We start from the raw sequence: 144,179 nt of genomic DNA, 5'->3' as shown, positions 1-144,179 counted from the left end.
AGAGAGAGAGAGAGAGAGAGAGTGATAAAAACAGTCGAGGTAGGCCAGCATGGAACACCCCAAGGTTCAGATGGTACGCCTGTTGTGAGGAAAGGGGCGGGAATCAATGACGAGAGAGGACGGGAGCAAAGAAAGGTATGAAAAACAAGGCAGATGAGTTGGGCAAGCAGAGGCGGCTGGAAGGTGGGAGGTGGGAAGATGGTTAAGAACATAAGAAAAAAAGGAATATGTAAGAGGCTGTCAGGCTTACACGTGGCAGTCCCTGTATGAGAAAAGCTACTTAATTCCATCTATCATCCCCATCCGTGAATTTATCTAATCTTCGTTTAAAACTCCCTATTGACTCGCCACTAACAACATGACCACTGAGTCCGTTCCACTCATCAAACCAGTTTCATCCCATTTCTCTCCTGTTTTGTGAAGCAAGACGCCATGGATGTGCAGGTTTGGGCATAAAACTTTTACGAGATACGAATATTATAGGGGAAATTTATATCTCGTTTTTCTTCCCCCTTGCTTGACTTTAGTGTGCAGGTCAAGGCGGTTTACTTGTGTTGTGAATAATAATAATAATTGAAGTGTTATTTTAAAAGACGAACTCCTGCAGGCCATCAGATGCAATTCGGTGCTTTACGATAGAATAGAAACACGTTTAAGGCGAATCCCATGCCACAAAACTTCCTCGTAAAAATGTCACAGCTTCCTAGTGCGTCGTTTTACCACCACGCGGACAAGTGATAGAAAATAGTGAAGGAAAAATTAATAAGTGTTAGTAATTTCTTTTTTTTTCACGGGCAGGTCTAAAAGTCGTGAGAAAAGCTGCGTGTGAGTCGGGGGCAAGGAAGGGCGGCCTTGGAGCTTCTCGCGGCGGAGAGACCATGCAAATAAACAAACGACAATCTTAGGCGTCATGGGATTCCCCCTCTTTCAGGCTAAGACCACAGTGACTCCTCTTTCTATTCGATTATAAAGTACTTGTTTTCCCTGCCCCTCCTCATCATCTTCCTCATTCTTCCTTCCTTCCCATCACAGCTTTGACTTTCTCCCTCCCTGTGCCCTCTTGTTTTCCTTCCTTGAATCCTTGTGTCCTTCAGCTTCTTATTCGTAGAATCTATAGTAGTAGAATAGACACACAGACAGCCTCGTTAGGCCCATTAGGGATGTTGTTATCTGTTATTTCCTTTGTATTCCTTTATTCCTCCTCCTTCTCCTCAGTTCACCTATTTATCAACTCGACACATCCTTCCAGATAGCTGTCACTTCTTCAATAACATTCAATTGTCTCCCCTTCCTTCCTGTCTTTTACACTGAAAATTGTCGGTATGCCTTTTACTTATAATCTAAACTGGAAGCCTTACATCTCATCTCTAACTAAAACAGTTTCTATAAAGTTAAGTTAGGCGTTTTGAGTCTATTTCTTCCTTCATAAACTTCCCACGTTCCTTCCTCGGTTCTCTCACTCCTTCAGGTTTTTTTTTCTTCTTTTTTCCTTTTTTTCTCTCACCCTACCACCCACACCTTCTCACACCTTTGCACAGGCGAGGTTTGCATGTGGTAAAAGGCAGGTATGTTTGGATCCGCCACACGCACCCTGTCGAAGGCCAACCAGGTATCATTTGAACACCCACAGAAATACGCACGATAGTTAGCAAGAGTGTGTGATGAACCAGTCTTCTACAGTCGTGGCCAGAAGTCGCGTAACCTGTCAGTCCTGGTCCCGTATTCCGAAACGCTGTGCACTGTCATCGAGGCTGTTTTTAACTCCTTCAGTACCATGCCGCGTTTTCATATTTCTGCTTACTATTTGGTGATTTCATACAGCTTTAGAAACTTGTTTGGGAGATTAAAATAGTGAAGATTGTGGCATTACTCTTCTTACCAACGTAGACCTTTCCTAATGTCAATAAAATTGTCTAATCACACCAAACTCAAGATAAAAATGCATCCACAGAGACCGTAGCGGCGAAAGGGTCAAGACTGAGAGAAAATGGAAAGCATCGTGGTATTGAGTTTATCAGGTTACTGTGTGTGGCTTTCTGTGTGAAGTCTGTGCTATTAGTCAAGCCTTCTTTTCTGCTAGTGGCTCTCTGGTGGATATTTACGTGAAGGTGATCTCTCTCTCTCTCTCTCTCTCTCTCTCTCTCTCTCTCTCTCTCTCTCTCTCTCTCTCTCTCTCTCTCTCTCTCTCTCTCTCTCTCTCTCTCTCTCTCTCTCTCTCTCTCTCTCTCTCTCTCTCTATATATATATATATATATATATATATATATATATATATATATATATATATATATATATATATATATATATATATATATATATATATATATATATATATATATATATATATATATATATATATATATATATATATATATATATATATATATATATATATATATATATATATATCGCGCCTTCTCCGTTCACGCATACGTCTACTTCCGTGTCTAGGTGAATCTCACGTGCTCAGGTTCCCCGTCTGTCCCGGCACAGAGAGAAGATTCAGCGGGACTTTTACCTTCCTTTTATTTTTATATATTTTTCACGCGGGGAAGATGCGCAACCTCATGAGCAGAACATCCAGAGGCCTAAAACCTTGCAACCAACCCGCTCTGCCCGCTTACTGGTTTGTTGTTGTTGGGCCTCATCCAGTTTGCTCACCGAAATGGTACAGATCATCTTTGTTTGTCAAAGTCTAGGTGTGTTTTCTTTTTTCTGCCTAAGTGGTGTCTATTTGCCTAAGGAAAACTAAGGTATTAAAGTAAGTTCTTTAATAGTTTAGCTACTACACCGTCAGGAAACTCTCAGCACAGTACTTTATTTCCCGACATTAACCCCTTCAGTACCATGACGCGTTTCCATATTCATTTTGGTTGCTATTTGGTGATTTTACACAGCTTCAGGAACTTATGTGGGGATTAAAGTGATGAAGATTGGCCATTAGTCTTCTAACCTCCATAGACCCGTCCCAATGTCAATATAATCATACTCAAAGTAAGAAGGTAAAAATGTGTCCTAGTAATGAAAGGGTTAAATCCTTTGTGAAATTCAGTTTAAGCTACTGTGAACGCAGAAGCTTTGTGTGTCTCTCTCGACATGTAATCTTGTTTCCTGCGATATAAAGAATAATTTCACGTTGCTTTGACTGCTGGCTTTATTTAGATCTCGAAAAAAAAAATGTTCACAAGAAATGTCCTTGCGCCGTACGGTATTAATAAGAAGGCCTGAGAGTTTATTATTTAAGGGAGGGAAAAAAATGGTTGATAAGAACTGGTCCTGTGATGCGGACACTCCCTCCTCCATGGCTGTCGGGCAAACATTCTCGGCAGTATTCAAGGATGATGGTAGTATAGTACTTCACACCTTGGTCTCTCTGCTCTCCAGTTGCTTTCGCGCGTAAGCCAAATATGGGACGGGGGAATGAAGTGTGTGTGTGTGTGTGTGTGTGTGTGTGTGTGTGTGTGTGTGTGTGTGTGTGTGTGTGTGTGTGTGTGTGGGAACGAGGGAAACAGGTAAAATTGAGTCACGGTGAATATAGAGCAACTTCTTATGATATTGTGAATAGAGTGATACTAATGAAATCTGTTAAGAATCACAGATATTTGTATGTAGAAGAGCATGAAAAATTAATGTTTAAGTAGAGTAAACACGCTTACCAGTCGAGTCATGTTGAAGGAAGTTGCAGCCCACTGATGCAGCATTGTGTAATCTTAGCTTATCCCAGTCGACTTCCTGTCTAAATGTTGCGCCAGAGTGTTTGTTGGGTAAAGAGAATTGAGATTGGATTTAGATCTCATTGGTCTCATCAATTTATTTCTCAGGTAAATATCATCATAAGACAGATATGCTTTCCTTTATATCAAACGAAAATTTACACGAGAAAAATTTATATGGTGATTGTAAACTGGAACTCACTACCTGCTTCTGTATTTCCCTCTTCCTACTTCTTTTAAGAGGGAAGTTTCAAGACATTTGTCCCTTTCTTTCGGCTGACCTTTTGACCTGCAAGGGAACTGGCGATTAAGTGGGCCTTTTTTTTTTTTCGTTACCCTTGTCCAGTTTCCAATCCCACAAAAAAAAATGCGGTAGGTTTTTACTTAGGGTTAATAGCCATAGATACACAAGGGGACTGTTGGTGTAATGTTCAGCTCACTTATCTCACAACACGGAAGTCTTCGGTCAGAATCTCAGTACATCCCCTTTATTACTGGGACGCATTTTTATCATGAGTTTAGGTACGATTAGAAGATTGTATTTACATTAGGAAGGGTCTATGGAGGTCAAAAGATTAATGGCCAGAATCTTCACTATTTTAATCCCCACATAAGTTTCTGAAGCTGTATAAAATCGTTAAATAGCAAGCAGAATGAATATGAAAACGCGTCATGGTACTGAAGGTCATAAGGTTTAGGTTTTGTCTCCTTTCATGTTATAGAACTTGTTGGCTCAGAAGAGAATATAGGTATCGGATATAAAGTTGAGGAATTTATTTGACTCAGCAGCCTCGGCCAGCAGTCACATCGAAACTTCTTAACTCCTTCAGTACCATGACGCGTTTCCATATTCATTCTTCTTACTATCTGGCGATTTTATATAGCTTCAGAAACTCATGGGGGGATTGAAATAGTGAAAACTGTAGCCATTAATTTTCTGACCTCCACAGACCCTTTCTGATGTTAGTAAAATGGTCTAATCGTACACAAATCTCAAGGTAAAAATGTGTCCCAGTACTGAAAAAGGTTAAACCAGCTAGGCACTATACCTTACATGGTTATTCTCAACTACTTAGACATACGAAAAAAAAAATGTAACAAGTAGGTGGAAAGGAATCTCTTGCCCTACAGTTCAGCAAAAATTAACCAAGTAACAGTACACAGAGCGCTTGGTTCCGCTCCTTCCCCTACCGTGAATCCCTTTCCTCCTGCCGTCCCTGACCGCTGCCCCCTGTGTCGTCCTCCAGAGAAGTGTTGTGTAGATCATCGTGTGACGCAAGGGACAGATTCTTCTTGGTAAAGTGAAGTCATCTCCATTCCTCCTGGTGTCCTGGAAACAGCTCGGGATTGTCAATGAGACTTTAAAGTGGTCCTCGTTGTGCCTTATTGCATTCATTGGAACCACACAACACACACACACACACACACACACACACACACACACACACACACACACACACACACACACACACACACACACACACACACACACCCGGTAGCTCAGTGGTTAGAGCGCTGGCTTCACAAGCCAGAGGACCGGGGTTCGATTCCCCGGCCGGATAGAGATATTTGGGTGTGTCTCCTTTCACGTGTAGCCCCTGTTCACCTAGCAGTGAGTAGGTACGGGATGTAAATCGAGTTGTGACCTTGTTGTCCCGGTGCGTGTTGTGTGCCTGGTCTTAGGCCTATCCGAAGATCGGAAATAATGAGCTCTGAGCTCGTTCCGTAGGGTAACGTCTGGCTGTCTCGTCAGAGACTGCAGCAGATCAAACAGTGAAACACACACACATACACACACACACCGCGTAGTGTAGTGGTTAACACGCTCGACTCACAATCGAGAGGGCTGGGTTCGAGTCCCGGTAAGCGGCGAGGCAAATGGGCAAGCCTCTTAATGTGTGGCCCCTGTTCACCTAGCAGTAAATAGGTACGGGATGTAACTCGAGGGGTTGTGGCCTCGCTTTCCCGGTGTGTTGTGTGTTGATGTGGTCTCAGTCCTTCCCGAAGATCGGTCTATGAGCTCTGACCTCGCTCCGTAATGGGAAAAACTGGATGGGTGACCAGCAGACGATCAAGGTGAATTACACACACAGGCAATACTGGTGGCCTTCCGTCGCTGCAACAGTGCATACACATTCAGGCGGGGAAGATTGTTCGTGTCAGGTTGCAAGGTCGCGACTTCTCGGCCTACCTCCCACGCCTGTTGTCTCAGTAAGCAAGGGTACAGCGTTTAATTAAGGAGACAAGACTTCATTAATTGAATTGGGCGGAATGTTCAAACCAGGAACAGACTATGATTGGTGAACAGATGTGCTAACCACTTCTTGACTGGCTAACCACAAAACCGCTTGAATTTCTCTCTCTCTCTCTCTCTCTCTCTCTCTCTCTCTCTCTCTCTCTCTCTCTCTCTCTCTCTCTCTCTCTCTCTCTCTCTCTCTCACTCAAAACCTAGTAAACAAATGCAAGACCGCAATTCATCGCTTGACATTCTGTTCACAGTTTTCTCTGCTCGGCTAGCAAGGTGTATTATAGTGTGAAAGAAGACACTCTTGTTTCTTTCCAGTCTAAGAGTCCGTCCAGAGATGCGAGTCCAGCGCGACAACACCTGTACCACTGATCCTCTGCGATGATGAGTGGTGAAGTGAAAATGATGATTATGATGATTACTAATGATGATGATGATGAAGATAATGATAATAGTAATAATAATGATGATAATTGTAATAATAATATTATTATTATTATTATTATTATTATTATAATAGTAATAATAATCATCATTATCATCATCATCATCATCATCATCATCGTAATCATCATCTAATGAAAGAGAAGTGTGTGTGTGTGTGTGTGTGTGTGTGTGTGTGTGTGTGTGTGTGTGTGTGTGTATGTATGTATGTGTGTGTGCATGTGTATGTGTGTGTGTGTGTGTGTGTGTTTGTGATTGTGTTTGTTTGTGCGCCTCGCGCACGCACATACGTTAGTGCATGTGCATTAATGCCTGCGCGTGCATGCCTGTGTGTATGTGTTCCCCCACGCGTATGCTGTGGCTAAGGCCGTACGTTGCCGTCCAAGGGCCCACAGATCTCTACAAGGCTTTGTGTGTGTGTGTGTGTTTCACTGTTTGATCTGCTGCAGTCTCTGACGAGACAGCCAGACGTTACCCTACGGAACGAGCTCAGAGCTCATTATTTCCGATCTTCGGATAGGCCTGAGACCAGGCACACACCACACACCGGGACAGCAAGGTCACAACTCCTCGATTTACATCCCGAACCTACTCACTGCTAGGTGAACAGGGGCTACACGTGAAAGGAGACACACCCAAATATCTCCACCCGGCCGGGGAATCGAACCCCGGTCCTCTAGCTTGTGAAGCCAGCGCTCTAACCACTGAGCTACCGGGTGTGTGTGTTCGTGAGCTCGTGTGTGTGTGTTTGTGTATTTTTTTTTTGTTTGTTTGTTTTCACGTGCGTGCGTGCGAGCTCTAACGCCAGCAAACAGGTAGTCGGCGTGTCCTTCAGGTGGGGCTCCTCCCACGCCGTAGCGACCACCGCTGTGAGACCGAGGAAGTGGTTTGCGCCTGGCTATAAAACTGGCTTCCTTTGCTTGGCCTACAACCCCTGGCTTCCTCAGGCCGCCTGCCTCTTGTACCAATACCGTCCTCACCTAGAGGCGCACCGTGACCTTGTGCTCGTCACCTGCTTGTCACCACCCCGAGGCGGCGAAACATTGCTGCATGGTATCGCCAGGCGTTGCGTAACCTCGCAAAACGTATTGGGAAGTGAGAGTTGAAGGAGCGAGGCTTGCTGTCCGTTATCTCGCATCCTCGTCAGTGCGTCGTGACCCCTGAGCCTCACGAGCAGAGGGGAGCTTGCTGAGTCTGAGAGGCGATGGCTGGGGAGGAATATGTGGGTTGTGGAGGAGGGACGGGTAGGGGCAACGACCAAATAGTAACGAAAGGAAAGCTAAGAGCAGTGAACTTGATTTTTTTTTTCTTTTTTTTTTATAACGATGATGGTCATTGATGTTTTCCTCTTGTGGCTGTTTGTGCCTGTTTTGTATAGTATTTTTCTCTCTCTCTCTCTCTCTCTCTCTCTCTCTCTCTCTCTCTCTCTCTCTCTCTCTCTCTCTCTCTCTCTCTCTCTCTCTCTCTCTCTCTCTCTCTCTCTCTCTCTCTCTCTCTCTCTCGACCTAGTGTATGATTTAGATAGGAAGAGAAAGGCTCACGTTATAATCGCTAATCGTGACTCCTCACTTCCCTCCCAGAGTCAAGTAATGACACTGGCCGTGAATTGTGCTACACATATCGCTGAATTATGTGCATCGTAGAGGTTGGTGATGATAATGATAGAGGAAGAGGAAGATTTCCTTCACGGACTAGGAAGAGGAAGAAGTAACTGATTTCACTGGCGTCCGTACACAGATAGCAGTCCTGACATTGGGGTTACAGGTGTCCCGCCGTGAAAGTCAATATATACTACAAAACTCGTGAACATATTTGACATGTATACATATAATGTGTTAAGGTCATACAAACCAAGTATAGAAGGTAAATTGTAGAGGGAAAGAAGAATAATGTCTGATCACCCTTTTATAACACAAATAACTACACAGCTACAGGTGGTTATAATAGAGTAATGGTGGTGGCTCTCACTGAGGTGTCTGGCATGGGTCTCGTGATGCCCGCCGCTAGAATAGAGAGACTATACACAATAATGAAGAAGATTACTCGGCAGAAATAATCCTCCCCTTCTTCCTTTTTTTACCAGCTTTCTATATTGTTCATACGGACAAGTTTTTTGTGTCAAAGACGTCAGCACTCAGAACAACACGAGGCTGCAGGTGAAGATCGGGAAAGAGATTTTGGGCCCGGCGCGACAGGTAACGACTGAGGAGGGGAGGGCCCGGACGTTGGTCTCGCCTTAACAAGGAGGGAGGGAGGAAGTGTGTAACTAAAAGAGAGGTGAAGAGGAGTAACGCAGACCATTTACCGGTATACGCGTCCCTGCAGTAACCAGGATTTGAGTCAGTATAAAACGCGTCCTCGGCCCTTTCCTCGCTCAGTGTATCCGGGAGACGTGCCTGGTGGCGGAGGTGCTTGCTCGCGGTAAACTCATTGCGCTATGAAGCCAGAGGTAACTTGCGTAAGAACGTGCGTCTTTATTGTAACGATGCAAAAGATGTCAGTGTGGCCGCCAGTTATTGGATACATTAAGGTTAGCAGCGATTAAGCTGCTGTTTCGTACATTCACATGGATTAGTACGAGTATGAGGGTGGAAAGTGGCAACGGCGGGCTATATGAATCGTTTTTCCCGTATTCTTTGTACGTGCTTACGTGACACACAGAAACAATACCCAGAACAAGATTACACCAGTGTTGTAAGGAAATTATATTATTAATCTCGTGCTGCTCTTACTTATTTTCTTGATTCATTTTTTTTTTTTTTTTTTTTTTTGTCATTTTATTTTATTTATCTATATATTTTTATCTATTCTTTTTTTATTTTTCTTAACTTCACCACGCGACAATCGGGGCTCAGGAGCGGCTGGACACCTCACGTTGCCTGGTGTGTGAAGGAAAGAAACCCTTGGCCCCTCCTCGAGCCCCACCAGGTAGGTCTTACGTCCTTCACTTTTTCCCTCCCGTTCATTATGTCCAGAATTTTTTGCTCCGTGCATCTTAAGTCTCATCCTGTTTACTGCTCGCCCGATTTACTCCTTCAGTGTTTGTCCAGTATTGATATCTGTGGCGATAAAACAGAGTTTCAATTGAATGATATTGGAAAGAAATGCGTGGTCCAGACGGCAACAAATTAAAGGAAAATATATTTACCCTTCACGTTCCTCCCAAACGTGTTTTCAGCCTTTCTCGATCGTGTCTTTCTAAAAACAAAAATGGAAAAAAACATTGCGGTGTCCTCGTCGAACGTGGGAACAGAAAGGAAAGATGAAAAATTTATTTGTTTCGTTAAAAAATGTGAATAGAGAGAGAGAGAGAGAGAGAGAGAGAGAGAGAGAGAGAGAGAGAGAGAGAGCTGCAATTTCTATGGTTGACATAGGAGCGAAATTAGATATTATACTCCCATTTGTGCCTCCACAATTGCTTTGAGTGTTATCATTTTACAAAGCGACACCATTCCTGTTTTCTTTAAGTGTGGGAAAAGAGAAATGAAAGAACATTAGAGGAGAAAAAAGCGAAAACCAGTCCTTGTAAACTTCTACCATAACCTGAGACACACACACACACACACACACACACACACACACACACACACACACACACACACACACACACACACACACACACACACACACACACACACACACACACACACCTGAATCGATTGAGTTGCTGAAATAAAGACAACTTAATAATCGTTCCACGCACGCTTGCATCAACTTGCGACTCGTCCTTTGTGTTGGAGAATGACAAGAAGGAAAGAAGTCAGACGGTTAGGCAGTGTGTAAATTGACTGGAAGGAGGGACTGGGGCACTGCGGTGTTTAGTAAATGCATGTGCTGGGAGGAGGAGGAGGAGGAAGCCATGTTGTTTTAAGACGGCAAAAGTTTGTTTGTAGTAATTCATTAATGCAAATGTTCCAGACAATATGGGGTCAGTGCATATGTATGAGTTGAATTTAGAACAACAAAGCCTGCCCCACTCTTTGCATGACCGTCACGTCTTGCTTTCATGAAACTTGCTCTTGAGAGTTGAAAATGTAGATTTGTTTGTAGTTAGATTGCTGTGCTCGTAGAGAAAAAAAACCTTAGTCTCAGCGCTCAGAGAGAGAGAGAGAGACTTACAGACAGAGATAGACAAACAGACAGACAGAGCCAGCCAGCCAGACAGACAGACAGGGTTGCTAGTAGTCACCACACCTTGCTTAGGTGACTGGCTCACTGGAGGAAAGGCAGTCAGTCGTTCGAGACACACCCAATGTTTTTGCCAAGTCGAGATGGGTATTCTCTTTCCTGAGCAAGGCAAGGCTGGTGGTGGCTGTGGTCAGGCAACACGTAGCAAGGAATGCGGAGAAGCAGGAAGGGATTGATGGCAAGAATATTATGCAATGAGACATATCCTTATCTTAAATGTTGTACTTATTTTTTTTCTCCCTTTTATGTTGTAGTTTTGTATATCGTAGCTATGTATGCAATGCACGAGAACGCTTGTGAAGGACGAAACATAAGTCATGTGTTAAATATGAGAAAGAGGAAGAGGAAAAGATAAGACGAAAGGTAAGAATAAAAGTAAAGAATAGGATGAGATAGAAATAATTATGGGTGACGTAATATTTTTTTGGCCTTCGGGGATGTTCCAAGGACTAGCTAGAGAGAGAGAGAGAGAGAGAGAGAGAGAGAGAGATAAACAGACAAACAGACAGACAGAGGATGGATAAGGCACACACTAAGATAGGCATAAAAATATTAGGATCAAGTTCTATTAGATAGATTATCCTTTATGTAACTGTAGAGGACTGAAAAAAAAAATAAACCCACGTTGCAAAAAAAGAGAGGGTTACATCATAAGGTGTGAGGATGATTCAGGATCAAACTCGATACACAAGAGGAAAGGAAAGGGAAAGAGGAGGAGGAGGAGGAGGAGGAGGAGGAGGAGGAGGAGGAGGAGGAGGAGAAGGAAGAGTATTGCAAGTGGAAAGGAAGGTGAAGTGAACAAAAAAACGTACTCCTAACAGTTTCCCGACTTTCTTGCTCCTCTTCTCTGTGTCTCCCCGTGTTTCTTGACAAAAAACTCATCCTTCCTCTATCCCTCCCACTCATCTCACAGTCCAACGCTCCAGATTTTAAAGAGTCACTCCATGATAGCGTACAAAAACCCTATTACATCCATCCCCCAAAACCCTCCCCCGCCCTCGCCTCTCCCACACGCTTCCTGTTCCAGAGCACATTACCGCTCTCTCAGTGCTACTCCCTCACCTCTCGCTTTTCTTCTCTATTGCCTTGCCTTCTCCCTTCCTTGCTACTTCTACTGTCCTATTGGCGACTGGAATACTACCGCGTCTGACCAATAACCAGATTTTCCTTTCAGCTTCACCTTCTAGCCGCTAATTTTATACCTGTCAATTGCTGTGCTAGCCCTTCCCGTTCCCGATTCCTTATAGATCTCCATGTAGTGTCCTGTTGCCAACACCCAACCTTTCAATGCCAACGCGTAGTACCCAACGCAGATGCTTACCCGCCGCTTTCCTGTTCCTGCCCACACGTGCACTCCGCGACCCTGACGCCGAGGTGGCTGGGAAGGGATGGACCATGGGAAGAGAGGGAAGGAAAGGTTACAGAGAGAAAGATGGGACGCCGGGATGGAGGGAAGAGTACAGTGAGAGAGAGAGAGAGAGAGAGAGAGTGAGTTGCAGTGTATATAGACAAATTAAAGTCTTACTGTTGAATGCGTGCATGGACTTGTATGTCTGTGTGTGTATGTGTGTGTGTGTGTGTGTGTGCAAGAGAGAAAGAAATGTCAGACGAAAGGGCAAAAGCCTCTCTCTCTCTCTCTCTCTGATTCGTAGTTCACCTTACTTTTTTTTTTCTCCTCCTCCTCCTCCTTCTTCTTGCGGGACAATAATGCATCTGAATTATACTGTACCTCTTTTTTCTCATCTCCTTTGCAACTCCATATGTTTTTCTTATATTGGGCATTACCCGCTAGATGATTTACGCGAGTTAATTTGAGAACTATGTAAATAATCAATCGTACCCTTTTCTTCCTCGCAAATTTGATGTTATTGTTAGGTAGAGGAACGAGTGGTCTGTTGTCAGTACTTTGCGTCGGTGGGTTTTGTTTCGTTTCCAGCACGTAGCCTTTAATTGAGCTAACAGTCTGCTTCAACACTTGAGTCACCGCGGTAAACAGAGATGACTAGCCACTGCCGGCGTTGTATCTGAAGACGTTTGTAATTGATCTGTTGTGGAAGAGGCTTTCATAACACACACACACACACACACACACACACACACACACACACACACACACACACACACACACACACACACACACACACACACACACAGACAAAGTAATGTCATGCACACCTTCCTGTCTGTACTCATTATTCATGTTGCCTCCTCCCTTCTACTTCCCTTCCCCGGCTTACTTGCACTTAAACTTACAGCAGACTTCCTGCTTACACACACACACACACACACACACACACACACACACACACACACACACACACACACACACACACACACACACACCCGATAGCTCAGTGGTTAGAGCGCTGGCTTCACAAGCCAGAGGACCGGGGTTCGATTCCCCGGCCGGGTGGAGATATTTGGGTGTGTCTCCTTTCATGTGTAGCCCCTGTTCACCTAGCAGTAAGTACGGGATGTAAATCGAGGAGTTGTGACCTTGTTGTCCCGGTGTGTGGTGTGTGCCTGGTCTCAGGCCTATCCGAAGATCGGAAATAATGAGCTCTTGAGCTCGTTCCGTAGGGTAACGTCTGGCTGCAGCAGATCAAACAGTGAAACACACACACACACACACACACACACACACACACACACACACACACACACACACACACACACACACACACACACGGTTAAGTGAAAGATAATAAGTGGAAACCTGTTGGCAAGAATAAGACTAACTAATTTGCACGAACTGTGAAAAACTAGAAGAGGATAAGTGCGTCCAGTGATCTTAAGTGGCACTGTGTTGAAGAGGACTCTGCTTGTGGCTCTTTGGTCCGTAGTCATAAACGCTTTGCTCTCTCACCATCACTGCTTTCCAAGGGCTCCAGGTGTAGATATTCGTATTTCTTATGGTTTTGGTGATAGTGTGGCACGATTTCTAGTTTATTTAAAGGAGAAACTGTCTTGAAAACCCTGCTGTGGCCTTGTAATATTGTCGTAGTTGAGAAGGGAAGGTGTTTCTGAATACGTACAAATAAAGGGATAATATGGAAATTTAAGCCCACGGCGAGATAAGTGAAGGGAGAGGAAGCGTGGAATGTCATTGAAACGGATAAGTGGTGTTTGTTCCGCTAGCGTGAGGCCGAGAGTGAGGCAAGCACGGAAGAAAAAAAGACGGCGGGTGCTGGATGAGGGAGTTACGGGTGTATTTCCACAAGACGCCTAACATGTCAAAAGTGGCAGTGGCCCTCACGTCAGGCGTTCACAGTAGCGTTCATTAAAGCTTCAATACTGGGACACATTTTTGCTTTGAGATTTGTATACGATTGGACCATTTTATTAAAATTAGTGAATATTTATGGTGGTCAGAAGATTAATGGCTACAGTCTTCATTATTTTACTCCCCACATAAGTTTCTGAAGCTGTATAAAATCACCAAATAGTAGGCAGAATAAATATGGAAACACACCATGATATACACAAGGGGTTAATGATGTAACTTGACAAGTAACCTCGAGTTATAACTGTCAGGCAACATTTGATGGACAAAGTTTCACACGTTTATTAGTACTCAGAGAAACAGAACCAAAGATTAACGTACAAAACTCTCTCGCCAGTAGCGTTTCCCACCTACAGGAGTGAGTCATGGGTGGCTCAGGGTAAGGGTCTGGAGGAGACTAGCTGGCTGATGCCCGACAAGGTCTTGTTCTTGAGTTCATGCTGTTTATAAGTAATGTTAACGGTATGTTTATCTGGCAGTAACTTTTTTTTCCGTGAGTAAATTAAAGTTGTGTATGTGTGTAATTAGATTCATGCAGACTCCAGCCACTGGTGGTAAACGTACGTAATAATGTGTGTGTATAATTGTCATCTCAAAGTGCGGCCATTAATACTTGTATGTATTATATAACAGTTATTTCAATCATATGTCATTACAGATAATTATATACAATCTGTCTTGTCTATATAGTAATTATCTCACACTGGCTATTATACCAAATACCAGTGGATTAATAGGACTGTACTTAAGTCTATTATCACAGCCATCTAATAACATACAAAAGTAGAATTTAAAGAATTTTTTTACTAAATGAGTTGGATAAACAGAAAAGCTAATGTTGATGTCAATGAGTGTTGAGTCTTTAGGCCATGACTCGTTAGCACCAGCCGGCGTGACTCAAGACATTGCAGAGTACCTGTGTATGTTGAGAAAACCAGCCAGAACACCCCCGTAGAGTGTGTCCCGCCGATATATCTTGGCAGCGACCAATGCTAACAGGTTCCTTCCTCTCTCTGACCTTACCACAAAAAGAAGAGGCAACACGGGACAACCTGTATGACATAATTATGTAATTGATTACGCAAAAAAGAGATAATTAGCTTTCTCTTCAAAGAAAGTTAATTATTTAATATTAAACGAAGTAAAAAAACAAATAAATAAATATATATATATATATATATATATATATATATATATATATATATATTTATTTATTTATTTATTTATTTATTTATTTATTTATTTATTTATTTAATTGTTATTTATATGGCAATAAGTATTGGTGAGATGAGAAACGTGGTGTGCCAATGCGAGCACAGACCTGGAGGCTGCCAAGTGTTTGTTTATGAGCAGCATCGTCTTGTTGTAAAGTACAGCATCGTATGTACCGTGTGCCTCAGTAAGCTTAAAGAGCGACCCTGGCAGCAGCTATCTTGAGATCAGCAGACTGAGGAAGGAAGATCTGTATCATTCTATTCCTACCATTTCGTTTATTCTCTAAAATACTGGAGGCGGACCGAGAACGTGAGCTGTGTTGAAAAGTAAATACTTGAAGAGGCAGGACCACGAGTTGGGCAAGATGCGAATGGCAACATCGGAGTGAGTGACGTTGGCGGCTCTCCATCTTTGGGGAGAAGTTGCAGGGTAGAGGAGCATCTCTCGTGTTCTGGTCACCTTCAAACGTCCCCTGCTCCCTCACGTGAGAGCGTTGTATAACCATTCCACTAAAGACATGCACAACAGACGAAAAGAGAAAAAAAAACTATATTTGCATGGACGCGAGGAAGTATATCACACACTTTTCGTTAGTAGAAAACAAAAAAGAAAGCCTTGGAAGACGATCCCAGCAAATTCTTTTAAACGCAAGTTCAGAGAAATGTTAGCCAAGAGTTTTGCAGAACCGGTTTGGGACGTCTGGCTTGCTGGCACGGGAATTCCCCTGACCCGCCCTCGCCCTCGCCCTCGCCCTCGCCCTCGCCCTCGCTCACCGCATCACGCCATCTTACTCTCTCCCAAGTGTTGCGTGTTGCCACTACTCTTGTTGCTGCGGGTATGGTGTGGGGGCGCTGGGCGGGGCGGGGCGTTGTGAAAGTCAAGTCAAGGAAACATTCTTAGTTCCGTTTAAAACCATGGAACAGTTAGAGTCTCTGTCTTGCCGAGCTCTGGAGATAAAGAGAGAGGGACTGGAGCCATCCATCCCATTTTCAGTTTTTTTTTTTTTTTTCTTCTTTTTTTTTTCTTCTCTCCCACCCTCTCTCTCTCTCTCTCTCTCTCTCTCTCTCTCTCTCTCTCTCTCTCTCTCTCTCTCTCTCTCTCTCTCTCTCTCTCTCTCTCTCTCTCTCTCTCTCTCTCTCTCTCTCTCTCTCTCTCTCTCTCTCTCTCTCTCTCTCTCTCTCTCTCTCTCTCTCTCTGTGTGTGTGTGTGTGTGTAGACAGGAAGAGTAAGAAGTACATGTATGTGAGCAAGCAAGAGGGAGCAAGAAGGAAGGAGGAAACATGTACAAGCAAGGAGAAAATAAAGGAAAAAAGTACCAGCGGGTAGTTATATAAAGAAAGAAGGGAAGAAGGTTAAGTGCGGCGCCACAAGGGTCACTCTGCTCCCTGGGGCCTTGTCGTGGTCTCCATAGGAACCTGAGACAGAGGGAAGAGGAGATGGGACTTTAGGGGCCTCACGCTACTCGTAAGGTCACTGCTCCCGACAATAGCGGATGAGTTGCAGAAAGCGTCAATGTTGGTCAATCATTCCGTATTATCACACCCACTTAGCACCGTAGTACCCTCTGAGGTTGATGGACTACAGTGCTGTGCTAAATATCCACGAGAGTGTGTGTGCTTCCATCCCCTGTCTAGTTAGATTTCAATATTGGTATCAAAGATGTGGAAGCTTTTTGTCTGCCTTATATAGAAATTACCACATATTTTCAATCATTATTTATCATTCTTGTTTCACAATGTTTTCATAGCATTGTGTGGAGTTAGTTGGTAGTTAGCAGGTAATGTGTATACGTGTGTGTGTTATTCACTAAGGTTGTCTGCTGGTCACTCAGTGTGTGTGTGTGTGTGTGTGTGTGTGTAATTCACTGTTTGATCTGCTGCAGTCTCTGACGTGTGTGTGTGTGTGTGTGTGTGTGTGTCTGTGTGTACGTATATATGTGTGTGCAAAGCAAGATTGATAATGCATTATTTTTTTGTTTCCTTAAGTAGAAATGTTTAATGTTTCAGCTTTTTCAGTGTCACTTATTTTTTTGGCAGTGAAAAGATGTTTTCAGATTAAAACTGAACAATGGTAAATACTGCACCTGAAAATTATTGCAATATGATTGTGTATCTGCTATGTAGAGAGTGGCTAGAATGACCTGCAAAGTTATAATGTTGTAAAGGTTCAGCTAAGCGTGAGTGATGGTGCGACACGATATGTGTTATTATTTTTGATAACTATTACTAGTTGTAGTGGTAGTAGTAGTAGTAGTAGTAGTAGTAGTAGTAGTAGTAGTAGTAGTAGTAGTAGAAGATTAGTAGCAATAGAAGTTTCTTTTTTTCATTTAGTTTCCTTTCTCTTTTCAATTACTTTGACACAAGACCACTCCCCTCCCTGGACATACTGTAACGAGTTAAACTAAAAATATAATAATGATAATAATAATAATAATAATAATGTAACGTAAGATAAAGGGAGAGAAAACTTCATTACAAAAGTGAAGCTCGAACTCCTTTAAAAAAATTAAAAAAAAAACTTTAAGGAACTATCACAGATTGAGTAAGAAAGGAAACATAACAGTAACGTCAAATAGTATTTATTGATTCGTTCACTTACATATGTACAAAAACATTCTGTACAATATAAAACTTGCCTTTCAATACCTGAGATTTTTTTTTTTTTTATCTTAAGACTTGTTTTACATCTCATCCGTGATCTTTGTGTGTCTGTTTCTTTGTATTCAAACCAATTAAGTTACATTTTTTATAATTTGTAATTCTTTAATCATTAAATAATGTAATGCCATTCAATGTAACATGTAGCCATGAAAGATGTACCATTTTTTTTCTTTTTTCTTGCTATTTAGTTGGAAAAAAAAAAATAGTGAGGGAGGTGATGCCCAGACCTGAACCTGTGAGCAAGACTGACAGGAGAGCATTGAGAGAGGAGGACAGGAGGGCGTGTGACGGGAGGAACGTTGACTTTTCTGGTGTCTTAAGGAAGTACTGGTGAATAAACCATGAAGCACTGACGAGAGAGAGAGAGAGAGAGAGAGAGAGAGAGAGACTTTAAGCAAAGCAAACAATAATCACATCTGACTCATGGTGGAAGTCGATGCTTTGAGGAAGCTGTTGGTGGCAATGTGAGGTGGCGGAGGGAATAGCTGAGTCTTGGGTTCCACCTTTCCTCGCTTAGGTCACTGAGGGAGTGCAGCAGCCATTGACGAAGGGAGAAAAAAAAAAAGATAGGACGCTTATAAAAATTTTTCCATAAATTTTGTCTCAGAGGAACAACTTATCACTACACATGTTCAGCAAACTAACTCGATTAGTGTTTGCAGTCGTGCAGTCAAGCCAAACTGTTTGCCCGGGAGGTTCAAGTCAGCACAATGGTAACGTTTCTGTCGAAATGGATACAAATGTTAGTACAACAGGACACGAACTTTTAACATCGTATCAAAACAAACAATATCAAAGCACGAACTTCAAGCGCGATTTCAGAGCGAAATATTGCTCTCGTGTGCACAACACGTGACGCAAGTGAGAGTAGAGCTGCCACCACCCGCCTGCCCCGGCGTACCCGAGGCGTCTGGGAACTCGCTGCGGCAGCCGGCCGGGCGGGAGGGGCAGGAGGGGGTCAAGTGGCCGTGAAAATTCTTGGGGTGTGGTTAAGGCAGCGATTGGCTCTTGCTAGCATCCTACAGTGGGCCAACCACGGCACTGATTGGCCACTATTATTACGTGCTCCAGTTGTCGCTTCCAAATAGAAATGTGCAATGGTCTCTTGATCGATAGCAATATCAGCGTGTTATCGCTTGTTCCAGTACTGACAAGCGCTGCAAGCAAACGTTGGCATGTTCTGTTGCATAATAAGAAGGTGCATAACGTCGACAGCACGATGATTTTAGACGAGAACTCGACGATACAGAGACGAGGAAAGTGCTGGCTGCACGGTATGAGGTGATCTGCGCGAGCTGTCTGCGCATGTGGAGGAGGAGATGACCTGGCTGTGTAACACTCTTACCGCGGTTTACTAAAGCTTCGCCCTGCACCTCAAAAAGATCATTCCCTCCCTGTGCCTGGTCATGAAGACTCCCGCTAACGCTGCTGTACGACACTCCCCGTTGTTCACTAATTCCCTCTTGCCTTTCAGAATCATCAGTCATGGACATGTATGATATGCCATGATTTTCCTGGATTAATTAAAATTGAACGATTTATAAATGTTTGATTTTAAAATGTATATAGTATCATAATAACTTACGTTACCCTACAGCAACTTTTTTTCTGTGATTGTCACCGTGCCTTGCCTTGGCGCGGGGAAGTGTACAGCTGGCCCATCCGCGCCCCTCACTTTCGCTCCCGATCCCTACTGCTCCCAGCAGTCCCCTTGAAACAAGACAGTGGCCCAGTGATCATCAGTACGTTATACTGACAATAAGTGAAGTGAATGCCGAACTTGTGTGGTGATGTTGATTGAGGCGAGGGCGTGATGCGTGACACCTCGGCCCGGAGTGTCCTGTGTGTGTGCAGGCGGTTCGTGGCGAGGCTGTGGACACCCTACGCTCTGACGTGTGTACATTCAGATTGCAGTGTGCTAAGTGTATTAGTGCTGCAACACTGCGATAGTTTTTTTTTTTTTTTTATCTTTTATCTTAGATCGTTGAAAGTATAAAGACCTTCCATCCACACTTCAGTTTACCCACGCCTTCCTCCCCTCCTCCCGCTCCCCTCCCCGCACGTGACCCAGCCGCTGCACGTGTCTTGTGATGTGCGCCTCTTTCTTCGCTTACATTTATCTGCTCCAGGAAAATCGTGTTGCAAATCAATATTTAGAATTATTTTTAGCATTATCGAATGTCAACCTTGAAAGTGAAAGAAAGATAAATAATTTTATGATTTGGAATTAATTATGCAAATAAGATGATATTCAAGAATGTTCGATAGTTTATCTTCTTATCTAAGATTACATATCAAGGAATTATGTTGATGTAATTGGCTACATATGGTGTCTTGTCTCCTCCAAAACAGAAACGCTTAAAGTGTCTTCCCTCCCGCGGCGACGATGACGGAGAGGCCAGACCTTGCCCAATGTCGCCCCCAAACCTGGCATGGGCGCTGTGGCTCAAGCTGCGGGCCATTTTCTCCGTGGTGGCTGTGGAGCCCGTCATGCTGCTGGACGGCCTGGGTTACTCCATCATGATCGTGTATGTAGAAAATATTCAGATGGACAAAATTTGTCTCGTCAATCTCAACTTAACACAGGAAGTGTGTGGCAACCTTTCCAGCTATCCAGAAGAAAATATTGCTATGCAGCAATACTTCAGCGTATTTGGCATGTACAATGGCATAATAATGGCTTTCCTGCCTTTGTTCTTCATCCTCTTCATGGGTGCCTGGAGTGATAAGTACGGAAGGAAAGTTCCTCTCTACACAGCCACTCTAGGGCACTTCTGCTGGGCCTTAGGTTACTTGATTAATTCCTGGGTGACGCATTGGCCGGTAGAATACCTGCTGGTGGCTGCCCTCATGGATTCCCTCGGAGGCGGCACAGTCTCCTTCCTCACCGCAGCCAATGCTTACATCAGTGACGTGACTTCAGAGGAGTCACGGACAACAAGAGTTGGGCTGGCCAATAGCATATGGTTCCTGGGTGGGCCAATCGGAACATTACTTGGAACATACATATACATGTACGGCGGATACCAAATCCTTTTTGGCACCTCAGTGATGCTGCACTGCATCTCCCTCACCTATCTATTCTTCCTGCCCGAGAGTCACGGACCATTCGCCAAGAATAAGATGTCAAAGGCTTGCATCGAAAAGAGCGAAGAAGAACAACCAGTTCGCCTGTCCTTCAAGAAGCCCAGTGAGATCGAGGACGACCCCACCAGAATATCCATATGGAAGATGTTCTTGGATTTCTTCAACTACGAGAGGATCGTTGACTCCTTCCGCTGCACCTTCAAGCCAAGGGGCGGATTCGTGAGGATCTTCATCCTGCTCCTCATTCTGTGTAATCTTCTTCGCCGGCTGGGACGAGGTAAGTTTTTTTTTTTTTTTTTTTTTCTTACTCTTTATTCATGGAGGCTCGGGTGTAGAACCGGTTATGGCTTTGTCCAAAGGTTTCCTTGCCAGAGTTGTTGCTACCCAAGTTGAAGCAAGACATGAGGATGGGGCAGGGCAAGGCAGAGGACGAGGAAGCCTTAGGCGGGGCGGGGACTGGTGGGCGGATGTCCTCGATAAGCAGCTTCTGGATGACCTTCCGCAGTAACCGAAGAGGCACACAGCCATCAAGAGAGCATGCACAAATCATTAGGTTACTAGCTGGGATTAGATGAACACTTGGCCTGATGAGGCTGTTAATGAGCTGCTCACCAGGGTGTGCGATATGCTTGCTGAAAAGTGCTGCCTCATATTACTTGTGGGCCGAGGACTGGATGGAGCGTTGGGGGACAGGGGGTGGGTGTGGGCACCCAGTGAGTGTCGGCTGATCCCGCGTTCAAGGTTGCAATGGAAGAAACCGACGCTCTCCACTCACATATAGGTGTTAATTTATGTAGTTAAGGAATGGAGAGTAAGGGGGAGTGTAACAGCGCATGCCTTGTCCTCCTCGTACTCAAGGATGGCAAGAGTGAACAAATCATTCGCCTCGTGCTTAATAGGAACAGTTTTTGTCTACATTTTTTTCTTGTATTACAAATAGACTCTTTGTTTCAGTGTTTTTTTCCAGTAACATAAAACACGTCAACTTTTCGCAGGGGCGTACATGTACCTGTTCACCCGCAAGGTCCTGGACTGGAGGGAGACGGACTACGGACTGTGGGTCACCTACAAGAACCTCATTGCTGCACTCGGTAAGCTTCTTCCTCTTTTTCAGCCCCTGGAAAATATAAAGTTGATCAATTGTCATTCTTTTATTTATATCTATTTTTGTCACTTTACAGCGTAGATTGTTAGATTCTTAGATTTTCACCGATCATTCTGACACAACTTATGTTTTCTTTTCTTTTTTCCTTTTCTTTTATATTTTTTTTTTATTGTTCATAGTTTCTGTCAGTTATGTTTGCAAGGAACTGTTTTGTACTACATTTGCATTTCATCTTGGTTCGAGAATGGTGTTGCAGACTGAATGAACGGTACACTGAGGGAAGATGCCACGCGTAACTGTTACGATCACGTGACTTCCCTTCTGGACCCTAACGTGAGATTACTATTTGGGTTTTTGTTGTCCCATCAGCCCGGTCACAGAAAAACTTACCGCTCACATCCAGACAACTCTGACATTACTTTGCATTAAATTTGTCGTGGTTTATTCTTACATTTATTCATTGATTTCATTCATGATTTCATTTTTTGTTTGCTCGTTATAATACCATGTCTGGGGAGGATGAACAATGACTGCAGAACAAAGCGCGTAACAATACGAAGATGCGACGTAAAAGGTTAGGAGTGAGACTGAAAAAAGAAACATGCAGGCAGGGCAGCTGTAACTAATGATAATAATAAGTAGGGTGGGAGGAGCGGCAGGGGAAGAAACAGTGAAGAGATATTTGTTGCTGAGACGCCAACATAAGAATTTGAAGTGAAGAGGGAGGAGGCAATCGTGCGTGGTGAAGACTGAGCCGGCTTTCGTAGCGTGTTTTTACGTGGTTACGGAAGCAGATAGAAGTCGCTCAGCACCCGGCTCTTCCCAGGCCAACCCTGCCCCGCCCTGCCAGGCGCTGGCGGCGCTGCCACACCCTCAGCGAGCGAGGGATGTCTCATACTGACACCTCCGCTTATAATACATCCTTGGAAAAATTCCATTCATAATAAGGGAGGGAGTACTGATTTTTGTGCGCTTTCTCCTTGTATACCATCTCCACATTGCACCAGCTCCTTTATACCAGCACGCCAGGGAGATGTGAAAGTTTGGCCTTTTAATTCCTCCTCTGGATCATGTTGAGTGGTCTTTTACTGCTACATCGATGCATCGCTTCTGTATGTTCGACGTTATATCATGACGGCCAGTCGATCATGTTGAGTGGTCTTTTACTGCTACATCGATGCATCGCTTCTGTATGTTCGACCTTATATCATGACGGCAAGTTACCTTAGTCTATGTGGGGTTCTGCTTCTATTAAATATTTTCACTGAGACATGGGAAGAACTATTAGAGTCTTGTTCCGCCTCACAGCGACCTTTTAGTGAACAGCAGATGTTCAATCGTTGAAAGGTTTATTCCCCTATTTAAAATCCATTCAACCTATGCTACTGATCAGATTATTGGTGAAAGGTTGGCCAGCATCTACTGCAGCCTCAACCCACCCATCCATGGCCTCCATATCAGGGTTCTTGTCCCCCGGCCTCCATTCCCCTCGCCTTGGCTGGTGTCCCGCTAACGATGTAAGTGACCCGGATGCTCCAGCAGCTCCTCTCACTCCTGGAGACACCCTAGGTGTTCTTACCTCCCTTTATCCAGGCTGAAGAAATATATTGCTTCTGCCATCGTCGATTAGGGAACCACAGAAGGCGATTCTATAAGTTTATCACCTCGATAAAACAATATTTATATTCTTTTCCACTTATTTGTTAGAATAGTTATGCTGCCATTGATTGGAAGAGTGATATTGTCTTCTCTATTATTCAGTATTTGTATCACACTGAGTTAACCAACAGGCATGTGTCCTTGAGAACGATCTTCCAGCAAAACTGGGATGGTGTGTGTTCCCAGGAGCCCCCGAAGTCTGGGGTGTAGGACCTGCCATCAGTGTACCCGACCGGCAAGTAGCGAGTAGCTGTTGCCATCCCTGAGTTGCTCCAGTAGCAGGTCTTTCTTTTAAGCTTTATCAGGTCGCGGGTTCGACGTGAAAGTCGTTGATCGGAGAAACGGAGACATGTTACAGATGTATAGCGGTGGTCATCTAGAACCGTCGATGCGACCCAAGAGACTGAGCGAGACGCTGCTGCCAAACCTCGGCCTTGTTGCAAGAGTATTGCAACTTTTTGCCTGCCACAAGTGGTGGGTGAGGCTCGCCCCCTGCCTGTTCGTTAGTGAAGGGAAATTTCCAGGATACGTTCTCTAGCAGAGAGCTCCTGAGCTGCACGAGAGGTTGTTCACCTCGCGCTGTTCCCTACAGCGAAATGAGGTCCTTAGCTTCCCTCGGCCATCTCTTCTTTTTCTTACACATTCTGTTTTACTATATTTCAGTACATGTGTGTGTGTGTGTGTGTGTGTGTGTGTGTGTGTGTGTGTGTGTGTGTGTCTATATATATATATATATATATATATATATATATATATATATATATATATATATATATATATATATATATATATATATATATATATATATATATATATATATATATATATATATATATATATATATATATATATATATATATATATATATATATATATATATATATATATATATATATATATATATATATATATATATATATATATATATATATATATATATATATATATATATATATATATATATATATATATATATATATATATATATATATATATATATATATATATACACACTGACACACACACACTCTCTCACACACACACACACACACACACACACACACCACCACCACCACCACCACCACCACCACCACCACCACCACCACCAGTTCATTCCCTTTGGCAGGGCAAGGAACGAAGGAGAGTGAGCATATTGTTGACACGTGTCTCATCACCAGTTCTTTGTTCTAACCCTTCTTTTCCCCCGAGGCTCCCTGGCCGCCGAGCCCATCCTGGCACATCCCCCAAACGGACACGTCTCTAATCCAAGTCTTTGCTCTAAATATTCTATTCTCTCTCCCCCATCAGGCTCCCTCGCTGCTGTCCCGCTCCTGTCACAAGTCTTTAACATGTCCGACAACTACCTTGCTCTTTTGGGCGCCTTCTCCTCCGTGGCTGACTACACCTTATACGGACTCGTCTCAGAAAACACTGAATTCTTAGTGTGGATAGGTGAGACTGACTACTTACTTTATCTGCTCCTAATGCTAATTGATATATCGCGTATATTGTATGATACGTGTAGGCACAGGACCAGTATGAAGAGATGAATACTATGCTCACGTCTTGTTGTGTTTGTTCCCATTGCAGCTCCCACCGCAGCCCTCCTCGTCAACTCATGTGTCATTGCCATCCGCTCCATTCTCTCCAAATTTGTCACCGGTGACGAGCTAGGTAAGTGTTGAGTGCAGATGTCAGTACCCTGTGGTGTGATTGTCCCCTTATGCCGAATACCCATGTTACTCTAAACCGCCTCCGCCCGCATAGCTGCCTTAACTGTTCTCATGGCTGACTGCTATCCTTACCTGACTGATTGTTGACCACACGGCTGGCTGCTTGCCTTGTATCTTCGGCAGGGTTACTCCCTTCACGGCTAACGGCTTTGTTTTTTTCGTGACCATTTGCTTGCTGCTTTGAGTTACGAGCCTGTTGACTGCGTGGCTGCTGCTCATGGCTTGCGGGTTCCTCAGGCTTTCTCATGGTGTTCGATGGAGTTTTTGTTTCTCTTTCGCATGATGAACTTTTTTTGCTTTACCTGCTGATTTTTGTTTGTTTTTATCTCCGCCTTTTTGACCCGCTTTTTTTGTCCATTGATGTAATCTTAGTGGCGGACTGGCTCCGATGAATCTGTCTTATGAAGATAATGTCTTACAATACCATTGAGTGATATTGGAGATGTTAATGGTGTCGGGTGGCGGGACAGGCAAGGTGTCGGCCGTCATGGGGGCGCTGGACGGTGTTATGCCCATGATCAGTTTTTCACTGTATACCGCCATCTACCACGCCACCGTCAAGGACTTCCCGGGCACCCAGTTCTTCTTCGGCGCTACAGCTAACCTTCTCATGACCCTCATATTTATGTAAGTGCACCCCAAACCTCTTTTGCCTAGCTACTTTTTTTTCTTGACTCGTAAAGTGACATTACTGATATATATATATATATATATATATATATATATATATATATATATATATATATATATATATATATATATATATATATATATATATATATATATATTCCATAGTCGAATCTCTCATTTTCATTTTGCTGTTTTTTTTCATGTTTTCTATCGTGCTTGGTGTAAGATAAAAGTTAATCCATTCCATGATTTTTATTGTTTGACGAAGCTTTGAACGCCATCTCCCTTCTCCTTTCGCAGCTTCATCATTGTGTTCAACACTACGCGCAGCTACAGTATCGAAGACCTCACGACTGTTGAAGGTTGTGACGCCGTAAAGCCTACTTCACTGAGGTTCTTCAGCGAGCGTCTCAATAACCACATCCGCCCAAGGTCAAACACTTTCGCTGATCAGGACAGTGCCGACGCCCAGCGAACCAACATTGTTCTCTCTGGCGTTAACTTCCACCTGGGCACACCTTCGGCAACGAAAAAGATACTCAAGCCGAGTAAGAGTCAAACTCTGTCTGTTCTCAGTACTGTCTCTGAAATGTCTGCCGTAGAGAGGCAGCGCATCCAAGACGAAATAACGAATCCTCAGAAATACTCAACGAAGTTGCCCTCGAGTTTCAAGAGAGAAGAAGCGGCAGGCATTGACAACGCTGCCTACGTAACTTCTGAGGATGACACAAGTGTTTCGCCCTCAGAAGCAGTGGCGGCTCAAAGCTCCAGCACTGCGGAGGCAGGAACTCCCTGAAATGTATTCATAACAAAGCAAGAAAGAGAAAAAAATGCATACATAGTTAGCGACCTCCTGTGTTGTCTCATCACGAAGTGACAATACCTGGCCGCGCCCTAGGTCAGCTGGTGTCCGCAAAGAACACTGTGATATGCCTCTCCTGAAGCAGTGCGTTGTAGCACCGCTCCCGTACGCCAGTACCCGCTCCTCATACTCATAATGAATACTGTGAACTGGTTTCACGCTGTCATCGGTGCGGCAGAGAGGTGATGACAGCTTTCATGGTAGAACGTGGGGTGTCGAATTCAAAGTTGATGACGTTAGTTCGTTCCTAGATGTTTAGGGTTATGAATATTAAAGCGTTGTTCTAATTGATTGTAAACCATAACAAATAAAAAGAAATGGTTGAGACCGAACAGTGGTGAAGCAGCATTAGTGTGCCCATAAGGCATAAGATCAGTCTGGAAGTGCCTGCATGTGCAGACAAGTGCTTCAGAGAACCTTTGCAGATGATGAACAAATCATATTTTCACATTTTTCTTCATTAAGAATTTTGTATATGATTAATGTAATATTTTAGATTATTTAATATCTTAGCTACATATAAGGCAACGTCTGTTGAGTCGTTCCAGCATCAGTACTCGAACTCTGAGACGAAAAACCTAATGGAGTTGTTGAGAATGTGTTACGTAGTGAGGGTAGCGTTTAGCTGTCTCGAAGATGCCAACTGTCCCTGCAGGAAGTAGTCCATCTCTAAATATTGCTATGCCTGTGGGGAAATGATTGTATGTTTTTATACATATGTATGGTATTTGTAATGCATTTACAAGCAGGAGCTGCCGACTGAAGAATAGTAGGTAGCAACACGCAGAAAACAACCATGAAGTTACTGTAATATTTTCATGAATGAGTTTGTTATCTTTTGCCAGATGGCAGTGGATGTGTGTTACTCAGCGGCATAGTAGTGGCCATTCAGCTGTTCGAAACATTAGAACACCATCTTTTGTCATTCGCTCACCTTTCACTATTTTTCTCGTTCTACATTTTCCCTGATTAAAGTCCTGCTGCCGCCCCTGCTGCTGCTGCTGCTGCTGCTGCTGCTGCTGCAAGCTAAATTTGAAAGTAGAATGAATTAGTTCAGTTTGTGCCCTCTTCCAATTTCCTTAATTTTAGGCATTAATAGCACTTTCTTGGTGGCTGCGCACGCTCGCCGCTGCGGGAGTGCTGACTGGCGCCTATGACTGAACCAAACCACCACGCCAAAGTCTAGTCATAGACCTGACCCTTCATCACCTCATATGTGTGTTTCGTCACGAGGACCCGCAGTGCAGACTCTTGGAAGAACGGGTTGTGGGTCTTCCGTCAGTGATGTGAATCGCTACATGTAAACTTTGTAAAAACTACTTTTGCCGCTTTTGTTGTCGCGTTATTATGCTGTGTATTGACGGTGAATATTAAAGAAAAAGGAATAAAAAAACGTAAGATGTTTTCTTGTCTTTTAACCTCCATGAATAAGAGTGTTGCATCAGACTTGTATCAAGGAAGTACAAGACATATTATAGAAAGGAGACGGGGCGTAACAATGTGAAGGCCGTGAAAGTGTGTGTGTGTGTGTGTGTGTGTGTGTGCGCGTGCGTGCGTGCGCGTGCGTGCATGCCTTTCTGTTTCAGGTGAGTATCTCTGGAAATAGCAATATCTCAATGCCGCCTCTACCTTGTCCCGGAGCTGGTGCAAGGTAGACCACCTCGTAGTAAGTTTTATCTGTTCCTGGAATAACAGCATCACAACACCATTTCTTTTGCTTTACCAAACTGATCTCCACCCATGCTGTCCCCTCTCCAGCCATCACTGGCCACTCTTCAACCATCCTTTGCCCACTCACTCAAAACTCTCCGTCACTATATTCATCTCATTCCTCCGCGTCACCCAGCTAGTGGTGGGCAGTCTTCCTCCATCCTTTACGGGTAGTTCCAAATAATAAGTGTCTTAACATGGCCTCGCATCAGTCACCACCCAAACAACGAACCTTTCCCAGGAAAACCAGTTTGCATTCGTAGCTAGGAGAGAGAGAGAGAGAGAGAGAGAGAGAGAGAGAGAGAGAGAGAGAGAGAGAGAGAGAGAGAGAGAGAGAGAGAGAGAGAGAGAGAGAGAGAGAGAGAGAGAGAACCTCTGTAACGGCAACAACTACTTATCGTAGCTCGTCTTGTCTTCCCCGACGGATATATGTGAAGCCTCTGTATGGTTGATGGAAGGTGTCAGAGTGGAGGTGGGAGTGGAACGACCTCCATGATTTGCGTGTCGCTGTGTTCCCTTGGTCCCACGAATACCACGCTTGTCACTCGACTTACTCTGTGGCACAAGAATCCCTGAGACGACGTGGATGTGGATTAGTGTGTGTGTGTGTGTGTGTTTGTGAGTATGAGTGAGTGCGTGCTTGCGTGTGTGCACATGTTTGTATCCTTTCTTCAAAGGTGAGAGGTACTGCACTAAATACGCACTACCGTGTGGTGTCCTTAGCTCTGCCGCTACTTGTCCTGTCTCTCCAGCTTCAGGGCATCAGCGCTCTACACTGCTTGCACCACTACGAGGTTCAAATTAAGCCACCAGCAATAATACAATGAACCGTATGGAGTATCTTTAATGACCGACAAAAACGCACAATAAATGAATATATATATATATATATATATATATATATATATATATATATATATATATATATATATATATATATATATATATATATATAATATTCAGCACACTGTGAAGAGGCAGTGGTGCACGTGGAGGCTGAGGCGTCACAGTGGTGTGTTGTTATGAGTGGGTGACTTGATGGCTGATGAAGGCGTTGTGTCATGTCATAAGGAGGCGGTGGCGTAGTGGATGAGGTGGTGAGCATGGGATCGGGCAGACGTCCACGTGTAGGTTCGAATCCCACGACGTACGTACCGCCTTGAAACTTTGCCATTTGTCGAGTGGTTTAAAGTTAGCTACATGTCACCATGATACCCAGGTTCTAGGTGGTTACACCAAAGATGCGCTTGGTGGTAATATGGGTACCACTATAAATAACATTGGAACAGTGCTTCCCATACATAGTCTTTAAGTATACCTTTTTTTTCACTAAGCGATCATATTCCTCTGAATTTAGAAGTAGATTTCAATAAAAAGGAAATTGAACGCTTATAAAATCGTGCCTCTCCTTTGTTCTCGCATGCAAGAGAGAGAGAGAGAGAGAGAGAGAGTTGAGTGCAATGTCTTCGAAGGGATTTTTCCCGAATTAGAAAAGAATAATCCATCATTAGAGTCAACGTCATATTTCCCCCAGCCACCTCCTCCTGAGTCCTCAGACCCCTGACCCAAACCCACCTCCAAGAGTTCAGCCGCCCAGCCCCGCCCAGCCCAGCTCAGCCCAGCCCTGCCCCGCCCCGCCCCGCCCTGCCCTGCCCTGCCCCGCCCCGCCCCACCACCACATCCGCCTCCACTTTGGGGATCGCCCTCGTTTTGCTCAGCCTCGCTTGCCATAGACTTACTTCCTCACTGCATGTCCTCCGCCACGCGGTTTTTCATCGTCACAGCCAACGTCATAAATGAGGCTACAGCTTCGTAAAATAAGAGAAATTATATCGGCCTTAGTGTGTGTGTGTGTGTGTGTGTGTGTGTGTGTGTGTGTGTGTGTGTGTGCGCGCGCGTGTGCGTGTGTGTGTGTGTGTGTGTGTGTGAGCGTATGCCTAGAGGTAAGAAGTAGGATTTGTTGTATATGGGTCATCTTATAATTAAGACGTCATAGGACCAATGCAACAGCGTACACCTGCAGAGACTTACACCTTCAGTATCTCCCACCTGTAGTAAGCCGCACCTGTAGCAGTCCACACAGGTACTGCAGCAGCTCACCGCGGCAATACCCGACAAGTACCATATCCTGTACTAAGCAAGCTCTTCGTATAGAGGATTCCTAACCAAAAACTTTTCCTGCAGTCCACACCTGCAACACGCAGCACAGCCTAACCTCTACACCTTTAGCCTCGCCTTCCTGATTAGATCGCATTCAAGCAGTACCTTCCATATTCACACTGGGCCATTGGTGTTATTTATTCTAGTATCACCAATGTCGTGTCTTTTTTTTCATGTAAGGAATTGCTAGGAGCGTGATGAATGAGAGTGATTACTTTATTTAGTCGTGTAACTCTCTTCACGAAGTCCAGTTCTTATTGTAACAGCTTCCACTCATCGAATCCCTAAGCTGATGTTATTGCACGAGGAAACTTTATCATGACAACTCGAAAACCGACAGATAAACCCATTAGTCACGTCCCACAATCTCAGAGCAGTGCATTGACGGGCCAGCAGTTTATCTAGGCACGAATGAATATGCGATGAATATATCAGAATATGTTGTACACCGCTAGGAAAGTAACCGCAACAGATCGAAAGGAGACAGATGCACTTAGCTTTTAGCCACAGTTGTCTCAGAGTGGAGAAGTCGCAGACAACCAGACGGAGAGGCATGTCGATGCGTTACCAATAAATAGAGAAAATCCGTGTGACATCCGCCACGCGAGAGAGAGAGAGAGAGAGAGAGAGAGAGAGAGAGAGAGAGAGAGAGAGAGAGAGAGAGAGAGAGAGAGAGAGAGAAAAGCAGGGGGAGAAGAGCAAACATATTCAAGTAAATCGTGCTGCGGAAAAGGACAATGTTCCCCACAAACGCCTTCATCAAACAGGACCACGTGAGAGAAAAAGATGAACCCCATGGGACTTCAAAGCACATGTTCCAGTTTTTATGTTGAAGCTTGCGGGACCTGATTGCTCGCGAGGAGGCCCGGATGTTAGTGAATGACTCAGAAAGGTTTGGAGTGCATGGTTGAGGTGGTGGAGGTCGTTCGCAGGTTGACAAGGAGAGGAGAGAGGGGAGAGGTAGGCCGGGAGAGTTCACTGGTGCAAACTCTCGAGCGAGGCCACATGCTCGTCGGACAACTTTCAACAACATAAGATTACCATCAATGTGGACGGTTTGGAAAAGAAAGTAAACTCCCTGTAGTGGCGTTCCTGTCACCTTAGCCGCAATGAGAGAGAGAGAGTGTGTGTGTGTGTGTGTGTGTGTGTGTGTGTGTGTGTGTGTGTGTGTGTGTGTGTGTGTGTGTGTGTAAACCAGCTTTATGCAATAATCAACATAAAGCCATTAATGTTACATCCTTCCCTTTTCAAGCTCAGTACACGTGCTTCGGTGTGGCAATGAAACAATGTGAATCACTCCTCTTAGTCCCATCAGAGAGAGAGAGAGAGAGAGATCTGCAGTGAATGGTGGGAGGGGAAGATTAGACCATTTTTCATCTGATTTGCTGTCCTCCATGCATCATCTCTATAAACAAAAGCTTCCATTATTAAACTTCTAATTTCTCCCATACAAGGCAATCTGTCAAGCTCTCTTACTCCTCAGCACCCCTATTAGTGTGGCGGAAGGTCAACCAGCACCATCAAGACACTGTAAATACGAAAAGGAAACGAGAGGTATACACTTAAGTAGTTTTTCTAGGCATTGCTCCTTCCACTAGTCATTTTGGATTCGAGATAAGTTGTAAGTGCAAGGCAATGAGATATTAATGGTGATGAAATACTTGTCCCTCGCGTAGTATAAGAAAATATAACGGGATACAAGCACGAGTCATTGAATTTATGTATCAGGAAGGATTGTCCGGGAATGTTGCACCGTACCTTGCCAATAACCTTTCATTCTCCTCCACTCTGGCCATTTCTCCCTTGCTCCCTTGCGCAAACCATACCGCGCCAGCCTCGCCTTCCACGCAGCTTCCTCTCAGCCTCTCCCGCCGTCCGATCGTTCCCGCTTTCTCGCTACACTCCACGAGATCCAGTTTAAGTTTTCTTCTTGTGCTTTATGGTGTTGGTGGTGCCGTCCTTTACTCTAGTCCCTGCCTTCCTCTCTCCCCGTCCAATCCTCGCGGAAATTTATCTCTCTAGTAGGTATCGCAAGGCTTGACTGCTCTCTCATGTTGGTGAATTGTATGCACTCAGTTATTTTGAAATGTTATGTGTCTCTGTCCAGACACTGTTAGGTATCTCCATAGAAGTGATGATTTATTATAACTTATGATTATCTGTGTATCTCACCTTCCTCCTGGTCTTTTTTCCTCCACCCGTCTCTCCGAACCATGATATGACCCACCCCCATGAGCTAATTTGTTTCTGTGTATCATTATTCCATTAACCGCGCGCCCTGCATCCAACCCACACCTAGCTACCGTCGTGGAGTGATTTATCGTGGTGTATAATTGTATATCCCACGCTGCATCATCTCTGGCCAAGGTGGGTGATTAAAAAGTAAAAGTAAAGTTCATGGGCACAAGCTCAGCCTCGTTTTGTTGATCCGCTTCGTTTCCTAAGCTTTCGTGCCTCTAGTAAGTCTAGTTGCACACGGCTTACCTCCCACAATTTTCATGTGACCGTGACGTATATATTTTTTTTAACCCCTTCATTACTGGGACACATTTTTACCTTGAGATTTGAGTACGATTAGACCATTCAGAAGATTAATGGCCTCGGTCTTCACTATTTTAATCCCACACACAAGTTTTTGAAACTGTTTAAAATCACCAAATAGTAAGTAGAATGAATTTGGGAACGCGTCATGGTACTCAAGGGGTTAATATAAACTCTATTCCCTCTTTTTGCTCTAAATAGTGCAGTGTTATCCTCGAACGCTGTGCACAACTTAAAAGCTCACTTATATGGTTCTGGTTACCTTCTAAATGTCCAAGTCATGTTATATATGTTTCTGTATTATCATCTCTTTTACCTTCCTGTCCGTGTTATAGATAATCAGGCGTCAGTCAGGCGTCATATCCTACAATAGCGTATGTATCTACTCTAAAACTCACACACTGAGGATTCTATTTATACTTCAAGTGATTAGTTCATGTTGATTTTTTTCTTCCTTGTTTCTTTTTTTCTTTTATTTTTCTCAGTGTTCAAGAGTGTAAGGACTGAAGGACACAAATATTACAAAACTTTACAATTAGTCAGCAAGTTACTTTTTTATCTTCCTTTTACGAGCATCTTAATCAGTTTTGCACTCCCCTGTTACAGATAGCGAAGTGTCATATCCTACAGCATTGTGGAGGGACTCAGGGCTCTGCAGTGTGAGTGGTGTAGAGCCAGGGAGTGCCTCGGGAGGCCTGTGGAGTGGGAGGAAGGGAGGTGTCGCTGGGGAAAGTGAGGAGCTCGCCGAACACGCCCACATCAGCCGCGGTATTTTTCCCGCCTTGCCAGACTCACTTTCCACCTTCATCTGTCACATTTTTTACGTTGTTCTGAATCTCTCCCCTCAAACTGTTCTCATTCATAATTCAGTTATCGTGCATACGAAGGCTTTTTCATTCTCTCTCTCTCTCTCTCTCTCTCTCTCTCTCTCTCTCTCTCTCTCTCTCTCTCTCTCTCTCTCTCTCTCTCTCTCTCTCTCTCCTTTATTTCGCAACCTGCACGGCTCCTCTTTTTCTCCACCTGCACCGTTGCGGTATATTTTAAGACTTTCAGGAGTTTATCTTTTTTAAATAACACCATATTTGATGATCGAGGCTTTGTGTCCTTGAGGATGATGAAGTGTAGGCCTTTTGTTTTTTGTTGCCCTTTGGTCGAGGAGAAAATGCAAGAAGACGTTCGTGGATATTGTGAAAACCAACTGTTTTTATCCTCCTTGTCATTCTCCTTCATACGGTGCTGGACACGCTCGCCGTCCGCAGGGTCGTGTCGTGGCTCTGCAGCTGTCCACCTCGCCCGTTCAGCCTCAGGTGTACTCGCTTGACCTTTCGCATGAATGGGTGAAAATTGGAAAGTATACGTGAAGGGTAACTGATGTAGTTTGAAGTTGAGTACCTTACCTCACTTCCGACGGACCAGTTTAATGTCCTCGGCGACCTCCTCGTGCCACTGATTGGACTTGTGGTCATTTTTGCCGTGCTCGTTCTGCCGATGATTCCACGAATCATTGATGATGCAAACCACGACGCTTAAGTGTGACTACCGAACCTTCCAGCCTTGACCCATTCGAGAAGGAGGTGCTGGCACGGTTCCCGGGACCTTCTACGCCATAGCAGTTCTAGGACGCGTATATTGTAGAGCATTAAAGGTCAAGAAAAAAATACATTTACGTAAAAGTAAGGGGATTGTTCCACAATGAACTTGATCGAGTGGATGGTAAGTGTCTGTCATGGCCATGGTGAGGCCGGACTTCACTCGTAAGATTTGAAAGCTAACCGTAGAGCATTTTGATCGTATTTTTCTTATGTTCTCTTCTCCGTAGTTTGAATATAAAAGCGATCATCAAGTTGACTATTTCCCTTTTTTTGTGTGTAGTTAACCGAGGGACATTTTAGTATAATTTTCCTCATTTCCTCCTGTAGGTCGTGGTGGAGAGAGTTACCCGAAGTGACTGGCAAGACTGGCGGGATTGGCAGCATCAAGGGGAAAGGCCAGGTGAGCGTACCGAGGGCTGAACGATGCAGACGTGGCTCATCAGGGTGACACTTTGCCTCACTGGCGCAGACAGGTATTGGCGGGACCGGTGTGGTAGGTGATGGTGATTTACTGAAGAGATAAGCGAGATAGGATTTCTTGTTATGCTGTTTATATACACACTACATCACTCAAAGGTTACGATGCCACAACAGTTTGGCAGGAATCTTGTTCGTGCTGTATCGTTTGCGTTTCGGTTAACCCCTTCTGAGACACATTTTTACCATGATTTTTGGGTATGATTAGACGATTTTATTTACATTAGGAAGGGTTTAAGAAAGTCAAAAGATTAATGGCCAGAGTCTTCACCGTTTTTATCCCCATACAAGTTTCTGAAGCTGTATCAAATCACCAAATATTAACCAGAATGAATATGGAAACGCGGCATGTTACTGAAAGCCTTAAGTGTGCACACCATGAAGGATATGCAGGTGTAGGAGAAGGTGAAGCTGAATGTTTAGGTAAGGGAAGAATGGGAGGTAGGAGGACTTGCAGCCAACACTCACCATACCTCCCTTTAAGTGTGATGGAAGAAAACCCCTACACTTAATTCACTTCTTAGTTCATGGAGGGGCAGCGAGGCACGTCACTTTTTATCGTCGAGGGTTGAAACAGAGGCAACAATTCCATCATTTAATCGGACAAAACAGCAGGACATTGACGTTTTCCACACATGAAAGAAAACAGAAAGCTAGTAATGTTCAAATACTGTTACACTCATACTAAATAGGACACCGAGTACATTTCTATGGAAAGACATTGAGCAGAGTGAGAGGAGGATGAGCAGTGTAAAAGACAGGAGAAGTGATTGAAAGTGAGAGAGTGAGAGGAGGACATACTAGAGAGAGGGGAAAGGCGAATGGTATGTAGAGTGAAAGGATAAGTAAAATGTAAAGGTGGGCGTAGGAAAAGATAATTAATAATCCCAGGGAGGTGATGTGGAAAGTTGTATAAGGATGAATATTATGTGGACTGAGTTTACAAGTTTCTCTCTCTCTCTCTCTCTCTCTCTCTCTCTCTCTCTCTCTCTCTCTCTCTCTCTCTCTCTCTCTCTTACACACACACACACACACACACACCGTTCTTTTCCGTACATCCTGTCTGAAAGAAGGCGTACTGCCCTGCAGTTTTGTAATAGGAAACTGGCGCCTTCAGAACGTCATCCAGTAACGGGCGGATTTGGCCTTTACTTCGCTGTGGCTTCCTTGAACATTCTGGTTCCTTAAGTGCACCATTTTGTTTATGCTTCATCAAACAAGAGGGGAAAAAAAAGACTTTAATTAACAGTAAGTCCGTCATGCTGTTACCGAGGCGTCTGAGGAGTCTTTGTGCCACCTGGATCTGAGGGCGTGACGAGACCCTGGACAAGTGCTTGTTTGTCTAGAGCTCGTGCACGTGACCTTCATAAAAACCGCCCTCATGTCTTAAAAATAAAAATAAAAAGTAAAGTAACATCATATTCTGACATTCCGTTCAGTGGGAATGTGAAGACCTTAATGAACGACGTACGGTTTGTGTAATTTTTTGCTGCTGTCATTTCTTTTTATCCGTCAGTAAATGCAACAACGGTCCGCCAGTCTCACATCGCCATGCAACCTTAACTCAGCGGGAGGTCACCAGTGGCGGAGTGACAAGACATGATCCGTTTTCTCTTGGCTGCGTGGTAACTCCCCCGCGCGCACACCAACTCAAAGGTTCGCTCGAGTTTCGTCAAGTTCCTGTGTAAGAACATTTGAAAAAGCGGAAAATGTTGAGTTTGCTGCAGCCCTTTGTGATGGAACATTCTATTAACCCTTTTAATAATGGAACGTATTTTTACCATGCGTTTTAGGTATGATTAGACCATTTTATTGACATTAGGAAGGGTCTATAGAGATCAGAAGATTAATGGTCACAGTCTTCACTATTTTAATCCCCCACATAAGTTTCTGAAGTTGTAGAAAATCACCAAATAGTAACCAGAATGAATATGGAAACGAATCACGGTTCTGAAGAGATTAAACTGCTATTGGTGGGAAAGACACTCAGGTTTATTATTCTATTTTTTAAGAGATTTTATAAAGGATACGATGGAAAGCTTAAAAACATAATTTGTTCCTAGGTATACAGTCTGCCAGTTTTTCTTATGACCTTTATCTGACTTCACTTTGTAAGGGTGAACACACGGGCAGGACATTGCACTGTTGAAAGCAGGTCGGCACACGTAGATGCAGGCAGTGGACTTCCCCGGAATATTAATCCTATAGGTGCAGGAGGTCATGTTTCCCTGTTACTCGGTGGCGTTCATTGAAAGGAAATGAATGAAAATTGAAGGTAAGGCAGTGTTTCTCAGTCATCCGTAACCTAAACGTGTTGCTTCAGTCATAACGTGAATTTCTCTCTCTCTCTCTCTCTCTCTCTCTCTCTCTCTCTCTCTCTCTCTCTCTCTCTCTCTCTCTCTCTCTCTCTCTCGCTGGCGGCTCAGAGATAACAATCACCTCATTTTATCACAGTGACAGTAAACATGGACGAGAAAAATATACGTTCGCAGAGAAAACATCGCATTGGGTTACAGTGAGTCCTTGGTTGGCGCTTCCCGGCGGTATTGTAGACGCATTCTGGCTACCGAGGGTTTCATTTACCTGCTGCTTAAAAGAAAATTATGTGGAAAATGAAGGCATGAAGACTACGATACATTAAAAAGAAGTTAGGTGAGAGAAAAGAAGGCGATCTCAGGGCATTATACCTTCAAGTTATTTGCAGGATAGGGAAAGGAAGGGATGAGCGTGCAGCTGGAATAGACAGGTATGGAATAAGGGTGAGAAGGAAAATATCAAGTGTGATTTGTAATGACGCGTAAAGACTCCTATGACAGTGTGAATAATGGATGAGGAGTAAGTAACGCGAGGAAGGAAGTGTTGCATGATAACTGAAGTAAACCATCAAGTGAGAGGTAGGAAGGAAAGAGAATACGAGTCTAAGCGTGTCAAGTGCAGGAGAAGGAAGGAGACTGTTAAGAAGCATTACAAAGGATGTGTGAATGTACCTGTGGGAATACTGAATGCCAATCAAGTTAACCCCTTCAGAACCATGACACATTTTCATATTCATTCTACTCATTGTTTGGTGATTTTATTCAGCTTTAGAAACTTATGTGGGGAGTCGAAATAGTGAAGACTCTGGCTATTGATCCCTTTAATATTGGGAGACATGTTTACCTAGAAATTTGTGTACGATTAGACCATTTTATTGACATTAGGAAGGGTCTATGGAGGGCAGAAGATTAATGGCCACAGTTTTCACTATTTCAATCCTCCAAATAGGTTTCTGAAGCTGTATAAAATCATCAAATAGTCACCAGAATGAATGTGGAATCACGTCATGATATTTCTGACTTCCATAAACCCTTCCTAATGTCAATAAAATTATCTAATCACGATAAAGTCCTATGGTAAAAATGCGTCCCAATACTGAAGGGGTTAAACGCACTGAAGCAAGTGTAGCATGAAGACACCTGGCATTGTGTTGGTCGTAGTTGTGTAAGTAAAACATTTCGTGCGCCGCCAAAGAGACAGACGAAATTACCCACACTCGCGACACACACGCTCATTCTCCTCACCAATTGAGTTGCATTACAGTGTTTACCTTTGAAGCGCTGCCTCTTGTTACGCACACACGTTATTTTTACATCCTTCATAGTGTTTGACCTTTGACGTCTTGCGAAATAGACTGCATTTGTTTTATTTGATTTCAGTTGGTTGACTGGGTTATTCAGTAGCGGTTTATCTTTGACTCCCACGAAAAATACACTATGATTCATTTTTCTTATTCTTCTATTTCATGTGGTGAAAAAGTAGCGCTTTACCGTGGATGTAGCGCAAAGTCTACAATGTGTCCTGTAGCTTTTTTTTGTATATCCAGTATATATATATATATATATATATATATATATATATATATATATATATATATATATATATATATATATATATATATATATATATAATTTCTACTGCATTATAAGTACATTTTTTACCCAGTTATTGATCATGTTCACAGTAATATTCATCTCCTTTATGATACTTTTGAATTCCAAGATGACCAGGAGAAACAGTAAAGCAAGCGTTGTAGGAGTACCATAAGAAAACACTGCCAAAATACCAAGAGAAGAAGATAGTGATTTGCTGAGAACAATGGCCTTTTGTTGTGGCCTCCTTAATTAGCCCAGGGATTAGGGAGAAAGGAGAAGATTGACCTTCATCCTTGGAAAGTCAATGGAAGTTAATTAATAGTTTTCAATAGAGAGAGAGAGAGAGAGAGAGAGAGAGAGAGAGAGAGAGAGAGAGAGAGAGAGAGAGAGAAAGACATAGATAGAGACAGAGAACGTATTCCATTGACCTTACTTCCAACTTGACCTTAAAAGAAAAAAATTTAAAATAAATAAAAAAACAAACAAAAAAAAACATGTCTACCATTGACCTGACTAGAAGATCACCTTGCTCGACCCGCCTAGCTATCCCATACCTGACCTCGTGACCTTCCCTCTGGCCGTGAACCCGACACTGAGTTGCACGGAAGCAGAACTGAGCGAGCTAAGGAGAGGCCGGTAAACAATGAGTGTCACCTGCGGCACTGGATGAAGACGCTCTGATTGTGGATTCTTTACGATGTTTTTTGACTGCACCTTGACTCTCCTCCTCTTCTTCTTCATCCTCTGCTTCCTCCTCCTCCTCCTCTATACCCCCTCCTCCTTCTACTCTTCTTTTTCTTCTTCTTTTTCTCTTCTCCTTCTTTCTCTTCTTCTTCTTCTTCTTCTTCTTCTTCTTCTTCTTCTTCTTCTTCGTCTTTCTCTTCCTCCTCTTCCTCCTCCTCCTCCTCCTCCTCCTCCTCCTCCTCCTCCTCCTCCTCCTCCTCCTCCTCCTCCTCCTCCTCCTCTCTTATTATCGTATTTTAAAAGCCAATGAACATTTTTTTTATGCAATCCTTACCCTCCCTTATCTAAATATTTAGGAGAGAGAGAGAGAGAGAGAGAATAAAGAAAAATCTCTTGTACCTCATCCTCATCCTCATCACCATCATCATCATCATCATCATCATCATCATCATTGTCATCATCAACTATAACGCATAAACAGTCAAGAGATCATCAGCAGTAGAGAGATAAACAAGGGCATCAATAAGGATGTTGGAAGCAAACTACACATACGTATCGATTAATTATCAAATGAGACTTACTTTTTCCCCTCCTTTTTTGTGTGGTGGGCGGTGAGTAAGTTTTCCCCGTGGCTTGATGCGGCTTTGGAAACATAACAGTGCACCGCCTCGTGACATTTGTGATCCGTACCTTTATCTCTTTAACTATTCTAAAGTTTGAGAAGAAAAAGACAAGCAGAAAAAGAAGGGATTTTGATAAGGTAGCAGGACGCCCTTGTTTGTTCCCTTCCTGTAATCAAAGTGTGTTGCTCAAACCCCCCAAGGACGTGTCTGTCCTCCACCACGCCCGCGCCTCCACAGTTATCCTGCCGCACCCCCCGAGGACATCAGCTAGCGTCCCCTTCGTAAGTTACCCTCGCTCCTTCTTCCCTAACAGGATGGGTTTGGTTTGGGTGTTGTATGACCCGCTTCATTCCATCGTAACTTCTTTTTTTCTTGTCTTGTCTCTTTTTTTTTTTTATTTCTTTTTTTTCCCGCCCACCTCTGCTGCTGCTTGCTCACTGTGGCCTGTTGGGTAGGAGCGCAACTCAGCTTGTAATGTGAGACTCAAATGGGAATATCGGGTAGTTTTGTTCTTCATTTTGTTGATTCTTTTTCGTATTTTTATTGCTTTTATTCATCAGTGTTCTTTTCTGCGTTTGTTACCGTTTTTTGTGTTTGTACTCTTAGTTTTCTTAAATTCAATACTGCGACGCATTTTTATCTTGATTTTTGGGTATGATATGACGATTTTATTTCCATTAGGAAGGATGTATTCAGGTCAGAAGATTAATGGCCACAGTCTTCATTATTTTAATCCCCCACATAAGTTTATGAAGCTGTATAGAATTGGCAAATAGTAACTAGAATGAAAACGAAAATGCGGCACGGCACAGTACTGAAGGTGTTAAATTCACTTTTCTATTCACCTTTATATTTATGGGTATTTGTTTATTTCATCATCTGATTTTGGTTTTATTTGTCTATTGATTAATTTATTCATTATTGTTGTTGTTTTTATTACTGTTATCATACTGTTATCATATGTATGCGTGTGTGTGTGTGTGTGTGTGTGTGTGTGTGTGTGTGTGTGTGTGTGTGTGTGTGTGTGTGTGTGTGTGTGTGTGTGTGTGTGTGTGTGTGTGTGTATGTGTGTGTGTGTTGCGTGCATGTGTGTGTGGTCCTGCAAGGTGTTGTTCTTAGAGCAGGGCGGGCGTCCTTGAGAAAGAGGTCTATCCAACATAAACATAAGGCCAACGAGGCGGAGGTGAACGCCGTGGCAAAGCGTAGATTGACCTCGTATTGCCTCTCCTACTTCCTCCCTCCCTGGTCGTCTCTCCTTGCTACAGTGGCAGAGGTTCAGCTTCGGACGTAAAAAACAGCGGTGGTGACGTAATAACTATACGTAGACGTTCAGCATGGAAAGTAGATCACTGGTGTTGACTGTTCTACATTTGTCGTTACCTTGAACTTCGCTTTAACAAGCAAGGCTATGCTTCTCCTTTTTTACTCCACATTACACTAACCGACGATCCATTGAGTGAAATGTCACAATGGCGTGTTTATGACTTCTTGACAGAACGTTGTGTGTGTGTGTGTGTGTGTGTGTGTGTGTGTGTGTGTGTGTGTGTGTGTGTGTGTGTGTGTGTGTGTGAGAGAGAGAGAGAGAGAGAGAGACTCTATGTGTGTGTTTGATCTCAGAGAATAAGGTAAGCATTGCTGGTTACTCAGTTGCATCACCTCAAGTACCAAGAATTTACTCCTGGCACATGTCAGTATTCTCACAAGCATGAGGTCTGCAGCATGATCATCTGTTTCACAAACTTGTGGTATCTTCTTGCACAAGGAAGATTACTCAAAGGGTTTCCCCAAAGACGATAAGGATGCAATCCTTTGACGCTTATCTCAGGAGAGTGATGAAGAAAAAACAGTCACGATGAAAGTCTGGGCCTTCCATACAAGCGATGTTTGCCTCTGCCTGCTAAGCTCACTGTGTGATAACATATTAACATTACTTCGCTTAATTACATGAAAGAATTGAATGTTTAAGAAAAAACAATGATCTGGGTGAAAGCTACACTTCATTAGGTAAAGAAGAGCAGCAGCGCTCCCCCGAATGGAAGTCAAGGGGGCGGGTGGTGAGTCGGTGACTCCTAGATTGATGGCAGGAAGGGGACTTCCCAGCACCATCCAGGAAGCCTCCATGTCCTTTGTCATGTTTTGGGTGGATTTTCTTGCACCTTCAGTCCTCGAGAAACACGTTGCCCATCGTACACAGCTGAGCAGCACCGGCATTTCCAGTTTCCTGAGAGTCACGATCCGATGGAACTTATCTTTTTTTCTTTCTTTTAAGTAAAAATTTTACCAAATTCAAACATTTTAAGCTTCAAGGAAACTCAGCACGGCAACGTGAAAGGTCTGACGGTGACTGGAAATTGTGTAATTAGCGTGTTGGGGCAGAAACAAAATTTCTGGTGATTTCTTTTGCTTTCATGTGTGTGGTGTGTGGCTGGTGCGTTGAGAGGAAAGAGTCGCGGCCATCTGATGTTTTTCACCATCTTGAATTAAGATTTAGCCTGATTTAATGCACATTATTTGCACCACCTGCGCTGCCCCGTAAAACAGATTAACCTATAATGCCGCTTGAAGATGAGACAGTAGTAAAGAAGCTTTTGTCCTCTCGTTGGACAAGATGACCACTGAGGGCTGTCCCTTCCCTCAAGGTCTCCCGCACACGCAGCTCATTAGGAAAGAACCTTGATTAGTGTGTGGCCCGTGTTTGCTTTCCTCAATCCTTTGTATTAATTAGTTTACTTATCCAGTGATCGATGAAAGCACACACTACGTAATTGTTTGACTCCTCACATGAACGCTGGACCGGGGGTTCCCTGAGCGATGAAGTTCTTCGTATCACAATTCATCGCTAACAAGACCCGATTTCAAGCAGCGTTCAGTCCCTGCTGGCTGCTGAGCTGCACACACTCTAGCTAATATGTAACTCCTGCCTCCGGTCACCGCAGCTGTTCGTCCTGTATCGCTTAGCCGGTTTGAAGATTTCCTTCACTGCCGTGTGGAAACGCCCCAGTGAAGACGAAACTAGTAGCTGATGTCCGGAAGAGAGAGAGAGAGAGAGAGAGAGAGAGAGATGGGGGGGGGGAGAGAGAGAGATCGTAAATAGCAGTCAGTACGTAGTGTTTTGGGTGTTGCAGTGTTAATGTTTCCGGTGCGAGTACTGTCCGTGGCATGGTGACGTGACCAGGAGTGTGGCCAGGGAAGGACCAACAAGGCCCTCACACGGTCAGGCTCGAACAAAAGCTTACGTGCCCTTCAGACGCGGCCTTGGCAAGTGAGGTGACAGAAGAAGACTGGGGGGGGGTGGGATCTGGGGACAGGGCGGGATTACAGCAAGTGGTGCATCATCTGTGTTGATAGTGGTGTGAGTGAGGAATCTTCTTCCAACAAATTCCATGAAAAGTTTAGTTTTGTCACTTTTTATCCCATCTTTCGTCATACAAGCGCGCATCATGATCATCACGTATAATCTCTATTTGCTTTTTTCTGGATTGGTTCTTGGTTTGCATTTGCTCTTTATATGTTAGAGAGAGAGAGAAAGAGAGAGTGTGTGTGTGTGTGCGTTTGAGTGTTTGTGTGTGTATGTGTCCTAAGTGTTTCAAAATACGGAATCTGCACCTTGAGCTCGAGTCAGCAACAGTGTTCATGGCCAGTTCGAGTTGCAAGATCCAAACCCTTAATAGAAAAACCTAGCTGACACTCAAGCGCCCATTTTACTTACGAGTGCTGATCGGTCAGTGAGGACCTGGAGTAGAACACAGTAGCTTTGATGGTCTTGTGTCTCTAAAATGTATCAACAATCCACAATGTGTTCTGGACTCTAGGTATTGAAAATGAGCATCTTGGTGAAGCACTTCATGTCTTCACTTCTTGCATTGTCTCCTTGTCCTATAGAACCACCGCGGACTATGTTGCTGAGTCATGACACTACTCTTTCAAGTGTTTCAGTCTTTCCTCTATTACTTTTAACAAGTTGCGCTATATATTATGAGGGTGTAGGATGGCTTCATAACGGGTTGTGCATCATCCCTAGGGAGAAGCATCTATGAGAGCCCGAGTAATGATCTCTATGGCCTTTTTACAGTAGTCTCATCGAGAGTGGAAAGCGTTTTAAAATACAAGGCTTAAAGGACCATTAATGTGTCACTACGCACTCATGAAAATCAAGGTTGCGGCGGGAGACTGAGTGGAATGTGGTGGTAAAAGGAAACACGGAGGAAGCAGAAGTACTATGTTCCTCTTACATTGCCTGTGTTGCAATCTTCAGGCAGGCAACAGCCAAAACTTAAAATCAATTGTCCTTCATCCCAGGTTTCCTCTCACCACCACATGCACGCGAATCAGTTGTGCTCACCTACAAGCATTGCCTTTCCATTCACTGGTACGACACTGGTACACAGAGAAGAAAATATGATCTCCCCCACCTCGCCTCTCACGGTGTGCACACTTTCTCACCGTCACGCCTCTTATCTCGGAACTCTACTGTGGGTTTGCGAATTATTCCTTATTAGTTTCTTTTTTTTATTTATTTATTTACTTTGCCCATCTCCATGTCTTCCCACACTCAAGACCTGCCGATTGTTTTCCTCTTTGCCAACATTACTCCATTATTTTATCTTATTTTTAAGAATTCTGAAGCTTCCTGTGTGTCACAGAGGCGCTCTTCCCATTTGTAAGAGAAAGGTTTCCGTCACTACAGCATGAACCTTGAAAACAGCACGTATGTACCTGGTGGCCGCTGTGGAGGGAGTTCCCCGGCAGGAGCTGCGTCACGGGTGGGATGCTTCCATTTGTTGTGTGAACCTGTTTGGACTTCAGGTTGTTATTTGCTCCTTCCCAACCTCAGCTTATATAATATTCTTTTCTCTTTTTTTTTTTTCACGGATATACATAGGTTTGTATCCCATGACTTGTGTACCTATCCATTCTTACACCCCGACACTTCTTTCCTCCACCCTTATCTCTTCTTTCCACCCATCCCCTTCTTCTCCATCCTTCCCAACCACCTAACGTGTCCTTCTTTCCCCACGCACCGTATATAAACATAGGTTTGTATCCCATGACTTGTGTACCTATCCATCTCTTACACCCCCCACTTCTTTCCTCCACTCTTATCTCTTCTTTCCTCCCACTTCCATTTCCTCCATCCTCCCCACTCACCGAACCTCTCCTTCCTTCCCCAACCAGCCCTCATGCATCAGTACGAACGATGTGGGAAGGTGCAGCTATCAGAGGTGAACAGTTAGGGGACATTCCCGGGTAAGCGAAAAGGTGTGCTACATCTAGTCTTACTTCCTTCACTAAGCTCCTATACAGATAATGCCTTTCCTTTCTCACTTTCTCATAATCCGGAGTAAGGGTCAATATCATTACTTCCAACAGTCTGCAGTGGAAGTTATGTGTGTTCTCAAGAGTTGTTTTTATTTTTTTATTTATTCATCTGTCTATTTGCTCATTTACTACTACATTGTTAGTTTGACAAGGGTAATAACTCGGCTGATCAATATTTTCTTTTTTTTTTCTTTCTGTAACCTTTGAATGACAGACTTATTAAGTTAACAGCCCAAAAGCATTTCAAAAAGATAAGTTTGAAGATGGAGATGCTGTACAGATTTTTTTTTTTTCGTTCTTTTTTTCAGTGATCCGTAAAATTGAACAATAAGGCCATCTTTCTTCTTTCTTTCCTTTTTAATACACATCTTTATTTTTGTTTGTTCCTCTTCGCATCATGGCTACTTCTTCCTCGCAGCTATGGAACTATAGCTACTCTCTTCTATATCCTTACATGCTTCCTTTCTTCCTCCTCCTCCTCCTCCTCCTCCTCCTCCTCCTCCTCCTCCTCCTCCTCCTTTTCCTCTCCCTCCCACTCTATCCACTATCACATAGCCAGTGTTGAAAGGGTGATGGGAATGTACAAGAATTACGGCGCCTCGTGACAATTAGGTAATTTCCCTGCCCCGCTTATCACAACTGAGGCGAGGCATTGGTGGATTGGACTGGAACCATGGGCAGAAATTATGAATGGAGAAGCGTTCTCTCTCTCTCTCTCTCTCTCTCTCTCTCTCTCTCTCTCTCTCTCTCTCTCTCTCTCTCTCTCTCTCTCTCTCTCTCTCTCTCTCTCTCTCTCTCTCTCTCTCTCTCTCTCTCTCTCTCTCTCTCTCTCTCTCTTTTCCATCAAGCTTGCAATAACAAAGAACATTTTCTAACATCTAAATACACTACTCACCATAAACATTAGTTGAGTTCCAAATTCCGTGGAATACCTTATGCTCAAAACACTGTGTGTGTGTGTGTGTGTGTGTGTGTGTGTGTGTGTGTGTGTGTTTGTGTGTGTGTGTGTGGACTTCTGCGAGTCTTCAGCGTTATGTTTTATGTGTCTGTATTTTGTGGTCGCCTTTCTTTTTTTTATGCTAACATATCCTTCACAACAGACATGGAAATGATACACTTGCTCTTTTTTTCAACACACGTATCTATTTTCGATGAGTGTTAACAATAGCCCTTGTATCTCCGCATCCACTGCACCTCGCGTCTCGCACTGCTTCAGTTTCCTGTGTCTGACTGAGGGTTAGGGAGAGCTGACCAGCTAGCACTAGCAGGCATCGGGTCAAACACGTTAGGTTCGTCATCCTGGAAATCCCAAGATTCTACCAGAGCAAGACTTTCCCAGAGGCCAAGAGGCGAGCGGTGGTGCCATGCGATGCTCGGTGCTTCAGGTCACCACACCCTCTCCTGCTTCTCTTGGTCTTGATAGGTGTGCCAGTACGAGCTGCTGCTGACCACACAGGTTTGTATATCGTTAAGTAGTCTACCTTGGCATCTATGACCTGCAGTATTGGATGTATTTAATAAGTGACCAAAGTTGTGCACGTAAGTTTGGCAACAAGTGAGTCACAGGGACACGGGCCATGTGTCGGTAAAGACGTCCATCCACCAACCTACTATACCTTACTATCTATACCTATTTGCCTGAGTTATTTTACTATCTACCTACCTACTTACCTATCTACTACTTACGTATTATCTGCCACCCTTCATGCTTTGTAGCTTATGTGTGCTCCTTCATTTTTCGTCTATTTTCACTTTTGTTTCAAACGACTTATAACTCCTACACATTCACTTCTTGTCTTGACTCTTTGCCTTCCTTGATTTTCCACATAAAATCTGCCAGTTTCTTTATTCTTTTTGCTATTTTCCATTACCTTCCTTAATTTGTGCATTTTACTCTCGTTTCTTTCCCTAACCGCACCTTCTGCAGCATCGTCCTGGCACCACGTTTATCATTATTCTCCAACATTCCTGCGCTTCTTCCTGTGCCTCTTGCTTGCCTCTGCCCTGCTCATCCTCCCACATCCTCCGCCCACTGCTCCCATCCTTGCTGCTCATCCTCTCCTGGCCTCTTTGCTCAAGGTCAGCGTGTGGGGAGCGTCGGGGAATCCCTGTGGGTGATCCGAGGGATGTGTCGCTCATCTTCATCCTGATTGTAATGTGTTTTACATGCACACAATGAGAACTTTGGAGCGAATGTGTGGAGATATGGCCTAGTGATTTATGTTCCTTTGGCAGACTAGAATCTATACACTGAAGTCTTTTAGTGGAGAGAGAGAGAGAGAGAGAGAGAGAGAGAGAGGTTGAGATTACGGGAAGATTTGATTTAATTGTATAAAGATTCGATCATATGTTCATTGCCGATTTTAACGTTTCGCTTCGAGGATTCAGGAGACAAATAAACTTTTTTTTTCTTTTTTTTCTATTTCTTCGTTTATTGTTTTTTTTAGAATCACATTATTTACTCATTAATGCAGAATATCTAATGAACTCATCAATGCAGAATATCTTTATCCTTATAACAATCATTCTACAGACATTTATGCACCGAGTTGGCATACAGTATAAATTTTGACTCTTAATCCCATAAGTACCGTGACGCGTTTCTGTATTCATTCTGGTTACTATTTGGCGATTTTATACAGCTTCAGAAACTTATGTCGAGGATTAAAATAGTGAAAACTGTGGCCATTAATCTTCTGCCCTCTGTAGGCGCTTCCTTATGTTAATAGAAGGGTCAAAACTCAAGATAGAAATGCGTCCCAGTACTGAAGGGGTTAATAATATGTACTCGTATTTCATAGTTGAAGGAAAATTAAATTAAACTTACATGGAAAAGTAGAAGACTTGCAGCCGACGGGCCTTCCCTTACAAAAAAAAAAAGAAAGCAGGTTCTAGAGAAATTATTCGAGTTAACAAAACAATTAAACCTGTAGGTGTGCTAGGAATCAGACGTCAAAGGAAAAAATGCGCATCCAAATTCGAAGATGTGCTTTGAAACCTTCCTGTTGAAAGAGTTCAAGTCATGTGAAGGAGGATATACACAAGCAAACAAACTCTAGACCTTGCTAGGAAAAGGAATGGAAGATTGAGAATACTGGTAAAATCTTGCATTATAAAAGTGAAGAGGTAAAAAAAAATAATTATGCAGCGAAATCACGGCAGGAGGTGATGGATGCAGTTACCAAGATCAAAGGAGCAGGTGGCGTGAAAATAGCTGTAGAATAGCAAGAGATTGGAGTAAAAAAAACAACAAAAAAAACAGACAGAAGAGTGGAGTTAACAAGACGAAAAGCTTTTCATTCCACCCTGACTAAAGAAATATATGTGTGAAAAATATAAAACACAGAAATTGTCCCCCAACTTTCCTCCATCTTTGGTGCAAAAGCAAGCGACAAAACTCGAAAAGAGAATGCTCAATTTGTCATGAGATTGGTATAATTTTTCTTCAAGTTCATCCTAAATGTGTTGTCATTCTTTAACATTGTGTGAGAAAACGAGAATCTTATGGTAAATTATTCTAAAAACAAGTAGCGTGCTCGAATTGTACTTTTATGAACAGCAGTGGCTAGTACATTCTCTCTCTCTCTCTCTCTCTCTCTCTCTCTCTCTCTCTCTCTCTCTCTCTCTCTCTCTCTCTCTCTCTCTCTCTCTCTCTCTCTCTCTCTCTCTCTCTCTCTCTCTCTCTCTCTCTCTCTCTCTCTCTCTCTCTCTCTCTCACCACACACTCATACGCTTTGCTTCCTTTATGTCTTTTGAGAGCTCCGAGAAATGGTCCGGGAGTTTATATCTTCGCATCTGCACCAAAAAGAAAACTCCGTCCTTCACTTCGTCCGTGAACCTGTAAGAGGAATTGCTAACTTCAGTACAGTGACGTGTTTCCATTTTCATTCTGCTTACTATTTGGTGATCTTATACAGCTTCAGAAACTCATATGGGGCATTAGAATAGTGAAAACTGTTGTAATTAATCTTCTGACCGCTATAGATCCTTCCCAATGTCAATAAAATGGCCTAATCATACACAATTCTCAAGGTAAAAACATGTTCCAGTACGAAAGGGTTTAAGCCAGCTGTGACGATTTATGGGGAAAATAGATGTACCTCAACGAGAAGGTCCGTCAGGGAAGCAAAATATTTCAAGTAGCTCAAAAAGTTAAACCTGTAGAGGTGACCATCGAAACCCACCTGATGACGAATACAGACGAGTAGTCTTCCCGAAGACAGGCGATGATGGTTCTGAGAGCAAATGTCAAGAGATTTTCTGCAGTTCTTTCATGTAGAGATTTCTTTGCCAGCATCGCATTCATGGAACTTTCTGTCGGGAGGAATGGGTGGGTGTGGGTCTGTGGTCTGTCCCTCGGCCATATTCAGAAACGGCTTGCGCTCTCATCACGACAATTTTTCAAGTCCCCATAGTCGACTAGCAGGGTTTATTCAAAACAATTTCTCCTTATGATAAACTAGAAATCTTGCTAATGCTTCACCAGAACTATGAAAATACCCTTAAAAACATGAGTATCTTCAACTGAAGCCTTTGGAAGTTGTCGTCATGAGAGAGCAAAGCGTTTCTGAATATGGTCCCTGTACCTCAAACCAATAAAACGATTCCATAGAGCCAAGATAGATCACGTTCTTTTTTTTATCTGTGTTATCATTGGCTTAAGAAAAACAAATATCGGATTTTAGGCATTCGTTGAGAAACATTTACTTGTTGGAAAATAACATTAGTAGAACTTTAGTTTGTTTGAAAGAATGAACACATCAAAACTATGATAAATATGGGCATGAGAGAGAGAGAGAGAGAGAGAGAGAGAGAGAGAGAGAGAGAGAGAGACTATGCTTGTTTTCTCGTGACTACCTTTATCAGAGTCGAGCAGAGAAGCAATCCTTTCGTGCATTACCGCAGACTCCACCAGCAGCATCTTCACGCCAGAGGTCGGCAACAACATCTTCTCTGTCCACCCGCTTTGATCAGCTAACTGGTCGAGGTTATTGCGGTCAAACAAATCATACACCTGCGAGTCAACATAATGCATATATTAGATTAGTCCAACCGTTACAAGTACTCGTATGTAATAAGTGCACGTTCTTATATAGAGGATTTTTTTTTTTTTTTTTTTTCTTGTAGCAGGAGAATAGTCGGGCTGTAGGAAGGAAGCTCAGTCAGATTGGAGGCGGATCTTCATTCTTAATTTAAGTTGCGTATATCATGAATACCTACTTAAAGAATTCGGTAAATAAATCATAATCACATAATTGAAAATTAGCAATTTATTTACCGTAAAGGAAGCTTGGAGATTCTTTTTTAATATTTTCAGGTCCTGGCTGTCTGAGATATCTGGAGCGTAGAGAAGCAGCACTTGAGAGTCACTGGACAGCGGTTTGTTTCTAAATGGCTTTTGTTTGACTGCAGTAGAAATAATAGTTCTTCGTTATATATGTAGCGGAACACAATTCAGGAGTGTGGAATTATGACTGTATTATAAGTAAGATCATGTAGATTAATCTGACAAGAGTTGTGCAGTCATTAATAGTTCAGATAGTTTCAAAAGCACTATACATGAGGCAGTGGCAGTTCATCCTGTGTTTTGATAGTTTAGTGGAATGCGTGCATTATACATACCTATAACTCCTTTCAGCCTAAGGATTTTGGCGATGAATGCGGGAGAGCTGATGACAACAACAATCATGGCCACAAAGCAGAGCACCACGCCCGCCAGCACTCCCCATCCGATTTTCTCCCACATCCTGCATGATAATGATGCCCATTAATTAGATCAGCGGCGTTCATCCTGTTTCCTCTCAAACCGGCGACGTACACCGTCAGCATTCATATATAAGAATAATGAATGCAAATAAATTTTTACACATTATATTGATCAATGCTATTTACTTATTTTTTTATGGATATAGTATAATAAAGTTTCGCAAAAATTAAAAAATCAATGCCATTCAGCCGTGACAAGTGACAGTGCCATACTCATCGATATCACGTTTGCCATAAGCACATTGTTTGATGGAGGATCAATAATTATTTTCCTTCCCAGTTTCCCATGGCACACCTGCAGTTGCTTCGCGGCACACCAGTGACTTAAGTGATGAGACAGTAAGAGGAGTGAGTGTTGACGGTGATAGTGAGGAGGAAGAAGAGCAACTACACGTGAGAACAGTTTAAACACATGCCGTGTGTGTGTGTAATTCACTGTTTGATCTGCTGCAGTCTCTGACGAGACAGCCAGTCGTTAACCTACGGAACGAGCTCAGAGCTCATTATTTCCGATCTTCGGATAGGCCTGAGACCAGGCACACACCACACACCGGGACAACAAGGTCACAACTCCTCGATTTATATCCCGTACCTACTCACTGCTAGGTGAACAGGGGCTACACGTGAAAGGAGACACACCCAAATATCTCCACCCGGCCGGAGAATCGAACCCCGTTCCTCTGGCTTGTGAAGCCAGCGCTCTAACCACTGAGCTACCGGGCGGTGTGTGTGTGTGTGTGTGTGTCTTTTTGTCTATACATTCATGTAGGATTCACCTTTATGTGACACACCAATAAGCAGGTTGTGATGCAATATTACCCTTTAAACACACACACACACACACACACACACACACACACACACACACACATACACGGCCCGGTAACTCAGTGGTTAGAGCGCTGGCTACACAAGCCAGAGGACCGGGGTTCGATTCCCCGGCCGGGTGGAGATATTTGGGTGTGTCTCCTTTCACGTGTAGCCCCTGTTCACCTAGCAGTGAGTAGGTACGGGATATAAATCGAGGAGTTGTGACCTTGTTGTCCCGGTGTGTGGTGTGTGCCTGGTCTCAGGCCTATCCGAAGATCGGAAATAATGAGTTCTGAGCTCGTTCCGTAGGGTAACGTCTGGCTGTCTCGTCAGAGACTGCAGCAGATCAAACAGTGAAACACACACACACACACACACACACAGATATATAGATAGATCATTTATTGACCACAGAGAATCATGCATTTGTGGAAATAATCTGGTCCAAATATACAATACAAATCAATAAAGAAATTACAACACGAGTAAAAGTACTATGAGCTCAAAATAAAGCGATGCGATGTGTGTAAATCATTAAAACACTAACTTTGAACGGATAAAACACGACATCTAAAAAACCAAAGCAAACTCATGTGTAAAAACAAAGGAAAAACATGAATTCTTCCCAACTATTGTTTAAGGAGAAAACAAGCATTTATAAAACAAAACATTAAGCTTCTTCAATGGATGTTTTAAAACTTATTAAAAGCAGATAAAAAAGAAAGCATTAATAAAACAGAGAGAATAGAAATAAGAACTTCTCTCAACATTAATACAAGGACAGAATTTTATGTACAGTCGCTCACACAGTTTCATAGTGAAATATGTTTATCATGAAGTCATTTACTATTGTTGCGTTATAGGATAGTCTTACTTGAGAGGAAATAGGACAGCTTTTTATGGCATGTGTCTTTGTTTGTGTTACTCCCCATGGAAATAATCTTTCTTCCAGGGGCAGGCATCTCCTTCCTTATTTGTTCGAATGTCTTCTTTCTATTGCTAACGAGTGTGCACCGAGATGTAGTTTTGTTCATGATACTCGTTGAATTTCATTGACGCTGATGTTATTTAGTGTGGATGCCGTATACTAATAATTCTGGGTTAACTATTTTATAGAAGACTATCTACCTTGTTTAATACTGAGTTCATAGCACGTAATTTCACTTCCTCGCAATACCATCACTGTCACCGAAAACCAGCTTGTGATGTATCTGGACACAGCATCACAGGAACCGAGTGCAACTCTGATCGTATACATCACACTGTTAACGTGATTTCAGGCAAACACAGTAGTTTTTGTACAAAAAAAGCAAATATTTAAAGTAAAGTAGGGGATAAGGTGGTGAGCGTGGGATTGGGCAGACGTCCACGCGTAGGTTCGAATCCAGCAGCGGATTGTCGTTCATTGTACTGCTTTCAGTCAACATTTTTTTAAGAATTTTCTTTATCTTAATTACACACACACACACACACACACACACACACACACACACACACACACACACACACACACACACACACACACACACACACACACACACAGGCAGGCAAGCAGACAAAGCGGAGTTGAGGGAGATGCATGGCCATGAGGACTCACGACATTGGTGGGGAAGCTATCAGTTCTGTTCCTCTCTCAGGTGAGGGTGGAGTGGGTTTGCAGGTTTTGGTGGTGAATAGTATGTTCTCCGGGCTCACATGGACATTAGAGATTGGATTCATCTGTCAATACGTCGACCATCACCATGGAGAAACAGAGGTTAGCATAAGAAATTCACTTTTTTTTTGTGAGATACATTGCGTTTATATACTATTATCAAAATCTTCCACAGCGCAGTAGTTAACACAAAACTTCTGCAGTGAATTTAGTAATTGTGACATATGTACAGTACTCACCACGAAGCAATAACAGGCATTTGGGTCAAAGGAATGTTTCAGGGTGACCAGCGACAGGGTGATGTTTGCTTTCAGGTCTGTTTTCTGAAACTAAAGCGAAGGAAAATTTCTTAGAAGCTCAGTCCCGCAGGATCCCACGAGATGATTTAACAAAGAACGACACAAGAAAAATACAAATTCTCTGTTCTTTCATCATTCCATTATTTATATACACTTTGTTTGCATGGTCGCCTTTTAGAAGCGACTGTCCATATAATGCACATATGAGAAAAACAAAAAGAAAACGAAATTGGGACAGTCTAATGGCATAACAAACGTAACCGAGACTCTTGACCAAAGATGTTTGTGTTTTTTCTTTATTACTATATTTACATGAACAGAGAAGGTAAAGTTAAAAATAGATAGATAAAACACGTAACTCTCTTACCAGCTTTTTTATGTACCCTAATCCATGACGTGCGCTACAGACCTTGTAATCTGTCTCTGTTGTGGTCTGTTGGGAAGTAAATAAAACAAATAAATTAATTAGCAAGAACAACAACAATAATAGCTAATCTCTCTCTCTCTCTCTCTCTCTCTCTCTCTCTCTCTCTCTCTCTCTCTCTCTCTCTCTCTCTCTCTCTCTCTCTCTCTCTCTCTCTCTCTCTCTCTCTCTCTCTCTCTCTCTCTCTCTCTCTCTCTCTCTCTCTCTCTTTCTGTTCGTTAATGCATGTTCCTTTTGACATGCATAAAACACCATAGTACAAACAAAAGAAAGAGTTCAAGATACTTTCCTTGTAGATGGTGAGATTCCAGTTCTTCACAGTAGGACTGACATCTTTCATTTCGATTGTTAGGCTATCATACCTAGTGCCATAGAGAAAAAAAAAGACGTATTAGGATACGTAGACACTGATGAATTGATTGACTGATTGTGTGAGTGAGTGAGTGAGTAACAGATGTACCTACGGAACGAGCTCAGAGCTCATTATTTCCGATCTTCGGATAGACCTGAGACCAAGCACACACCACACACCGGAACAACAAGGTCACAACTCCTCGACTTACATCCCGTACCTACTCACTGCTAGGTGAACAGGGGCTACACGTGAAAGGAGACACACCCAAATATCTCCACCCGGCCGGGGAATCGAACCCCGGTCCTCTGGCTTGTGAAGCCAGCGCTCTAACCACTGAGCTACCGTGTGTGTGTGTGTGTGTGTATATATATATATATATATATATATATATATATATATATATATATATATATATATATATATATATATATATATATATATATATATATATATATATATATATATAATTCACCTCGGTCACCTGCTGGTCACCCAGCCAGTCTTCCCCATTACGGAGCGAGCTCAGAGCTCATAGACCGATCTTCGGGTAGGACTGAGACCACAACACATACTCCACACACCGGGAAAGCGAGGCCACAACCCCTCGAGTTACATCCCGTACCTATTTACTGCTAGGTGAACAGGGACCACACATTAAGAAGCTTGCCCATTTGCCTCGCCGCCTCCGGGATTCGAACCCGGGCCCTCTCGAGTGTGAGTCGAGCGTGCTAACCACTGTGTGTGTGTGTGTGTGTGTGTGTGTGTGTGCGGTGACGGAGTTCGTGATATTCAGTTTGCGTGCATGTATGTATGTCCAGTGGTTTTATCTGTATAGTTGCATCACTACATTCATTACTGGAAGAGTACAGTGATTCATCAGAAGCTTACTAGTCAAGCAGCATGCAATGTAGATGATATAGCCAAGGAGATGTTTAAGCTGTAAGGTATTTATCCGCGTATTAAGACAATGTATCAACGAGAATGTGTTTGAACAGAGACTCACGTGAAAGACAGTACTTTGTAATGATTCAAGTATAAACCCGGGCAGGAGAAACAATTGGAGTTCACGTTTGCAGACATCGTCACCATCCAATTTCCTTCATGGCAGGGATTGAGCTTCCCTTCAACCTGGAAGAACGTGCAAGGCTACTATGTTACTTTGTCTCTTCAGTAGCATAACGCGTTTCCATATACATTCAGCTTTCAATTTGGTGATTTTATACAGCTTCAGAAATTCATGTGGGGGATTGAAATAGTGTAGACTGTGGCTATTAATCTTCTGACCTGCATAGACTATTTTTAGTGTCAATGAAATGGTCTAATCGTACACAAATCTCATGATAAAAATGTGCCTCAATACTGAAGGGATTAAGACAAACCAGTTATACAAGAAGGTTTTAGTGGAGTCTAGAAAGTTTGTTGTTTTTTCCTTCATGATGAGATACACTGTAACAGATCGAGTAACAAGCAAAGCGATCTTTTCCTATTCTATGTGTGTCGTCTTACCGGCTCGCCATTGGGATCGCTGTCGTCAGTAGTATTGCAGCTCCTCAGTTTTCGTGTCAGCTCTCCTGCACCACAAGGAAACAAAGAATTAGGCAAGAAGTGTACAATGCCAGGACAGTGTCAGGCTTCCTCATCACAAGTCTTTCATATTTATTTATTTTTTTTTTTTTTTTCCTGAAGTTTATAAGCTCTCATTGTGTACCTAGTTTCGTTTCGTGTTTTTTTTTTTTTTTTCTTACTTTCTTTCTTTCTTCTGTGACATGTTGATGTTTTCAATATTGTTTCTTTTTTTTTTTAAGTTGGTACTGTTCCTGCTGAATCACTATTACCTACAATAGTGACAACAACAACTACTGCTACTACTACTACTACTACTACTACTACTACTACTACTACTACTACTACTACTACTACTACTACTACTACTACTACTGCAACGACATCTATGAGAAGAAGAAAAAAAGAAAAGAAAAGAAAAGAAAAAGAGTCACCAGAGTGTTAATTTTATGTCATGTGTATGAGACTCGTAACTTACAACTCACTCACTGATTATTCCAGGGGTGCAATAACTGAGTCATGACGCAGGAGGACTGACCTTTGTTTGCGCAGAAAGGATCTTTGTATGTAATGTTGTACACAAAGGACGAGTATTCTTTAACGGCTCTTGCATCGACTTTCAACACCTCGCACTGCTTATCCTCTGCTGCACAGCCTGGCCCAGCGATCGCGAAGAAGAGACACAGAATTTAGCCACAAACACACAGTAAAATATATCCTACACAGTTCATGATTGGAGAGAAAGATCTACACTAAATTCGCCATATACTTGTTTTAGCCATCCAATCGTGTTTCTAAACTTCTTGGCGTGTCTGTGCCATTTTCAACAAGATTTGGCTTAAGCCCTTCATTTCCATGACGAGTTTTCATATTCATTCTGCTTACTATTTGGCGATTTTTATATAGCTATAGAAACTTATGTGAGGATTAGAATAGTGAAGACTGTTGACATTAATCTTCTGACCACCATAAACCCTTCCTAATTTCAATGAAATGGTCTAATCGCACACACATCTCAATGTAAAAATGTGTCCCCGTACTGAAGGGGTTAAATTGATCTCTGTGGCACCTTAGTGGACCCATGCTTCCGTGCCTTGAACGATGCTTACAAAAAATACACTGAGGCATTGCACGCCCTACTGAAAGGCACGCCATTCTGTCATGATTCTCTACTTGGATTTTAAAAGACGAAATCACAGTAACAGTATATTTTGTCATTAAATATTGGAGAAAAACATATTCATACTACAATAATCAGATTGAAACGTGTGTGTTGAGATCGAGGGAGGGGCACTGCTTAATCACCTTACCTGTCAGTAGTAATGCAAAAAAGTAAATCACCGCTGGTGCCTGGTTTCTTGACATGACACATTGAGGAAGACAAACTGTAAATAAATAAATACAGAAATGAGTTATATATTTACATAAAAACAGTAAGCAACCAAACAATTCACTGGTGGAGTTTGCTTAGCATTTTTTACGCCATTTCAATTTGAAGTCACTCATCGTTCAGATGAAGTACAGATCCTCAAGAAGTGGATCTTATGACATCCTATACAAGGGTTAAGTACAGGAACTTCCTGTTTGTATATATATATATATATATATATATATATATATATATATATATATATATATATATATATATATATATATATATAAACTCTCCCTCATCATCATCATTCTATCTCTGCACAACTTAATGACAAAAGTCACACACAAAAACCTCTTCCTCAGCATCATCATCTTTGAAACTTTGAAACTTTGAACTCATTCTGCCTGAAGATGTTCCATGAAAAGGAACGAAACGTTGCAAACAACTCTACTTTTGGACAGCTCATCGGGGCTCTTACTGCTCAAAACAAAGAATTAATAAGACAAATAGAGAAAGCTCAGCAAAAACTGAACAATGCTGAAGTTGCTCACGCCTTCAATATCGTCTGCAAACAAGAGAATCTACTCCCTGGCTACACTAATATATATATATATATATATATATATATATATATATATATATATATATATATATATATATATATATATATATGATGTCATGGGTACTAGTAACAATACTACATGCAAACAACGTATGTTTACTCTAATCCTTTTATATATCATGTTGATTTTATTTTAGACATGGATTATTTATTTATAGTTGAGTTTTTTTTCATACAATGTCAATAATTTGAAGCTTGAAGAGTGTGAGGCAGCACCTATAAGAAGCAGAACTTCACGGAAAAAAATGCAAAACTATTTAGAATACATATAGATGCAGATGTGTTGAATCATTCTAAGCTTCATTTTCTACAAATATTAGAGCTTGTTTCGAATTGATTTGAAGTGCTGTAGACAAAGGCGTTACCACCACAAATACCACTCAGGCTTTCAAGAACCTCAACCTCACCACGACCTTCCTACAGAAAACAAATCAACTCCACCGCATAAAGCCTGAACACCTCGCCACCGCATACCGCACCTTTGGGGCACTAGTCACAGCCTGCACGGCCCAAACAAACCTCCAAGAAGTAGAAAGGCGTTACCACTTTAGTGAGTTTTGCTACATGTTTTCTTGGTCGCAACATTATTTTCCTGCTCTTCATTGGAACAGCGCTGCCACCACTCTGTGTATCCATGTGTTTACTCTTTTTTACTATATTTTTTTTATATGTTCATTGTTTACTGGTCGTTTTATCAATTTATATAAGTTGATGTTTTATGTTTTTCTGTGGTAGCGTTCTGTTTTGTTTTGTTTTGTTTTTTTCATCTTATTTATAGATTTATATTGGTCCAATTATAAGATTTATTGAAACGAAGCTATGTGTAAATCTTGAAATGCAGTTAATGTGGTGAAAATTATATACATATAATGAAATTGAAAGTGATGTTGATAATGACGGTAACCAGTCATTGCAGATCCTGCTCATTATTATTCTCTGCTATCACCTCGCATCCTTCTGCCTCACAGATGCCACATTCTTTCAACCTAATTTCACCCTATAAACAGACCTGTCTTTTGGGCACCCTGGATGAAAAACTATGCTTATATGTGTATTAAATTAGTGTCACCACTGTCACGTAATTGTCGTGACTCTAGACTTGCCTTGTGATAGTAGGAGAGCGTAGTTGTATTTAGTAGACTGGAGTGTTGAGGTACTGAGCTGAGGCATGCCTGCTTACTGGCTGAGTAGTGACGCTTTGGCACTGGAGAATATCATACACACACACACACACACACACACACACACACACACACACATATATATATATATATATATATATATATATATATATATATATATATATATATATATATATATATATATATATATATATATATATATATATATATATATATATATATATATATATATATATATATATATATATATATATATATATATGAAATACTCTCCAGTGCCAAAGTGTAATTTTCCCCTATTTATTCTAACATTATTCTCTCTCTCTCTCTCTCTCTCTCTCTCTCTCTCTCTCTCTCTCTCTCAAAAGATATAACAAGATGTGGATATATGTGTAACAGACTAGGAAATCGATGGAGGAGGATGTGGAGTAAAAGCATAATTCACTCAACAGAAGTGGAAGGGTGTGACGATCTTGATGCCACGGTGTAGTAGATAGTACCGTAGGTAAACCTTGGAGGAAAGATCAAGAATGATGAAGTACTTATTGAGTGAATGACTGAAAGAAAGGTCGGATAGATGACTAGATAGGAAGGTTTTTGTCAACTTTACTCCGAGGTGCAAATGGTAGAGCCAGTCGAGGTGCCGTTGAAGAGACTTGTAGCGCGCTATTCCCAACGAGTAAACACAACAAGCTGGATCATAGCCGCTGTGGTGATGCTCTCTGGCTGAGTTGTGTGCATGCAGGAGATTTTGACGTGGAATTGTTGAAGGTATTATTATATGTGTTTTATCGTTGTTTTAGCTAATACAACATACGCAACTAAGTCCTTCGCAGAGCTACCTGCTTCTAACTGTTTGGAGAATTTCGGTCCCCCTTTCATCCCTGTCGGAGATCAATAAGTTTACCTCAAAATTTAGTTCTTCCATCTATCAACTGGACACAACCTCTCAAATAACTTTCCGCTTTTCTTCAATGACACAACTGTTCTCTTTACACTGAATATCTTGGGTCTGCCATTTTATTTTATTCATAACTGGAAATCTCACATCATTTCTCCAGCCAAAACAGCCTCTATAAAATTAGGCGTTCTGAATAGCCTCCGCCAGTTTTTCTCATCCTCAACTGCTAACTCTACACAAGGGCCTTATCTGTCCATGTATGGAGTATGCCTCACGAGTATGGGAAGGTTATACTCACACTGTTATATTTGACAGAGTGGAATCAAAAGCTTTTCCTCTTAGCAATTCCTCTTTTTTAACTGACAGTCTTCAACCTCTTTCTCACCACAACAGATTTGCATCTCTTGTTATCTTCTATTCCATCATGCTAATTGCTCTTCTGATCAAGCTAACTGTATGCCTCCTGGGCCTCCCCCTCCTCCAGTAGCCTTGATGCACAAGACTCTTCTTCACTCATTCCTTCTCTGTCAACGTCTATAATGCAAAAGGTAACCAGTACTTTAAATTATTCGTCCCTTTCTCCGATAAACTCTGCAACTCCCTGCTTGCTTCGGTATTTCCATCTTCCTATGACTTGAATGCTCTCAAGATGAAGAAAGTTTTGCCAGACCTCTAAAATCTTTAACTATACCATACACATGCTGAGAACAATGCTGTTTCAAACATGTAACTGCAAATGCCCACAGGAGTGTCTCAAACAGTGTTTTCTAAGATTCTCCATGGTAAAAGTGGCATCTTCATTACTGGGCTGGTGTAAAAATTTGTACGTTGAATTAATCGTATTTTCATTAAGTTAACTCATAGTATGGAAGTTTTTTTTTTTTTTTTTTTTTTTTTTTTTTTTCTTTTTCCTTCCTTTGAAATCCAAAACTTACTTAAATTATTCTCAAAATTTCAGAATTCAACATGGCTTCTGATTCATTAGCCTGGTTTGAGTTTTTGCTCAATCCTGCATTATTGGAATCTCACTTGAACCAGAGCAATCCTGGTAAGTGATGCTTTATCTTTCAACAAAAGTTACATACAACATTCTGCTGTTGTAAATTTTAATGCTTTTATGTAATTCATATCAGGGAATGTGATTGTATTTTCTGTAGATAATGTGAATAATAATTTTGGCACTCCCTGATATAGTGGATAAGCGACACAGACAAGCAATTGAGGAAACAGTGCATGAAAGTCCCACTCCTTACTGAGGAGTGCATGCACTCCTCACTGTGCTGCAAATGTTGTACCATGAATATATTGTACCCGGTAATGTTTTGGCAAGACAAACACAAGCCAAGGCTGGGGTGGCAGTGAGGCACTTTATAGAGCCAGTTTATTGAGGGTCATCATTCCATCCTGTAAGGTCTGAGTTCAATCCCCACCCACCTCCAGGGCATACAGTAGTATATTAACTTATCACATTGTTCTAGTTAATCTCAGAAATTGAAGAAGTCTTGAAATTTTTATCCATATCTTTTATTGCAGAACCTTCAGCAATAGGACTCATCATTCAGTTCATCTACAATTCTATCAAGAGAAGTGATGGGGGAAATGTTGAAGTGAGTCTTGATACTATTCTTTTCTAGAGATATCTGATTTTGGTGATTTTTATGATAAACCATTCTGTAATTATTAACATATACAAACTCAGTATTTACTCAGCCTTCAGTCTCAGCAGCAGCAATGTCTTTAATCTATATACTGTACATAATTCTGTGGAAAATGTTACATCACATAGATAGCTTTATTAATGTTTGTTTGGAATGTGTTTACCTTGACTGAAAAGTATCTAACCTCAATATTTCTTACATCTTTATTTATTCTGTATTATATTTTTTTTCAGCTTGAGACCATGGATCTTACAGCCCAAGAAAACACAAAAAAGAAAAATGCCCTCTCTGTCTTGGCTCTTAAGACTGCAGCTCATTTGAAATGGAACTTGGAAACATTCGAGCAAAAGTAGGTAAAATATTATTCTGTGTGTGACATGCTGGAAAGGAGCCAAGCTTGTACTGTTCCATCTCTATATAACTGTTTTTATCCAACTTTTCTTTAAAATCTTGAATATTTCTGGCACACCACCTCTCCCTCCAGTCCATTCCATGCATCAATGCTTCTATGAGAGAGGCTAAACTTCTATGACTTTCAGATTACCACTTCACATGCAAGATGCCCTCTTAGTTGCACTGCTGGCTGAGACAGGAGAAGAAATGAGCACTCCCTCGCTACATGGAACATTAGATACAGGGCCGTTACTACCATACCAGCTTTTCAGTTTGGCTCTGTACCATCGATATGCTCTCAGGGCCCTTGTTCAAGCAAAACTGCCAGCCAAGCCTGTTAAGGTTTCCAATGTGCCAATGTGAGTTAAAATTTTGGTTTTTAGAGCAGTTCCTTACTGGAGAGAAATATTGCATTCTTTTCTTTGTTTATATAATTTTTTTTTTAGTTGTGTTGTGTTCATATTAAGGTAATCCCACACTTCATCAGTAATTATTTCTTTACTTGCCTGCTGTAAGTAATGCTTCATTTCTGTATACATATATGGAACAGAAGCACTCTTGTGAATCTATCCAACAATGAAGAAGGAAAAAGAAAAGAATGTTCTTATTACTTTCTTGCTTCTAATGGGGTTCTAATTTTCATCTTTGGTATATCACTAAGAATGGAATGGTTTCATTGTGTATAGAAACTACATAGGATGATAAAGTAGATGCCAGCAGTCATTAAGATATTATTGAATTTTCTCACCTTTTTTCTTTTATTTATTTTTTCCTGTGAACTCTGTCTGTAGTCCTGGACAACAAGATCCAACTCAAGAGTCTCGTGAGGTGCAGGAAGGTATACTGAGTGTCTTGGACAGAGGGGCCGATGTTTCAGTCCGAGTACTTGAGCAGTTACTTGGAGCAGGAGAGGTAAGTCAGCAGTGAAGATTGTAAAGAAAAAGGTCATTGGTTCCTTTTTATTATTTATTAATGCATTCTGAGTAATATATGTGATGAAAACATTGATATAATTTAGTTTTTAGTTTCCTCATGCAATGTACAGAATAATCCAACATCATTCACCAACATCTTGACTTCTGATTTTCACACTTGCTAGATGTGAAGCAGGTGAATGAGGTGATCTACATGTATCAGATGAAAATGTTGTGTTTAGGCTATTTTAAGTTAATTACAAGCAAAAATTGCAATTTTTTTATAACATTGGGTTATGTGAAAAAAGCTTTATGTAATTCACATATTTTTGCAATCTTTAGTCATCAGTATGATCCCACACCTCACATTGATCCTGGTGGAACAAAGAAAGGAAAAGTTTTCATTCTGTCATCTTTGTCATTTATAAACTTCTACTGACAATTGCTTTTTAACATATCCTTCATGCTCGGTGAAGGTACGGGCACCAGTAATGGCCACATTCACCGTCCACACTCACCAGAGTTCAGCTGTAAGCCATATCTGGGAACGTTGCCAACTTGTTGCTGATGAGCAGTTCAAATGTCAGGTTTGTTTCACGATTAATCATTTTTATTTGTAATTTAGCATGTAGCCTCTTATGCACAATTGCTCCTCCTCTGCTTAGTGGATTTTTTCATCAATATTTATGGTTATGAGGTTCAACTAATTTTTTTTTTTTTTTTTTTTTTTTTTTTTTTTAGGATAAAAACTAATAATATCATCAATATAAATCCTTATAATAAAGAAATATTTGATATGTAATTGTTTATGTATATAGATAAACTTAAGTTTTAGTTTCCCTTACATGGTCTGTTTGCAGATACACTATGATTTAGGAGCATATCACTTTCTTCAAGAAAGATATGAAGATGGATATTCTCACTTTGCTGAGGCTTATAAACTGATGTCAGAATTGGGACCACACGCTGAGTATTGCCAAGTAAATATTGACAAGTTGAGAGGTTACTACAACAGTTGTGCTTCACTTTGTGGACGTTCAACCCCATTAGAAAAAAGGTCACTCTATGACAGGTTTCTCTACTCTGTGGGCAATGGATACCAAGTAAGTTTCTGTTTTATTTTCAATTACTTATTTGCTTGTTTAACTATTTGTTATTATTGTTATTATTATTGTTTTTCTATTAATTGTTAATCTATTTTCTATTTGTCTTCCAGGACCTGGTCAAAGTTCTGTCTGAGGACAATTTGGTATTTGAAATTCCATTATATCTTCGCAAAAATCTTGAACTGGACTTGCAAGCATGGCCCAAGAAAGCCCCTCAAGGACTACTGATGCAGGTAATTTCTTTAGGTGGTTATGTCTTCTCTCACTTAAAAGATTCTTTTTCATTGTCTATAACTTCAGAGGTTTTTATATTTTTGTTTTGAAAGCTGCAATTGAGTATACAGTTTATCATATGAATATTTTAGGTACAGACTCTGAACACCATTCGATGTGTACTGGAAGGAGAATCATGGAACAGTGGCTACCCGCTTCACTTGGCCCAGTCTGGGAAATCAGGGGTTCAATTTCTTATTCAGGTAAGAAAATATCAAGATGTTTTACATTACATATCATTTAGAAGTTTCCAGAAAATTACTTGGAACACATAGCTTCATAGAAACTGTTGTAGCTAAAGATGATATGTCAAGATTTCAGTTTGAATTATAAAGATAGACTGATGTTCATCACGTTCATCATAAAAGTGATTCTCATTGAAGTAGAGGGACTAGTTATTTGAATTATTGTGTCAAGTTGGTAGGTGGAGGAATAATGTTCGAGACATTGGACAATACTGATTTTGCTCTGCCCCAATCAGAAATTTTAGATCAGAAGTCAGGCATTCTGTGGCTTTCCTACATGAGCTATTTTATTCAGACTTGCATTGCTGAAAGTGATGGATTCCATATTATGTGTGTAATATGTTTCTAGTATGCCAATGCTACATGTCTAAGTGTACAAATACTGTTTTCACATGCAATTTATTTGAAAACTCAAGATTTTATTCCTTTTCAGGCACTAGCAGCAAAGTTCTCAAAATTTAACAACTTACACAAAGAAAGACTGCGCATGTTCCTAATGGCCATAAGTATTGCCTCAGACATGTGTGAGACCCTCATTCCTGCAATCAGAGCTTGTCCTCCAATCAAAGCTCTGTTCTCACAAGAAGAATTGCTTTTGATGTGGCCGAAGTGTGAAGAATCTCCACATCAGGATTATCAAACAGGTAAGAAGTACTGTTTAGGCACTTGTGATTGGGCTTATTGAATGATGTATGGTGACCATGGTGACCAGATGCATGCATTGGATTCACTTACTGAGCATCATTGCTTTGCTATTTAGATCAAATAAAGTAATTGGTATTCTTTGTTTCTTTACAGTCAATAAATAAATCTATCTCTGTATATGTCATGCCAGCTATCCCAGATGTGATGGCCCAGACATAATATACTTATGCACACACATCATTCACACTCTTAGTGCCTTAGTGCCTTCAGTCTATGGTGGAAAGAGACAATCTTGTCTCCAAGACTTTCTGGGAGAGGCAAAGAATACTTCCATGTGCTGTATTTTATGCATGTCATAAGAGGTAGCTGAAAGGAACAGAGCAAGAGGGCTAAGAATCCCTTTTCTCTGCATGGTTTCTCATAAACAGGCACAAGAGCAGCCAGGTCATAAATACTGTCATATAGCTTGATTGTCATACAAAAGAAAGTGAATGGGAATGACATTTAAAATAGTATGTTTAAGATGTTCCATATGGCTCAGTTCTATCATCCACCCTATTCCAGTTCATAAATGATTCCAAGCAAACTAATTGTCTCTTCCATTGTTACACTGATGACTCTACCCTGCATTTCAGTCATTTGCAAATCAGCCAAGTAAGTTTATTACAGAGAAGTTACAAAATTATTTTCTTATGATCTTTCTATTATTTGAGGACTATCAGAACATCTTTCCTAATTTGTTTTTAATTTATTTGCAGCAGATCCAAGTAGCCTAAATGACATAATATGGGAGTTGATTCATTCCTACAATCCAGAAGTATTGAAAAATGCTGTGATGCTTTATAAAACTACATTACCTCCTAGGCAAGACATACCAAAGAAAGAAATTCCAGAACTCAATACTAAAGTAAGACATTTTTTGTAATAAGTTCATAAAGATACATGAAAATTTCAGGTTGGCATGTAAAACTACAAATATCAAGTTGACATGATTTAACAGTTAAAACTAAGAAAGGAAACTTATCCCAAAGCAAAGTAAATCAAGTAGTTGAGATTTTACCTAGAAATGACATCACAGTTCAGTGAGCTTCCCTTTTACTTTTTCTGAACTTTGCAGTGGGAGATGCCCATCCCCATATACAACACCTTGATGAAGCTGCCACAAACACCTCAAAGAGAATTGGTGTTTTTGTGCATTGCAAAGGCTGTGGAACTTGCTCAGGCAAGGGTAAGTCTGGTAATGGATGGTGCTGATTTTTGTAGTCCACTCACACACATCTACAAATTCATTCATTCATATTACTATTTTGGCAGGTATCTAGTACTATTTCTTGCCACCTTGTCCTGGGAAAAATAAAGAGCCATGTTTGATTGCCATGTTAACTCTTGAAATGCTTTGTTCTCTTATCTTTGTTGATTCATCTTCTTGAGATGTTGGATAGTCAACAGCTAGGAGAGGGCCATCTCATTATATGTAGTTATGCATTAAGGTTTTCTTTCCAGAGCTTCAGGAGTTCTTTAAGTCTTTTAGAAGAAGCCAGTAGCCATGCAGCAAAACTCCCAGGAAGGGAAACTGGTCGCCTTTGTAAACTGTTGATATGGATGTTACTTATGACCAAGATTCAGCGTTGTATACATGAATTACCCTGTGTTGATAGTAAGTATGAATGCCCACTTGCCATTATAGTCTGTATTTAAGTCTTTATTTTTGTGTCTGAAAATTTGAGGGGGTCTCTCTCTCTCTCTCTCTCTCTCTCTCTCTCTCTCTCTCTCTCTCTCTCTCTCTCTCTCTCTCTCTCTCTCTCTCTCTCTCTCTCTCTCTCTCTCTCTCTCTCTCTCTCTCTCTCTCTCTCTCACACACACACACACACACACACACACACACACACACACACACACACACACACACACACACACACACACACACACACACACACACACACACACACACACACACACCGGGCGGAGCGGAGAATGTTGGGCGGTCTCCTCACACCCGCGCCCCTGTCCACCCAGCAGTTAGTGGGTACCGAGTGTTAGTCGGGGGTTGTGTCCCGCCTCTCGGGGTGGCGGCCTGGCACCTGCCGCGGCATGTAGCTGAAGGGTGCAAACCCGTGATCCCCAAAACCCGGCTTCGGCCAAACCACAATTAGGTAAATACACACACACACACACACACACACACACACACACACACACACACACACACACACACACACTGCATAGTGTAGTGGTTAGCATGCTCGACACACAATTGAGAGGCCCAGGTTCGAGTCCCAGTAAGCAGCAAGGCAAATGGACAAGCCTCTTAATGTGTGGCCCCTGTTCACCTAGCAGTAAATAGGTACGGGATGTAACTCAAGGGGTTGTGGCCTCGCTCCGTGTGTGTGTGTGTGATGTGGTCTCAGTCCTACCCGAAGATCGGTCTATGAGCTCTGAGCTTGCTCCGTAATGGGGAAGACTGGCTGGGTGACCAGCAGCCGACCGAGGTGAATTACACACACAGGTAGTGTAGTGTTTAGCACGCTTGACTCACACTCAATTGGGTCCGGGTTAGAGTCCTGGAGGCGGCTAGGCAAATGGGCAAGCCTCTTAATGTGTAGCCCCTGTTCACCTAGCAACAAATAGATATGGGATGTAACTCGAGGGGTTTTGGCCTCACTTTCCCGGTGTGTGGAGTGTGTTGCGGTCTCAGTCCTGCCCAAAGATCGGTTTATGAGCTCTGAGCTTGCTTTGAATGGGGAAGACTGGCTGGATGACCAGCAGGCGACCGAGGTGAATTACACACACACACACACACACACACACACACACACACACACACACACGATTAGGGAAGGTTTGTTGGTCATTTCCTCCTATCAAACTATTTGCTTTTAACATAGGAGAACTGGATGCTTTACCTGCTTGCTCATAAGTTACGATGGATCTAATTATTTTCCACCGGATTCAAAGTCAGATCTCTTATGTGTTGTAAGTGTGCTAAGCTGGACAATAACGCTTTTGTTTAGATGTTTGCAATACTCTTGTTAAAGTATTGCAGTGCTAGAGTTTTGATTTATACAAAGAAAATCACCTCAGTATACTACAAATTTTTTTCATTTCAATCATGAGAACTTTTTATTTACAGGTAATGTATTGAGTGAGTTGACGAGTGAGGCCCGGCAGTGTCTTAGTGCTCACAGCGGAAGGGACGGCATTGCTCCTTGGACGGGTGTAAATAACTGGTACTTTATGTTCATTCTTTTCTTTTTCCATCACGATTAACTTATAATAGCATATCTTGTTATCCAGAGTCTACCTTTTAATAACGTTAGAGTAGTTCCCTCAATGTCATAATGTTCAACAGTTGGACTCTTTGACCTCTTCAGTACTGGGACATATTTTTACCACGAGTTTTGGGTGTGATTAGATGATTTTATTTACATTAAAAAGGGTCTAGGGGGGTACAGTCATCACTATTCTTATGCTCACACAAGATTCTGAAGGTGTTTCCATGCAGACATTCACACACCAACATCCAGTATATCTCAAGCTTCCCACCACACTCTTGTCTTTGCCAGTGTCTCATTATGCTTTGATGTTGCTCCACCCTATGGTCTAGAATTGATAATGATAAGAGACCACTGACCCCATGCATTAGCAGCAACCTGACTGTGTAATTTGATGGATTCAGTAATATGATAAGATGTATATTTCTTGCAATAAACCAGTGTTGTAAAGTCATCTTTTCACCAGGTGCATTCTTTTGCTGCTTAATGCTGGTGAGTGGGGCAGCCTCTTAGGAGGTATATCTTTGCCTTCCCACATATACCTGCTGGGACTGGTAAAGCCTCTAGCTGCCACTGCCCATGCCCTGAGGGAAAAGCACACCAGTAAAACTGTGTGGTATGATCTCTGGGACGTAGGTAAGCTAATGTTCTAGATGTTTTATGGTTGTCATGATATTTTACTCATTATTAACTATACTCTATTGACTGTTGGGAAGGATTATTGTTCTTATTAATATTTCAATATGTATAAGTTCAATGTTTCTATAATTCAAGGAGCCTTAAACTTTCACCGTACATTTTGAGGAAATTAGAACTTGCAGTTTATAAAATCCCTGTAGGTGTCTAACTTTGAGTGAAGTTTTTTTCATGACACTTGAAAAACCAAAGACTCAGAGAATATATTTTGGCTTGAAATGTTACCAAGGTTTTTCTCTTAAGATACATACAGTGAAGCTGAAGTGATAGTGATTATGATAAGATGATTACACTAAGGTCATTTCTGTTATCCTGCAGTTGTTGGAATCATTGCCAATAGCTCACAGCACAAGCGGTCCAGTTCTGGACAGTCTCTCTCCATGGAACGGCATCATGATTCAGGTATTGGTTGCTTTCTAGTTCCTGTGGGAATGATGGATATCTGTAAATGTTATAAATATTTAGTTGAACAATAGATGACAAAGATAAAATTGCCAAGCATACTTATGGAATATATTTCCTTTTACAGTTGTCATGAGTCGGTCTGCTTTTCTTGACTTTCTTGAAAACTTACGTGAACCAAGTTGCTTGTCCATCCTTATCTCCCTCCTTGGTCATGTTTTGAACCTGCTGAACCAGGAGCCAAGCAGTGAGATTCACATAGATCACTTGGCCATGTGGCCACAAACTGTCAATGGGTAAGTGTTTTGAGAAAGTAGTTCATAGTTTCATATTTATACTAAAGTTCAGCTCCATTGATGCATTGTTCCTTAATTGTGTAGAGAATAATGCAGCCAAATAAGAATGCCTTCCACACACACACACACACACACACATGCACACGCACACGCACACGCACGCACACCGCGTAGTGTAGTGGTTAGCACACTCGACTCACAATCGAGAGGCCCGGGTTCGAGTCCCGCAAAGCAGCAAGGCAAATGGGCAAGCCTCTTAATGTGTGGCCCCTGTTCACCTAGCAGTAAATAGGTACGGGATGTAACTCGAGGGGTTGTGGCCTCACTTTCCCAGTGTGTGTTGTGTGTGATGTGGTCTCAGTCCTACCTGAAGATTGGTCTATGAGCTCTGAGCTCGCTCCGTAATGGGAAAGACTGATTGGGTGACCAGCAGGCGACCGAGGAGGTGAATTACACGCACACATACACACACACACACACACACACACACACACACACACACACACACACACACACACACACACACACACACACACCGCATAGTGTAGTGGTTAGGACTCTCGACTCACACTCGAGAGGGTCCAGGTTCGAGTCCCGGAGGCGGCGAGGCAAATGGGCAAGCCGCTTTATGTGTGGCCCCTGTTCACCTAGCAGTAAATAGGTACAGGATGTAACTCGAGGGGTTGTGACCTCACTTTCCCGGTGTGTGTTGTGTGTGATGTGGTCTCAGTCCTACCCGAAGATTGGTCTATGAGCTCTGAGCTCGCTCAGTAATGGGAAAGACTGGCTGGGTGACCAGCAGGCAACCAAGGAGGTGAATTACATGCACACGTACACACACACACACACACACACACACACACACACACACACACACACACACACACACACACACACACACACACACACACACCACGTAGTGTAGTGGTTAGCACGCTCGACTCACAATCGAGAGGGCCGGGTTCGAATCCCGGAGCGGTGAGGCAATGGGCAAGCCTCTTAATGTGTAGCCCCTGTTCATCTAGCAGTAAATAGGTACGGGATGTAACTCGAGGGGTTGTGGCCTCGCTTTCCTGGTGTGTGGAGTGTGTGATGTGGTCTCAGTCCTACCCGAAGATTGGTCTATGAGCTCTGAGCTCGCTCCGTAATGGGGAAGACTGGCTGGGTGCCCAGTAGACGACCGAGGTAAATTACACACACACCGCATAGTGTAGTGGTTTGCACACTCGACTCACACTCGAGAGGGTCCGAGTTCGAGTCCCGGAGGCAGCGAGGATAATGGGCAAGCCTCTTAATGTGTGGCCCCTTTTCACCTAGCAGTAAATAGGTACGGGATGTAACTCGAGGGGTTGTGGCCTTGTTTTCCCGGTGTGTGGAGTGTGTTGTGGTCTCAGTCCTACCCGAAGATCGGTCTATGAGCTCTGAGCTCGCTCCGTAATGGGAAAGACTGGCTGGGTGACCAGCAGACAATCGTGGTGAATACACACACACACACACACACACACACACACACACACACACCTGTGGCTTGAACTCTTTCAAGAGGAGGTTTCAAGACACTTCTTCAATCTCCATTGATTCTCTTGCCAGCTCATTTGGGTCTGGCATGTCTGTGGTATTTTTTTCCTCTTTGTCTCCTTCAACCTGTGGTTCTCTTAACAAAGATTAATAGAAAATATTACAATCTAATTTTTACGTATTGATGTTTGTTAATTTTTTTACATGTTTGAAACAAAAATTGTATTCTGTTCAGAGTATATGAAAAGTAAAATATTTCTTCCAGAAATGGTTTGAAGGATAAGGTAAAAGACACCCTCACCTGGTTAGTTGATCATGCAACAAGATTGTACCCTACAGGAACACATGTAAGTGTACATTTTCTCATGCTTTTACCTTTAGAGTTTGTATGTTAGATTTTACTTCAGAAGTTTTGCCAAGTATACATTGTTATATATATTTTGATGATAAGATTTCCCATTGAAACTTTGAATATTTTCATACTCCTCAGACAAGTGCAGCCTTGTGTACTTCATGGCACTTATCCAGGGCTGACCTGGCATACATGAGTGACCAGTATCACAATGCTCTGGCCGGCTACCTCACTGCTGTCTTTGTTGCCACTGATTTTCTCAGAAACGACAATGGGCTTGACCAGTCGGTGCTCACTGACAGTATAATTAGAAGAATGATACGATGCTGCATGAACCTCAACTGCTACACACAGGCAAGTTATATGACTACCAATTTTTCAAGTGTTTAGTGAAATTAATATCTAAATTATTATCTACTTACTGATTTCTTTTGAATAAAATAATTTAGATTTTGGATTTTGAATGAGTGAATGAGTGAAGTTTGCAAACAGGTTCCATTGTATATGTATATAAATATAAATGTGAGAGGGAATGTTTCTTGTGGGGCACAGCTCCATAAAGCATCGGAAGTAGCATGATGAAATACTGATGAAGAGAACAGAGAAGATTTTGAAGGAGATATTTTATTACTAGTTTGAAAATATAAGAAATTGATCACAGAAACCAATGTTCTGCAACAGGCAGCCATCCTGTGTCAGTTCCTGGAGAACATTGACTACAGCACAGCACTCCGCTGTCTGCAGGAGAGGAGTGCTGTGGATGCCATGGATGCTTACTATTGCTGCCTTTGGGATGTGTCACTCATTGAATTCATCATTAACATGCACCACAAGCGTGGAGAGGTACAGCGCAGAGACAAGGCAGTAAGTACAACTACTTTTCTTTGCTTATGCCTACTATAATTTATGTACATTACTATTTTTCCCAAGTGGCAGTATTGTAAATGAATAACTGAAAAAATTGGACAAATACTTTGTAGCAGTATATAATGTGTCTGACTGTTAGTCACACTAACTTCTAAAATATACCTTATTAGTAAAATAACCTACATTTAAACTTGAAAACTGTAAAAATGTAATCTATGTAGTAATTAGGACTATTTCTTTTTATCTGTAGCTCAAAATGATGGGTCTCCTTGAGGTCAATTCCAACAATAATGATGAAATCCAGAGAGAAGCAGCCAAGGTTCGCAAGCACAGGTTTCTCCGCTCTATGGCAAAGCAGTATTTGTGATGAGAGTGTAGATGTGAGTTGGATATTTTGGTGACAAATATACATTAAATACTGTTCTTGCTCAGGCTGATGAAGCTTAATACAAAATTAAAGACCAGAAATCAGACACTTTAGTCCCCAGGGTTTCATATTATGTAAGTTTCATGATCCTTAAGTCTTGCATTCATTCCTAGATTCTTACCATCTAGACTTGACCTTCATACATTATTTCCTCCAGTCATATCTTTGTTGTGTATGGATCACAGATTCCTACCATTGGTGTCACTGATGGTTAAGATAAATACTTATATTCATGCTATGTGTTGCATATGCATTTCTATGTACAGTTTACATGCCTGAACATACAAATTCTTTATGTGGATAATCATTTGTTAACTACAACACTAGTCACATCAGCTTGGATGTGGGGAGAGGGAGGGAAGGCACCGATGGCAATGCTGTCTTGCAAAAAAACACACAAATAAATGAATTGTGACGGTGCTGCACTGCCAAATCACTGTGAATGTAAGGACACACACACACCCACACACCACGTGGTGCAGTGGTTAGCACGCTCGGCTCATAACCAAGAGGATGCATAGGTTCGAGTCCCGGAAAGCGGTGAGGCAAATGGGCAAGCTTCTTAATGTGTAGCCCCTGTTCACTTAGCAGCGAATAGGTACGGGATGTAACTTGAGGGGTTGTGGCCTCGCTGTCCCGGTGTGTGGAGTGTGTTGTGGTCTGAATCCTACCCGGAGATCGGTCTGAGCTCAGAGCTCGCCCCGTAATGGGGAAGGCTGGCTGGGTGACCAGCAAACGACCATGCTGAATTACACACACACACACACACACACACACCATTCTTCACCATTTACAATAAAATATGAATTTGTAGAAAGATTCCGATTTTATTAACCACACCCATCCGCGTGATTTGGGATGGGGAACGATGGAAGGATGTGAGTGGGAGGGGAAAAGACCGCAAGGCGTACTTCACTTCCGCGCGGCTACAATAGCATGTGAAGGCTCATTGAAATTCTTTCCTCTCATCAGCGTAACGTCAACCTGAACTTTGTGTTATGCATGACAGATATTACAGAATACAGTAGAAGAATGTTATTGTTACGCGCGGCCAAGTTAGCAGTGTTTACTCTTAAGAGTGTAAAAGAGAAACTTGGAGGTTATGGCACACATGTTATGTTGATACACATGGGTCCCGGATTCTGAAACGCTCCGCTCTCTCACCACGACTATTTTTCAAGGACACAGATGATAAGTCGGGTTCCTGAAGATGTCTTTCCTGTGAATTGTGTAGTACCTTGTTCATTTGTCATTAGAACCATAAGAACTCCCTTGAAAACTTGTGTCACTTAACAGGAGCCTTTTAAAATAGTGGAAGTGCGGCGTTGAGTAGTTTCTGAATGTGGCCCTACAGATAAGTCTGCAATATCATCAACACAGATCTGAGACTGAGAGGCCTCCTTAGCAACCTGCTGGATAGGTGCTGCCACCCTGCCTTTTAATGTACAATGAAAAAACGCTCCTTGTCTTGGTACATTAAGTCATGAAGGCAACTGAAGATAATGTTTTTTATTTTAGCGTTAGTGCGTAGGTGTGTCATCCCAGCAGTACACAATTCTAAGGTAACTTAAAAATAGAAGTAAAATAGAAGGAAGTGCGTAGTTGCCAGTTGTATGCTGCAAGAAAATACATGAAGTAGGTATATCTGCATTTTCATGAAAATGTTTCTCTAATATTCCGTTTAGCTAAACAGATGATACTTGAAATACAGAAGTTAATAGAGTGAAATCTGCAGATGTTCCTTTTTATCCTACGTAATGATAAACCCCTATTACGAGATTTTCTCCAAGATGAGTTGGCGCCTCGCATACAGGTACCTCTGTTAGGTGAGTTGTGTTGACTCGATCAGTGTTGCCAGATAAGCAACGTGCCAGATTTCCGGGGATATTGTATGTACTTGTAGCAAGTTTAATCTCTACGTTTTTTTTTTTTTTTTTTTTCTAGTTTAGTTGAAAGCAGATATCAATGTGCTATATTTCTGTAGCTAAACTGAGAGAGAGAGAGAGAGAGAGATAAGAGCGAGCGACATGGAGGCTCCATATGGTTTTCTCAGTAGTGACTCCTACCTAATGATTATTCTCTCTCTCTCTCTCTCTCTCTCTCTCTCTCTCTCTCTCTCTCTCTCTCTCTCTCTCTCTCTCTACTAGAAGTTTGCAATATTTCGGTTTTCAATTGTAGATAGCACAAGCTGAACTTCACGTCCGATAACATTGTAAAGTGAAAAGATAGAATAAGATAAGAAAGCAGAGATAAAGGAAATTTTTACCTTGAGGTGTTAATCCCTTCAGTGTTATAACGTGTTTTCATATTCATTCTGTTTACTGTTTAGGGATTTCATACATTCAGATACGTATGTGGAGGATTAAAATAGTGAAGACTGGCCATTAATCTGACTTCCATAGACCCTTCCTAATGTAAATAAAATCGTCTAATCGCACCCAAAACTCATGGTAAAAAAAAAAAAAAAAAAAAAGCGTCCCAGTACTGAAGGAGTTATAAGGTGTTACAGATGTTGACGCTGGCAACACTGGCGGAAAGGGAAAGCGGCACCAGCTATGCAAGCCTCGACCGAGTACAACAGGTAGTAAGCCAGGTGTGTGTGGCGAGTGAGGCAGGACGGCGCGCGTCTTCTTACTGAAGGTAGTGCAGGATGACTTGGAACTGTTTCTTATAAGTGAGAATGGTGTCATGTCATATAAGATGTGATTTGTTGTAATATACTTATCATAGTAAAGGCACATTGCAAGGAGTGGCCATTTGATCAACTTTCATTTCTCAACTACTTAGTATACTACCTACGCACGTAAAGCACTACAGGCAGACGAATGATCTTTGCATTTTGTCACGTGCAGAAAGATTGATTGAAGTATAAGGGCAAATCTTATCAACAGTTCACTTTAATTGTTCTAGAGCGTGAAGAGTCATCTCTATATTGAAGTCAGTTCTGTGCTACGACGTAAAATTGTTTATATTAAGTAAAGATCTTTTTTTTTTTTTCTTGGTATTGTGCAACTTTCCTTTACGGCTATATATATATTACCATGATTTCCAGAACCCATGGCCTAAGTTTTCAGCTGCCAGCGTCCAATTAGAAAAGTTACGCAAGGTCCGGAACTCCCCCCGTCAAGGCCGCAAGTGGCCTTTACACAGAAGGGTAGTGGAACAGAATAAGGGTAACTCTAAAGCGGTGAGCGTCATGAAGTAACCAGAATCGGTCACTCTCATTATTTAACACTCCTTCGTTATAAGGGCTTGTATCCCATCACTGCTTTCTAAAGGCTTAAAATGAAGATACTCATGTTTCAGAGGGTATTTTCATGGTTCTGGTAATGGATTAGCAGGATTTCTGATTAATTAAAAGGAGAAACTGTCTTGAAAATAAGGCTAGTTGTCTCTGTGGCCTTGAAAAATTGGCGTGATGAAAGAGCTAAGTGTTTCTGAATACAGGGCCCGCTAACTCTTGAACCATTTCAAGTTAGAGTGTGCGCTTGTACTCTTCTCATAGCGTGACATGATTTGTGCCCACGGTAAGGTGAATTGCACCATGGAATATTTAAATTATTGTTTTCAAGTTTATGAAGATGACAATGAGATAGTTGTAGTAGTAGTAGTAGTAGGAGTAGTAGTAGTAGTAGTAGTAGTACTAGAAGAAGAATGGTGTGTGTGTGTGTGTGTGTGTGTGTGTGTGTGTGTGTGTGTGTGTGTGTCAGCTGTTACCTACCATACCCACTTGCTTCGGCGGTACTACATACATGCTGCAGATCACCTATAGCTGTTATGTACAAAACTGAAATCACTATGTACTATCTAATGTATGACAGAGGAAGAAAGAGTAAAAAGACACTCACAAACAAACATTCCTCATGACTAAAAATACCTAGAAGCAATACGAGATAACATTTTTAATGAATAGGGATGTTTTTAGAAAACTCGTACGGCAAAATCAACAAGGCAACGCAGATTATTATAAGGAGGAAATATCACACGATTATAAGAATAACAACGGCATGCTAACGACTTCCCTCCGAAGTCAGTGAAGTAATTATTCAATGAATAAGGGGATATATATATATATATATATATATATATATATATATATATATATATATATATATATATATATATATATATATATATATATATATATATATATATATATATATATATATATATATATATATATATATCATGAGCTACTGTCAATAACAACTCCTGTTTATCTACTTAATTTTCATTGTACGTACATAACCAAAACTGCAGATAACAAAGATATGGTAGATAATGTCAAGAAAAGTACGAAGCAACCAAAGAGTTGATTCAACAAATAGATTGTCTTGCAATCACAAGTGTTAACAGAGTTGAAATGTAAGCAATATATTCATTACTGCTGTTTTTGCTCGTACCAGGAGAGTTCTAGCCATCACTGATGTTATATTTTTGCAACAAGTCAATGTACGTTTTATCTACAGTCACCCTTCTACAATGGAAGAGACTCCCACCAAGAAGACCGCGGCAGAGACAGCAGCCATGGATCCCGCCCACACAGTGTCAACTTTCGAAGATCTACTAGAGCTGGCGGGGACCCGCGGCCGGTGGAACATCTTAATGTTCTGCATGTGCTCAATATGTCAGTAAGACAGAAGGATTTGATTAGAAAATACTAAATAAATCAATAAGTAAATAGGTAAATGAATGCGTAAATAAGTCATTCATTTTTATACGAGTGGAGTAACAAACAGGGAAAAGAAAGACCTACTTGCCTCGGCATACACAGTGCACATGTTTACTACCAGTACATTTAGAAGTTAGCAGAATAGTTCTTTTCAAATATATACGATTATTACCTTGTCCACTCCCTACACACACACACACACACACACACACACACACACACACACACACACACACACACACCGCGTAGTGTAGTGGTTAGCACGCTCGACTCACAATCGAGAGGGCCGGGTTCGAGTCCCGGAAAGCGGTGAGGCAAATGGGCAAGCCTCTTAATGTGTGGCCCCTGTTCACCTAGCAGTAAATAGGTACGGGATGTAACTCGAGGGGTTGTGGCCCCGCTTTCCCGGTGTGTGTTGTGTGTTGATGTGGTCTCAGTCCTATCCGAAGATCGGTCTATGAGCTCTGAGCTCGCTCAGTAATGGGGAAGACTGGCTGGGTGACCAGCAGACGACCGAGGTGAATTACACACACACACACACACACACACACACACACACACACACACACACACACACACACACACACACACATCAAGAGGCTTGCCTATTTGCCTCGCTGCGCCCAGGACGAGCCTCTTAATATGTAGCCCCTGTTCACCTAGCAGCAAGTAGGTACGGGATGTAACTCGAGGGGTTGTGGCCTCGCTTTACCGGTGTGTGGAGTAGGATGTGGTCTCAGTCCTACCCGAAGATCGGTCTATGAGCTTTGAGCTCGCTCCGTAATGGGAAGGCTGGCTGGGTGACCAGTAGGCGACCGTGGTGAATTACACACACACACACACACACACACACACACACACACACACACACACACACACACACACACACACACACACACACACAATTTGAGGGGGAGAGAAATAAGGACGGTAGTTAAAGATATGAAGTCCAAGGAATCAGTATTAACACCAATACTTTTCCTCATTTATATTAACGACATGCCAGAGGGAGTGAACAGCTACATAAAACTGTTTGCAGATGATACGAAACTGAGCAGAGTTATAAAGCAAAAAGAGGATTGTGAAATACTGCAAGAAGACCTAAATAAGATCTGGGAATGGAGTAAAAAGTGGGAAATGGAATTCAATGTGGACAAAAGCCATGTCATGGAAATGGGAAAGAGTGAAAGACGACCCGTGGGAATCTATAAGATGGAGTAGAACTGGAGAAAGTGAAAAAGGAAAAGGACTTAGGAGTGACGATGGAAGAAAACAATCAACCGGTAAGCCATATTGATAGAATTTTTAGAGAAACATATAATTTGCTAAGGAATATTGGAGTAGCATTTCACTACATGGACAAAGAAATGATGAAGAAATTGATAAGTACTATAATAAGAACCAGATAGAAATATGCAGGAGTAGTGTGAACCCCCATAAAAAGAAACACATAAGGAAGTTGGAGAGACTACAAAAAATGGCTACAAGAATGGTTCCAGAATTTGAAGGGATGACATATGAGGAGAGACTAAAGGCTATGGATCTACCAACCCTGGAACAAAGAAGGGAGAGAGGAGATCTGATACAAGTTTATAAATTGATCAATGGAATGGACCAAGTGGATAATGAGAAACTGATCCTCAGAGAAGAATATGACATTCGAAGCACAAGATCGCATATTAAAAAGCTGAGAAAGGGAAGATGTATGAGAGATGTTAAAAAATATAGTTTCTCGCAAAGATGTATTGAGACGTGGAACAGTTTGAATGAAGAAGTAGTGTCTGCAACGAGTGTGCATACTTTTAAAGTAAGATTGGACAAGTGTAGATATGGAGACGGGGCCACACGAGCATAAAGCCCAGACCCTGTAAAACTACAACTAGGTAAATACATCTGTAATCATCACACATTGCATGCTTCTCTCCTTGGCTCCCACAGCATCATTCACCGCAGCGCTGCCAGCATTATCTTATCAGTTCTTGGGTGCGACACCTGACCACTGGTGCAGCGTGCAGCCCTTGCTTGAGGCTAACTGGACGCAGCAACAAATATTAAGCTTCGCCATACCCTTCAGGTTAGTACGTATGTGTCAACAGTAAGGACATGAAAGGCGATTTAGATTTAAGGGGAGCATTGAAAGAAGTGAAAGTTTGCTCCGAGTCTTTTGCTACACTACGCCACCAGCCCTGCATGTTTATATATAACAAATAATATCAGGATTAAAAATGTGTTGTATTCATTAACTTACACCTTCCTTTAACAGGAAATAGTAGCACCTTCATTTCTTTGGTCTATTGTTTGTTCCTTCTTTTATATTTGTGTTGATTATTGTTATTATTTTACTGTGACGCAGAGAGACCAGGGACACAACATGATACAAAAAGGGGAAAAAGTTTGCTTGATCGTATCATGCAAAAATTATCAATTGTTCTTTGCTACGCTTACAACATAAACCTCTGATTTTTTTTTATCATTGTTCTGTTATGATTCTCTTTTATGAATGAAAAATTTACCTATATGATTCTTTTCTTTCATTGCCCGTCTTAGTAACTCAACGGGGAAGTATGAGAGCTGCTCTATGTATGACTTGAACTACGCAGCGGCGGCGGAGGCAGGCTATGATGATGCCATGGCCGACAGGTGGTCCTTAGTTGGAGATTCCAACGACACCATCAAGTGCCAGTCGAGAGACTTCAACCTTACTCAGTACAAGTCCACCGTCGTCACGGAGGTGAGGTGTCAGTTGCTAAATTGTTTAAACGATCTGTGACAACTATCGTGCCACTTGTTTTGCTAGTGGTGTGCCGTGCAGTGACAATGAACAAGTAATGCAATACTGATGTAACTCTACATAGTGGGACCTGGTGTGTGAACGGCGCGTCCTCTACTCCAGCACGCAGTCTGTCGTCATGGGCGGAAAACTGCTTGGCTACATCGTGTTTGGTTACCTCATTGATCAGTAAGGACCATTATATATTCGATATGCGAAATTCTTCTTACTGAAACTTTTAGAATCCCTGAATGTGTATTTTGAACAGACTAAGAGTTAATGACCACATCGTCTCGTCACCAGATTGGGCCGTCGACCGCTGGTGCTGTTTTGCACTGCCCTCAATATCTTATCATCCTTCCTCATTGCTGCGTCCCCCAACGTTGAAACCTATATATTCTTTAAGTTCGTTATAACAATGATGGATGCCGGCCAGTATCTTGGTCTGTTCGTCTTCAGTAAGTATAAACGTCATATGCCAATTAAGTTGGTAGTAATTTCTTTAGCACAATACATAATCATTAACTTAAAATTAATTAATATTCTGTTAGACTCTAGCAACCAAATAATTTAAGTATTATAATTTATATTATGTACTGCTACACGAGTGATATATAATATGAATATTGGTGGATATATATATATATATATATATATATATATATATATATATATATATATATATATATATATATATACATATATGTGTGTGTGTGTGTGTGTGTGTGTGTGTGTGTGTGTGTGTGTGTGTGTGTGTGTGTGTGTGTGTTTCCCATTACAGCAATGGAAACCTGCGCTACGAAATATCGCGCTGCTGCGGGCACCTTATTCGTGATTCCCTGGGCCTTGGGTTACATGGCAGTGCCGGGGATAGCTTACGTGGCTCGCACATGGAAAGTGTTGCAGTTAGCTTACGCCATCCCTACGCTTCTTGCTATCTCATTCTTTGTGTAAGTAAACTGCCTACTTGCATGTTAATTATTATCAGGCTGTTTCTCATAATTGAATGATATGTTCAAAATGGTTATGTCACATGTTTATGACTGACAGCATCCATATGTCCGTGGTTATCGTGAATATTTATTTGTGTCGCGAACAATGGCTTCACTGTTTGGCTTGGCACTGAGCTCGTGCGGGGAATTCTTAATCTGCAGATGCCTTGTTTATAAGCTTTAGTAGAGAGAGAGAGAGAGAGAGAGAGAGAGAGAGAGAGAGAGGATTGAATTTCGGTAGTTTGTAGAGCGATGATCACAATGGCACGTGACTTCTGACACTAAATGCTTACAGGCGAGGGTAAAGGTGCCAGGAATAATTTAGAATAGTTGAGTACTGTAACTGAGACCTGTAATATGCATGGGCGCCAGCTATGGTGTGTTTTGTTTATCTCGGTTGGCAAAAAGTTTATTGAGAGGTACAACTAATGGACAAGCTTTGTCACAGGTGGTTGCCAGAATCTCCACGATGGCTCATTATCAGAGGCCGCCACGAGGAGGCGCTGAAAATTATGACGCAGGTGGCCAAGGTGAACAAGAAAACACTGCCGTCAGATGACCAAGTCCTGTTTGTTATGAAAAACATCGCACAAAAAGTTAGTGTTCGTGTATTAGTAACGATAGTTTTCATAACAATGCTAGTGTGTCATCACTGAAAATTTTGACCATGTCTGGAACTTGTTCAAATGCTTACGATGTAATGATCAAAAGATGACTGAAGAAGTTATGGAAAGAAATCACTATCTGCAAAACTTAAAGGAATCCAACTTTCTGAATGTTGTAAATATGCTTGCTAAACACTACCTAATGTTATATCACAGCATGCTGTGTGTGTGTGTGTGTGTGTGTGTGTGTGTGTGTGTGTGTATATATATATATATATATATATATATATATATATATATATATATATATATATATATATATATATATATATATATATATATATATATATATATATATATATATATATATATATATATATATATATATATATATATATATATATTAAGTGGGAAAGTAGGAGAAATATTACTACCTACACACCAGCTATGGGAGAAGCGACAACAGTGACGATATTGTTGGGAAGCGAAAGCATTTCAGGTGAGGAAATGATACTTTCTGAGGGTTTCAGAAAAATCAATTCACGGGATTAAAGAGAAGTTATGATTCGCTACCAGGCGAGTGTGACGCTTTGTGATTGCATGAAAAGGTGGAAACAGTTTTTTTTTTTTTTTTTTTTTAAGATTAAAATTATGCACATGGGGATATTTTCTCATGTTTCATAATCTAAACGTGCATTGAATACGGTAAGCTATCCTAAGTAGGTTCGATTTTCTTACTGGATGGAGTATTTGGTCACACTGTACTTCGTAACAGTAATATCATCATTACTGCATTGAGAACATGTCGCCTAGTTATTGTTCAGCTTTGGTCTGCGGTCTGGATGTGTGTGGCTGCATAAATCACAAAGACACAAAACATTCAGCTTTAAAAACTCAGGAGGACGACTCGGGTAGCATTAAGTAGTACATCACCAAAACAGATACTGAATGTTGAGTGTAAGTGAACACTTATCACTGAAAGAAAATATTTGGGAATCCCGTGCTGGGACAACAACCAATAATGAAATGTGGTTCACCTCAATGAGTACACACACACACACACACACACACACACACACACACACACACACACACACACACACACACATACAAACTGCGTAGTGTAGTGGTTAGCACACTTGGCTCAGAAGTGAGAAGGGCACGGCGAGGCAAATAGGCAAGCCTCTTAATGTGTATGGTGTGTTCACCTTGCAGCAAGTAGGTAAGAGATATAACTCGAGGGGTTGTGGCCTTGCTTTCCCAGTGTGTGGATTGTGGTGTGGTCTCAGTCCTACCCGAAGATCGGTCTATGAGCTCTGAGCTCGCTCCGTGATGGGGAAGGCTGGCTGGGTGACCAGCATCGACCGTAGTGAATTACATAATTTCACCTGTTAACTCACAAAATCTACCTGTGCACCATATTGATAAATTTGATATAAGTTTATACAATACGTACATAAGGAAACGTTTGTATGGATTTCTATACACATGAGCTTAAAATTAATAGACTATGTTTCTGTTATGTTTTGTGTCAAACTCAAGTTTACAAATACAAAAAGTAGAGTAGTGGATGCTATCAGGGATTCTATAGTAAGTCTTATTGCAGCCTGAGGCAGAGGACACAGACAAGGATAAGGGAATGCTGGCCCGCGTGAAACTGACCCTCAGGCAACTCCTTATCCTGTTTATCCTTCCTGAGTTCACGGTCAGATCCTTGGTCGTGATCTTCTGCTGGTGCGGAGCCTCAATGGTTTATTATGGACTGGCCCTCAACGCAGACAATATCAAGTACGTCAACAGATTTCCAGAATTTGATTTTTTTTTTTTCTATGTTATGGCCTATAGCGCCTGTAGACATACTTGAAGAGTATATGTGGGAAGCGCTGTTAAGCTTCCGCCAATTAGTGGCGCAGGCCAATTTTATTTATAGTGGTACCCATATTAGGGCCCATATCACCACTCGAGCGCATCTTTGGTGTAACCACCTAGAACCTGGGTATCATGGTTACATGTAGCTAACTTTAAACCACTCGACAAATGGCATAGCTTCAAAGTGGTATGTGGTGGGATTCGAACCTACGCGTGGACGTCTGCCCGATCCCACGCTCAACACCTTATCCACTATATACGCCACCGCTTCCCTATGTAGTAAATGTATTGTATGATATTTTGCTACCTTAATTGTGTTTGACAAGTAAGTATTAATTTCAGGAGAAGCTAAGGTTATCTTCATATTATCACTTTAGTCCGCCTGGGATTTCATAAGTGTGCCACTTGAGTGATGACTTCTTTTTGTTATTATCAGAGGGAAGATTTACTATTCCATGAAATGAATTTAACATTGAATTTAAAATGGGTGTTATCAAAAAAGGTTATCTTAAGTAGAACAGCTTGTGGTGAATTAATTAAAAGAAGTTTGCTACATCATCAAAAATATCATGTTTCATAATTTTCCCAAGCACTGACCCATACCTGTACGTGTTCCTCGGGGGAGTCCTGGAGGTGCCATCATACTTGCTGCTGTGGCTGGCTCTCATCTACATCGGCAGAAAGAAAGCTCTCTCTTCACTGTTCTTGATTTGTGGAATCTTCATCTTCGTGTTGATGACCCTGATTATCGTGAAGCTTCCAGGTGGGTCTGTAATGTGAAATATTTTGTTATTAATAGTTATAGGCGTCTGAACTTAGGAAAGGTTGAAAACCACTGCTATGGGTGTCTAGAGTATTGTTTTCATGTCAAGACAGACTGCGGCTGGCCATTGTGTACCTCTCAAGGTTGCATAGATTAATACAGTGTTTTGGAACACAAGATATAGGACATGATTGACCAACACCAGACTTGAAATATCTGGTAACCCACAAACGCGCACACACACACACACACACACACACACACACACACACACACACACACACACACACACACACACACACACACACACACACACACACACACACACACACACACACACACGGCGCGGCGAGGCAAATGGGCAAGTCTCTTAATGTATAGCCCTTGTTCACCTAGCAGTAAATAGGTACGGGATGTAACTCGAGGGATTGTGGCCTCGCTTTCCCGGTGTGTGGAGTGTGTTGTGGTCTCAGTCCTACCCGAAGATCGGTCTATGAGCTCTGAGCTCGCTCCGTAATGGGGAAGACTGGCTGGGTGACCAGGAGACGACCGAGGTGAATTACACACACACACACACACACACACACACACACACACACACACACACACACACACACACACACGGCCCGGTAGCTCAGTGGTTAGAGCGCTGGCTTCACAAGCCAGATGACCGGGGTTCGATTCCCCGGCCGGGTGGAGATATTTGGGTGTGTCTCCTTTCACTTGTAGCCCCTGTTCACCTAGCAGTGAGTAAGTACGGGATGTAAATCGAGGAGTTGTGACTTTGTTGTCCCGGTGTGTGGTGTGTGCCTGGTCTCAGACCTATCCGAAGATCGGAAATAATGAGCTCTGAGCTCGTTCCGTAGGGTAACGTCTGGCTGTCTCGTCAGAGACTGCAGCAGATCAAACAGTGAATTATTACACACACACACACACACTGGATGAAACTACCTATATAAACTTCAAGTTATCAACAATTGCTTTGCAGTAGGTACATGACAATAACAAACTGAGATCACATTTATTATCAAGCAATATCAAGTAGCTCTTAACTCTTTCATCTCCATTATTCTGCTTGGATAGGAAGTGAATGGGCTGTGGTGACCTTCTCCCAGGGTGGCAAGGTGGCCATCACAGCTGGTTTCCAGTTAGCATGGATGTTCACTGCAGAACTGTACCCGACTTGTTACCGCTCCTATGCAGTGGGAATGGGCAGCGTGTTCGCCAGGGTAGGAGCAATGGCTTCTCCATACATCAATGATATCCTGGTAAGTAGTTGCCTTTTCATGTCCTCTGAGGACAAATGAACATTCTTATTCAATCAATCATTCAACACAATACATATTTATGATATGTGTATTTCTAATTCTTAAATAATTTTCAGGGATTGAAAGCGGCATGGGGACCTTCCGCTCTATTTGGGTCAGTGTCTGTACTGGCTGCCATCGTCACACTGCTGCTGTCTGAGACTGGAGATTCTAACCTCTCTGAGCCCACAAACTCTTTAGCCACCAAAGGAAAGAAAGATGTCTCACAAAACAACAGTGTCACAAAAGCACATGAAAATTTATCGTATGTTGCAGAAGACTGATGTAATAATGTCTCACATTTAAGAAGCACTAAAACACATCATATGCGGTGTATCATCACAATATCTATATCACTATACAATATATGTAAGTTGCCCTTAAGCAACACAAAATCATAGACGAGTATGTTTTTTTTTTTTTTTTTTTTTTTTTTTGAAGATTAGAATAGTAGATGTAATAGTCCTATCTTTTGTTTGTTTTTTTACGTCGAAGCCTATAGCGCCTGTAGGCTCGCTTGAAGAGTGTGTAGGAAGCGCTGTTCAGCTTTTACCCATTCGTGGTGCAGGCAATTTTATTTATAGTGGTACTCATATTAGGGCCCATATTACCACCCAAGCTCATCTTAGGTGTAACCACCTAGAACCTGGTTATCATGGTGACATGTAGGTAACTTTAAACCACTCGACAAATGGCAGTGTTTAAGGCTGTATGTGGTGGGATTCGAACCTACGCGTGGACGTTTGCCCGATCCACTACGCCACCGCCTCCCTATCGTTATGAATATCCTGACATTCTAAGGGTTAAGAATATATAGTCAACTGGAAGATTCTTACACATCTATCGTTTCACAACCTTCTGATTGTCAGTATGGGTTCTGTCACGACTGCTTTACTAGTGATCTGGCTTTCCTTACTGAGTCTTGATCACCCTCTTTTATAGATTTGATGAGACTTTAGCTCTTACTTTCAACATATCAAAAGCATTTCATAGTCTGAAAAAAAAAAAAAAAACGATTTCCAAACTATCCTCCTACGGCTTCTGTCCTCTGTAACTTCATCTTAAGTTTTCTTTCTGACTATTCATGGCTTCTGTGGTAGACGGTCGCTGTTCTCCTATTAACAATGTTCCTGAGGGTTCTGTCCTGTCATCCGTTCTCTTCCTATTATTCATCATTGACCTACGCACTCCTTTGCTGATGATGCCTTCCTGCACTTTTCCACATCCTTTCATAGATATTCAACCATTCAGGAATTAAAAAGGAACTGTATAACAAAATATATACATAGTAGTGTGTAGATTCACTTTTTTGACAATCACATTGTAGAGAATTTTATCCTAGTGTGTTTCTTTTATATACACTAAACATTTACTATAGCTATATACTGTATTAATTTCTAACTTGTATTTTTTATTTAATTCTACTCTTTTAACCCCTACAGTGCTGGAACGCATTTTTACCTTCAACTTTGTGTGCGATTAGACGATTTTATTGACATTAGAAATGGTCTATGGAGGTCAGGAGATTAATGGCCACAGTTTTCACTATTTTAATCTCCCACAAAAGTTTCTGAAGCTGTATAAAATCGCCAAGTAGTAAGCAGAATGAATATAAAAGCGCGTTATGGTGCTTTGGGGGATAAAGTTTCACTGACATGTATGCAGTGTAAAATTCGTAACTTTAGTGTATTTCTTTGTATTGTAGAAACAATTTGAGTTAAATACATCGTATAGTAGTGGGCATTCTTCTATACTGTAAAAATAGTTCTCTCTCTCTCTCTCTCTCTCTCTCTCTCTCTCTCTCTCTCTCTCTCTCTCTCTCTCTCTCTCTCTCTCTCTCTCTCTCTCTCTCTCTCTCTCTCTCTCTCTCTCTCTCTCTCTCTCTCTCTCTCTCTCTCTCTCTCTCTCTCTCTCTCTCTCTCTCTCTCTCTCTCTCTCTCTCTCTCTCTCTCTCTCTCTCTTGTTCACAATCCTTTATTGCTGCTATTGCTATGTAAGTGTTTGTGCAATCGATTAATCAAGAATTCAAGATGTTATTTACTATGTATTATACAATGAACAAGTTCATTTGCTGCGCCACCATTTTGGTATAGTATTCCCTAAAAGAGGGAGAGAAAATAAGGCCACGGTTCTCTACAGAGAGTTAAAATGTAGAGGATACTAATTTATTTTTTATATAAAAGGCTAGTAATGAATGAGAATGTAATTTACACACACACACACACACACACACACACACACACACACACACACACACACACACACACACACACACACACACACACACACACACACACACACACACACACACACACACACACACACACACACACACACACACACACACACACACACACACACACACACACACACACACACACACGGCCCGGTAGCTCAGTGGTTAGAGCACTGGCTTCACAAGCCAGAGGACCGGGGTTCGATTCCCCGGCCGGGTGGAGATATTTGGGTGTGTCTCCTTTCACGTGTAGCCCCTGTTCACCTAGCAGTGAGTAGGTACGGGATGTAAATCGAGGAGTTGTGACCTTGTTGTCCCGGTGTGTGGCCTGGTCTCAGGCCTATCCGAAGATCGGAAATAATGAGCTCTTGAGCTCGTTCCGTAGGGTAAACGTCTGGCTGTCTCGTCAGAGATTGCAGCAGATCAAACAGTGAAACACACACACACACACACACAGCGGCGAAATAAATAGGTACGGGATGTAACTCGAGGGGTTGTGGCCTCGCTTTTCCGGTGTGTGGAGTGTGTTGTGGTCTCAGTCCTACCCGAAGATCGGTCTATGAGCTCTGAGCTCGCTCCGTAATGGGGAAGACTGGCTGGGTGACCAGCAAGCGACCGTGGTGAATTACACACACACACACACACCGTGTACTGTAGTGGTTAACACATTCGGCTCGCAACCGAGAACCACCTGGGATTGAGTCCCGACTCCCGGGCACAGCGAGGCAAATGGGCTATCTTCTTATGTGTAGCCCCTGTTCATCTAGCAGCAAGTAGGTTGGGGGATGTAATTCGAGTGATTATGGCCTCACTTTCCCGATGTGTGGAGTGTGGTGTGGTCTCAGTCCTACCCGAAAATCTTTGAGCTGGCTTTGTAATGAGAAGGCTGGCTGAGTGAAGAGCAGGAAACTGTTAATACACACACACACACACACACACACACACACTAATTAACTTACCTCCATAAATGCAATAAACGGATAAAAAAAAATTTAATTGGAGGCGCATCCCTTTTTTCCCTTGTGAGTATACGAGTATCCTGACCTCTCTCCCCTACCTCACCCCTTTTTCTCTATCACACTTAGGTATCTCTCTCCCCCTCTTCCTCTGCCTGTCCTCTCACCTCCGCCAGCGACAGTGACGGAGAGGACCCATTATCGTCATCGCCGTACAACGATTAATTTCATCAGTTGTAATCGGTGTGGGAAGATTTCGGGCGCAATCAGATTCGGTTCCTCTGTTCATTTGTAGCGAGGCGGGAAGGCGTGTTGACGGTGATAGATGGATCCGAGGCTGTGTTTTATTTCTTCATTTATTTTATCTACTTTTGCTACCGCTAGAATCACCGCCGTGGAATCATCGACGGGTACTTTATCTCACTTTCCACTTCCACATTCGTTCCCTTTCCGGTCACCTTCATAAAGTAGAGGCCCGTATGCATACCCATTCTGGCTACTGGTGCTTCTATGCCCGTACGTGACCAGTGTGTGTGTGTGTGTGTGTGTGTGTGTGTGTGTGTGTGTGTGTGTGTGTGTGTGTACTTTATAGATACACAGGTTGACAAATGGATGGACAGTGCGTATATATGCGAGTTGTTCTAAAAATAAAACAATCATATCATTTTATTGTTTTTTTTTTTCGCTGAAACAAGTATATATGTATTATTTTTATTCATTTATCAATTGTTTTTATTTATTTATTTATCTATTTGTTTGTTTTAGTTCCAGTGCACAGCGTTGTCTGGTTCAATCCATCGCGGTGTGGCAACCCTCTGCCCTGCATGAGGCGAGGAATTGTTCTGACCGTGTTATCTAAGGGTCATCTGCTGCCGGAGCCCTGCGAGCCACCTCCCTTATCTCCGCCGCTATCCCATCTTCTCGTTACGCGAGGAATCCCTAATCAAACAACTGGTGTACTCAGCTTAACAAGGTTGTTTTATAGTCAACTTTCCTTATGGTGTGGCGATGAATTACCTACTGTTCCTCTGGCCACCCTAGCGATTGTCGACCGTATTAAGCAAGTCCATAAGGTCCTTTGTTGCCTGGCTCCTTCCACCGTGCACGGCTGCAGTTCAATTGATGCTTAAAGTGCCAATAAGGTGATTGGTTTAATTATGAGCGAGGAGGAGCGCTCAGGAGCAGACCACGGTGGACAGGGATCTTCTCCTTTCCCTGTCCGTCCTCTGCGTGCCGGGCCAGGATCCACCCTCCTGATCTGTTTGTTTTACACCCGGGCAGGGCGGGCCATGTATCATACCAGGCGCCGGCACAGACAAGGCAAAGTCAACCTCGCTCTGGAAGCCACACTCCTCACTGTTCCTCCAAGAGTTAAAAGGAAATAGCTGAATTAAAGCCTCTAAATTCTCGTCTTCAAAGAAATATGGATGCTTTGTTGGTTTATCTCGCAGGTTTCATGAACTTCAAGAGGCATTTTGACATCAAATGCTGGATGTAAAGACGGCTTATCGCATACTGAAGTGAGGATGTCCTTTTTATATTCATTTTTATTTCATCTTATTTACTTATTAACTTATTTATCTGCATCTCAATTTAAACATTGGCTTCAGTTTGCGGTATGAAGGAAGGAAGAAGGAAGGGAGAGAAAACTTCAGTGCCCCGTGTCCCACCTCTCTCGAAGCTTCACCTCACTTCCCGAGCAACATATCATCCACTTTTCCCGTATGTCACACCTTCCTGCGCACTTCACACCCGCGGCGCCCAACACCTCACGCCCATGCACCGTGCGAGGAGTCACAACGGGAGCCAGATGGATTGCAGTGACAGATGTTGTGGGCTAATGGAGACGTCTTGGAGGTGCGGGACCGGGAGTGGGTACGTGTCCCCTCTGTGTTGTTGTTATTGTTGTTCTTGTGGTGGTGGTGGTGGTGGTGGTTGAGGCCGTGGCGGTGGTGGTGGGGATTGAGGTCGTGGCGGTGGTGGTGATTGTGATAGTGGTGGTGGTGGTGATTGTGATAGTGGTGGTGGTGATAATAATAGTAGTGGTAGTAGTTATAGTAGTAGTAGTAATAGTAGTAGTAGTAGTAGTAATAGTAGTAGTAGTAGTAGAAATAATAGATTAACAACAGTGTTGCTACTATTACTACATATTTTTTTTCATTTTTAGTTATCATCATCATCATCATAATCATCATCATCACACATCAGATTTAGTAACAGAGAGAGAGAGAGAGAGAGAGAGAGAGAGAGATGAACTGGATCGTAACTCACACGGCAACCATTGACCTAATACGTTTCCTGTCCTCTTGAAGCCCGCCTCGGCCCCCCAGACTCCGCGTTATCTTAATTGCCTCGTTATTGTCGTAAATGACCTTGTTATTAGCTGGCCGGACTCATTAACGGCATGTTAATGCAGTTTATCGACAAATTAATCCCCCCAGCGTACGAGTTTTCTTCCTTACGTATGCTGAGCGCGTGTCTACTTTTCTGGTTGTTACAATGTCTCTGGTTGTGTGTGTGTGTGTGTGTGTGTGTGTGTGTGTGTGTGTGTGTGTGTGTGTGTGTGTGCAGCAAACAACACCCCTACCCCGCAAAAAAGCAACACGCACTACTGTTTCTTACGCACCGACAAAATGCATCTGGCAAAAATTATGATAGATGGTCGTAAAGAGAGAGAGAGAGAGAGAGAGAGAGAGAAGTGCATGTGTGTCTCATCACCAACACCTGCATTTCACTCTAATCACGAGTAAGTGGCAAATCAAGTAATCCGAATTACTTCTTACTTGTGGATTTCGATATGCTAGAGCTGTGGGGATATAAGGGAGAAGCGGCGGCACAGGATAGGAGGGAGAGTGGGAGAATAATGGTAGAGATAAAGAAGAACATTAAGCGTATGGATTTCCCTTCACTACAGGTAGATAGACAGTGGAATGTGGTGAAGTGGATGAGATGTGGAGGCAAAGAGTGTTCATTTCCTTGCTTTGCTTCGGTTACGTCAAAATCGATCGAAAACCTGAGCTCTCCTTCTTTCTGTCATCCTTTTCCACTCTTATGAAGTTTTCAAGTTACACTCAAGGGACGCAAAACAAAGGACGCAGCGCCAAACTAGTACAGCTCGGAACAAAACAAGCAGTACTAACGAGCATGGACAGTAAGGTGGTTCGGGGCCGCCTCTCGTGGGCCATAACTCGTTCTTATCTCCGTCCTGTGTTCTCACGACTAGAGAGACGAGCGGAAGGAGGGAACTGAAAGAGAGAGAGAGAGAGAGAGAGAGAGAGAGAGAGAGAGAGAGAGAGAGAGAGAGAGAGAGAGAGAGAGAGAGAGAGAGAGAGAGAGAGAGAGAGAGAGAGAGAGAGAGAGAGAGATGCAGTAGATAGGAAGATTTCTTAGGAGAGGGTGCAGAGAACAAAGAAGGATTATGCAATTGAGAGAAATGAAAATGAGATGATTAAGGATTTGTTTATCACTGGGTTGGATGCTGCACACACACACACACACACACACACACACACACACACACACACACACACCAGCATGATTGAGTAAAACTTCCTTCACCTTGACAGGAAATTTTATTGATGAACTTGCTCCTACAAAGTTTGAGTAAGATTGAGAACGAAGCACTGCCTGCAAACATCGCTCCGCACACAGTTCCTGGTGCCGCAGCTCGAGGGCGTCTCATTACTGTACTCTCCTGGTTCAGAAGCGGGAACGAGAATGGCCATCCATATCACTTGTTGCCTCCATCTGTCATAATCGTCCCTCAGACACACGCATTCTTTTGTTGGTCTGGTAAGATATTTGTTATTATATTTAGTACTAGGCCACGTTTTTACCTTGAGTTTTGGGTATGATTAGACGATTTTATTTAGGAAGGGTCTATGGAGGTTAGAAAATTAATGGCCTGTATCTTCACTATCTTAATCCCCACATAAGTTTCTGAAGTTATATAAAATCATCAAGTAGTAAGCAGAATGAATATGAAAACGTGTCATGGTACTGAAGGGGATGAACAAGCTATATCCCGCGAAGAAACTTGTATAGACATGTACTTCAAAGACTGCTATAAGGTTGGCTGTTGCTTATCGGGAGTGGAGTGGCGAAGGTTTGTGTGATACTATGACCCGAAGCTCTTTTTGTCTATTAAGTAACAATGACGCGTTATTTTATTTCAGTGACCGTGGAAAATGACATAGCGAGCACGAAAAGACTTGTACAATGCAACCACTTAATTCAGAGTGCTTGAAAATCATACTGTAAGCTTCAGATTATTTAATTATAGGGTTGAGAAAAAGTCATAGGTGTAAAAGTCAAAATTGCCTCCTTCGCCCTTGTTAAAGCACTGTGCCTCCCTCGCGCGTCAGCTGGATGGATGCGCGTGAAAGTTGATACACCAGCGATAATCAGCAGACTGTCTCGTTGTTATCTACAGTCGCTCTTTTGCAAGCGTCCGCGTGTTATCATTCCCGTGGTGTATTTGTAATTGACACGATTTACACCGACCTTGTTCTCATGCACACCAAATCACCACGATAGATTCTTGATGAGGACTTCCACGACCGCCACACTGCACTCATTACCCAGCAAGCCACGCCACTAACTTCATTAAAAGGTCGGAAGCATCACGAGTGGCTTCTCTCTCCTGGTCATTTAGCACATCCTATCCCTTTCAGCCCGTCATCGCCCGTGTCCCCGTCGCGTCTTGACAGTTTTATCTCCCCCATCTGGTATGTCCACCCGCCGCTAATACTCTGCTCCTGTGTCCACCACCTCACCCCCCTGTCCACGTTCCCTTTCTCTCCGCTGACTATACAACTACCGGCCACCACCACCACCACCGCGACCATCACTATTCCAGGTACTTCCTTAGCTCAAATTTATTTTCCCTACGACCCATCTGACGACCTCCAGCAGCGGGACTCATCCACAGGTTACACAAAACCATAGATGATCTGGCCAGACGTATAAATTAGGAGCGATCCATAGCCTGGGCGGGAGAAGGAGGACTCACCCCGCCGGTGGAGGGCAGAAGGGACCAGCCGACGGGTAATGAGGATGGATGGACGGTGTTGGTAGTTGAACGAGTGTCATTGGTAACAGTCATCGTTAGCCAGAAGCCTCGTTTCACCCCCCACCGGCCACCACGAGCCCCGAGGCGCCCCCACCTGCTTCTCGGTACCTACTATGGTAATAAAAAGTAACAAGTGGGATTCCCGCTCATGTACACTCGTTGCTTTACACGCCCGTGGAATGAACACACTAATGTTAGAAGCTGGGTGGCCTTCGCTGTCTCACCAGTCGCTCCTTCAGAATCTTGACGCCTCGAACAGAATGTCATTACTCTCTCTCTCTCTCTCTCTCTCTCTCTCTCTCTCTCTCTCTCTCTCTCTCTCTCTCTCTCTCTCGGGCTTTCATCGTTTTTTCCCCTTTATCTCCCAACCAGTCTGTGTTGCTGCCTCTTTATCTGGACAATTTGACAGAATTAGGTTGATGTGAACGAACGTCGTGGAGAATACTTTTTTCCGCCTTTTTTCTGTGTTCACCGAGATCCTGTTTAGCTTGAGTCGCGAGCTGCAGGTTCTAAAATCTTTACGAAGCTTCAAACGAGACGACATGTAGGTATTGTCAGGCATCAGCTGTTCCTTAGTCTTGTTCAGCCGGTGGCCATAGTGTTACGGTCCTGTTTTCCTCACTTTCTTGTTTCGAGCAATAAACTCTTTTTGTATACTTTTTTTTATTATTATCATTGGTACTTGAATCTCATGTAACACCACTGATAACTCTTAACAACACATGTATCCGCCTCATTACAACGCAGTACAAGTAACTGAACCTCACCTTACGATTTAGACTCCACCTTACACCCTGGATTTTCCACCACACCTTCACCCTACACCTTTCACCCTTTCCCTCTCCGCCTCTCCCCTTGCCGCTGCGCCACCGTCAGGATAACGCGAGACGCCTCATTTAAGGGCTCCATATTTGTGTGAACCAGATTAACCGTGCACAGGAGTGGCTGACGTGTGTCCCTCTTTAGCGGCGCTCAGCTGAATCATTACCAGGAATATTTTGCTAGAAAGAGAGTATTTGTCTTTTTTTTTTTTTCCGTTCTCGTCTTGGTGTTCTGCTTAATTATCTCTGTTTCCTCATCAGCTTGGAAAAGGATATTATTTTGGGTGTTTCCATGTGTGTGTGTGTGTGTGTGTGTGTGTGTGTGTGTGTGTGTGTGTGTGTGTGTGTTAAAATGCATAGCCTATATCTGTCTCCTAAATCTTGTGAAGAGAAAGGAAAGGAAAGGAAAGGCACAAGAGACACTGGGTAATGGAGGCAGCAACCACTTCAAGACAACAATGAAAGCAACATCAACTTAACTAATGGAAAAGAAGTAAGAACAAATAAAGGGAGAGGCAAGAGGAGGACGAAATAGAGGAGAGACGTAATCACTGGAGATCGCTCGCATTTGCATAAACGTTCAAATAAACAGAATGCGGGAATGGGAAGAAAGAAAGGAAATAAAGGAATGATGAAAACACTCCACAATATACACTTTAATCAACGTCTCGACTCATAAACTCAAACTAATCTTAATTTCATCGTATTAACTCAGCCTTGTCAACGCGCCTCCTCCCCTCACTCCTTCCTTACCTTATCTCTCTCCTTCTCCCCTTTCTTCAGACACAAGGACTCTCTCTCTCTCTCTCTCTCTCTCTCTCTCTCTCTCTCTCTCTCTCTCTCTCTCTCTCTCTCTCTCTCTCTCTCTCTCTCTCTCTCTCTCTCTCTCTCTCTCCTTGTTTCAACCTTTCTTTTCTCTATTTTTTATCTTCCTCTTCCTTCTTTAGATTTGTCACTATCTTTTTTCTTCCTTCTTTTCTTTCCTTTCATCCTTCCTTCTTTCTTTTCTTCCTTCTTTATTTCCTTCCTTCTTTTCCTTTCCTTCTTTCTCTTCTCGATTCATTCCAATCTTTCTTTCTCTTCCTCTCTTTATTTTTATCATTTTCTTCCTCTTTCTTTAGATTTTCCTTCCTTCCTTCCTTCTTTCCTTTCTTTCTTCTCTTCCTCCCTTCCTTTCCTTTCTTCCTTCCCTCCTTTTTTTCTTATCTTTCTTGTCTTCCTTTTACCTTCCTTTCTTTTCCTTTTTCGTCCCCATGTTCCCCTGAATAACTGAATAGCTACCCTACTATATCTTATTTTAACCTCCCCACCTGTTCTCTTCTCTTTTACCTTCTCACTTTTTTTCCTTTCTTCCTTATCCACCTTATCTTTCCTGCTACCTCATTCTTGACCTCCTCCTCTTCATTCTTTTCTCCTCTCAATGACTCTATAGGACATAAAGCGCGCTCTCGTTCGGTCTCGTTACCTTTGTGTTCCTGTTGGCCACCTGACCGACCGCCGCGCACGACCGCCCGGAGCCTAAGGGAAGCCGAGGGACACAGAAGTCGGTGTTTGTTGTGGCTACTTAATTACACGGCCATCCAGCGGGTTTTCATGCCTTAATACGGGACGCGAGCCTCTTATTAGCGCGGATGAACATGTCTTCTCTCAGTGGCGGTGGTGAGTCGAGTAGTTTAGGGCGTGGAAGGGAGATGTAGAGAAAGAGAGAGGGTAAAGGAAAGGGAGAGGGACAGGAGTAACTGGAAGCAAGTAATGTGTATGGCTGTCTCTTTGTTCTTGCTTCTTTCTTTCTTTCTTAGTCTCTCTTCATATCACTCTCCATCCGTATGTTCATGTGGTCCTCTTGATGTTCCTTGCCGCCGTTCACGTTTACATCCTTTTACACCCCTTTGTTATGTGCCCCTACCACTCCACCACACACACACACACACACACACACACACACACACACACACACACACACACACACACACACACACTCACACGCACACGCAAACCCTTATCCCTCTACCACACAAACACACGCACTCACACACGCACACACAATACCTGCTAACTAACTACCCACACTTCCAGTCGCCCCATAAATAAGGCACCATTGAATTAGAGGAGTCTTGAAGAGAGGGGGAAAAATAGATAATAATTGGAACTTTTATGAGTCATACCCAAGAACGCAAGAATCCACTGATGAGCCGAGAACGCCCCTCTAAATATTCGTCATTCTCGCTATCAGGAAATCTATAATCAAGTACGTCCCGGGGCAGTCCCAATAAAGATTTAATTTATGGGTGTGCTTTTTTGCTTCAGCGGCGGCGGCGGCGGCGGCAAAAGGAGCGGGAGATGCGTGCACGGCGTGGGAAGGTCGCCAGTGGAGGATGAGGAACGCAGAGAGTGGGAAGGAAAAGCTGATGAGTCTGGGAATTTTCTTGACACCTTCAGTACCATGACGTGTTTCCCTATTCGTTTTGCTTACTATTTTGTGATTTTATACAGCTTCAGAAACTCATGTTGGGGATTGAAATAGTGAAGACTTTAGCCATTAATCATCTGACCTTCATAGACTCTTCCTAATGTCAATAAAATCGTAGACAAATCTCAAGGTAAAAATGTGCCCCAGTGTTAAAGGGTCATGGAACACCTGCGCTCACAACCACCACCACCACCACCACCACCACCACCATGGGTGAGGGCAGAGGTGGGATGGGTTAGGTGAGAGAAGAGAGCACCTTTCGTGAGAGGGAAAATATCTTGAGGGGTTAATGTTTGAGTGTAAATGGGACGTATTTCATCTTTGTCAGGCAGGCGATTTATGGCCGATTATTCGCGTTCATCTCTAGTGAGGAATGTAACGAGGTGGTGGTGGTGGTAGTGGTGGTGGTGGTGGTGGTGGTGGTAGTGGTAAGAAGATTTTTAACTAAGCTACAAAATATTAACTCGAGTAGAAAAAAAAGATTGGCCATTTATGATGTGTGTATGTGTGTGTGTGTGTGTGTGTGTGTGTGTGTGTGTGTGTGTGTGTGTGTGTGTGTGTGTGTGTGTGTGTGTGTGTGTGTGTGTGTGTGTGTTAGAGGCTCCACGCATTGCCAATGTGGGAGGTAAAGTGACCAAAATTAACATCGTGTCGGACTAATGTTGCAGCGACAGCGGGAGTGACTTGCGTGGCGGAGCGTGCGGTCATTGGAATCCCACACCCTGTCACCCTGCCCCAACCTGCCCCACCCTGCCCCGTCCCTGCGCTGCGCTGACCACATGACCACACCACACTCTCCCTCTGCTCTCCCTCTTACCTCTACAAAACTCCAAACGAGAGACAAATATCTTCACTTAAATTTTAATTCAAAGTCTAAAAGTTTCAAAGCCTCGGATAAAGGAAAGAAAAATTAACACATTCTCCAATAAAACCTAATAATTCTTTAACCAACTAAAGTCAAGACAACCACAACGTTAAACTCCCTGCATTCAAACTTCACCTCCTGCAAATAATATCAAGTCTATTAAGTGAAACGCCTGTACTATAAGAACTCAAAGGTGACGTTCATTGATTCATTACTAACAATGCTTGGCCAATCATTACGTGTTTCCTTCTCCCCCTTAAGGCAAATATAAACTGCTACATATTTCCGCCCTTCGGTCATCCTCAGCTGTATCCCCTAAGTGCTCTCATGATAGACGTATTTGCGGTTACCTTCATATATTCTTGATTAATTCCTGCTCAACCTGCATACCTGACGTCTTTTTATGGCTTACTACTTTGAGAGAGAGAGAGAGAGAGAGAGAGAGAGAGAGAGAGAGAGAGAGATGACCTAGCAATGGCAGGTCTTCCATCTTACGCTCACACGGAGAGGCGGGGCAGATCTCACCTGTCTGGCGTTAATTAATGGGCAGGTGAGCAGATGGTGTGATGGGGTGAGGTGAGGGCTTGTAGGCCTGCGAGCTAACGGGTAATTGGACTAAGCCAACGAGTTTTAGTTCTGTTTATGTGTGTGTGTGTTTGTGTTTGTGTGTGTGTATGTGTGTGTGTGTGTGTGTGTGTGTGTGTGTGTGTGTGTGTGTGTGTGTGTGTGTGTTTGTGCGTGATCCTTGGACTCATGTCACCTTCTCCACCTTTTTTTGTTTTTTTCGCTTCATCTTTTACTCCACTTTTTCTCTTCCATTTCACTCGACCACGTTTGCGTCCTCTCTAATTCCTACCCTTTACCTACCCAGCCTCGCCTTGCCCTTCATTTTCTCCTTCACACCCCTCTTCGCTCACATCCTTGTCGGCGGCTGCTCTCGCCTCCCCCGTGATGTAACCAGATTGACCTGCCAGTGCCCGCCGTGGACTGGCCGGCGCGGGAGGGATGGGATGGGTGGGGAAGCAGAATCATTTGCGAAGATGCCGCCCCGCTGACGGATCCACATCACCGGCTTGGCTGCCTTCAGGGTCCGATGGTGTGTGTGTGTGTGTGTGTGTGTGTGTGTGTGTGTGTGTGTGTGTGTGTGTGTGTGTGTGTGTGTGTGTGTGTGTGTGTGTGTGTGTGTGTGTGTGTGTGTGTGTGGGAGAAAGCGACAATAAGGGAGGCGGAATGAGTGTGAGCAGTGTCTGAATAATGACTTTGTGGGTGAGAAAATTAGTGAGACTAGTGTCAGGTGGAGATGGCTTACGGAATGCTATCTTTGCGGTGAGCTGATAACAGGGTTTGCGACTAGGCGTGCTGGTGACGGGGGTGTTGAGTGATGGCGAGGAGGATGCGCCGTGGGGGTGCTGGTGTGACTGGGTGGCAAGGCAGGAGGCGTTTGTTTTGGGGTGGGTCAGGGCGTGGCTGTGGCGCCTCGGAACAGGTTTTTTTTTTATATTTCCCACATTGACATTCTACACGTGAGGCCACGTCGCTCCTTTTTCCCATATGTAGATGAGAGAGAAAGCCGCTCGCTGCCCCTCGCATACGGATCACCCATTTAGTGTTGTGGTGTGCCTTTTTCCATTGCCTTTCCTGACCTTTTTGGCACGTCGAGGCGGTCAGCATGTGTTAAAATTCTCGCGTTCCATGTGTAGCAAACTTGTGTTCTTTAGGTAAAGCTTCGTACATTTCCTTCCCTTCCTTCACCTCACCCTTCTCAGGAACTCATTTTTACTCCCATCTCCTGAGCATCTAAGTGGCGTTGAGACCATTGTCTGGTATGTGGGTCCATTATACGCTACCATCACTGAGACGTTGCCGAGGTGTGTTCACGTAGAGGCGGTCAGCACACTTATGTATTCTTCTGCGTCAGTCACCAGCGATCATCAATCTTCCTTGCAAACCCAACTCGACATGTACTTAACTCTGAGCGGATATATGTGACTAGAACAGAGAGAGAGAGAGAGAGAGAGAGAACATTTGATATTTTTGCAATCTGCTGCCTGACGAATGATAAGTGCCACTCATTATGGTGGAGAGCAGGATGAGAAAGCCGACCAGCTCCGTCCAGTTTTAAGTTACATCGCAAAAATGTTGAAATATGATCATGTAAGACCGTGTTTAGGCGGGCCAGCAGACGTATCTGTAGCGAGGAGGCGGAGAATGAGGCGGAAAACACGACGGAGAGATACTTGAAGGATAAGAAATCTTTAACGCATTTCCCAGCACTCATTCTGAAGTCACATAGCAACATCATCTTTACTTCGAGATATTTTTATGATCTCCAAGCGTGTAGTCTAAAGGTAGGTGTGTGTGTGTGTGTGTGTGGTGTGTGTGTGTGTGTTTCACTGTTTGATCTGCTGCAGTCTCTGACGAGACAGCCAGACGTTACCCTACAGAGCGAGCTCAGAGCTCATTATTTCCGATCTTCGGATAGGCCTGAGACCAGGCACACACCACACACCGGGACAACAAGGCCACAACTCCTCGATTTACATCCCGTACCTACTCACTGCTAGGTGAACAGGGGCTACACGTGAAAGGAGACACACCCAAATATCTCCACCCGGCCGGGGAATCGAACCCCGGTCCTCTGGCTTGTGAAGCCAGCGCTCTAACCACTGAGCTACCGGGCCTGTGTGTGTGTGTGTGTGTGTGTGTGTGTGTGTGTGTGTGTGTGTGTGTGTGTGTGTGTGTGTTTGTACGTGCGCCAGGATCGTACCTCTGTAAAATGCCCTGCCCCGCTGCTTTCCTCCCGCCTTTACTGCCTCCCGTCACCTCATCTCACCGGAACCTGGTTTCAGTACCCTCTGTTCCTCTGTTCGGTGTCAGTAACGAGGCTTCCTTGCCCATACCAAAATAGAAAGAAAAATAAGATCTGCGTGACCGAAATCGTTGAAATACTTAACAGGAAACAAAATCAACGGAGGCCAGCTGTTTAACTTCCCATGTTTGGGTTTTAAGAGTCGCAGGAAATATTTTAAATGTCCGCTGTATGAGATGGGTGCGTGTCTCCAGCGGAGGGAGCAGCGGCGGCGGCGGAGGTGGTGGTCGGCGGTGGGAGGGAGGCCGCGGTCAGGTCTAATGTTTACCTAATGTCCCTTTTAATGTAGGTGTTTAGTTACTGCCGCTTCCTCACCCTGCCGATGCCCTCTCATTACTTAACTACACTAAAGAGAAAACCTAAAAGCCTCTTTGCGAGTATGAAAAGCAGTGATGCAGTGACGTGATCTCCTCCTCCTATAGCCACATACACTTTTAACCAGTCTTTTGAACACTTGGTTGCAGCCGCTCTCTCCCAGGCCTCTCACTACCTCCACTCGTCCTTGGCTGGAATGTCGAAGATGATATCCCGTCCCCTTAAGTGGCCAGTCCCTCCCACTAACCCCCGGCACCCCTCTCTCTCTCTCTCTCTCTCTCTCTCTCTCTCTCTCTCTCTCTCTCTCTCTCTCTCTCTCTCTCTCTCTCTCTCTCTCTCTCTCTCTCTCTCTCTCTCTCTCTCTCTCTCTCTCTCTCTCTCTCTCTCTCTCTCTCTCTCTCTCTCTCTCTCTCTCTCTCTCTCTCTCTCTCTCTCTCTCTCTCTCTCCGTCGCGTTACACTCATGCCTTCACTTTATGACCTCATTCCTCAAGTCTTGACAGCACAGATAGGGTAACGCGGCCCGTCTGTTGAAGTTTTCGTGTAAGTATTGAAGTAATTATTAGGTTGGAGGTGTACTGAGGTGAGAGGGAGGACCAACGAAGGGGGGAAGATGGCTAAGGTGGTCGACGGATGGGTCTCCACGATGCCTTGTTTGGGTTTGGTGGGCGTCGAACCGGTGCCTCATAACCACAAGGCGACCGCTGCCCCGTCAAACCGCTTATTTATTAACAAGTTTCAGTGGTTTTGATCGTAGTTCTCAGGCGCAGCGGCGGGTACATGACGAATGAGGGTCGCGTCGCTGGGCTTCGTGTCCTAACCGTCCCGTGAAGGCAGAAGAAGCAGCAGGGGTGAGATTTTTTTCCCTCTCTGAAGTGGCATTTAGCTAATTCTTTCCCTCATTCAATTTTACAACCCCCTGGCGCGTTTTCATTTTCTGTAAATCAAATGAAGCGGGTCATGATGGCACACTGAAGGCCTTGAAAGGAAGCCAAAGATTTACTAGCGAGTTTGTGTGAAGCTTAGTAGGACGAGGAGGACAAGAAGTAAGAGGAAGCAGAGCAAGAAGAGGTGCTGGTATATCATGCAGGTTGAGTTAAGTAAAGACCATTGATAGAGACTAATGAACAAGATGTCGGAGTGATGTGTGTGAATTTATGGGATGATGGTTCGTGGTCTGTGCGTTAATATCTCTGATGGGTCGTTGGCTTGCTCGAAAGATGGACTGTGGACCTCCAGGGAAAGACGGAGGTGTAATCGTAGCTCTCTTTTGCCACATCACATTACCCCGCCGGCAGGAGAAACGCCTCCACCGGCTCAGCAACCAAGTGTTTGGAATCATGATTTATAGCCACCACTTGAGGCCACTAAATCACCTGCCACCTCCACTCTCCAAAACTATAAGAAAAAGATTCAGCTCGTTAGTCGGAATGTGAGGGTTTCAGGGGAAGATTTCCAAGGTTAGATGTTGTAAGGAGGAATGAGGTGCGCTAAAAAGGAAAGAATTTTAGATGTTGGTCATGTTGCTGCTCTTATTGTTGTTTTGTCATTTAAAGTTGACATTAGCGTGCATTCAGAAGTAAGGCTAGTAAATGGGCAGAAGGGCAGTGATCAGCGGGGGGTCGAGTTGTCCATCAGCCGGGGCGCCCGTCTCCACTGACTGCAGCAGCGTGAGGGGGCGAACATCTCAACCAGTTTATAGTCATTTCTCACCCCGCGCCGTGCTAGTTAATGCATATAAATTTGCACCGGTATTATATCATTATGGTGAGGCATATTTTATGGCGACGCGGAGGTACTGTGTCTTGGAGCTTGGTAATGGTGCCTGCTCCCATCAACTCCAGGATATCTGCAGTCCCGCCGCCGCGTCTCAAGTCTCCCCTTCTCCCCGTGTTTTTGCTCAGCCACTTCGCTCCTTTTTAACACCACTGCTGCACCCGGCAATTGCACGGCGTTTCCCCTCCATGTCCGTCATCGTCATCAGTCAACACCGCACCTGAATCTCCGTCATTACTGTACTTGTGTCCGCTGTTCGCTTCACTGGGCCTCCTTTTTCATTATTCTTTTTTTTCTCAGCTACTTCACTCCCTTTTAACACCGTGGTTGTACCTAACAGTTTCATGCTCCTCCTCCTCCTCCTCTTCCTCCAAATGTAATCAGTCAACACCGCTGCTCCCCTCCTGCGCCGTCCCTGCCAGCGGTGTTGGTGGTGTCATCGTCAGCAGGCGCGGCAGTCACTCATCTCCTCCAGTGTTCGCTTCTCCGCTAATTCAACTCTTCTTACGACCCTCAGGTGTAAGAGGAATCCAACCCTTCTTACCCATCGCTACTACTTTCCTCTCCGCACCACCACCACTTCTACCATGACCACCTTTCCTCCAATCACCTCGTCCACTCATTTTTAAGTTCCCCATAACCACTGCTCCATCACCCACCATCACCACCACCACTCCCTCGCTACGCCTCCTCCCTCCCCGCCTGTCTTTAACAGTACCTCACGAGCAACGAGCTGATAAAATACGAGTATACCGAAGCCCTACAAACAGCGGACCCCGACTAGGCTTATATATAATTACACGAGGTGGGAAAAGCTAATTTAGGAGGCGCGAGGCTATGGCGGGTGGCGGGGAAGGTGGAGGTGGTAATAGACATACCAAGAGGTTGAGTTATGGCTTCTCACTCTTTCTCTCTTTCTCTCTCTTTCTCTCCTTCCCTCCCTCCCCTTTCCCTTTCCCATTCACCTGTAGCCTTCTCTCCTGTTCTTACCCATTACCTCACCTCGCCCCTCCTCAGGTAAGCGAGTTTGTTTTTCGTTTTAAGAATTTTTTTTTCTCTCAGCAAGGGTCCGTGGCCAGGTAGGCGGAGGATAGACACTGGGAGGAGAGAGAGAGAGAGAGAGAGAGAGAGAGAGAGAGAGAGAGAGAGATGTAATAGCGAGATGAACCCTGTAAACTGGAGAAATCGATAAGGAGGTAATAGAAGTCGTGGAGGAAGAGAGGAGAGGGATACCAGAAGTAGGAGGAGGAGGAGGAGTGCAGAGAAGAGGAGAGGAGAGGAGAGGATCAAATAACTCTCGTGCCAGTGAGTTTAAGGGTGAAGTTATGGGTGTGTTTAGAATGTTGTGCTTTTCATTTTCTTCTTCTTCTTCTTCTTCGTCTTCGTCTTCGTCTTTTCTTTTCTTTTCTTTTCTTTTTTTCTTTTCTTTTTTCTTTTCGTTTTCTTTTTCCTCCTTCTCCTCCTCCTCCTCCTCCTCCTCCTCCTCCTCCTCTTCCTCTCCTCCTCCTCCTCCTCCTCCTCCTCCTCCTCCTCCTCCTCCTCCTCCTCCTCCTCCTCCTCCTCCTCCTCCTCCTCCTTTTCCTCCTGATTTTTTTTTATTTCCTTCTTCATCTCCTTCTCATATGCGACTGACCATCACCGTCAGTCCACTCGCAAACACACACACACACACACACACACACACACACACACACACACACACACACACACACACACACACACACACACACACACACACACACTATAAAACCACAAGACGGAAAAGACACTGAGATAAATCAGTCGTGTTACGCAAAGGAAGCCACAGAGACACAACACAAGTATCCTGACCTCTCTTTGAATCAGTTTTAGCTTCTCCTTGTGGCGGAGCTGAAAACTTTCCCTTGCTGATCTTAATTAACAGCTGTCGCCCATAAATAACGATGCAGATATTAATATAGATTGCATACTTTTTAATTCAAGCCATTCACCGTCATCTCTTGGGGGAAAGTGAGACATCAGGAGTAAGGGGAAGGAGAGGAGGAGGTAAAGATGGAGAGGGAGAGAGATAGATAGAGAGAAAGGCAGAGAAAAAGAGACAGAGAGAGAAAAAAAATGGTCAACTGTCTGTCTGTCCCTAAGGCCGTGTGTGTGTGTGTGTGTGTGTGTGTGTGTGTGTGTGTGTGTGTGTGTGTGTGTGTGTGTGTGTGTGTGTGTAATTCATTCATCTCTATTTTGAAAAACATCTCGAGGCTTGTGACCATTTCTCTTCGTCACCACCATGACCTGAGGGGTTACTGCTCCTGCTGCTGCTGCTGTCGTCGTTGTTGTTGATGCTTCTCGAGGTCTTGATAGTAGAGATGTTGGAATGGCAAGGCAGAAATAACAGTAACAGAAGTAGTAGCAGTAGTAATGGCGAACAGGAAGCAATTGTGAAGCAGGGAGGGCATGAGCGGGGCGATGCAGTGAAGGTGAGGGCGGGAAGGTTTAGCTGGGGATACACGAGGCAGCCTGACGATGGTGTAGAGCTGTGTGGCCTCGGAAGTAAGGGCGAAACGATAAGGTGGGCGTGGCCTGCATGATTTGATCTGAGAAATATGACCTTCTCATGACCTGTATATGTTAGTGCGTACGTGAGGTGGCCAGCGAGGTGTGACCTGATAACTGTGACTTATTTGATGCCTCGACATGACAAGTGACCTTTCTCTTTCTGTAGTGTGTCTCCAATGTGACCTGCGAGGCGAGTCTGTGCTTGTGGAGCGTCCTGGCGGCTTCCTCAGTGCACGTGTTCTTGTACTGTCAACGCATTTCACTTTTAATTTTCCCTGTTCAATCCTTTCCTGTTTTTATTGTTCTCTTTCTCTTTTAGTCTCTTCTTAGTTTTCGTCCTCGTCCTCGTTCTCGTTCTTTTCCTCTTCCTCCTCTTTCATCTCCTCTTAGCGCATCTTCCTCTTTCTCATCCTCCCCTTCTTATTTTTCTCATTTCTTTTCCTCTCCTCTCCTCTCCTCTCCTCTCCTCTCCTCGCTTCTGCTGTCCTCTAACTCTACCTCTTCCTCCTCCTCTCCTCTCCTCTCCTCACCGTCCTCGTCCTGTTACTCTATCTCTCCATCTTCCTCTTTCCTTTCCCGTCTCTCCTCTCCTCCCCCTCTTCTTTTCCTCTCTTCTCCTTTTCTCTCCTCACCACCACTCTCACCACCACCACCACCACCACCACCACCACCACCACCCTGAGCTGTCTCCACCCTTCCTGCCCCTTGGTTAACACCGCGGCCCTAAGCTCCGCCTCAAACACCGCACAATGCATTTACTCTAACAAAATTCTCACCTGAAGTTACTCGAGGTATGTCCAGGTATGGCTGTGCATATCATTAGCGCCAGCCCATTAACGCTCGTGGACTATTCTGAACAGGTGATTTTTATTTTCTTATTTTCTTTACGTTTCCATGATTCGTACTCTCTTGTTTGTGGTGGATGTGTTTTGGATTATTTGCTTGTGTTTTTTTTTTTTTTTTTTTATTTGTGTATTTGTGGCTTTTGGTTCTTCAGAGGTGGAACGACATTTGATCTGCGTACAATAAAAATCCGTCGCGCTAAACTTTTTCTCGTCATACCACGTCACGCCTACATTCAACAGGCTGAAGCGGAAGTTGTAGCGTCTGTAGGTGTTGTTATGGTTCCAGCATAACTTTACCATGAATTCTGTAACATCAGATGCAGTAAATTAGCGAAAACTGGACGAATGACACTTAATCTGCGTGCAATAAAGGTCCATGGTGCTAAACTTTTCCTCGTCATACCACATCACGTCATCATTCATCAGGCTGTAGCGGAAGTTGTGAAGTTGTGGCGTCTATAGGTGTCGTTATGGTTCCATCGACAGTTTACTATTAATTTTGCAGCATCAATGGGAAAAAATAAGCGAAAAAACACTACGCATGATCTCCGAGACCTTTGAAAAGAGTCATGAAACCTTAGAGCGTTTGAGAACCCAAGGCTAAGAAAAGTAGCGATGCGTAATGTTTCGTGTAGTGTCATTCAGAAAAGGCATCGGGCGTTTGAAACATTCTGAAATGGTGGGGGAGTGTTTTGAGAAGGTCCACCTGGTCACACGCATGAAACTCCACCACCACCACCACTACCACCACTATAAAGTTCAGGTGTGTTGGGATGAGAAACTCTGAGACATTTTCTGCACCTTTGCCCTCATAAACACCCGTGTGAAGGGACTTAGGTTGGATGCCTTGTCAGTGAAACTCATGTGGGAAACTTTTCATTCTAGGAGGGTCGTTCATCATGACAATTTAGGCTGTGTGTGTGTGTGGGAAGTGAGTGAGTTATTAGTCAGTTAGTGTTGGTGAGTGAATGATTGAGTTAGTTCTTTTGTTAGCTAGATAGTTTGTAATCAGTTAGTCTCTTGGAGAATAAGGAGCTTTAAAAGAAGATTAGACAAATTTATCGATGGGTATGATAGATGGAATTAAGTAGCATTGCTTAGCTCATACAGGGACTGTCATGTGTAGGCCTGACAATATCTTTCAGCTTACCTAATTTTATGGGTTTTTTTATGCTTCTTACGGAAAAAGAAATGCCAAAATATCACCATGGCAACCTTGACAACAATAGTGGACTGGTAATGGTGGGGGGGTGGAAGGTGTCATGTAAGAATACACAATCAGGTGAAGACAAGGCAGAAGTAAAAGAGAGAGAGTCGAGAGTATAAAGACAGGGAGGGGAGAAGGAAGCGATAACTAACGCAGGGTATATGGAACACCTTTCTGACGGAGAACCTAACTACCCTTCACTGCTATTTTCCTTTTCTGCCCTTAACGTCAACACTTGAGTTATGTCGGGCCGTGGAGTGAGGTTATGCTAACACTCTATTAGTATTCCGCCTCCCTCGGGCCTCACATCGTCTGTCCTGGAATAAACAAACAGTCTTTCGGCAAGGGTCCTCCCACTCGTCTCCTCCTCCTCCTCCTCCCCTCCTCCTCCTCCTCGTCAGGTACCTCAACAGGGCCATAAGAGGGTTGGTTCTGTCTGTTATTATGACTGATATCGAGAGGTTGATGGAAAATGTTGTTCTCACTTTCTTAGATTTTCTTTATTGTTTTGTGTGTGTGTGTGTGTGAGAGAGAGAGAGAGAGAGAGAGAGAGAGATAAACTACTCATACTACAGGAGGGCTAGTGTTTTTCTGAGATGTTTAAGCCTTATTTGTTTAAAGGACGGTCAGATAGCGTGAAGCAATTATGATCTTTTGACGCATGTTAGTGTGGCGAGGGTGGCGGTACGGAGAGTGGCCGGGGCGTGACAGTGTGGCCTTGAGAGAAGTAGTAGAGGCATAGATGAAGCAGAGGAGAAGCATTAACACCACCATCAATTCCACCATTACCACTAGCAATAGTGGTAAGCGCAGTAGTGTTACTGGTAGTAGTAGTAGTAGTAGTAGTAGTAGTAGTAGTAGTAAAAGTGGTAGTGGTAGCAGTAGCAGCAGCAGCAGAAAACTTGGTAGTAACAAAAAATAATAATGACTTAATAATAATAATGATAATACCAACAACAGTAACAATAATAATCACAACAAAAAAAATGACAAAAAAGAAAAAGTGATAGATAATATGAACAACAACAACAGCCACAATATTGATAACATACAAAACTAGATACCTCACTGATAAACCTCTTCAGTACCATGACACGTTTTGATATTCTGTTTACTATTTGGCGATTTTATACACCTTCAGAAACTTATGTGCGGATTAAAACAGTGAAGACGCTAGCTATTAATCTTCTTACATCCATAGACCCTTCCTAATATAAATAAAAACCGTCTAATTATAACCAAAACTCGTGGTAGAAATGCGTCCCACTACTGAAGGGGTTAAAATGCAGCATTTGAGAAGTTAACTGAGGGAGAGAGGAAGAAAATTTGTAATGTTTAGAGTGAAGGAGCCGCGGTATGATGATTGTCGAGGTGGGAGCAGGTGGTGGAGGCGTGGCAAGGGCAGGTGATCCGACGTGCTAACATAATGGATCATCTGTGCCACTCTTTGGTCTTACACTTGCCTTGGATTACTTGCTACTGCCGCCTTGAAATTTCCTGAGGTGACGGGAAGACAAAGCGTTGCGTAGCGTCCTGTTATGAGCGAGTGAGGGCAGCTTGCGGGTTCCAGGAAACGAGTTTTGTGTGGGAACAGAATTATGTGACGTATATGAAATTAACTGGCGAGAAATTCTGTACCTGGAGTTTTTAAGGATCACTGTGTGTGTGTGTGTGTGTGTGTGTGTGTGTGTGTGTGTGTGTGTGTGTGTGTGTGTGTGTGTGTGTGTGTTTTCTTTCGCATGAATCGTCCTCGGTTTTAATGGCTGTTTGGAATGTCATTTTTTCTTCTCCGGTTATTTGTCTTGATTGTATACTGTGTCTGCTTTGTGGGACCGTGCTTTCTTTTTCCCATGTGTGTGCGTGTGTGTGTGTGTGTGTGTGTGTGTTTGTGTGTTTGTGTGTGTTTGTGTGTGTATGTGTTTGGTGCAATAGTGACTTGGAAGTACGTAAGCAGTAGTAGTAGTTTTTATTGCTGTTTTCTTATCATCAGCAACAACAGAAGCATCACCACCACCACCACCACCACCACTCTCGAGGCGGCCCTTCACGAGTCAGCCATCCGTCCACCTTTTAGTACACGTCACCACCTGCCACTAACCCTCTCATCCTAACACCTCAACCCTAACACCAAGCCTCTCCACATTCTCCTCCTTAGGCATCTCTCTCTCTCTCTCTCTCTCTCTCTCTCTCTCTCTCTCTCTCTCTCTCTCTCTCTCTCTCTCTCTCTCTCTCTCTCTCTCCACTTTTTATCATTTTAATACTTCATCACCCTCAAGTAACCCGTTTCACCTTCACACACACCTGTCACTCACTTTCACCATTACAATCACCATCACTAAGGTCACACTAAGGTACACACACACACACACACACACACACACACACACACACACACACACACACACACACACACACACACACACACACACACACACACACACACACACACACACACACAGACTGACCTAACCTAACGTAACCTGACTGACTGACTGACACTATCCCATGCTCTTTTGCCCAGTCACTCGCCACCATCTCTCTCACAGCAGAATGTTACTATCGTGCGTATCATCAGAGGTCAATCAGGAAAGTCAGATCGCCAGCCCCGCCAGCCTCGCGCAGCCTCGCCAGCCTCGCCAGTACCTACATCGCCGGGTCGCTGTTCTCGGGACCTGCTCGCACCCCCATTAAGGTTATCGCCGCCCCGCCGCCTTTCATCTAATAGAAATGCAGATTTATTGTGTGACGTATTAGGCAATTGACTCTTATCTCAGCTGCTAATGAGAGGAAGACAGAGACAGAAGGAGAGAGAGAGAGAGAGAGAGAGAATATAGTTTTGCATTTAGTTTAGTATTTTGGCTTTTGAAATAATGACATACACAACATGGAATTTTAAGCCACATTTTGTATATTTTTCTTTGTTTAAATGAGAGAGAGAGAGAGAGAGAGAGAGAGAGAGAGAGAGAGAGAGAGAGAGAGAGAATTCTAAAAACACAGCGCGATTTAACTCCTAAGTATCGTGATTCATTTGCGTATTTTCACTATTCTTCCTTAAACGTTCGCAGTGTAGGAGATTGAGGACACTGAAAAAGCCGGTAACAAAACATATTCGGCATAAAACTCAACCGGTTTCACTTCTTTACCTAAAACCTGGGCCACACACACTTGAGTCGGCTCAGAGAAAAGGAAGGAAGGAATATACGCAGAATTTCAATTTGGAAGGGATCTGAAAAGTGACTTAACACCCGAGGGAAATACACCTGGCCCTTCCCTCTCCGCCCCTTGTCTGAGAAACCATCTAAACATACGTCAGAGGCTGGACCCTCCGCGCCCCCCGGCCAGACCTACCTCCAGAGAAATTATTTGCGTTGTCATCTCGAAGGAGTGATAAATGGACATAATTTCAGCTTCTCGATGCCCAGGCGCCTCCTTCCCTCAGACCCGATACCTCATTGTTCTCATCTTTATTTATTTGTATTGTTATTTTTACGCCTACTGCGAGATTAAGGATCCCTGTGTTTCAGTGGAAGCGAGGAATTATGCACGCCATGAAGCTGTTTCCAGGATGAGTTCTCTGGTGTGTAGCACGTCAGGTGTGCAGCGGGAAGGTGCCGCGATCACGTGTGTATCTGTTTATCAGGATTGTAAGTCGTTCCTGAGCGTTGATGGGTGATGACGAGGCGAGTTGCGTTACCGAGGGATATTCCACACAGCGGGGGGCGCTCGGCACTTGCCGCGCCGCCACCAACACTGTAAACAAATATTTGATTTAAGCTTTTTTCTCACTTGACGAACTCAGTCAGACATGTCGAGCAGGACGGCTGGTGGGGAGGAGAGACAGTTGAAGATACGCATGGGATGCAGCTTTTTTTTTTATCTCACTAGTGAGGAGAACTGTACTTAAAAGAAAGTGTGCGTGTGAGTCTGTATATATATATATATATATATATATATATATATATATATATATATATATATATATATATATATATATATATATATATATATATATATATATATATATATATATATATATATATATATATATATATATATATATATATATATATATATATATATATATATATATATATATATATATATATATATATATATATATATATATATATATATATATATATATATATATATATATATATATATATATATATATATATATATATATATATATATATATATATATATATATATATATATATATATATATATATATATATATATATATATATATATATATATATATATATATATATATATATATATATATATATATATATATATATATATATATATATATATATATATATATATATATATATATATATATATATATATATATATATATATATATACATAGATGAAATGATGATAAATGTTGTTACATGGCGCGGAGAAGTAAAGAGTGGAGGTGTCCGTGTATTAGCGTGTGTATGATGCGGAGGACACAGTTCATGGAGTGCCGCCATAGGCACCAGTGTTGAGTTGTGCTAATAGGCATCTTGGAAGCGACTGACACGCACCACTTTGTGTGTCGTGTCTGTGTAGCTAATTTGAAGAAATGTTTGAAAGAAAATTGTGTCCTCGAGAACGAAATTTAATTTCAGATTTGCAGATTGTTCTCCCCTTTCTTTTCTCAGTGCACAGATGAGGACAGGACCACTACACGGCGACAAAAACAAAGGTCACGGCTTATCAAGAGGGCGTGCACACTTAAGAGAAGATAAAGGAGGACTCTGATTCAAAATTCACACAATATAATGATGCATATTCAGAAGGGACGCGGCTGCCAGCCATACCTTGATACTGGGCTTGTTTTTGCCTCATTGTCACATCTGTAAGAGTGTGAATAATATACGTACTGCACATATAACGTGGACAAGGACGAGGGTGGGCGGAGGGCGCCCACTGCGGGCATCATACTTATAGACTCTTCGCGCCAGAACCTGTTCAGAATATGTTCCAACACTCCTCTGATTATGATTATTGTTTCTTCCCTCCAGTAATGATTATGCGGCGGAGCTCATTTGCTCGAGACCATATTTGTGTGTGTGTGTGTGTGTGTGTGTGTGTGTGTGTGTGTGTGTGTGTGTGTGTGTGTGTGTGTGTGTGTGTGTATGTGCAGCATACATAGATGGATACTAGACATATGCAAAATGCTATGATGAACTAAGAGTGCTAATATCAAGACGCGCTCGTCTATTCACTGACTGTCGCGCGACAATCTGGCGTGTGTGAAGTGACAGTGACTCGCGGAGGTGCTGCTGGTTAGGCCTTGGTGGAGTGAGATCAGGCTGTGAGTGAGGCGCTTTTCGGGTCACGCTGCCGCCACGGTCATATCGCTCCCCGCTGCAAGAGTTGATTTCCGTGGATAGCAATTACTGCGAGACGGCGGTGCGAGGGAAATGTGACTTAGGATACATTAGGCGGCGGGGAACGAGACGCGAGGCGCCGTAAGTCAGACAGGATGGCGGGACTGCGCGGGGCTGGCCGGGCAAAATGACAAGGGTCGGACGTTCGTGTTCGTATGTGGTGGTGTGATGGACGTTTATTTTCTCACTCGCAGCCACAATGTTACTTTTGTCTCCCTCGCCAGGAGGTCCTTGCCGCGCTGCTCCGGGATGAAAACTGTCAGTCAGCCACGCCAGTGTGATGCAAACTTTAGCACATTTTGTGGATTCATATTGCTTCATCTACTCTCTCTCTCTCTCTCTCTCTCTCTCTCTCTCTCTCTCTCTCTCTCTCTCTCTCTCTCTCTCTCTCTCTCTCTCTCTCTCTCTCTCTCTCTCTCTCTCTCTCTATCTCTCGTGAGTGTGTGTGTGTGTGTGTTTGTGTTTTCTCGGAGTTTTCAGGGGAGTATAAAAGACGAGAGCAAAACCCAGAATAGATATTAAATATGAATGAAAATTTCAAATTTTCACCCACCACCACCACTACCACCAGCATGGAGGAAATGGGGGAAGGCGTCAGTGAGGCGGACTGTTGTGCAATTGGCGTGTGTGGAAATCAGAGTTGTGTCGAGGGAAGCGCCCGAAGGTTCCACCCAGAAAGTTTGCCGTACAGGACCAACTCTCTTGAATAATAAGGCGCCCCATAAACAAATGCATTAATGTTTATGGTATGTGTGTGTGTGTGTGTGTGTGTGTGTGTGTGTGTGTGTGTGTGTGTGTGTGTGTGTGTGTGTGTGTGTGTGTGTGTGTGTGTGTGTGTGTGTGTGTGTGTGTGTGTGTGTGTGTGTGTGTGTATGTGTGTGTGTGTGTGTGTGTGTTCGTGCTATATATTTGAATCACATGTTATGTATTGTTTCTTTGTGACGTGGATGATCTCGGAAGTCAACTTAATACACCTCATTAGCTGCGTGATAAACAGCTGCTCCTGTAACATCTGCTTAGCTAGTTGCATTTGGATATGATTCTAAGTTACTTTTTAAACCTTTAGATATCTAATAACTCACTTAGTATAGCGATAAATATGAAAGTATGTGAAATTGCATGAATTTTTTTACAGAAATGGCACAGTGACGGCTGCTGACGATAGATGGCAAAGACTCTGGCCAAGTCATGACGTCAGCCATCACGTCAGTACTTCCGGGACGAGTGACCTACGGGTTTGGGGCGCCAGGAGGCCTTCTTGTGGTATGTATGCATGACGTGTGATGCTGATAAGGCGAAGGTGCAGGTGTGCGGAAGGCTTGGTAAGGAGTTATAGAGTATGGCACAGAGAGACGAGCAGGTATCGTTTCCAACCTTCTAAGATCACATGTGCTGTACCGTAACATACTTCCCATGCAACACAAAGGAAAGGTCTAAGGTTCATTATAAGGTTGGCATTAATGAGTACAACATCGGAGTGTCACCTCTGCGTCAGCTCAACCATTGATTGATTCCTTAACGCCGGCCGAGGAGTGAGCCGCGATCCCGCTATTACCCTAACACCCTTCCCTCATCGCCATGCAAATAAACCCACCCTGCTGTTTATATTAGCTGATGTGATGGTTTACTTTATTCAAATAGTGTCAAGTTACCTGAAAAGTTGATAAGTGTCAATCAAAGGCCACTTCCTCCTTCTGGCGACGAGTGGTCAGGTTTAGGACATGAGGACTTTTGGGTCAGTGTTAACTCCTTCAGTATCATAACGCGTGTTCATATCCATTTCGCTTTCTACTTGGTGATTTTATAAAGCTTCAAAAATTTATATGGGGATTAAAATAGTGAAGACTCTGGCCATTATTTTTCTGACCTCCATAGACCCTTCCTAATGTCAATAAAATCGTCTAATCATACCCAAAATTCAAGGTAGAAATGCGTCCCAGTACTGAATGAATTAATTATCTATCGTGATTTTCGTAAATAAAATGTCCAAGGGTGTCTTTTGGAGGAATTCAGGTTAAAGTATAATCTTCTTAATCTTCACATTAGAAAAAAATGCAAAATATTGGCTGGAATTATATACTGCCAGCTCTCCCAATATTTTCTTCACTGATTTTTTTTTTTTTTAAATAAGAGAGGAGAACTGGCAAAGGGTAACAAAAATATAAAGAAACGGCCCAGTCAGTCGCCAGTCTCATTACAGAGCCGATAGTAATAGCCAAAGGATAGGGACAAATGTCTTGAAACCTCCCTCTTGAATTAAATCAAGTCATAGGAAGTTGGAAATACAGACAGAATCAGGGAGTTCCAGAGTTTACCAAAGAAAGGTATGAAAGATTAAGAGTACTGGTTAACTCTTGCGTTAGAGACTAAGCTTTCCTACCTCTCAATGTCCAAATGGTGCATCGTCTTAATATACCAGTAATGAAACAAGCATTATGATTGACAGTAGTAACTCTATAGGAGATAGCTTCACTCTCCTCCTCTTGCCTCCTCTGCAATGGCTGTTTGCTTTAATGAGCTTGATGTGCAAAAGCATCAACATGACATCCGGGTTCCAAGACTGACAAGGGAAGGCAAAACATTGTAAAGAAGTATTGATAGATGGCTTTGTCCAGTCTTGTGTGATTGAGGTATTCGTGTGTGTGTGTGTGTGTGTGTGTGTGTGTGTGTGTGTGTGTGTGTGCGTGTGTGTTCCTAACTAATTGTGTTGTCTGTACAGTTCAATTTCATGCACCTTTCTGTACACTCTTATAGTTTCTTGCTGTGTCCATGTGATTTGTGTATGAGAGAGAGAGAGAGAGAGAGAGAGAGAGAGAGAGAGAGAGAGAGAGAGAGAGAGAGAGAGACAGATAGACAGACAGACAGACAGACAGATAGAAAGAGAGACAGAGACAGAGAAAGACATACAACGTAACACGGTGATTCAAGAAAAAAAATCAGAAAAAAACAACAACAATCACTCACCCATCCATTGAGCCACAGTCCCACCCGAGGCGACCAGTAGTGTTGAGTGGCAGTGAATTAATTCGTAAGAAGAAGCGAAAAAAAAAAGAAGAGACACCATTAGGAACCGCGTTTATAATTGATAATAACGGATTCAAGACGGCAGAAGATAGATGGCGCTTCCTCACGTGGTCATCAGTTGTTTGAATCTCTGTTTTTTGGGAGAGAGAGAGAGAGAGAGAGAGAGAGAGAGAGAGAGAGAGAGAGGGGAGACAAGATGGGATGAGATGTAGAGTATAAGATATCACTGGGTTCATGGATGGACAAAAGAGTGGAAGGATGGTCACTTTGTATCCTTGCATGTTTGACTGAGTGGTTTCCTGGATGATTGAATTGGAAGGGCAGTGTGTTGGTTTGTTGGTGAGTCTCTTGGATGGTTGACTGAGTAGCACTGTGGATGGCTGAATTGAAAGGAATGCAGAAAGAATGTAAAAATGAGTGTCTTGTTTGTTCTTTTTTTTTCGTTTTTTTTTTTTTTTGGCTGGCATGCAAACTCTTGATTGGCGGAATGGATGGTTTATTTACTTCCCTCTTGGCTGGCTGGCTGAGTGGCTGAATGGCTAGCTGAGTGGTTGGCTGGATGGCTATTTACCTTGTTGATTGCTTGGTTTACCGGGTGATTGGCTGCCTTATCAGAGAACTGGGTAGAAATAATTGGTTACATGTTTGAGGATCCTCCAGTTTGCTCGAGTCAATAGTGAGAAATTATGCACTTGATTTAACAGCAGGCAGAAATTTATGAGGGCTCATATATTGGTCGTTAAACTGACTAATTAACCAGGTGACCCACTGCCTAATAAGGTGAATAAATGAAATATGAGTGACCTGTTCTAGTGCCTCGGGATCCACGCTGTCCGGTTTTTTTATAACGAAAATGGGAGTGTAATTCAAAAAATGCCAAACCGAGCGATAACTTTTACCAATAAGTTATAAGAATAAAACAGTTACCTTTATATGTCATAATAACATAGGAGCTAAAATGGCACCTTGACATTTAGCTCAGTGGCGGTGGCATGCTTTCTCCCTCCCGCAGGTAAAATTAATTGAGAGGGGCAGTCATTATGGGTGGCGACGATACCCCGTGTGAGGTTACACAGAGACAACCGCCGTCCTCCACACCGTTGATAACTCGCTAATGAGCCTTGAAGTCATCAGAAAGTAATTAGTCCCTGTTAGTTCCGCTGTTGGCCGAACGTGGCGCTGCTGTCCCCTCGTTCATCCTTCTCTCTAGCACGAGGGAGGCATGCCGGAACGTGCCGTGTCCCGTGGCTGAACTACGCCTAAAACTGTTTGTAATCAAGCTTTTTTCTATTCATTGACGAGCAGGACAGGGCAGGGAGAGCAAACAGGTGGAGGAGGCGAGGGATAGATGACTGACCCTTTCTTTTTTTTCCATGCTGATGTGAATCGTTGGGTGGGTCGGGCGAGCAAGTCAGTATTGTGATTACCAGGCTGGGAGAGAATGGCTGGAAGGACGAGAGAGAGTGAGAGAGGGAAAAAAATATCTTGGTGATTAATTGCCTGGTCTCGCCGCGGCCAGAGACTATAGAGAATCACCTTGGTCACGATTAATTATTCTGGATTACATTTCCTCATCCCTGACCGTGCTGGGTGTCGCGCTGACCAGAGAGAGAGAGAGAGAGAGAGAGAGGAGGGGGCGTTGTGGGAGGTTATGCTCACGATTAGTTATTCCGAGTTACGTTTTGAGTGTCGCGCTGACCAGAGAGAGAGAGAGAGAGAGAGAGAGAGTGTTGATGCTTGGGGCGCCGTCATGCTTCACCTCCACCCTGCCTCTTCTCAGCACCTGCAGCCTCACCCACATTCCTACATTTCCGTCTTCTCTCCCAATTATCGTACTTTTTAATGGTGTGCTTCCTCTCATTCATCTCCCTCGTCTTGAGTATTCAGTTAGGCTCCGTTTTCTTTTTCTTTCTCTCTCGATCTCTGTCTCTCTCTCTCTTTCTAAATGTATCCATTTGTGCAGATCTCCCCGGCTTTCCCCTCATTCCTCTCGCATGCCCGACACTTTCTGCCTCTCCTGTCTCCTTCTGCTGAGAATAATGACCACAATGCCCCGATTTTCAAGACCTTCTCCCCCTCATTCTACCTTCTAATTGCCGTACACATTTTTCTCAGCAATTTTCCTGTCGTCTGTCATCTCTTCTCTCAAGTTCCTCCTCTTCCTCCTCCTCCTCCTCTTCCTCCTCCTCCTCCTCCTCCTCCTCCTCCTCCTCCTCCTCCTCCTCCTCCTCCTCCTCCTCCTCCTCCTCCTCCTCCTCCTTCTCCTCCTCATCCTGCTACTTAACATTTATCTATTCGTCTTGTCTAATGTTGGGACCAGTTGTGAAGTGAGCATCTGTTTACTCGAGGAAATGTGTTGGCAGTTCAGGTGCAAGCGCGGGACTGCAGTAAACCAGGTGTGGGAAAGGAAGCTGAAACGATTATTTGGGTATTTTTTGTTTAGTTTTAATTTATTTTCGGATGAATCACATATTTTTCCTCTTCCATTAATGATTGCCTTAATGTATCTCTTTCATATTTCCCTTTTCATCTCCTTCCTTCCCTCTCTTAGATACCTATAACCTCTTTCCTTTTCTCTATGTACAGTCTTTATCTACGAGTATATATTTTTTTTCTCTTCACTGACTTCTCCTCAGTCTCTTATCTCCTCCCTCCCTCTTCACCGTATACCAGTCTGCCTTCTCTCACTTAACCTCTCCCCTCATATCTATTCTTTCTTATCTTTTTTAATCTCTTATCTTTCCTCTCTTAACTTTTCCCTCATTTTAGTTTCTCCTTTTATTGTTTTTTCCTACTTTCCCTGCTTTAAATATTCTCCTCATTCTTCTTCAATCGTCTTTTCTCATGTGTTTCCTTCTTTTACTGTCCCCTTTTATTTACTCCCCCTTCTTTCCCCTCATTCGCTTTTCCAATTCTTTCTTACCTTAAATATCTTTATTCTTCTTTACCTCTCGTTCCCGTCTTCACCATTCCCCTCAGTTCCCCTTCCTTCCCTTTCCCCTCCACTCTCACCTCCCCTCTTCCCTCTCTTGGCCTATTCGTTACACCTCCTTTACCTCCTATAAGTTTATTCCCCCTGCTATTGATTTCTCTACATTTGAGCCTCCCCTTCTCATCCATTGTGCCGTCCCCTCCTCAGCTCCCTCCCCTCATACCCTTCCTTCCTTCTCCCTCCCACTCCCTACCCGGCCTTCTGACCATACGCATGTGTTAAGGTCAAGATTTACGGGTGGTTGGCGAGGCCCACAGCAGCCGTCACAACATAATGCTCACTCTAAATCATGAGTACCGACACCTCCTCTTCCATACCTTCTAGCTTCCTCACCTCGACTTGCCTTATTTCATCTTGCTTCGCCTCGCCTCGCCTCGCCTCGCCTCGCCTCGACTGCGCCTCTTTCATCCTCATCGTTCTCTCTCTCTCTCGTTGTTCTATTCATCTTGATCTCGATACTTGGCTTCTGGTTACTGGTCACTTCCCTGCTGATATTGTGTGGTTCTTTCTCTTCTTCTCTATCTGTTTGTCTCTGTCTTTCTATTTCTGTTTCTCTCTCTCTCTCTCTCTCTCTCTCTCTCTCTCTCTCTCTCTCTCTCTCTCTCTCTCTCTCTCTCTCTCTCTCTCTCTCTCTCTCTCTCTCTCTCACACACACACACACACACACACACACACACACACACACACACACACACACACACCGCGTAGTGTAGTGGTTAGCACGCTCGACTCACAATCGAGAGGGTCCGGGTTCGAGTCCCGGAGGCGGCGAGGCAAATGTGTAGCCCCTGTTCACCTAGCAGTAAATAGGTACGGGATGTAACTCGAGGGGTTGTGGCCTCTCTTTCCCGGTGTGTGGAGTGTGTTGTAGTCTCAGTCCTACCCGAAGATCGGTCTATGAGCTCTGAGCTTGCTCCGTAATTGAGAAGACTGGCTGGGTGACCAGCAGACGACCGTGGTGAATTACACACACACACACACACACACACACACACACACACACACACACACACACGAGAGAGAGAGAGAGAGAGAGAGAGAGAGAGAGCACGCGCCCGCTCACACATAACTAGTACATAGAATAAAGGGGTCCCATCTCAGCCCTACAATTAAGTAACACTGAAGCACACTCGCTCCACCTAAACGGGCTGACGGCGAGCCAACAGTAACGGTGGTGGTGGTAGTGGTGGTGGTGGTGGTGATGGTGGTGGTTATACTCCCTTAGAAGGAGAGAAGAATTATGAGGAGACTTTTATATACTTGTTCAAGAGAGAGAGAGAGAGAGAGAGAGAGAGAGAGAGAGAGAGAGAGAGAGAGAGAGAGAGAGAGAGAAAGAAAGAAAGAAAGAGAGAGAGAGAGAGAGAGAGAGAGAGAGAGAGAGAGAGAGAGAGAGAGAGAGAGAGAGAGAGAGAGAGAGAGAGAGAGAGGTCAGTAGAAACATTTGTTTAGAAAATATTAACTGTAATCGTAACATCCTTTTGTATTGATTTCTGTTTTGGTTTCCCTTTTTCCTCTTTTTCCCTAAGAATTGAGATCGTCCCATCCTTATCCTCTTCAGTACCATGATGCGTTTTCCTACTCACTCAGCTTACTATTAAGTGATTCTATACAGCTTCAGAAACTTATGTGGGATTAAAATACTGAAGACCGTGGTCATTAATTTTTCTGATCTCCATAGACCCTTCTTAATGCCAATAAAATCGTCTAATCATACCCAAAACTCATGGTAGAAATGTGATCCAGTATTGAAGGGGTTAAACAAACGCGTAAAAAATAACAAAAGTATAAAAAAGGCAGAGTGGAGGCAAGTTGTTCCTCTGCAAGTGTGGAGCGTTTATGGCGTACCCATCCCATCTCCCTCTCCCCATCTCTCCCTCGTCCCGTCAGGAAATTTTTGTGTACCTGAAGCAAACCAGGCATTGAGTGAGTAACGACGAGGCCAATCCGGTTCTCGTGTGGCCATTAATCCGATTAATTAATGTTCTTTTTCGTCACAACTCGATCGGCGGCGAAGTTTAATGCCCAGGACGAGAAATTTATCAGAAATGTTGGTGTTTCTTCCAAAGACGCACTAGTTTTGAGTTTAAGGAGCAATAAACACTGAGATATACGAACGTGGCTTCTGGTTCCTCCTCCTCCTCCTCCTCCTCCTCCTCCTCCTCCTCCTCCTCCTCCTCCTCCTCCCTCCTCCTCCTCCTCCTCCTCCTCCTCCTCCTCCTGTATCCCTGCTCCTCCCAGCCTGGCCTTGTTTTATCACACAATCTACTTTTTTTTCTCTCTTTTTCCTCATACTCCCATTTCGTCGTGTTTATTATCTATCTTCCTCTTCTTTCCTGCAGTGTATCTCTACCATCTTCAGCATGTTCATCTCCTCTCCTCCTTCTTTTCTCTTTCCTTCGTGCTCCAAGTCTATCCTTATTTATTATACCCATCTTTCTTCTTTATCTCTCTATTCCTTGTGCTTCCAGTCTTTTCTTAACACCCTTTCTCTGTTTTCCCTCTTCTTACCTCCTAGTCTATCCTTCAAACGGTAACTTGTCCACTTCTCTTTTCGTCATCTCGTATTCCTAGTGTATCTTCAATGCCCCCACCGTGTCCATCTCTCCCCGGCTTTCTTTGTAGAATAACCGTACGTGCATCAGTGTCTCAAAACCCCAGTCTGTCTTGTGTGTGCCTGCATTGTACGTACTTCCCTCGCTTCACCTTCACCTCAGTCTGTTCTCGTAAATCCAACCTGTTCACCTCACTAGCACGGACAGAGAGAGAGAGAGAGAGAGAGAGAGAGAGAGAGAGAGAGGGGGCGTTCTGGGAGGAAAAACCGTGTACAAACGAGTCATAACCAAGATTGAAACGGTAACATTAAGCTCTGGGATGAGAAGGCGGACGTTCTGATGGCGACTCCAGTCATCTTTTATCGGACAATTAGCATGATTACGACTCACACAGGCGCTGCGATCCCCGCCATGGGCCTCGTGTGAAGACCAGCCACCTCCTTGCCACCTCTGCCCCTCCGCATACACCCCCCTGAAGGTACTTGGTCACTGAGACGCCCGTCGCCTGACTACTGAAGGCTGGGTGTTGCACGGAGCTCCTCCATCCTCCTACCCTTGCAAATAGCCCCTTATTCGATCGTAATTCGACTGTCTAGCTCACAAACCGCTGGTAAATGTGTGGTTAGGAGGTGGATGAATATTGTGGTAGTGGTGGCGGCGCTGGCGGTGGTGGCAGCAGTGGCGGTGAACCTTGGGAGGCGGGAAGACCTGGCTCACAATGGTCACTGACGAAGAGGTAGTTGCTGGTTCAGTCTGTAAATAACTGGTAATTGAATGACAAAAACACATGTGTGAATGTGATACTGATGTGGTGGGCCTGTGGCTGTGGTTGTGGCGTGACGGGAAGAGAAGCACCGCGCCAGATGATGCTGAACTTCATGCTGAATCTATAGAGTGTGTTCGTGTGTCTCAAGGGGGGAGCGGGGGAGGGACAGCCCCAGCATCTCTGGATTGAGACGTGAGGCTGAGCAGAAGCAGTTCAGTCGTGGCTTACGTAAACTAAATTTAATAAGCCACATTAACTTTGTTCTGAATAAGGAGGGCGTGATGAATTAACTGTGGAGGGGCGCTCAGGACTCCACCCAAGTCCTACCACCTCCACTAACACCTCCTCCTTTCCTTCTCCTGCTCCTCCTCTTCATTATTCTTCTCCCCCTCCTCTCCCATCAAGATCCTTTGTCCTACTGTATGTTTATATTAATATATCTTTCTATTTTTTTTTCCCCTCTCTCTTTCTCTGTTACCTCCACTTCTCTCTGGCCTCCCTCCTTCCCTCCCTCTCTGCTCCTCACCTCACCTCACCTCGGCTACCATTGGCTGAGGTGGCGCCAGTTTAATGATGCTATTTTTCTTAATTGTTAGTAGGAATGTGTGTGTGTGTGTGTGTGTGTGTGTGTGTGTGTGTGTGTGTGTGTGTGTGTGTGTGTGTGTGTGTGTGTGGGCTTGTTATATATGTTCCGTTTCTCTTTTATGCTGCAATAATTTCTAACTAATTTGAACCGGTGTCTTTGATGCGAGGAATATCTTTGCATGTATTATTTATCGCGGCTGCTTCTCTCTCTCTCTACTTAGATACAGCATTAGCGGGAACAAAACGTGCTCGAAATATTAGAACATTATCTTGATATATATGTTTGCCTATTCTTATTTATTTATTCATTTACTAAGGATGATGCACACACACACACACACACACACACACACACACACACACACACACACACACACACACACACACACATTCTTTTATCGTTCCTACTTTCCCGGTGTTTAATTCCAAGTGACGTTCAACCAGAGTCGATACATTTTTGTCCACCGTTCAGGGTCTCGCTCTGCGCTGGTGAGCCTTGTGTTTTTGGTTAATACCTCTTTTAAAGGCTTTTGAGTGAGTGACGACAGACATCGACCATAAACTCGTTTGGAGATAAAGCCAATAATGGGTCTTGAGTTGGTGGAATGTGTCCTTAACTGGGGACATTGTGTGCGCTGTGTAGCCCCTAGGTGCCGCTCTCCTCGCTGACTGCCGACTTACTCTTGAGTGTTGTTGTGACGGGCATGTTGTGTATCGTCCTGATGAGGTTGGCTGGAGGCAGGCCTTGTCCCAGGTTGTGGGCGGCGTGGTACTCGTTGGAGCTGAAATAATAATTCTGAGCATTTATTGTCTTTACCTGTCAGAAAGTTTTACCTGTGTGTTAATTACCTTCAGCGTCAGCCTTGTTTTAATCCCAATAACCCGTTGCTTCTGTGTATGCAATCTTTGAAGTGATTTGTTGTTGCTTGTGGTTGCCTTCGTAAACATATTCCAAAAAGTGGTATTCCCTAGTAAGAAATTAATCTTGCAAAGGTCATATCACGGTACATTTATATCTCATTACTGTGTTGCTCCCGCGATGGCGCTGCGTCCTGCAATTTCGTGTTTACCTGTATATGGAGGTGAGGGATGGGCAGATCGCGCATAAAGGCCGCCGCTTCTGAATTGCAGCTGTGCCGCGGTTTATCTTGACCTTGACCACATAATGCATTTTCCAGCCCAGCCATGACTGGCGGCTTCTTTCCAAGACTGCGTGATTGATGTCTTCATTTACATACGTGCAAACCACCAGAAAGTGCTGCTTTCCTCAGACTGTGGGAGGCGCTGTCTTTCCGATGTCTTGTTTTGGGTTCATCATGTCGGGAGTGTGTTGGGAACATCCCGCCACGCCCAACAAACTCACCCAGGCCACATGGCGGCTGGCGCCCACCACTATGGGAAGACCTTCTGTCCACCCTTAGTGAAGTGGAACATTCTGCGTAATATCTGCAGGTGTGGAGGGAGTGGACCTTCGAGGAGGCAGGTCACCTGAGCCTAAGAGGTTACATTTATCAGACATGATTGTCAGTATTGATAGGTGCGCCTCCCTCCCTCCCTCCTTCCCTTCACCCTCTTCCCCACGCCACAACTCACCGCTGCAGACCACAGACCTTCAAGCACAGTCTTTGCCGCTCCTTTACTTCTAATAGTTACTCTCCGCCCTCCGTCCTCGTCTTGTAAGAGCCAGGACCACCTCCCCGCCCCGCCCCGCCCACCACTTCAGCCTTCACATTGCTCGCCGTCCCAAAGCTCGCCCTTCACGCTACAATAAAAATCTCACTTGACACAAACTTCCCGCTGATCCTTCTTTTATCTGCGTTTTGTTTGTTCTTGCGATAACATTGTTTAATTGCCCGGTCATTTAGATCTCGTCCTCACGTATTAAATTTTTGTCTGCAGGATTTGGCTCGGTGGTAAGATCGTTTTGCTAAATCTTGCACCGACAAAAACGAACCAGACCTCAGGATGCCGAGCAACTTTCGCCAATAAAAGTCTGGAGTCATTAGTATTCATCCCATTGGTTCATCCGCATTTATAATTGGATAATTGCGCCACTGGCTATAGTCGGTGTGTGTGTGTGTGTGTGTGTGTGTGTGTGTGTGTGTGTGTGTGTGTGTGTGTGTGTGTGTGTGTGTGTGTGTGTGTGTGTGTGTGTGTGTGTGTGTGTGTGTGTGTGTGTGTAGTTTTTCTCTCTTCCCACCATTCTGCTTTACGTGCATTACCAGAATGGCGAAAATACAACCATAAAATAGATCAAAACAAACTAAAAACACCATAGTTAAACATAGACTATACTGTTCTCACACCACTACCACCACCACCACCACCACCACCACTACCACCACCGCCGCGCAGCCCCTCCCTACCTAGATATGAATTGCATGCGGGAAAAAACTCCACACATTTGCGCCTGGAATCTTACCAGTGCTAACTCATACAACTGAACATTTATATCGAGCCACTTATATTCCATTACAAGTTACTACACTGTATACTAACTCCCCAGCGGCGGGTTCTCAACATTCTCTCCTAATATGGCCGCTGTAACATTGTCGTGTCTCAGTGCACTAAATTACCTGCATGAAACCGCCACCACACACACACACACACACACACACACACACACACACACACACACACACACACACACACACACACACACACACACACACACACACACACACACACACACACACACACACACACCTGGCGAATTCCTGGTACAGCGTGTAAAAGTTGAACAGCCGCGCTATGAATGGTGTTTGGAATCTCAGGGAAAGTTTATCAGTTGAACAATAATCGTGTGCCTCTGTTTATTGTTGTCTGTGGCTGTTTTTTGTTTTAAGTGCTGTTATTCTTATTGTTATTGATATTGTTGTTATTATTGTTGTTGTTGATGGTGGCGTTGGTTGTTATTGCTATTATTGTTGTTGTTATTATTGTTGTTGTTGTCTACTGGTAATAAAGTATAAAAAAGATGCAGTTTGGAGTCTCAGGGAGCAATAATTCTGTGACTATGTTTGTTGTTGTCTGAGGCTTTTTTGTTGTAAGTGCTGTTGTTCTTATTGTTGTTATTGTTTTTGTTGATATTATAATTGTTATCGTTATTATTGTTGTTGTGTGTTTACTATCACTATTATTGTTGTTCTTATTGTTGTTGTTGTTGTTGTCTACAGGTAATAAAGTACAAGAAAAGTAGCAGATGGGTAAATGAAAGAGAAAGAATTGCTACCATCTGCATTGCGAAAGAGTTAAAGACAGATGAATAAGTAAATAAATAACATCGAAATAGAAGAGAAAAGACTGACAGACAGGAAGGAAAACTAACAAATATCAAAGACTCTCTGTACTTACCTGGACTAACTAACCACATCACACTGACAAGAGGACCATACAAGTAACTAAGTGCCAAATATCATACAATAGCACGCTTTTCACTTTTAACCACCTCACCTCACCCTTACTCCTTCCTTCCCTTTACTCCCCTCTCTTCCCTTTACCTTACCTCACCCCTTCACACTCCTTTCTTTACCCTTCATCACCTTACCTCACCCTTAACCTTCCTACACACTCCTCTCTTCCCGCTCCACCTTACCTCATCCTTACCCTTCCTACACACTCCTCTCTTCACCCTTCCTCACCTTACCTCACCATTACTCCTTCCCTACACACTTCTCTCCTGGCCCTTCACCTTACCTCACCCTTATCTCTTCATTACATACTATACTCTACACCCTTCATCATCTAACCTTACTCCTTCCCTTTACACTCCTCAGGTAAAGTCCAATTAAGAAATCATATGAACCACGAGCAGATGGCCAGCTTAGTGTACCGGCCTCCAATCATCCAGTCAGTCACTCACTCACACAACCAGTCGCCCGGTCACTTAGCCAGCCGTACACTGCATCACGCGACTCTGCTAACACACACACACACACACACACACACACACACACACACACACACACACACACACACACACACACACACACGGTTGCCTCTTTTCCAGTGAGTTAGGCAATCGTTCAGTGGGCCGTCACCTCTCCTCCTCTGAGCTGAGTGACAGGGGAGCCAGATAAAGGGATCTACAGCTCATTACCTCATTTTCACCGGCCGCCCTTTCCACACGATCATTTATCCAAGTAGTGAGAGAGAGAGAGAGAGAGAGAGTTTTTGTTTATTTTAGTTTTGTTTTTATTTTTGCTTCATTCTGACGTGTTCGCTCCTCTCTCTCTCTCTCTCTCTCTCTCTCTCTCTCTCTCTCTCTCTCTCTCTCTCTCTCTCTCTCTCTCTCTCTCTCTCTCTCTCTCTCTCTCTCTCTCTCTCTCTCTCTCTCTCTCTCTCTCTCTCTCTCACCACCACCACCACCACCACCACCATCACCACCACCATCACCACCACCACAACCACCACCACCATCACCACAACCACCACAACCACCACAACCACCACCACCACCTCATCCACTCCCTCAGCGCCGCGTATCTTCACTCCACATGTTAGAACCTCTACATCACATAACGAACTCCTCTACTCAACGCATCACTCATAATTCCACTTTAGATCTACTAGTGGTGCATGTCATCCCCCTTCCAGGCCAGGTAACTGAACTGATTCATTACTTGTCATACCTTGCCTGCTTCTCACGTAACAGTTGTCTTATGTGTTTTTATCCAGCTTATATGTTTCTTATCTGTCTGTGTTATGATAGACAGACTATTTGTTAACGCGGAGTAATGCAATGTAATGGCTAACCTGTGTACTGCGACCGCTGGGTATTGTTACGCAGACACCCACGTCCCCACGCCGCACTCAGTCTGGTCCCAACACAGATTCGGGAGAGACTCACGATCACGTTCCGCCAGGCATCCGCTTGCCTTCTTTGTCTGACTGGTTATCCTGTCCTGCACAGCCAGTCTCCAGTCTACAGTCAGACTCCAGTTGTCTAGACAGTAATTCTACATCATCACGCTTGCTACAAGCCTCATTCTGCTCGCTACCGACTACAAGTCTCGCTACCAAGTCTCCAAGCTTCAGTACGCTTTTGTATCTTACAAATAAACACAGGGAAAGACCCCCAGTGTTTCTTCTTCAACCACACCAGGACAGTGTTTTTTAATCCCATCAGTACTGAGACGTATTTTTACCTTGATTTTTGGGTACGATTAGACGATTTTATTTACATTAGGAAAGGTCTATGGAGGTCAGAAGATTAATAGCCAATTTCTTCACTGTTTTGATCCCCCACATAAGTTTCTGAAGCTGTATAAAATCACCACATGGTAAGCAGAATAAATATGAAAACGTGTCATGGTACTGAAGAGGTTAAGCGCGTTTGGTTTTGTGTTTCTTATGTTTTTGTTAGTGAGGTTTGAATACCGGTTCTCCTTTTTTTGATCCTTGCTTCCTTCCCTCTTAACATCCAGCCCTCCCTTACTCTTTCCTCTTAAATATTAGTACCTCCTCTTATCTTCCATTTTTTCCCTTCATTCCTGCCTCCCCACAAACACACACCTGCTGCAGCCTCCCCCTTGACTATAGCTGCCGTACACACCTCCCCACATACACCTGTCTGCCGCACACACCTGTTCTTCGAGGCGGGGTGTGTTGACAGGAGGAGGAGGGAAGACTCATCACAAGAACACACAAGACGTCAATCATGGGTCCTCTTCTCGATTATCTTTTAAACTGACCTATCCCACGCGTCTCTCTCTCTCTCTCTCTCTCTCTCTCTCTCTCTCTCTCTCTCTCTCTGGGAAATCTTCTTATACACGAATATTACCTTTTTTCCTTAAATTTACCAGTTTTTTTGAGGTTAGAGATAATATAACGGAGTAACTGGTGGCTTCCGTGTCTTTTATGTAAGTCTTTATCTTTTTGTGTGTTAATCTCTCTCTCTCTCTCTCTCTCTCTCTCTCTCTCTCTCTCTCTCTCTCTCTCTCTCTCTCTCTCTCTCTCTCTCTCTCTCTCTCTCTCTCTCTCTCTCTCTCTCTCTCTCTCTCTCTCTCTCTCTCTCTTCCTCCATCTTATTCCATCCGTCCAATCTTCAGAACGGTCTTTTCATCTAAGCATCTCACCTTTCAACTAGTTTTTCCTCCTCCTGAGCTTCCTTCTTCTCCCCTTCCTCCTCCTCTTCCTCTTCCTATTCCTGCACCTTCTCTCCTTTCATCCCCACCTGAGGCAAATATGATTCCTCTTCCCTCCTCTTCTGTCTTCCTCATTTCCTCCTTTTTCTCTCTCCCCTTTCTTACATCCCCACATGAAAGGCGGAGTCTCTCGCGTGTTTCCGAGAGTTGGACGTCCAGATCAGAGCAGATATCACGTGAAATACAATAATTCGAGCGCCAGGAACTCATATCATCGGGTAGACAAGGTGGTGTGCCGCGTTCAGTGCAGTGCGGTAAGGAAGATTAGCAGCCGCCCCGAGATGGAAACTCTCTCAGTCTTGCCTCCGTGGATTAGTTTTGTCTCCCTGATCGAGGTGTTGTGTGCCTTGTGTGATGCGATGCGATGTGATGTGATGCGGTGTCTCTTTTTATTTTTCTTATTTCTTTATGTATTTTTGTCACTACGGTTATTGTTAGTGGTGGTGGTTATTTTTGCTTCTTCCGTTTCTTTCTCGTCTCATTTTCTTCCTCTTCACTTCTCCCATCCTTTTTTTTTTCTATAATTTTCTCTACCATCCTCTCCATGTCCTTCTCCATTCCCTTTAATTTGCTGATCTTTTTTCTCAACTCCTATTTCCTCTTTCTTTTTTCTCCCATCACCCTTTTTAATTATCTAGCTGAACCGCTTAATTAATGGCAAGGGTGGCTGTATACGCACATCTCCATTCAGTGCGTTAACTCTGTCGTATCCATTATCATCCATCTAAGTTTTGCTTATTACTCAAGCGGGCCCTTCGTCTTCCTACCGCTATATTCATCATCGCCTCGCTCCCAGCCCCACCTCGCTCCCAGCCCCACCTCGCCCGCCTAGCCCAGCCTCACCTCGTCACCTGCTGCTCGTCTGCCGCTACTCCATAAATGTTAATGAGTGTGCCTTGAATATCATTGCTACTCGTACTGCGGTCATTGGCATCCGTCCAGCCGTGTTATTATTGTCGCTGTCTTGTTATATAGTTTATGATGATTTGTTTTATTTTTATCCTTCATTTTTTTTTATTTTGATGTGTGTGTGTGTGTGTGTGTGTGTGTGTGTGTGTGTGTGTGTGTGTGTGTGTGTGTGTGTGTTTGGTTGGTATATTTATTTTCATTGAAATTTATTTCTTTATTGCCCGAGATTGATAGTTTATTCATTTATTTATATTTAACACGTGGACGAAGGAGAGAGAGAGAGAGAGAGAGAGAGAGAGAGAGAGAGAGAGAGAGAGAGATTTGAAACGAAGGCCAATTTACTTCTATTGTTTAGTGACTGCGGTAACTTCACACCACCACCACCACCACCACCACCACCACGTATCAGTTGTCATTCTCCTTTCCCTGTCCAACGAAATAGTTTGCAGGACTTCAGTGAGTTAAGTGGGTGACGCGTGGCCTTCCTGAGACGAGCAATCTTGGCGGGAAAACTAAAAAGAAAGTACAATACACCTTTAGCATCCATAAACACAGTATCTCGAGAAACATCAGAGGCGGGAGATAAGATTATACAAGTGTCTTCCCTCTTTTTTTGCTTCAGGTATCCGTGGAGGAGGTGACACAGACGCCTGCCTCTGTATACTTGACGCGGCGAGCACCTTGAATCCCTTCCTGCCCAGATCACACAGTCGGCAGGTGAGTACAAGCTGTGTGCTGTCTGGCTGGTTATTGCATCGGTTTGTAGCACGATGTATCAGTACCTTCGTTCCTTCTCTCTTTTTACCCTTCGCTCGAGAATTTCATGTACAATTATTTCGTTCTTTGTTATATTTTTTTTCTATTTTCTTCTTGTATGTCGCTTAACTGCTTATTAGATTGGTTTGTAGCACGATAAATGGTTGTTTAGTAGTTGTTTATTCTTCCTCTCTCTCTGTTTGCTTCTGGTTTTCTTTGTATGCTTATTCTTTCATTTAGTTTTTTTTTTATTTGTCTTCTTTCATGTACAATTATCTTCGCCTAGTTGTCTCTCCTCCCAGTGACTCGCCATTTTGTTACCTTGTTCTCTTCTTGTATTCCTTCATTTTTTTTCATTCGCTTGTCTACATTTCTATTCCTATTTTTTGCTATTCCACACTACACTTGCCCTTCCTCCTTCACTAACTAGCTAACCTTTATTCCTTCACTTCCTAAATTATTTCCCATCCTACCTCGCTAATATTCCCAACTCTCACATTTTTTTTCCAACCCAGCCTTTCCTTTCCTGCATCACTCCTGGTCTTTACTCCTTCCTCTCATTCTTGATATACGTTCTCCTCTCCCTTCTCCTCATCGTCTCAAAACCCACCTTTGCTACAATTACATATAATGACTCACTCTTCCTTTAAAAACTGCCACTACTTTCTACATTAGCATAGTGGATCACAGCCCCGACCACCCCGCCGAGCCCAGGACCACAGTGCCCGGCCTATCATCACCCCCATCAGTATCACTCAGACCAGTCGATCTCCTTATAATGTAGATGGTAAAGAGACGGGGAGGGAGGGAGGGGAGGTGATAAAGATACAGAGAAGGAGAGGATAGACAGAAGTGAGGTGGTGATAAGAGAAGGGAGAGAGAGAGAGAGAGAGAGAGAGAGAGAGAGAGAGAGAGAGAGAGAGAGAGAATTATGTGAGTGAGAAGGAAAGAGATTGATGAAAATAATGTGAGTGTAGGTAATTACTTCTCTCTCTCTCTCTCTCTCTCTCTCTCTCTCTCTCTCTCTCTCTCTCTCTCTCTCTCTCTCTCTCTCTCTCTTTCTATCTCTATCTCTCTCTCTCTCTCTCTCTCTCAGCAGTGAGTTCTACAACTGTTTGTTTTCTTCGGTGGGGCAATCTTCCTCACTTTAAGTGTGACGCCTATTTCTTTCTTTCTTTATTTATTTATTTGTGCATTTATTTATTCATGTATTCATGCATTCATTTATTTACATAAATGCAAGTCAGGAAATATATTGGCAAGAAAATAACCTTTATATTGGTAAAGGAAGACTAGGAGGATATGGAAAATCATACATGAAATCAAAAATAGATTTTCTCTCTCTCTCTCTCTCTCTCTCTCTCTCTCTCTCTCTCTCTCTCTCTCTCTCTCTCTCTCTCTCTCTCTCTCTCTCTCTCTCTCTCTCTCTCTCTCTCTCTCTCTCTCTCTCTCTCTCTCTCTCGTCGAAGTATCAGAGACTCATGAAATAAAACATAAATCAGGAATCCCATTTTTATCTCGGATTCACGATTTTCGATGAAATTAGTGACCAGTCAGAAGGTGTGACGCTAATGACGGTACATGGCTGCAACAAGAAGATATTACACCTAAGCTCAGGATGGGAGGCGGCGCAGGGAAAATAGTTGTCCTGGATATGCTCAGACGCTTCCTCAACGCCCAGCACCGCTCTTTATCCGCCCCCACTTGTGCTCACCAGCTTAAGAGGCTTCATGACGGTTTGGAGTCCCGCTGACTGCTATTGGACGTTTAGATTAATTCACGAGATATGGAGACGTTTTAAGGGCGTGTGACGGAGGCGAGGGCGGCGTGAGAGCGGCATCTTTGGCTGGAGAGAGATAAAGTCACCCAGCCTGGCATCCGTTGACCACAAGTTTGCGGCTCCCCTGCAGCTCGGCACTTGGCCCGGACTGGTCTTCGCTCTTATTTTTGTAGTTAAAACCGGTGAGACTTTATCGGAGTTTAAATCAGGCCACCAACGAGGGATAAACATACTTCGCAGCCGTGTGATTCCCGCCAACAGAGCCAGATAGGATCCACCATTCTGGCCAAAATCACGTCATGTACCATCAGATAAGATGACTAGGAGGAGATACCAGCGTCTCCTGCTTCCATTGCCGCTGCACTTCCTTCACCCTTCCCCCATGCTTTTACTGCTCCGCCTCACTCATTCACTCACTACCCTTCACTTACCACACCCTGCATCCTTGCCACCATACACGATTACTGCTCACTCCCATGTCTTCCCTGCCTCCCTGCCATTCCCTCGCTCCCTGACTTCCTCACTCCCACACCTCCGTAAAAGCACTCAAGTGGAGGCTTATACAAACTCGGGCAGGGTGTAGGCGGGTATTTACATGGTAACGACGTCATGGGGGCAGCAGTGTAGCGGCGCTGCGGGTTGGCTTCTGCTATTCTCATGCAGATTTCCGCCACTGATCCCCGCTTAGAGGAACTGGTTACTGCTTTGACCTGTTCATTGTGGCGACGGAGGGAACGAGCACCTGGTGATGAAGGGGCTGCTTAATTGTGGTTTGAGTGCCTCCAGTCACCCCGGGATTTATAACCTCTGGATGGCGAGGGAAAGCAAAAGCCTGTTTGTTTGTAGTTGTGAGTCTGTTCCTTCCGTCCCCTCCCTCCCTCGTCCTTGATTCAGCCTCACTTCTTTATCGTGCCCGTCTCTTGCCTGCCTCCCTTCCCTCGTGTCCTTGATTCAGCCTTTCTTCTTCCTTATCGTGTCCGTGTCTTCCCTACCTCCTTCCTGCCCGTGTCTTTCCATCCTATCCCTCGTGTCCTTGATTCAGCCTCACTTCTTCCTTATCATGCCCGTGTCTTTCCTGCTTCCCCGTGTCTTGCCTGCCTCCTTCCTGCCGCGACCCAGCGCCGCCTTCCTCGCCTCCACCTCCATCCTCCGCTGCGAGAATGCAAGTTAAGGGGAAGAATTTACTGGATTTAATAGTCCAGTTCAACATCACAAGGGCGTTGCTTGGGAATACTTGTTTTTATTTTAATAGAACGTACTGAGGTAAAAAAAAAAAAATCATCCTCTAAGATCCGAGTTTTTCTGTTTCTTTTTTTTAAGCCAACATAATTTTCAGTGCCCTTAGGAGTCGGCTTGGTAATGTCGAGGTGTTTTTTTTCTCTCTTTTTTCTTTTCTTTTTTTTTTTTTTTTTTTTTACTTTTATTAAGATTCGGACATCAGAAAATTATCGGAAAATTTCTGTCTGAGAAAAGTACATGCAGTGATTTCAGACATCACAGACCTACCGCTGAGAAAAGAAAATGAAATGAGAAAAATATATCAAGTGAAATAAAAAAAAGAAACCAGGGAAAAATCAGGAAGGACGGAGATGGAGAACTGATAAAAAGGAGAGGCCAATGAACAGTAAGGAAAATAAGTAAATAGTAGAGAAAGTAGAAGTAGCCGTCCACGATAAGACATCATAAAAGTTTAATAGTTCAACAAAGCTGAGAGATATATGTGATAAAACTTGCCGAAATGAATGTCTGGGGAAAAAAATAAATTTGCAGTCAACAAAACAATTTAAGTAAAGGAGAAAGAAGGAAAGAAAAGAAGAGGAGGAGAAGGAGGAGGAAGAAGAGGAAGAGAGGATGATGGTTGGAAAAAAAAGTGTGGCAGTCCAGGTGAGAAAGACCGTCGTAATAGCACACCTGAGTTACGACCGTACACCTGTGATTGTACCTGGGGAGTGAGTGCCCTCACCCGCCACGCACCTGACGGCAGTGTCAGGTTTTTGTTGTGTGTGTGTGTGTGTGTGTGTGTGTGTGTGTGTGTGTGTGTGTGTGTGTGTGTGTGTGTGTGTGTGTGTGTGTGTGTGTGTGTGTGTGTGTGTGCGTGTGTGTGTGAACACCAGCAGTAATAGTTATAAAATGACAATGACACCCATTATTGTATATATATATATATATATATATATATATATATATATATATATATATATATATATATATATATATATATATATATATATATATATATATAGATAGATATAGATAGATAGATAGATAGATAGATAGATAGATAGATAGATAGATAGATATGTAACGTATGTATGTACACACATGATCATGTCTTGATCCCTCGTGGTAGGTGGTACGTGGCCGTCATATTTTATCATTTGTTCCATTTGTCACTGACAAATGGCGAATAAAATACTAAAATACATTCTGATCTTACAACAGTAAACAACTCAAATATCATAGTTTTCTAAGTACTACGTGCCAGTTTGAATATAAACTTTACACAATTTTTTTTCTCATTTTTTGTGGTCACTTTTTAATTGCAGCTTGTCTCTAGTTTTGGAAATAAAAAGAAGCGAGCATCATAAGCCAGTGTTTTGTTCAGTGAGGCGCTTTCAGATTGCCTTGCGTGTTTTTCTTTTCTTTTTTCTTCTACATTTTTTAAGCAGGAAAGTTTAACGATGCTATTAGTTTTCTCCTTTATCTCGTGTGCTTCGAAAAAGTAGGTGTGAGTGTAACAAACGATGGCGATGAGTGTGTGAAAGTTTGAAAGTTGAGTGAAACTAGTGCTCTCTCTCTCTCTCTCTCTCTCTCTCTCTCTCTCTCTCTCTCTCTCTCTCTCTCTCTCTCTCCACGGCAGCCCTTCTAAACAGGAAAAATGGGTGTGTTAACGCAACGAATTTCGCTTACTATGAAATTTCTTACCTCCTCTTCCTCCTCCTCCTCCTCCTCCTCCTCCTCCTCCTCCTCCTCCTCCTCCTCCTCCTCGTATTCTTCCTCCTTCTTTTCTCCACTTATCTCCTCGGCAGTCTTCTGTAATTTTCTTTTCAATACTTTTATAAGCCGGTTTTTGCCTTTCAATTATTATTATTTTTACTTTCATTATTTTCCCTCCGTTCAAGAGTTATTCCACTCTCATTAAAGGGTCGCCGTCACTGCCGCCACGGGAGAGTTGGGCGGACGGGCGGGCGAGCGGGCGGGTGGGTGGGGGTTGGAGGCCGAGGGAAGGTGAGAAAGAACAGGTGTAGGAGGAGGAAAGGAGAAGCAGCGGGGCATTTTGGGGACGGTACGGCGGTTGGCATGCTTGGGGGAAGGAGTAATGGTGCACTGTTCTGTGTAGCTTAGTGAGGAAGAAGATGCTACGCGGGTGTCGAGAGAGAGAGAGAGAGAGAGAGAGAGAGAGAGAGAGAGAGAGATAGGTCTGCATTCTCAAACGTTTCGGCGTCTTATCAGGAAGGTTTAAGCAGACTCCAGTGGTGGAAGTTGTGGCTTTCAAATTTGTCTTCATGATTCCGTCGATTGTGTAAAAGTAATCTGAGCGATCAACCGGGAAGAAAAAGTACTAATGAAAAGGTAATTAATCATCCCTGTGGCTTTTGAAAACACTCCAAAGCCTTTCAAAATACAGGCAACAGAAGTGGATGGCGCTCTGATAGGATGAGGCAGTATAGAGCAAGGAAGCAACATCCGTAAAGCTGGTGGAGGGGAATATAAGAATGTGCCATGAGAGAAGAGGAGAGCAGGACACGAACAGGCTTTTGGAGTGGAATGGAAAGTGTTGAGGTAAAGTTCTGTTGGAAAGTGAGTGAGTGAGTCGTGGCTGTGTTTGTGGAAGGAAGGAAGGAAGGAAGGAAGGAAAGAACGAAGAAAAGAAGGAAGGAAAGAAGCAAGGGAGGAAGGAAAGAAAGAAGGAAGGAAGGAAGGAATTAAGAGAGGGAGGATCAGTGTTTATTGCAGTGGTGTTGGTGAGTGGGGTGAAGTAACAAGAGCGTAAAGAAGAATATCCACACCATTTATTGTAGTGGTGGCGATATGAGTTGGTGGAAATAGGTAAAAAGCACTGTTACGGATGAATAAATAAATAATGATGACTGAGAAGGAATGAAAATAACGTACATTGTAACAGTGACAATGGAAGTGACTGGAAAACAATAGTGGCAGTATTACAGAAGGACCAAGTAACAATGGTGACGATAGGAGTGGAGGAAAATTACTCAGTGCAGCGTTACGAAGAGATGAGTAACGTATATTGCAGAAGCGAGGATGGGAGTGGTGAGCAAACCAGAGAGAAAGAGAGGAAGGGAAATGAGGGGCAATGTTGGTAAGGTGAGGGCGGAAGAGCAAGAAAGGAGTGAGAGAAAAGCAAGCTGCGTGTGAGAGCGATGGTGAGCGAGGTTGGGGGTGTGTGTGGGTATCAAGCGGACACGGAGCGAGGTGGTGTGGGTGACAGAAGAGGAGTGGTGGGGGAAGGAGACGGGGCGGGGCGGGACGGAACGTTGGGGTGCCGTCAACACTTGCCGCTCAAGACCCACGCTGGTAAAAACTCGTCTCGCGCGCCCAGACGGCCTCTCTTCGCCATTGCACTCCACGACGTCTCTCGACTCGCGCCCACCACAGCTCCTGGTCGCGTCTCGGAGCACAGATCACTTCATCGATGTCTAATTTAGAGCTGCAGTGAATTTCTCATTTTCTCATTGCCTGGCGTGAGATAATTTGATCTTCAGGACAATTATTCAAATCGGAAATTGCTTAGTTTGCCACCAATCTTGCTGAGTTTAATGAGGCTGTTAGCAGATGGCTGTCCTAACAAGTTTCTCCTCCTCCTCCTCCTCCTCCTCCTCTTTTTCCTTCTTCTCCTCCAAATAAATAACCACCCCTTCCTTCCCTTACTCCCAAACATAGCACGAGGATTAAAGTCATTTAGCTGAAAACGAGAAAACAAATCTTTTTTTTTTTCCACAAGACACAGTAATTCAGACGTCCAATATATTCAGGGATGATTTGGCGACGAGAGATTAATGAATGGCAACTTTTTATTCCACCCGTACAACAACGAGCTAGCTGGGAGTCGAAATGTAGAGAGGCTTTTCTAATTCGCTAAACCCATACACTAGTTGGGGGGAATCACCATAAAACATGACTGGCGGACCTTTAGCGAGAACACCGGCTCTTGTAATCTGTTCAAGCGAGCCCTGTGAAACAACACCTCGGCCCGCATTCCGAGAAAAAGGCGGTATATGAATAAAGTGGGAAGTTTGTCTTATAAGTTAAATTAAGCAGGTTGATAGGGAGAGACAAGTGTATAGCCATACCTCAGGTGAACACATGATCCCCCATACACGGAAAAAGAAAACAGGAATGGGTGTAAGAGACTAAAGAGAAACTGGGTGGCCTGATGGTGAAGGAGATTGACGGATTCTCTCATCATGCGTATGTTGGCGTCGTGTTGAGTTGCCCAGACGAGAGAGCAGCGGAAGGGGCGCCAGAAACAGAGGGTGAAGGGGGAGACAAGGAAAAGAAAGAAAGAAAGGGGAGGAAAAAAAAAGCAGTGTAGTTGATTATGCTCGGTGCGTCGGAGCATGAAAGAAAGGAGAAAATGAATAGTGGAGAATAGAAACAGCAGCGGGACGTTCAGGGCTAAAAGTTGGAAGTTATTGCAGTGATATTTTAGCGCCCGAGTGTTAATTTATGCGTACACACACACACACACACACACACACACACACACACACACACACACACACACACACACACACACACACACACACACACACACACACACACACACACACACACACACACACACACACACACACACACACACACACACACACACACACACACATTAATTTATTTCCACCTTAAATTTACAAATCCGCATCCCTGTCATATGTTTCTCCCTTGAAATAATTAGTGCCTTAGTTATCGTCTGCTTAATGTTGCTCCGTCCCATCTGTTACAGGGGAAGCCACAGCCGCAGGAACACACGCACCTTACCGTACCTGCACTTATCATTAGTGTTAGTAGCAATAGTAGTGGTAGTGATAGGAGTAATAGTAGAAGCATTAAAACTATAAATTCTACTACTAATAATAATACTAATATTAATACTAATACTAGTACCACTACAACTACTACCACTATTGCTATTACTACTGCTACTACTACTACTACTACTACTACTACTACTACTACTACTACTACTACTACTACTACTACTACTACTACTACTACTACTACTACTACTACTACTACTACTACTACTACTACTACTACTACTACTACTACTACTACTACTACTACTACTAATAATAATAATAATAATAATAATAATGATAATAATAATAATAATATAATAATAATAATAATAATAATAATGATAATAATAATAATGATAATGATAATAAAAATAATAATAATAATAAGAAGAAGAAGAAGAATAAGAAGAAGAAGAAGACTTTTGTTGTTGCTGTCTTTCTTACTAGAATATTCAACTCTTAATGAGACACAATTTAATTACTCTGTTGTACTCGACATGTTTGTTTGTTTGACTGTCCATGTGTGTGTGTGTGTGTGTGTGTGTGTGTGTGTGTGTGTGTGTGTGTGTGTGTGTGTGTGTGTGTGTGTGTGTGTGTGTGTGTGTGTGTGTGTTCTTACTTTTTTGGTGTGTGTTTGCCTGTATATGTATCCTACCCACCTCTCTCTCTCTCTCTCTCTCTCTCTCTCTCTCTCTCTCTCTCTCTCTCTCTCTCTCTCTCTCTCTCTCTCTCTCTCTCTCTCTCTCTCTCTCTCTCTCTCTCTCTCTCTCTCTCTCTCTCTCCACCAGCGTCGTCAAGCGGCGTATTACACTACTATTTCTTAATTATTTAATATTTTTTGTGCCTCACCTTGATAACTCGCACGCATCTAATGAGCTACTTCAGATCCATTCTTGTTTAATGAGCTCAGAATCAATTATTTAAGGTGTCTGTGTGAACCTCGTTATCTAATGGCCAGGAATATTTGTGGCTGAGTTGGCGCAAGGGTTAAGTACTACAAGCTTCACGTTGTCATTAACTGGAGGAAAGACCAGGTGCAGAGGGAGGCAGGGAAGATAGTCTTGTTGGATGGTAGAGGAGTTGTTGGTGGTGGTGGGGAGGACAGCCACAGTGAAGGACGTTGTGGTGATAGGAAGAAGGTAAAGTTGCATTGGGGAGTCTAGAGCGGGGGAAGAAGCTGGAAGGGGACTAGTTAACCTCTGCAGTACTATGACGCGTTTTCATATTCATTCTGCTTACTATTTGGTGATTTTCTTCAGCTTCAGAAACTTGTGTGGGGGATTAGAATAGTGAAGAAGTTAGAAGAGGAGGAGTTAACCTCTTCACTACCATGACACGTTTCCATATTCATTATGTTTACTATTTGGTGAGTTTCTTCAGCTTTAAAACTTATATGGGGAATTAGGATAATGAAGATTCTGGCCATTAATCTTCTGACCTCCATAGATCCTTCATAATGTCAATGAAATCGCTTAATCACATACAAAACTCATGATAAAAAAGCGTCCCAGTACTGAAAAGATTAAGGGAAGGAGTTTGAGAGAGGTGATAGAGAGAAGAAGAAGCGATAAGTGAGGGAGGGTGGATGAGGTGCATGTCTGAGGAAGGCAGGAGGCGAGAGGCGAAGGATGGGGACCGGAGTAGGAGACTAACAGGAGGCCAATAGGAGACCAGGAGACCAAGACTAGGGTTTTGCAGGGAAGCTTGGAGGCAGATGCGTAAAAAGACGTTAAATCAAAAGCACGATGTCCACTATACTAGAGTGACTAGCCTGCAACAAGTACCAGTTACGAATTGTGGAGGGAAACGTAAAAAGAAAAAAAAAAAGAAAAATCGGCGAACAATGAACTTAACGAAGAGTCTCGTGTATCAGCTGATCTCAAATAGTGGTCCGGGCGAGTTTTAAATGTCCTTGCATTATCCGAGTTACTGGGTAATTTGTTCCACGGAAGCATCGCTCGTTTCCCTGATGAAACCTTTTGTCATTGGCCCTGGTGTGTCTGTTGGCGCTGCGCTGCCTTACATTCTTTTACTCGGAGGAGACACTGCTTTCATTGGCTCCCCGGATGTTCGCTAAATTGGCTTAGAATGTTGCGTGGAATATACACACAGACACATTGGTAATGCTGCCTCACTTCACTCCGATAAAAAGGTCATTGTACGTTTTTGCAATAATTTTTACGACTGGTTTACGAAAAAGTGCGGATATTAAGTGGACGAGTAACGCAGCCTCACTCCATGACAGTAAAGAGATTACCGTGAACTTTTGTCAGAATTTTAACCGCAAATGTAGTAAAAAGTAAAAAAGAAAGAAGAAAACTTGTGACGGTTAGGTGGACGACTATAATGCAACCTCATTCCATTATTGTAAAAAGTAACAAAGTGGGTTTTCTTCGTTCCTTTTTACTGCAAACTTACTCTAAAGTGTTAAATGTGTGTGTGGATCGTCTTTTTACCTGCTAACACACGGCCACCACCAGCACCACCCACCATTACCACCCAACACCACCCAACGCTCGCACTCCGGCAGTTAAGGCTGGGTGGTCACGTCGAATCACAGTGCAAGGATTGAAGTGTTTGTCTGGACATGCTCCTTTCAAGTGTTTTTATGGCGCCTCACGTAAGTCAGTCTGGAAACAAAACGGTGTGAGGCGCTCCAGGTTAACCATGAATGGTGTTTCTTTCAAGCGACAAGTGCTGGTGGTGATTTTCAAGACTTAGAAACGTTTGTGTGGGGTCTTTGGTGTGTGTGGGTGGCATAACGTGGCTGAGGTAAAGAAAAGGAGAGCGTAGAGTAAATATATGTCAGAGGAGGAAAAGAAGGGAATTGTGAGAGCTGTAGATTTAGATTAACTAAAGGATATAAGTGGAGAAGGATTAATAGGGAGCTAAGAGTATACAGGTTAGAAGAGGAAAGAGAGACAGGGCTTTGAGGGCGAAGTATAGAGAAGAAACCTTTAAAGAAAATCCCCAAGAGACAAGATTTTGACCAAAGTACACAACATAGAAACAAGAAAAGCACGAATTTACACACGAAGATTATAAAGACCCTTCGAAAAAACAAAAAACTGGAAACAATAGAACCAAGAATCTAAAGACGAAAATTGTAGTAAAGATTCTCAAGAGGCAAGATTTTGAACATAGAAACAAGGAAAGCACGAATTTACACACGAAGATTATAAAGATCCTTAGAAGAAAAAAAAATAGAAACAACAGAACTAAGAATCTAAAGACGGAAATTGTTGTAAAGATCCTCAAGAGCCAAAACTAAATCAAAGTACGCAATAAACAAAGGAAGCTAAGAGATTTCAGGCAGGGGTTATGGGGAGTCTGGAAGAAAGAAGGGAAGCAGGAGGGCAACAGGTAAGGAGCAGGGGAAGGGGCAGGAGCAGGGTGTTGAGTGATGCCCAGGGAATATTTCAGCAGTGCACCGTGCAGAAAGGAAATTTGGTATTCATATCAGCCCTGTGAGCCGTAGACCCGCTTAGTGTGAACCTTTACGTCGCGATGGATGGACGGACTGGCGGGCGAGGGGCGAGGCGGGACCAGCAATTGACCAGAGGAGGAGGAGGAGGAGGAGGAGGAGGAGGAGAGAGAGAAGAGAAGAGGAGAGGAGAGGGTAGGAGAGGAAAGGAGAAATAAAGGAAAGGAAAAGTAGGGAAGGGAGAGGAGAGTAGAAAAGAGAGAGAAGAAGAGGAGGAGGAGGAGGAGAAGGAAAGAAGAGGAAAGGAGAGGAGAGGAGGAGAGAAGAGAAGAGGATATGAGAGAAAACGATAGGAGAGGAAAAAAGACGAAGAGAAAGGAAGGAAAGATGAAGAGAGGAAGGAAGGAGAGAAAAGAGGAGAGATGAAAAGAGGTGGAGGAAAGGAAGAAAAGAAGAAAAAGAAGAAGAAAGAATCATAAAAAAAAGAAGTAAAGAATGAAAAATGAAAATAATACAAAATAATCAAGAAAACAGTCTCTGGAAACTTGAAAGATGATGAAAGATAATAAATTTTACTTGTCACATTTTTTTTCTGTGCGGTAAATGTAAAGAAAGCGACAGGTTGGTTGTTGCTTTTTTTAATTGCTTTATCAATGAAAGTAGTTTTGATACTTAACTACCTTCCTCTAATTATTATTTTTACTCCTTTATAGCATTTTCGTTATTTCCAACCATTCATCATCATTATCATCATCATCTTCTTCTTCTTCTTCTTCTTCTTCTTCTTCTTCTTCTTCTTCTTCTTCTTCTTCTTCTTCTTCTTCTTTCTTTTCCTTTTCTTTTCTTTTCTTTTCTTTATATTTCTTCTTTTCTTGTCTTTTCTTTTCTTCTTCTTCTTCTTCTTCTTCTTCTTCTTCTTCTTCTTCTTCTTCTTCTTCTTCTTTTCTTTTTATTCTTCTTATTATTATTCTTTCTTCTTATTCTTATTCTTATTTTTTCTTTTCTTCTTCCTCTTCTTCTTCTTCTTCTTCTTCTTCTTCTTCTTCTTCTTCTTCATCTTCTTT

The 144,179-nt window shown here is 43.1% G+C and overlaps 5 protein-coding genes across 18 annotated transcripts; 4 read left to right on the top strand and 1 right to left on the bottom strand.

Annotated features, from left to right (window-relative positions):
* Window positions 1-8,758: 8,758 nt before the first annotated feature.
* LOC123515820 (proton-coupled folate transporter-like) lies at window positions 8,759-28,226 on the top strand. Of its 4 annotated transcripts, XM_045274680.1 has the most exons (8): window positions 8,783-8,851; window positions 9,258-9,330; window positions 20,101-21,112; window positions 21,831-21,926; window positions 24,908-25,051; window positions 25,190-25,273; window positions 25,803-25,959; window positions 26,263-28,226. In XM_045274680.1, the coding sequence occupies exons 3-8, from the start codon at window positions 20,161-20,163 to the stop codon at window positions 26,756-26,758; spliced, it is 1,929 nt and encodes a 642-aa protein (XP_045130615.1). In that variant the 5' UTR covers window positions 8,783-8,851; window positions 9,258-9,330; window positions 20,101-20,160; the 3' UTR covers window positions 26,759-28,226. The 4 variants fall into 4 exon arrangements, with proteins under 4 accessions (XP_045130614.1, XP_045130615.1, XP_045130613.1 ...); XM_045274679.1 differs by lacking the exon at window positions 9,258-9,330 and having other exon boundaries at window positions 8,759-8,851; XM_045274678.1 differs by lacking the exon at window positions 9,258-9,330 and having other exon boundaries at window positions 8,825-8,860.
* A 20,016-nt stretch (window positions 28,227-48,242) lies between these two features.
* LOC123515818 lies at window positions 48,243-59,926 on the bottom strand. Of its 4 annotated transcripts, none has more exons than XM_045274672.1 (14): window positions 59,813-59,926; window positions 58,023-58,097; window positions 57,251-57,367; window positions 56,656-56,720; window positions 56,153-56,277; window positions 55,084-55,156; window positions 54,738-54,803; window positions 54,311-54,400; window positions 54,015-54,136; window positions 51,464-51,588; window positions 51,120-51,247; window positions 50,699-50,855; window positions 50,026-50,155; window positions 48,243-49,679 (listed from the first exon to the last, which is right to left on the bottom strand). In XM_045274672.1, exons 1-14 carry the CDS (start codon window positions 59,877-59,879, stop codon window positions 49,556-49,558), a joined length of 1,464 nt encoding a protein of 487 aa, XP_045130607.1. In that variant the 5' UTR covers window positions 59,880-59,926; the 3' UTR covers window positions 48,243-49,555. The 4 variants fall into 4 exon arrangements, with proteins under 4 accessions (XP_045130607.1, XP_045130608.1, XP_045130609.1 ...); XM_045274673.1 differs by having other exon boundaries at window positions 51,120-51,178; XM_045274674.1 differs by lacking the exon at window positions 59,813-59,926 and adding an exon at window positions 59,229-59,351.
* Window positions 58,878-74,389, top strand: LOC123515815 (integrator complex subunit 8-like). Of its 5 annotated transcripts, none has more exons than XM_045274665.1 (22): window positions 58,878-59,259; window positions 61,711-61,800; window positions 62,286-62,359; window positions 62,644-62,759; window positions 62,950-63,162; window positions 63,595-63,715; window positions 64,194-64,304; window positions 64,578-64,820; window positions 64,934-65,056; window positions 65,189-65,299; window positions 65,775-65,985; window positions 66,745-66,893; window positions 67,104-67,214; window positions 67,490-67,643; window positions 69,117-69,213; window positions 69,725-69,894; window positions 70,273-70,356; window positions 70,484-70,652; window positions 72,436-72,517; window positions 72,661-72,876; window positions 73,204-73,386; window positions 73,640-74,389. In XM_045274665.1, exons 2-22 carry the CDS (start codon window positions 61,719-61,721, stop codon window positions 73,754-73,756), a joined length of 2,937 nt encoding a protein of 978 aa, XP_045130600.1. In that variant the 5' UTR covers window positions 58,878-59,259; window positions 61,711-61,718; the 3' UTR covers window positions 73,757-74,389. The 5 variants fall into 5 exon arrangements, with proteins under 5 accessions (XP_045130600.1, XP_045130602.1, XP_045130601.1 ...); XM_045274667.1 differs by lacking the exon at window positions 58,878-59,259 and adding an exon at window positions 60,277-60,622 and having other exon boundaries at window positions 73,184-73,386; XM_045274666.1 differs by lacking the exon at window positions 58,878-59,259 and adding an exon at window positions 60,281-60,622 and having other exon boundaries at window positions 66,748-66,893.
* Window positions 74,390-76,335: 1,946 nt separating this feature from the next.
* LOC123515817 (organic cation transporter protein-like) lies at window positions 76,336-87,388 on the top strand. 3 transcript variants are annotated; one of them, XM_045274670.1, is made up of 13 exons: window positions 76,392-76,456; window positions 76,869-76,989; window positions 78,286-78,443; window positions 80,427-80,562; window positions 81,036-81,219; window positions 81,344-81,447; window positions 81,562-81,716; window positions 82,040-82,208; window positions 82,699-82,846; window positions 84,462-84,643; window positions 85,315-85,487; window positions 86,571-86,755; window positions 86,872-87,388. In XM_045274670.1, exons 3-13 carry the CDS (start codon window positions 78,299-78,301, stop codon window positions 87,076-87,078), a joined length of 1,788 nt encoding a protein of 595 aa, XP_045130605.1. In that variant the 5' UTR covers window positions 76,392-76,456; window positions 76,869-76,989; window positions 78,286-78,298; the 3' UTR covers window positions 87,079-87,388. The 3 variants fall into 3 exon arrangements, with proteins under 3 accessions (XP_045130603.1, XP_045130605.1, XP_045130604.1); XM_045274669.1 differs by having other exon boundaries at window positions 76,869-77,003; XM_045274668.1 differs by lacking the exon at window positions 76,869-76,989 and having other exon boundaries at window positions 76,336-76,456.
* A 4,239-nt stretch (window positions 87,389-91,627) lies between these two features.
* On the top strand, window positions 91,628-126,865 carry LOC123515819. 2 transcript variants are annotated; one of them, XM_045274676.1, is made up of 4 exons: window positions 91,628-91,861; window positions 111,303-111,445; window positions 115,279-115,406; window positions 125,962-126,865. In XM_045274676.1, exons 1-4 carry the CDS (start codon window positions 91,814-91,816, stop codon window positions 125,991-125,993), a joined length of 351 nt encoding a protein of 116 aa, XP_045130611.1. In that variant the 5' UTR covers window positions 91,628-91,813; the 3' UTR covers window positions 125,994-126,865. The 2 variants fall into 2 exon arrangements, 1 of the variants encoding a protein (XP_045130611.1); XR_006677993.1 differs by lacking the exon at window positions 111,303-111,445 and having other exon boundaries at window positions 91,641-91,861.
* Window positions 126,866-144,179: the final 17,314 nt, after the last annotated feature.

Source organism: Portunus trituberculatus, chromosome 40, assembly GCF_017591435.1.
Source record: "Portunus trituberculatus isolate SZX2019 chromosome 40, ASM1759143v1, whole genome shotgun sequence".
NCBI classification, from domain to species: Eukaryota; Metazoa; Arthropoda; class Malacostraca; order Decapoda; family Portunidae; genus Portunus; species Portunus trituberculatus.
Note: the sequence above shows the minus strand (reverse complement) of the source record. Positions and strands in the feature narration are given on the sequence as shown.

Coding starts and splice junctions, on each gene's coding strand:
- LOC123515817 (XM_045274668.1), top strand. CDS start 78,299: ATGGAAGAGACTCCCACCAAGAAGACCGCGGCAGAGACAGCAGCCATG. Junction 78,444..80,426: donor GTTCTGCATGTGCTCAATAT/GTCAGTAAGACA, acceptor TGGCTCCCACAG/CATCATTCACCGCAGCGCTG. Junction 81,220..81,343: donor AGTCCACCGTCGTCACGGAG/GTGAGGTGTCAG, acceptor AACTCTACATAG/TGGGACCTGGTGTGTGAACG.
- LOC123515819 (XM_045274676.1), top strand. CDS start 91,814: ATGTTGTGGGCTAATGGAGACGTCTTGGAGGTGCGGGACCGGGAGTGG. Junction 111,446..115,278: donor CTGCTCGCACCCCCATTAAG/GTTATCGCCGCC, acceptor ATTTTTTTACAG/AAATGGCACAGTGACGGCTG. Junction 115,407..125,961: donor CGCCAGGAGGCCTTCTTGTG/GTATGTATGCAT, acceptor TTTTGTCTGCAG/GATTTGGCTCGGTGGTAAGA.
- LOC123515815 (XM_045274665.1), top strand. CDS start 61,719: ATGGCTTCTGATTCATTAGCCTGGTTTGAGTTTTTGCTCAATCCTGCA. Junction 65,057..65,188: donor CTCAAGGACTACTGATGCAG/GTAATTTCTTTA, acceptor TGAATATTTTAG/GTACAGACTCTGAACACCAT. Junction 70,653..72,435: donor TGGCCACAAACTGTCAATGG/GTAAGTGTTTTG, acceptor TATTTCTTCCAG/AAATGGTTTGAAGGATAAGG.
- LOC123515820 (XM_045274677.1), top strand. CDS start 19,155: ATGAAGACTCCCGCTAACGCTGCT. Junction 19,179..20,100: donor AGACTCCCGCTAACGCTGCT/GTACGACACTCC, acceptor CCTCCAAAACAG/AAACGCTTAAAGTGTCTTCC. Junction 25,052..25,189: donor TGAATTCTTAGTGTGGATAG/GTGAGACTGACT, acceptor TTCCCATTGCAG/CTCCCACCGCAGCCCTCCTC.
- LOC123515818 (XM_045274672.1), bottom strand. CDS start 59,879: ATGCCTCAGCTCAGTACCTCAACACTCCAGTCTACTAAATACAACTAC. Junction 56,721..57,250: donor TCCTTTCTGCGCAAACAAAG/GTCAGTCCTCCT, acceptor CTTGTGGTGCAG/GAGAGCTGACACGAAAACTG. Junction 54,137..54,310: donor ATGCCTGTTATTGCTTCGTG/GTGAGTACTGTA, acceptor ACGTATTGACAG/ATGAATCCAATCTCTAATGT.